At 44.1% G+C, this 121896-nt stretch overlaps 3 protein-coding genes across 4 annotated transcripts; 1 reads left to right on the forward strand and 2 right to left on the reverse strand.

The window, feature by feature from the left end:
- Nucleotides 1–9899: 9899 nt before the first annotated feature.
- Nucleotides 9900–19556, reverse strand: GCSH (glycine cleavage system protein H). Its single transcript, XM_083453506.1, has 5 exons — nt 19103–19556; nt 15452–15531; nt 12684–12747; nt 11169–11300; nt 9900–10609 (listed from the first exon to the last, which is right to left on the reverse strand). The coding sequence occupies exons 1-5, from the start codon at nt 19314–19316 to the stop codon at nt 10512–10514; spliced, it is 588 nt and encodes a 195-aa protein (XP_083309632.1). The 5' UTR covers nt 19317–19556; the 3' UTR covers nt 9900–10511.
- A 947-nt stretch (nt 19557–20503) lies between these two features.
- Nucleotides 20504–67526, reverse strand: LOC310683086 (polycystin-1-like protein 2). Its single transcript, XM_083452609.1, has 43 exons — nt 67316–67526; nt 66027–66191; nt 64890–65075; nt 64158–64268; nt 63840–63987; nt 62238–62467; nt 61182–61586; nt 60170–60268; nt 58989–59038; nt 57194–57311; nt 56285–56492; nt 55680–55800; nt 54188–54329; nt 52892–53092; nt 51737–51882; nt 50278–50472; nt 47582–47707; nt 46269–46451; nt 45968–46092; nt 45305–45431; nt 44553–44684; nt 43517–43742; nt 42650–42843; nt 42057–42287; nt 41053–41154; nt 40654–40832; nt 40136–40282; nt 39293–39492; nt 38301–38521; nt 36664–36880; nt 35736–35964; nt 34744–34975; nt 33797–33893; nt 31314–31454; nt 29840–30025; nt 28562–28889; nt 27694–27827; nt 27267–27394; nt 25728–25888; nt 24340–24550; nt 23579–23680; nt 22146–22277; nt 20504–20920 (listed from the first exon to the last, which is right to left on the reverse strand). Exons 1-43 carry the CDS (start codon nt 67398–67400, stop codon nt 20792–20794), a joined length of 7230 nt encoding a protein of 2409 aa, XP_083308735.1. The 5' UTR covers nt 67401–67526; the 3' UTR covers nt 20504–20791.
- A 9717-nt stretch (nt 67527–77243) lies between these two features.
- Nucleotides 77244–118002, forward strand: BCO1 (beta-carotene oxygenase 1). 2 transcript variants are annotated; one of them, XM_083452015.1, is made up of 11 exons: nt 77244–77858; nt 82820–82948; nt 87718–87847; nt 90118–90265; nt 92324–92471; nt 93223–93449; nt 94624–94881; nt 99813–99918; nt 100505–100599; nt 103020–103131; nt 112683–118002. In XM_083452015.1, the coding sequence occupies exons 1-11, from the start codon at nt 77774–77776 to the stop codon at nt 112877–112879; spliced, it is 1635 nt and encodes a 544-aa protein (XP_083308141.1). In that variant the 5' UTR covers nt 77244–77773; the 3' UTR covers nt 112880–118002. The 2 variants fall into 2 exon arrangements, with proteins under 2 accessions (XP_083308141.1, XP_083308142.1); XM_083452016.1 differs by lacking the exons at nt 77244–77858; nt 82820–82948 and adding exons at nt 83290–83360; nt 83737–84628 and having other exon boundaries at nt 84839–87847.
- The last annotated feature ends 3894 nt before the right edge of the window (nt 118003–121896 follow it).

The following is a 121896-nucleotide window of genomic DNA, read 5'->3' on the forward strand; positions in this document are numbered from 1 at the left end:
TATTTAAGTTTGCAACGGCAACGTGTGCTCAGGTTCGCTAGAACCTCTATAATAATTACTCTGGTAATTTCTCCTTTGTTCCCTCTTAAAATAGAAGACACGACACAGTCCTTTACAAAAGTATAAAAAGAGTTTACTCACATTCTGTTCACAATTGGATCCCAGAAGGCAGACAGCTTAATAAAGTAATATACATTTAGAATCTATCTTATAAGAAGATAGTCCCTTTGTCCTCTCTTGGCTGGGAGCCAAGAGGGCATCTTTAGCTTAGCAGATGTTGCTTCTTCGAAAGAATAGAAGAGAGAGAGAGATGGCTGCCCCTGCCCTGTGCTTTTATCATTACCTGCACAGGTGAGGCCACACCCACCTCTAGTCACATGCGGAGGAAGTCTGTCCCAGCTCAGAGGGAAACAGGAAGTTTACCTGCTGGCTGGACAAACATCCCTCCCCATGTCTAAACATGTACACTCTAGAAATGTTGTAATTGACTGCTCCTGTGTTTTACATCCCACAAAAAGTTGAAACAGAAGGTGTCTGCTAAACCTCTGTTTGCAGAGTATTCCACAGGACTAGGCAAATGACTAAAGACTTGGTATCTTGTTGTCCAATGAACCACACCAACTCAGGACATGACCAATGACACTCCTGCGGATGATCTCAGTGATCAAGGGTGCCTGTGGTACCCTGGACCTAAGCTTTGTAAATACAAGGATCTTGGACCTGAGTCAGTAGTAGATGGGCTGCCAGTGCAGATGCTTTAACAATGCCATCACTTGTTGTCAGCCAGATTCAACCCTCAGCAATCTTGCAGCCACATTCAATACCAGCTGGAGTTTCCAAAACAAGCCCAGAGTGCATTGCAGTAATCCAGCCTCAAGGTTACCGATGCATGGACTACAGCTGTAGGGCTTTGGACAACACATTTTTTTTTACTACAATTCTCATCATACTGTCTGGAGCTGATGAGAGAAGGGCACCAGGTTCAGTAAGGCTCAGTTTGGCCCACGTGTATATAACAGAGAGAGGGGCGGGGAAGGAAAATGATGTGGTCCTGGGGGAGGTTAAACACTCCTTCTGCTATGGCTACTTCTCCAATCAAACTCACTCCTCCCTTCCATGGCTCCTTTAAAAAAAATAAAATATTAAGTGACAGAGATACAATCATGAATCATCTGGGACACCTTTGTTTGGGTATGACTTTACTATAGTATTTGATGCCTCTCCTGACAAGAGTCGTCAGGACTCCTAGTATGCTACCAGCACAATTGCTCCTGTTAGAAAAAAATTAAACATATGAGACTGGGCAGAGTCAGAACCCGCAGATGCAGCAGCCATATATTTATAGAGGCCACTTTCAATAGTGGTCCAGTTATACAATCAGCCAAACAGAGTGGCCAGGCTTTTCATGGACTGTACCACTTCAGGCTGCAGGTGACAGTGGGCATGCAAATTTAAATGCTTTGTCTGGGGATTGGTGGGGGTGGGGAGAACACCTGCATAGATACCTAGCATGTCAGGGCAAATGGTCAAACCTAAATGGGCATGCTAAGCTTGCTGTGTGCAGGGAGGGGAGGGTGGGTCTTTTATTTTATTTTTTGCACACAAGCTTGCAGCCCTCTCAAGTTTTGACCATGGTGTGTGTGAAATTTGCACCAAGGATCACATGATATAGATGGAGCTTTGGCCTCACCCAGCTGGACCAATGTTATGTGCTCTTACTAGCAGATGCTACAAGGAGTTCAGGGCTGTGCTACTTCTCCCTCCTTTTTTAAATCTTAACACAGCACTCGCTTTTTGCACTTCTCCCAGAGGCAAAGAGGATGCCTTGTCTCCTGTTAGGCCACGTTTCTCTGGCAGCTGTGCTGCCTGCATCCACGTTCACAGAGCATGTGCCTTCCTGTTTGGAGTCACAGAGGCAAGCGGGAGCTCAGAAACATTACCAAACCAATGCCTCTACTGCTATTTTGAATCTCCTATAGTCCGGGGACCACATGGAAGCCACGGGAAACCCACTGGGATCTCAAGAGCAGAAAGGGAAGCTTTGTACTCGGCAAGATACAGACTACAAGCAGAGGTTTGCTGTTTTTGTTGGAACAGAAGACCCAGGCTAATTTCTGGCAGTCTCTTGACAGTCCCAAAAGGTTTTCTCTACTACACCTGTGTTGCCAACTCTAGGACATTTGCTGCAGCAATTTCTCCCAGGTAAGCATCCTCCAGGGGGGAAACACAGCCTTTTGGGGCAGGCAGAGGAGTGGATAAGCAGGTACTCAAATACTATCAAGATTGGAGAATATAAAAGTTGAGAGTATGTCAAACGATAATTAAGATTACTCTCCTTCTCCCTCAGTTTTATACCCATAGTTAATAAGAGCCAGGTTTATCCTTCATTTCAGCCTGTAATTTATTTCATTTTAACAGCACTTTTTACATGACCAGATTTAGTGTTCAACCAATCACATGAAATGTGTCTTGTGTGAAGCCCTGGAGGAAATCCCAAAACTAAAGCTTTACCATAATGGTAGTTGTTACTAGACATGGTAGGTAAAAAAAAATGTTATGTCTATCATTTTAAAGTTGTTATTATATTTTGGGTTACTGAACTGTTTTTGAATGGTTTCTGCATTTTCTATTAACATGTTACATTATGCCTTCAATATTTTGTTGATATGGGTGTGCTGATTATTATATTGACTGGAATGCTATTTATATCGTTCCTCCTAATTGCAAACTCAGGCGATGAGTCTCAACAGAACCGGAACCAAAGCTGGGCAGCTGGGAAGGCTCAGCGTGCTCAGGCGAACCCCTGATGTGCAGTGTGAAAAGTGGGTAGGAGATCTGACTCAACTTTGCCTGCCTGCCTTTGGCTCCCAGGCTCCTGCCACCCATTCAGCAAAGGGGAGATCTCACGTTTCCACCTTCCAAGGGCTGCCAGAGCAATGACCTGCCTTTCTCCACCTGCCCCAGCAATACGCAGTCTCTTCGTGTCCTTTAAATGTCAGGTTTGATTACTCTGCTGTCATCTCGCGGTAGAGATAGCAATCTGAGACCATTGTAAATCCCATGTCTCCCAAGGGATGGAAAGTGAAAGAGAATCTTTTATCCTCTATCAGTTGACGGCAAAGGCACCAGGCAAAGAGGCAGCCAGATTTGTCACTCATTCTGTGATGAAGACATTGAGATGCGCCAGCCACCGCCAGCTTAGCCGACAAAGCTGTTGCGGTAATTGGCTTGCTGCTAATTTAATTTGACACAGGGAGGCTGCTGCGTTGATACTCTCAATGACCCTGCTAACATGTTGAGTGCTGGTGGGGGGGGGGCAGGGCAATCCACTCAGCATCAGTCACTCTGCATCCCCTGTTGATCTTGAGTGGGACTCAAGTACTTTCGGCCATCTCCACACACAGCAAGATTTGCAGAGGTAAGACAGCCTGGGTGCCACATTTAGAAAATAGCATTTTTGTTTCACCTGTTTTCTAAGGACATGCACTGGATTTGGCCGAAGCTCAAACCGAATCAGGCTTTGACTGAGGGGATCCAGGCTTTGACTGAGTTAGGTGGAGACAACTCTGCGAGCCTGCAAGCACTCCAATTGGAGAACAGCCTTTACCAAGGGTGTCATGGGCTTTAAAGATGCTCAGACGAAAGTGCTAAGAGGAAGGCACGTTTGGCAAACCCTCACTGTGATCAACTCCCACCCAGAAACCTATGTCCCCACTGTGGAAGGACGTGTGGATCCAAAATTAGCCTCTCCAGTCAGTTATGGACTCATTGCTAAGACCATGTTCATGGAAGACAATCTTACTCGGCTACGAGTGATTGCCAAAGAAGAAGAAGAAGAAGAAGCATCAGGCTGCCCAGAGTGATCCGGGGCTGTTGGGCTCAGGAGCTGGGCAAGTGGCAGCCAGGCATCCCTAGTGTGCCCTGGAGAAGCAGATCCCAGCAGAGTTGAATCTTGCTGCTTTTCAAATCCATGGGCTGTGTTTGCAGAACAGTATCCTGCAGGAGAGATTAGGTAGGTGGGTCTGTATACCCGGCCCTATCATTTGCCCCTGGAACAATGCTTTGCTACTTGACACGATTTTGCAACTTCTTTCTTGGAATGTATATACCACTTTTCATTTCCCAATGGAATAACAAGGCACTTGTTCCACAACAGACCTTTATATATGCCCTAGAGACACCTGCTGGACTACAGGTCCCATTATCCCTAACCATTGGCCATACTGGCTAGGACTGATGGGAGTTGGAGTCCAACAGCATGTGAAGAGCCACAGGTTCTGCACAACTTGTGACTTCACCAAGCTGAACTCACCCCCTCCCCCCCCCGTTAGTTTATTGCGGCCAGATGTGGGGCTTGCAAACCCACATCCATTTTGCTGACACAGGCAAGCAGGCAGCAAAAAACAGACGGGTCACTTATAAAAATTTGTACCCCACCTTCGGTAGAAAAATACTCCTAGGAATAAAGAGTTACAACAATCACTCAAAAAGCAGTTTAAGCAGCGAATCAATAAGCCTAACAAAAATAGCGAAATGGTAGAAGCAGAATAGAAAATAGCAGCCACATCAGGTTAAAAATGAATGCAGGTAGCATTTTATTTATCAGCTAAAAGACAAACAGGAAGAAAGAGCATATAGTCTCATCTCCTACAAACCCAACTAATCCTAGTTCTGTTCCGCAGGATGTTGGAATTGGGCCTCTAGTGGAACATTTCCTAACCTTTGGAACTGCCTCCCATTACAGTATATATCAAACAGGCACTTTCTCAATTGTCTTTTCAGTGCCTGCTAAAGACTTTCCTCTTTTATCAAGCCTTCTAAATGGAGATCTTTATTCCAGTTGGTGTCTGCATTGGATTTGAAATGATTTTATGTGTGTGCTGCTGTTTTAACCAGGCACACACAAAAATAGATATACACATCCATATATATGTATGTATGCAGTTGCTTTGATTTTTTTATGCATAACTGTTTTGCATGTGTTTTTATTATATTGTAAGTTGCTTTGGGGTGCCTCATCAAAAGTGATTAATAAGCAAACAAAAATGGGCAAATATAGGGTCCTTTGGGTTGACAGGACGCCCATCCCTAATCTATGATGCAACTTGGGCATGGACAGGCTTCTGGCTTGCCAGGTCTACTTTTATTTTTCCTTAGGTGCAACAGAGGAGGGCATAGGGACAACAGAGAGTGCCAACAGAAACAGGAGTGAAAATTGCCAGTTTGCTTACTCGTCCCATGTCCCTAACAAAAATCTATCCTGTGAATGCAATCAGTGTTTGCTGTCTTTGTTGCTTGCAAATGATATGTAATTGATTATGTTCTACCCCCTACAAAGCAAGTTTTCCAAGATTCATTATTCCAATATGGCAAGCAAGCTAACATAACACAGCAGCAAATGGATTCCCAGATCGAAACACACAGCATGAAGTTCCTTGATCGTTGGGTTGCTACTTTAGCTAATCAGAATAAGGACATCAGCACAGCTATGTGACTCCATCGTATGAATCTGCTGCTAAATACGCTATCCAAGCTTAGCATGGGCAGAAGGCAGAGTCTGCTGGTAGATGGCTGAATGATTTATAATAGATTGGCCAGCATGCCAGCTCAGTGTGCTAATGGTTGATGGGCAACTTAAAGGCCCTTCCTGCTCTCCCTTCTTAGCTTTAAACCAGACTTGGACTGGACAGTCCTTTAAACAGAGAATGCCTTTTTGTAGAAGACTGTCCTCTGACACACGGTCACCCTACACATTTGCTCCTTCAACCTCCTTTCTTGACTGCAGTGGAACGCTGGATACCTGGATTGGATATATCTTTCTTTAAGATGTTGCCTGTGTTAAAAAGAAAGGCACAAGCACACACAATGGCTGTTCTTGAATGTTCTCCCTAGGAAGCAGCTTGGAAATAACAGCTTGTCGGTTGTGCCTGTTATTTTCCCAGCAGGCTACACCAAGTGTTTTGCAATCTACTGATTGAAAATTAAGGTTTTCAAAGGAAAGATGCGTCCTTCCTCAAAGGAAGTGCCTTGTGTTTATTGAGACTATGTACTAGGCCACAGCATGCTGGGTGGGGCTACATAGGAAACTCTCTTATACAGCCAGAGCATTGGTCAAGCTAGCTCAGTATTGTCTACACTGACCTGCAGCTGATCTTCCAGAGTTTTAGACAGGAGCATCTCCAAGCACCACCTGGAGATGGCAGGGACTTGAATCATAATATAGCCTTCTGCTACAATCCACTATTAAAACAGTAAGATCAACAGACCTATGAATACATGTTAACCATGTTGTATTCTGGTTTATGTTCCTTAGGAAAGCGCATTTGTCTGCTCATGTGCTTCTGCGCACAAACCTGTTGCTTGGCAAAGCACCATCTCCCTCTACTGGAGGGAGTGCAGCATGCACTTTTTAAAAATCCATGATTTATTAGGGTTTTCACATTATCATCCTCCAACCTCACACTTTTTCTTTTTTTAAGCTGCAGTATTTTCAACTCAGTTGTTTAGCATACTATTACAGTGTTCAGTTACGCACATTCAGATAAGGATTAGGATAAGTAAGTATTAATGTTCTGCTGTAGTCTTAGATTAGCATCCATTAAGTTGGGGAAGTTTCCATCCCTGCCTTGTGCCTCCCACTGCTTCTAATTTGTGGCTGTTACTCAGTGAAGAGTTCCAAAAATGCATTCCAAATGTCTCAGAACCTTGACTTTTAATGTATGGAGTAGAATTGTCTCATGGGTGACTAGTTGCAGGGGGTCTTGTGCCCAGTTTCTGGTACAGTGGTACCTTGGGTTAAGTATTTAATTCGTTCTGGAGGTCCCTTCTTAACCTGACACTGTTCTTAACCTGAAGCACCACTTTAGCTAATGGGGCCTCCCGCTGCCGCCACATGATTTCTGTTCTCATCCTGAAGCAAAGTTCTTAACCCGAGGTACTATTTCTGGGTTAGCGGAGTCTGTAACCTGAAGCGTATGTAACCTGAAGCGTATGTAACCCGAGGTACCACTGTACTTGGTGCCATGTGCTGGCAGATGCTAGCTGGACACTCTGACTTTGACTTCCTGTGCTTGCCATCACAAATATTTCAAATGGCAATGGAAGCAAAGGGTCAAAGCACTGGAATGTGTTAAGCAAACCTCAGTGTGTCTTTCAAAGTTTTAAGCTGCAGACCATAATGTCCACCTACTTGATCACATATCCTTTTCAGTGCACTATTTTTATTTATGCTGATGGGAGTTGGAGACTAAAAACATCTGGAAGGCCACAGGTTCCCCTATCCCTGCACTGAACCGATGTGCTTACACAAGGTCCTCTATCATAGATGGGCAAATTTTGACAAATTATCAGATTAATACGGTATCTAAAACCAGTGCTCCCACATGTTCAACTGGCAGATTCCCAACTGCATGGGTAGAGCCCGGTGTGTGTGTATAGCTATATGCAGGGGTCCCTGTTTGGACAGTCTAATGAATGCACATCCAGGGCACCCCTCCTGTGTCCATTTCACAGAACATCAGAAAAGGGCTCACACATCTGAACAAGAAATAGGCCAGAGGTAGCTAACCTGTGGCCCTCCACATTTCATCCTGCAGGGTGGAGATGAAACATTCCCTAAACCCTCTCTCTCAAGGGCAGCCTGAAATTGATGGGGCAACCTGCCTGCCTTTCTGCCAACATTCCTATCCCTTACGACATTTGCAGCGAGTGAATGACCCGCTCAAAGTCACTGACAGGAGCAATCATCTCAGCCTCTCGCAAGAGGTACGTTTAGACATCACTTCAAACAGGCTGTGAGAGCTGGAGCCAGGTTCAAGGGAGACCTGGAAAAATTGTTGGGACCTGCCATTTATTAATGTATGGGGGGGGGGGATTTACCAAAAATTGCTCTAGGAGTGCCTATCCCATTCATGTCCCACTCACTGATGCTTCTTGGGCATTTTTGAATTTGTCTGCAATGGGTTTAATTACTTCAAAGCCTCTGTGGGCGTTTTTGCTCTTGTTCTTTGAGTATAAACTTAACGAAGACATCAATCTAGTGTGTGGCAGCAGTGAAAAAGGCAACATTAGGGATCATTACTGAAAGGGACTGAAAATAAAATCCCATACCCCTTTTCACAGAACTTTCCGAACTGTGTGTGGCAACACATTAAGTGTGTCAGCTGCAGTGTGTAGGTGTGTCACGTGAGTGCTCCGCAAGCTCCTCCCGGGGCTGGAAAGGGGTTAGGGGTTTTTTTGGGGGGGGGGGGCGGTGTTAGAATTTATATACCGCCCTATACCCAGGAGTCTCAGGACGGTTCAGAGTTTAACCTCCCGTTTACTAGTAAAACTGAATTACTGTGTCATGAAATGACGCATGTCTAAAAGTGTCACTAACATGAAGTTTGGAAAGCTCTGCTGTATCATAATGCAATTATACTAATCTGTCTGAGGTGCAGTCACACTGGGCAGAGCCCCGGTCCCCATACCTGAAAAAGGCTGCTGTAGACCTGGAAAAGGTTCAGAAAACAACAGTGAAAATGATTCCAGAGGTTGGAGTAACTCCCCTTTTGAGGAAATGTTACAGCACTGGAGGCTTTTTAGTTTAGAAAAATGGCAAGTAAGGAAGGACATGATAGAGGGGTAGAGAATTAGGAATGGCATGGAGAATGTGATTCTTTCCCATAATAACTGGCTACAAGTAGTAGTGATGGCCACCAAGTGGATGCCTTTAAGGGGAGGGGATTGATAACACAGGAGTCCACCCATTCTTGCCCTTTTCTTAAAGTCACTGAGGAAGAACAAAAATCCATGCGTCAACCCCACTTTCCTATCTGCAGAGCTGATGTGTCAAGGAAAGTAATATTGATGTGCCAAGGAAAGAAGAGCAAGTGTGGTATAGCAGTTAAGAGTGTCAGATTGGAAACTGAGAGACCTGGGTTCAAATCCCCACTTGGCCATGAAGCTCCTGGGGGACCTTGGGCCAGTCACTGCCTCTCAGCCTAACCTACTTCCGAAGGTTGTTGTGGGGACTAAATGTGGAGGGGAAGAACCATGCACACCATCTTGAGAAAAAGGTGAGATATAAATACAGTAAGTAAATAAAATCATAAATAAGAATACACTGAGGGAAATGAAAAACTGTTTCATCTGTTCCCAGACTTCAGAAAGCAGTTTTTCTTGCTGTGTTCTTTACCCTGGACTGGTGCTAAGCCAAGTCTGCTGCCCAAGAAATTCAAGAGACCTATCCAAAAATCCCTCGCACTGTCAGAGGTGGGTAGGCACAATCTGAAGGATCCCCGGGCACATGCCTCAGATCACATGCTGCTTTATCAGTGCCATTAACACAGCTGATACCCCAAGCAGTTGGAGTACTATTCATTACGGATTGACTGCCTGCCCCTTATCTTCATTGCATCTTTGTCAAGGAGAATGCTTTCAACAAGTTATTAAAAACGTAACTACAGTGGTACCTCGGGTTACATACGCTTCAGGTTACAGGTGCTTCAGGTTACAGACTCCGCTAACCCAGAAATATTAACTCAGGTTAAGAACCTTGCTCCAGGATGAGAACAGAAATCGTGCTCCGGCAGCGTGGCAGCAGCGGAAGGCCCCATTAGCTAAAGTGGTGCTTCAGAACAGTTTCAGGTTAAGTACGGACCTCCGGAACTAATTAAGTACTTAACCTGAGGTACCACTGTACTACGGATTCAGTTCCCCAGATAACCTAACCCAGCTCATTTGACCGTTTCAAAACATTGCTTAGAATTTGTAGGGCAGACACTCCAATCAGCCAAATGCATTACACTGCAGATTGATCCTGCACATTCCAAAATGCCACCTGAAAGCTCATCATTTAAATATTAATCCCAGAGAGGCTACTGTAGAACACACACAAAAAGAACAGCAAACACACTTGGTAAAGTCAGGATTTTTTATTAACTTCTGTTATCTGTTCCAAGGCAAAGCAGGGAGCCTTATCTGCAGAGGATGGCCACACCTCCACAGTTTCACTTAAAAAGGTGAAATCTGGTTCTGCTCTAGTCACCTGGAACCTTCACTAATTCTGAAGGCAGCAATGCAGCCTTAATATTACAAAACGTGATTGAAAGCAGACTGCTGTCTTGGGGAGGGAATAAAACCCGTGGAGCTGAGAAGCACACTTTGTGCTGTGAAATTAAGGCTGTTACAGTTCTACTTTATCAATGCTTAGGTTTATTTTAGGAACAAAGGTTATTCTACTCCAGATGTAATTATGAACTTCAAACTCTTGACATCCTATAATTACATTTATTCGACTAAAAAACAATACATGTACTAGAAGTGAAGATAGACACGCCACCCCAAATGAAAATGTTTTGACTTGCAGTCACTTGTGGGCATAGATCAGCACAATTTGAATCAAAGGCAGCATATTTTCCTTGAAAATTTCCTGGATAAGCTGCTCAGAGTTGAACCTTCTGTACACCACTAATTTAGGACAATCTACAGTGAAGAAAATGGTCTGCATTGGTTTACTGTTAACATTTGGATCACTCCTCAATAGATTTTATGTATTTTTCATATGCATCTTCACTCATGAGTTCATCAAATTCTGAAGGGTTATCCACAGTCATCTTGATAAGCCAACCTATGAGCATAAAAGCAACTCAATTAGAAGCAGCAGCAGCACACACAACTCCTTGGAGCGCTAGTAAAATGCTGGCTCTTGACCATAGCAATTTCCATTCATGTTGACAAGCATAAAAGTCTCATAGGAAATAGGTAACTTTTCACTAGTTGAAGGTGAGAATACATATATAAGCCATTCCATTTGTGGCTACAGGAGAAAAGGAGATGGAACTGCAGGGCCTCTCTGCTGACATATCAGCAACTCTTGGCTCTCCCTTTCCTTGCAATCTTTTCAGAATGGTCATAAAAAGAACTCTGGACCTAAGAAATAGTGCTGAGTTTGCTTTGCTCCTCCTCTCTCCCTGTCCCTTTTCCATCAGCCTGAGAGTAGGGACTACCTTATCACTGATATTTATAAAATGCTTTGTGAGCATTTTTCAGCCGATGAATGGGATAAAAATGCTTTCAAATAAACCTCACAGCCGCAAGCACAAGACAATGCTAAATGAGTTCCACTGTTATCCTTCCAACTCAATGATGCTGGAAACACTTTTGCAAAGTTAAGATGCCTCCCTTACCATCTTGGTAGCAAGATTTGTTGACAAGTCCTGGATTATCAGCAAGGGCAGTGTTGATTTCCGTTACTTCTCCTGTGAGTGGGGAATAGAGTTCACTAGCAGCCTTCACACTTTCCAAAGCACCAAACTCATCTGAAATACAGAATTGAAGAGAGCAAAGCATTTAATTTAGAAACTGAATTAACTGGGCTTCGAGGAAGTTGAGAGCTACTTTGCGCTGCCACAAGAATTTTCTAAAGGCAGGAAGCTCCAGTGTTGAAAGATTAGGAATTCAGGTAAATAATAATAATAATAATAATAAATTTTATTTATATCCCGCCCTCCCCAGCCGAAGCCGGGCTCAGGGCGGCTAACAACAATAAAACAGCACAAACAACACTTTAAAATCATTCATTATAAAATTAATTAATTCAAGCCACTGGCAACCATTGGGCCAGAGCTCTGCGAAGATTGCCAATGGAGGGAGTCAGGCTGTGCCCTGGCCAAAGGCCTGGTGGAACAGTTCTGTCTTGCAGGCCCTGCGGAAAGATGTTAAGTCCCGCAGGGCCCTGGTCTCTTGTGACAGAGTGTTCCACCAGATCGGAGCCACGGCCGAAAAAGCCCTGGCTCTAGTTGAGGCCAGCCTAACTTCTCTGTGGCCTGGGACCTTCAAGATGTTTTTATTTGAAGACCGTAAGTTTCTCTGTGGGGCATACCAGGAGAGGCGGTCCCGTAGGTACGAGGGTCCTAGGCCGTATAGGAGCTCAATTTCAGCCTAGGTGATGTACACCTTTACTCTGCATCCAGTGCACTCCCTATGTGAAGCCGTGTACACATTCCGTTAGCTACGATCCTGTAGTTTCTTGAGAAATATTTCATTTTGATGTGTTTTTCCCCAAGCCAGCTTTGATCCGATTAGAAAAACATAAGCCATAAGAAAACAGCCACATCCCCTCTCCATCCATTAGTGCAGACAGACAGCAGGCCACCTGGCAACACATCCAACTGTACTGATGTGTGCAATAATGATGTGCAAATGTGGTTTGAAATGCAGCAGGAAAGAAACAACACTACTTTGTTTTAAAGCTGGTATAATGTGTACACAACATTAGAGAGGAAAAACTATGTTTCCTCTCCCTCTTTACAAGAGTGGAGGCTATGAAAGGAGAAGGCTTAGATCTCAGTGGGTTAGATCCGCTTGCGTAAGCAAGTCCAAAGATGTAATTTCCAACAACAGGTCCCCACCTACCCCACCCCAATTCCACATGACCAACTTTCCAAAGTAATGATCTTTTAAAAGTTGCTTGTGCCATAACACTGGAGCTGGGGAAGCAGAAGGAACCTTTTATTCAAAGTCCTTAAACACACACACATACACAAACAAACAACTTGCTATGCTCAAGCTGTTGAAAAATACCTAAATTAGCCTTTGGGGTTCTAATCCAAGAAAGACGCTACCGTTTAAATCAAAATGCATTGCTTTCTGTCAATGTTGCAATGTGTTAAAAGTGCCAAAAAGTAAAGAAAATCGCTTACCCTGTTTGTTCAGCTTTGTTCCAATTTCTGGAAGACTACAATAAACAACGTCTCCTAGTGCTTCCTGAAATAAAAACATTCAGACATCAGCAAGAATTGTTAACTGAGAAAGCTATCGAAAAGTTGGAATCCCACCCCCCGCCTTCCCCTTGGCAAGAATTTAAGCAAGGAACCAATGCACCACGTTATAATCCACACACCCCAGAAGCTGGTGGCACTATTCCTATTGCAGTTCCCAAAAACCATATCAAACATGGGCTGCAAAGCTTCCCACACCTGTCTCTGAATACACTTTAGTCTGGCAAATGAACTGTATCACAAACAAGTCATAAACATGACTGATTTCTCAAGGATAATATAACTGGCTTCTCATACACAGCAAAGTCAAACTGGAAGGTGATGAATGAAGAGAGAAGCAGCTGTGGAGTCTCTCAGCCACACCAGTTTAGGAGCACCTGAGACACACAAAGACCCATGTTACTACCATCCAGCCACTTACAGCTGTTGTTAGGGAAGGACCAGGCCCCCCTTTCCCAGACTACCTTTGTGTGTGCATTATATTGCAGCAATTGCTCCAACCTCCCTCTTACAATGCAACAAGGAGAGCAACACTGGTTGCTGATTTTGCCACTGGGCCTGCTCCAAGCATCTTGTGTTAATTCATAAAGCCCTTACACAACTTGGTACCTTAGGGACCGCCTGATCCCTTGTACTCTGCCTTCATCCCTGAGACCCTCTGATCATAGAATTGTATAGTGGGAAGGGACCATGAGGGTCAGGTCTCCCCCGCCTGCTTTGTAGAACTGTCTTCCATGTCGAGGTTCAGCAAAAACCGTCCCTTCTTTCAGATATCTTCCAAAAACTGCACTGTTCAGACAGGCCTTTACTGTAAGAATTTTTGTTTAAGCCAACCAGCATCTACTGACTTTTAAATGTTTTATAGAGAGCTAGAGACTGATTTTATTTAACCTGTTGCAAGCTTCCTTGTTCTGCTGTGAATTCCAGCCTAATGGTTGCCATTAATTTGATTTGAATTAATTTTATAATGAAATGATTTTAGAATGTTGTATTATTTTATTGATGTTAGCCGCCCTGAGCCCGACTTCGGCTGGGGAGGGCGGGATATAAATAAAATATTATTATTATTATTATTATTATTATTATTATTATTATTATTATTATTATTAGAGTTTGGATTTGATATCCCGCCTTTCACTCCCCTTCAGGAGTCTCAAAGCGGCTAACATTCTCCTTTCCCTTCCTCCCCCACAACAAACACTCTGTGAGGTGAGTGGGGCTGAGAGACTTCAGAGAAGTGTGACTGGCCCAAGGTCACCCAGCAGCTGCATGTGGAGGAGCGGAGAAGCGAACCCGGTTCCCCAGATTCCGAGACTACTGCTCTTAACCACTACACCACACTGGCTGTGTGTGTTATTACTATTAATGTTCAAGAAAACAAACAAACAAATAATTAATTAATAGGTTGTGCACCAGGCATATCTAGGTTTAGATAAGCAAGAACAATGAAATACCACAAGATCTGTGGATGGGTTAAACATGGCCATAACTTTACTGGTTACAGTATCTCTGGCTTTGGCATAGCATAGCATAGGGCAACCCCTGCCAACCGGTTACCCTCCAGCTGTTATGGACTACAACTCCCAAGAGCCCCAACCATGGGTATAGTCCAAAACAGCTGGAGGGCACAAAATTGTCAAAGGTAGGCATAGGGCAAGGATCTGCCTATGTGGCAGTCTGTCTGCTGGTTAAGGATGGGTGAATCCATCAATTTTCTCTCAGTTTTTCTGAAATTTAGCACTCCACATTTTTATATCAGTTTGCAATTTTAAAAAAGTCCTCATGAAAATTAATCAGCATTTTAGCACAAATTTCTCCTAATTTCTGTATACTATTTTTTCTAATCTACATGTTTTTGCAAAGCAATATTCCCTAATATGATGCATTTTCTATGCTATTTTCACCAATACAACACGTCTAATTATGCACGCTTTGCCCTAATTTTTTGACACAATAAAATTTGGCCAGGTGCTTTTGGGCAGTAAGGAAAGCCTTTTCAAACAGCTGCCCTTTATTTTTACAGATGAGGAATGGAGGAACTTTTCAAGGATGCCATGAGAAAGCTCTGCTCTGGGTCTTGCGCAAGTTGCAACCAGCCAAGATGGATGCAGACCAAATGACACTTGCAGTCCCAATCTCATTTAAGAAATTGCATGGTTCCTATGCAGAGAGCAAAGGTTCAAGTGCTATCCATCATCACCACCACCACTGCAAACGAGGCAATAAATATATAAGCAGGGTAGTAAACATTTCTATTTCTTAGACTCCAGCACACACACAGCCATTTTGTTGTTGTTCTGTCTGCAAAATCATAGACCCTACTGAAATATTTAGGTGCATAGGGAACTAACCAAGCACCTGGGGATTTTCCAACCCCTGTTACAAGGACGTATTCAGCCCCATAAACGCATTAAAAAGTATTATCAACAATTAAACAAACAAAAAGCAATAAATGCTTTGAGCCAAGGTTCCCATTGAGTCCTAAGTGTAAGACACAGAGTCAAAGTGCTGAAGGGAGGAGAGGATGGTTTAAAGTGGCCAATAATGTTGGAGTTCCAAGTCTACAATTTGGCTCTACATGCAGAATAGGCAATAAAGGAGCCAAAGACCAAGGCCAATAGAAAAGGCTGATAGATGTCAATTTTGCAGCACAAAGCTGAGAGAGAGCGAGAGAGCGCGTGAAGCAGTACCTGTGCAAAGTTGCTGATTCCTACGGTTCCAATACTGTTTTCAACTGTTATCCATTCATGCTTGTCTGTGAATCGACGGGCTGAATGAAGCAAACAGAACATTTCAATACACCTTCCTTTCTCTAAACACATTTTTGCCTCAATGTTTTACCTTAAAAAGCATCAACATAAAAAAGCACTTGATTTCCTAGTTCCAAGTTTGCAAGGAGGAATTAGAAAAAGATAGCCTGCTTTCCTATTTCAAGTACAGAAACCCCCCAAAAAACCCACTCCCAAATCCAAACTGTGCATCAATTTCATTCATTCATTCACCATTACATTTATATCCAACCTTTCCTCCACGAAGGTAAAGGTGGTTTTATACATAGTTCTTTCCCCTCCATTTTATACTCACATCAACCCTGTGAGGTAGACTGGGCTGAGAGACTGTGACTAGCCCAAGATAACCCAGTGAGCTTCATGGTCAAGTGAGGACCAGAACCCAGGTCTCCCAGGTCTTAGTCTGGTAGAGAGACACATCTCCTACTGTTCCAATTTCAGAGGAGGAAATTGCACAGCAGTGTTCAGAGTGGATGAGTCTTTTTACATGGGGCAGAAGTAAAAGATCCAACATCCTGAGCCATCCCAATCTGCAGTCTGGTAGTCTTAGAAACGATTTGCCACATACTATTTCAGTACATTTGATTTACCACATATTATTTCTGCAGTGGTGATTTTTATTATTGTTCAGGACTACACACCAGAAGTCCTAAGGAGTGAAGCTCCTTTGGATAATGTCCATCTATGAATTATGTTTGCACTTCCCTGAAGTGAATTAAAACCAGCGCGAAAAGCTGGGATTCCAGTCAACACACCACAGTCAAATATCATAAAATAACCCACAGTGCTATAAATCTGTGGGATGCCTGGACTCCCCTTCTAATTCTGGACCCCCTTTCTAAATCTGGGGTGCCAAACATTGAACTTAGCCTGTTAAAAAAGCCACCTTAAAAAAAAGCCAGGCTGCTTTCCTGATGAAGTAATTGCCTAGAGAGATGGACCATTAGAAGACCACAAAGAAATGGTTGATCAAAGAGGCTATTCACAGAGACTCTCTGGGCAGCAAAACAAATGGGAAAATCCCCTCCTGAGGTGAGAATGAGTTAGCAGAGACAAAAGCCCAGTTTCAGAAGGGAGGGGCACAACTGCGGTGGGCTTGCGGTTTGGCAAGCAGGAAAATAGAGGCCAAGTCGAATGTTTGCTGGCAGTTTTTGGCTCCAACATGGCAACCGTGAGAGGAACAGGAGATCTGCTCCTGCCCCTATGAGAGAAGCAAGAGACCCCCTTGGAGTATAATGCTGGGAACTTCCTCTATCTAGACTCAGGTTGTAAATATGTGTAAATAAACCATATATGATCAAGATGCCACAGTCTCTTCTGCACCTCACTGTCCCAAAGGAAACACAGACCCTGGGCAAGCACGCCTAGTACCCTTGAAATCTCACACCACTCGCACAGAGTCCTTTGCCCAATCTTGTGTGAATATAAAGCTGTGCCTCCCCTCCCGGGACCCTCTCCCTAAATCTTTCTCCCCCCTTTTCTCCACCATGAGCAAGCACAACTTAGTGGTCCCACCAATATGCATACACCACTTGAAAGAGGTTCTGCAGCACAATCTACCATTCAAGTGAATATAGGGATGGCAGGGCCTTTTTCAGCCCAAGGGCTGCACTGCCTTGTGGGCAACCTTCCAATTGGGTACAAAAGCAAAAGTGGTGTGGGCAAGGGATGCAACTCTTACCTTTGTACAGTAGGCTACATTCCAGGCACCAGAGGTTTCCACATAAACAGCCCTGCTCCGTCCAGGCAAGCAATAGGAATTATCAGAGTTCAAGGACACATTACAAGCAGGTAATAGTACAGAGCAGGGCTGGTGTGGGATGCGGCCTAGGGAAAGGGTGTAGCCTGGAAAGAGTCCTGAAGGCCATACCGAGAGGCATAGAGGGTTGCATTCATCCACCTGGGCCTGAGGTTACATTAACAGTACTGTGGTGTAAAATCTCATGACCCTAATTCCATATGCCTGCTGCAAAGAAAAAAAGAAAAGAAAAAAACCCTCCATCCTCATCTTGCAGAATTTAATCTGAGAAAAAAATGAGGGTGCATAGGGAATGACAAGCAATGCAATAAATTACTATGCCGCACAGCAACACAAGACCCAGTCCAAAGAGTCAGATCCAATCAGAGTGGGTGTGTCACTGGATATGAATGGCAAACTAAGCAAATGCTGCAATAAAATTAACCCTGTACGGACAACAGTGCTTCCATGGAAGTTTATTAACATTTATGGGGTAATGAAGGAATGCAACCCTGACCTCTATTCTTTGATTAGGTCTTGGGCATGCAGGAAGCATGATTCAAATCCTGCTAGGGTAAAGACTGCATAAAGGCAGCCCATGAGCCAATAACAGCACAAACGCTGTACTGCACACAAGACAGATTTTAAGTTTGAACACCCATAGCTGGGTCAACCAAAGCAATCCCTTCCCTCCTGCCTCAATAGGTTAAATATCCCAATAATTAAATCCTAGGCATGTTACTCCGAAGTGAGTCCCACTGTGTTCAACAGTGCTTACTCCCAATAAATGTGCTCAGGATTGCAGTACTGAAAAGCTCCATCCTAACTATGTCTACTCAAAAGTAAGTCCTATTGAACTCAATGGGGCTCACACCCAGGTGTGTTTAGGACTGCAGTTTTTGAGGCTCTGTACACATTTAACTGAGGGATGCGGGTGGTGCTGTGGGTTAAACCACAGAGCCTAGGACTTGGCGATCAGAAGGTCAGCGGTTCGAATCCCCATAACGGGATGAGCTCCCGTTGCTCAGTCCCTGCTCCTGCCCACCTAGCAGTTTGAAAGCACGTCAAAGTGCAAGTAGATAAATAGGTACCACTCTGGCGGGAAGGTAAAAGGCATTTCCGTGCGCTGCTCTGGTTTGCCAGAAGCGGCTTAGTCATGCTGGCCACATGACCAGCTCTCCTGGCCAATAAAGCAAGATGAGCGTCGCAACCCCAGAGTCAGTCATGACTGGACCTAATGGTCAGGGGTCCCTTTACCTTTACTTACACATTTAACTCATATCCCCCTACCCCCCCAAAAAGAACTTCAGGAACTGTAGTTTGTTAAGGGTGCTGGGAATTGTAGCTCTGCTCAAACTGCAGTTCCCAGGATTCATTGGGGACAGGGGGTGTGCTTTAAATGCATGGTGTGTAGCAGCAAACAAGCTGCAAATCTATGACCGGCTGCTGGTGGTATACGCCACTTTGAACTTAAGTGAGGTAAACCCGCACAAGTTTGGGCTGCCCAGCTGCACTCTTAGGCACGCTTACTTGGGAGTAAGCCGCCCCTCGATTCTCAGGGGCTTCCTTCTGAGAAAGGCACGCGCAGCCTTGGGTTGCAAAGCAGTAGCAGCAGCACCCCCTCCCTCCACCCAACGAGAGCTCCTCCGCAGCTCTCATTCATTGCAAAGAGCTTCCTTGCGCAGGAGAGCTTGCCTCCTGACCGGGCCCCTTGCACTGCACCCTCCGCCGCCCGCTCCGCCCGCTCCTCCGCCCCGTGGCCCCACGGCGCCCGTTCATCCCTCTCGCTTCCTCTCCTCCCCGCCGCGACTCACCGGCGAGCAGCAACGCGGGGCTGGTGCTGAGCCTCCGAGCCGGGGCGGCCTGGCTGCTGCTGCTGCTATTGGCCCAGGCGGCCTGGGAGCAGCCGACTAAGGCGCGACGGGGCCTGGCCAAGCCGGCTGCACAAGGTGCAGCAGCGGCGGCGGCAGAAGCCGTGCCAGGCCCAACCCGCCGCAGCGCTCGTAAGGCCGCCAGTGCCACTGCCATGGCGGGGCCGCTGCACAGAGACGCGGCCGGGGCCAGAGGGGACAAGCCGGCGAGGGAGGCGGCGGCGGAGGACAAGGGGGAGGCGGGCCTTTCGGAAGGGGGCCTGGCTTGGCCTGGCCGGCGAGGAGGAGGAGGAGAGTGCGGGGGGGGGGGGGGACGTGCGGGAAGGGGGTTGCCGCGGCAGCAGCTGCTTGCTTTATTTTACTTTAGGCATTTATTAACCGCCCATCGACCGTGTCCTCTGGGCGGCTTGCAAAAAAGAAAAAGTGGCGTGTTGTTGTTTTTTAAAAAGTAACAGTAAAAAAATTAAGAGCAGTAGCATTTAGCACAAAGCACCCCAGAAGGAAGAGCCAACACAAGCAGTTCGTCATCCGTCTAAAAGCTTGCTTCAAGCGATATAAACACTATTCTGACAAAACCTTAGGAGTTTTGTTTTTACTCTCGCCGGAAACAAGTTAGAGGAGTGCATCCCATAATAAGTGGAGGAGTGGTACTTTTTGTACTTTAGGAGCCCATCGTGACAAGCTCCATAGAGCCCTGTTCCCTCTAATGAGAGTCCCAAAATGCAGATAGCTGTGTGCCGAAGAGCAGTGTGGTGTAGTAGTTAGAGTGTTGGGACTCCGAACTGGAGGACCACGGTTCAAATCCCTTCCTCAGCCTTGAAGCTCACTAGATGACCTTGGGCTACTCCGTGTCTCTCAGCTTACCTGCATCACAGGCTGGCAGCGGAGGATAAAATGGGGAGGGGGAGAATCATGCACTTAAGGAAAGGTGAGATATAAATGTAATACATGAATAAATAACTAAAAGCATATAGCATAATGGCTAATTTATTAGGAGCAGCTAAAGTGCAATCTAATAATGCACTTCTCTGGGAGTTAGCTACATTGCTTACTTCTGATTCCATAGGTTCAGCCATTAAACACACACACTTTAAACCTCCAGCCAGTTGAAATGCAAACTGTGTGTGCAATCAATACATGTCCTAGCATTATTGTTTGTGTCTTCCTATGCTCTGTGGACACCACTTCCTCAGTTAATGTTTTAGGACAACTCCGGGTTAGCAGAGTTCTCCACACCATGAATAATTTTATACATTTCCAAATAAAGCATTTTCTAAGAATAAATTATGAATTGAACTGGTAATGATTTTGTAATTTGTTATAAACAATGAAGCTGAACAACGCTTTGGATTCTTAGCTTTTATTATACTACACTGTGGAATAAGTACAGAATAAAGCAGTATGCATAATCAAGCAAGCATCAGTTCTATAGTTCTGTCAAGCACTCATTTTCATATCTATCAGTACAGAGTTAAGGCCAGTATCTTAAGTACAATTATTGGAGAGCACATCAAGACCTCAGTCAATGGAAGTAATCCTGCTGTCTGCCACAACATTTCACAAACATGGAAGCCACAATATCTAAAGGTAGCTGCAACAGATGTAAGTTGAAGTGGTTAAGAAGCCCAGTTGTTAGTTGCTCATCACAGGTTCTTCTAGTTTCTTCTCACAGGCTGGTTTATGATCAGTTTTACATTTTATTCCAAGGAAGCTGCAAATTTTCTTCAGCAGTAGGTCAACAATCTCTTCCTCTTCAGAAGCCTAAAAAGCACACAGAGACACACACAATACAGTTTGTATGAGTATAGATATAACAGTGAATTGCATCCTGGGCTTGTGTAGAATTTGTGGTGATGATGATAACTACAGGCAGGAAAAAGTAGAACACAAAACAGTCATGTTAAACATTGTAGTAGCACACTGCAGTAAACTGTATGTAGTGTGGCCAGGGGGATATGTGAATTTCAATGTTAGTAGATTGTCAGCCCAACTACGGTAAACCTGCTGATTAATGTGCATGTGATTAGGCTGCAGACAGATACTGAAAATTACTGCCAAAAGAAAGGAAGACAAACAGGAAAATGTATTGGGGGGTTATTCTTAATTCTAGTTCATAGTTAGCAAGCTCAATCACAAGATGAGGTTTGGACAGCACACTGAGCCATACCGTGGCTTAGCTTAGTGCAGGAAGGAGTAAAAAGACTAGGGAGAAGCAAAATGGATTACTGTGTCATGTGAACCAGGCCAGGGCCCCACACTTAATGCTAACACCATGGTTTAGTCTCATGTGGATGAGTTGTGACGAGTCCAAGTAAAGAATTGGGCTCAGACTCTCCCCTTTCCTCCTCCTGCACAGCCAGTAGGCAGAGATCTACAGATGTTTGTTCTGTAAAAATTATCTGTTTGTTTTGTTGTATGAACCAGGAATCCTGGCTTTAAACAAACCAGTTACTTAAACAAACCAGCATCACAATCCACAGTTTGAAACTGGCTTGTTCTGAAATTAGTTGTATGGCAGGTTTCCTGGTTCATAAAACAGGACAACATTCTTTGAAAATGAAAGTAATGGGAGGAGTGGAAGGGGAGCAGGCAAGCCTGATGTCCATGTACAGTGGTACCTCAGCTTACAAACACATCAGGTTACAGACTCTGCTAACCCGGAAGTAGTACCTCAGGTTAAGAACTTTACTTCAGGATAAGAACAGAAATTGTGCGGCAGCAGCGCAGCAGGAGGCCCCATTAGCTAAAGTGGTACCTCAGGTTAAGAATAGTTTCAGGTTAAGAATGGACCCCCGGAACGAATTAAGTTCTTAACCAGAGGTACCACTGTACGTAGTACTAAACCATGGTTAAGTAGTGTTACATATGAACTCGGCCTGTGCAGGTCCTTGATTAGTGGGATCTACCAGTATACATACATATGTACAGACCAGGGCAGATGGCATCCTTAAATGTGGAAATTCACATATTACTTCTGTGGACAAACCTGATAATGTTTCTGTTCCTCACTGAAAGCGACAAGGATCACAGAAATGAAGAGATTCAACACCACAAATGTCATAAAAATGATGCAGGAGCCAATTAAGAAGGAGCCCAAGATAGGATTGTAGTCCAAGACCTGAAAGAGACATATATGTTGCAATAAGGGATATTGTTGTCTTCTTCAGGGAAGAGAACATTATTTTCAGGGACAGTACTTGTGAATTATTTAAACAATTCAGTTTGCTGGTGTCTTGTGTAAGCATCATGTTTGCCCAAATGCACTCTGCCTTAATACTGAAGAGAGTGCTTCCTTGTATATTTTGAGGATAAGTAATGCTTAAGATATGTGTTGCTTTTTTTTATGTACAAGTTATACTACCGTACTTCAGTGGGAGCAGGGGGTAGCATTATGAAAAGTAAAAAAAAAAGTGTTTCCTCTTGCCTCTCCCATTCCAATGTGACTTTTGCTCCTCCTTTTCCACCACCCTCACCTGTCCAAAGGTCTCTTCCTGCTTAGTCAACTTTCGTCCTTTCTTCCCCTTTATACCCAGAACTGCTTTTCAAAACCCCAAAAGGTGATTTCGCCTTTACTGCTTTGCTCAAAACCTTGCCCCATCCACAGCCTTTCCCAACTTGTTGCCCTCCTGATGTTTCGGACTCCCATAATTGCTGACCATCAGCCATGCTGGCTGGGGATGATGGGAGATGGGAATCAAACAAGGTTGAGGAAGGTTGTCTTATGATAACTAGGGATGGGTGAATCTGTACATTTAATTTTCTCTCAGTTTCTCATTTTTCTCTTCCTAAGTTCGGTTTTCCACATTTCGCATTACAGTGGTACCTCAGGTTACAGACGCTTCAGGTTACAGACTCCATTAACCCAGAAATAGTACCTCGGGTTAAGAACTTTGCTTCAGGATGAGAACCGAAATCGTGCGGCAGCGGTGCAGCAGCAGGGCAAGGCCCCATTAGCTAAAGTGGTACCTCAGGTTAAGAACAGTTTCAGGTTAAGAACGGACCTCCAGAACGAATCAAGTTCTTAACCCGAGGTACCACTGTAGTTTGCATTAAAAAAAAAAAAAGTCCTGAAAATTCACCAGCATTGTACGGCATTTCCCCCCATAATAGACACATGTTTATATGCATTTTCTCCCTAATATACACATATTTGCAAAGCAATGTTCCCTAATATGATACATTTTTGAATGTTACTTTTGCTGATAGATGCATGGCCATGCACACTTTACCCTAGCATTTGCTTTTTGTACAAATTTATTGGCTGGAGAACGGCATTGCAAAATATAGATAGTTTAAGATGGGGTTGGCAAAACTATGCGTGTGGATGGTGCTAAATAAATAAGGCAACAGATATGTGGTTCATTTAATTTAATTCAACCTTAGTTACAAGGAAAAAAACCTCCGAAGGATAAACCATACCTCTTCATAGTTGAAGATTCCAAGCTGAAGACTGACCATTGTCTCCGCAGAATCAAACAGGGTCTTGTAAGAGTTCAACTTCCAGCCGTATATCAAGTTTGTCTGCAAATTATAAAAATGGGAGGAAAACAGTTTCTCACCCAAATCACAAGGCCAGTTAGCAAGTGACAGAGATGACTGCGCAGACTAGGTTCTCCATAATACACATGGTTAATTTTCTGCTGAGACACAGGGTGTATTGGAGCGGTTGGTGTCTCTTTACTGCAGAGATGAAGGTTTAGGTTAAAGCTGAGGTTGCAACTGAGAAATGAGCCCTGCTTGAAAACATAATTACTGTTGCTGCCAGTTGCTTTCACAAGCCCCCTGCGCTTTAGGCCTCAGCTTCGGCATATGTTTAATGCACTCATACCACTTTAAGAGTCATGACTTCCCCCCGAAAGAAACCACCTTTGGGTTGTAATTTGTTTCAAGCTGTTTTTAATGTTGTATTTTAAGTGGCTGTAACCTGCTCTGGGACCTTAGGGTGACGAGTGTGTAGTAAGTTGAACCCATTGTCACCATCCTTGATATCTGGGGCTGATGGGAATTGTAGTCCAACAGCAGCTGGAAGGTACCATTTTGACTACATCTGTATAACAGACAGGACTCTAAAAAAATAGGAGCAAACTAATCCAAATTATGGAGGGTTGGTAGGGGGCGAGAGGAGAGAGAGAGAGAGCCAGAAAACCAATTGGGAATAGATGGAAGACATGGGTACTCACCGCTATGGAGTAGGCAAGGAACATGATTATAATCACAGTTGCAAATCCTGATATGTCCCCCCAGGCCCTCCTCAAGGTTGAGGTGATCATGTTCAGCTTTGGGTTCAGCCGCAGGAGATGCCAGAGTTTCACAGTGGCAAGAAGAACCAGAAAGGCAATCAGGTAGCCCAGAACTGCATCAACAGTCGCTGTCTGGTTGAAGCTTGCAAACCTGAAGGAATATGGGAATCGTTATGACATAGTGGAGGCTATTCTGTTAGGGCACATGGAGCACGGCTCCACCAACCTTAGTTACCCTCCACCTGCTTGCCTGCCTGCCTGCCTCTTTCCTTCCTTATAACCAGATGTCAGCTTCCTCCTCCTCTTTTGTCTCAGTGTTGCTTTTAAAAACTCACCAGGGAAGAGGATAATAATAATAATAATAATAATAATAATAATAATAATTTATTTATAACCCTCCAATCTGGCTGGGTTTCCCCAGCCATTCTGGGCAGCTCCAACAGAATATTAAAAGCACAATAAAACATCAAACATTAAAAACTTCCCTAAACTAGAATTAGTTCACACTGCCTGTCATTGACCTCTCTGCTCTCTGCTCTATCAGTCCCAGTAATGAGGCAGTGTTGTGTAATGGTTACAGTGTCAGGCTGGGACTGAAGAGACCTAGGTTCAGATATTGGCTCAGCCACAAGGTTCACTGAATTTTTTGGGGCAAGTCTCTTTCTTTCTCAGCCTGATCTGCTTCACATGGCAGGTGAGAATCATGTTTGTCTCCTTGAGCTGCTTCTTGGAGGAAAGGTGGAGTTGAGCAAGCCAACCAATCAATTCTTTTCCAATTGAAACACAAGTCCTTAAAAATTGGACAGCTTCTCTCAGAGCAAAAACCTGGGAGCTGCACATTAATTGTATTTTATATAATCTTTATGGATGCAAGCAGTAGCTATTACAAAGTTGAAAAAACGCCTTGCAAAAAAAAAAGGTCTATGTGAATTTCATATGACCCATCCCATCCATTTTGAGCTTGCAGTTTTTTTAAAAAAACATCCACAAAATTATATAAAAAACTTGTATTTAAAAACTTTTTTCAAACAAAAAAACTAAAACCACATTTTTCTAAAGACCTTTTTCTGAAACCATACATTTTTATTTTAATACATTTTGGTACTCTTTAATGCCAAGGACTGTACTGCAGCATTTGAACAAGTGCCAAAATCAAAGGGTAATTATATTTGGGAGATGCAAATCAGGTCAGTTTGCATTGGAATTCACAGACATCAAATTCCACAGAGGGCATTCCACAGATCACAAAGGCTGCTTAAAAATTCTTCCCTTTTCTACCCCTGATGGGATGGAGAGTTTGCAAAGTGGCAGGATAGGGGGGCCCTTACTCATCCTTATGCTCCTGATAGTAGCTGATGTCCCGCAAGCCCAAGATTGTCCGTCTTACAAACACCAACAGGGCGCTCCAGCTGATGGAAATGATGGCCAGTTCCAACAGGTTCCACTTGCTTCGGAAGTAATTCCATTTCAGAGCGCGCATGAGCTTTCCCTGCAGGAACAAGGTGTTCAGTTCCAAAGAATGCATTAAGTGATCGTTAGGGAGAAAGGCAGATTGTGTTGCTACAATGCAACCTCATTTCGATGACTAGCCAAGCATGACCTCATATCCAAGGAGCACACAGTCAGTTAAGTGAGAGAGCTGCTGGAATGCAGAGAGGGTCTCCAGCTTTTTCTGGCTGGCGGCTGCCTCTGCTTTTTAACAGCTGCCTGAGCTGCGGAGATTCAACATGGAAAAGAAGCTAAGGAAAACACTTCTGATGTCTAGCCTGTTCCGCAAGGAGCATTCTGCTCTGCAAACTGTTTGTTATCTATTCCCAACCATATTCGCGATGCATGTGCAGAGACTTGGGGGGGCCTAAATTTTAAATGGCAAGTAGGAACTGTATGCAATTTCCTGGGTTAACATGGCTGCAAATAAAATCTTGCTGGAACCAAATAAGAAGGAAAAGGCACTAAATTTCTTCTAGATTCTGCTTCTTTTTCCAAAAGTGGCTTTTACTTCATGTGAAAGATCACATAAAACATGGAAATCAACAGTTACGGAAATGACAGGGAAATGGAGCAAAGTGCTGTCTGAATGCAGCCTTAGGTACTCCTTTATCTCCAATGATGTTCTGGAAATTCCATGCAAAAGAGAAAGCCAATCAGTTTGTAGGAAAGCATCCCAAAACTTCAGGGTGGTCACAAAAAGAAGGGCAGCTGTCTCATTACAAGTCTTTGGCTGCAGGCCTCTGCACACCTACCTGGACAAAGTCCCATAGAACTAAGTGCGGGACTTATTTCTGAGAAGACATCTATACAATTACACTGTCTGGGTTACTTAGTCCGTGCCTGCAAGGTGTGGCAGTTGACTGGCAGCAGGAGTTACAAGCACTATAATAATCAGGAACACTTAAGTGTCAGGGCTGGTGGCAGCCAGGGCTGCTGATAGGATTCGCAAGCCCTGGAACATATGTGACCAAACAATATGGGTGTCTGGTCTCCCGAATCCATGGGGGACCTGTGTATTCTTCAGATGTTGATGACTTCCAACCTGCATCAGCCTCAGCGAATATGGGCAATGGCCAGGGATGGTGAGAGCTTCACTTAAAAACATCTGGAAGGACTAATTTGTGGAAGGCTGGTTTAGCAGCATTATTCTCAACTGTGGCACAAGAAATTCCAGGTTCATATCACCAACAAGGTTCGCTTTCCTGGCTCAGGGTGAAAGAGAATGCCTTCCACTGTTCAGAGGTACCATACCTCTAAATACCAGTCGCTGAGAACCAAGAGCAAAAGAGTGCTACTGCGCACAGAGGCATGTGGCTGGCTACTGTTGGATGCTGGAGCAAATGGACCATTGGCTTGATCCAGTCTGATATCCTTACCTGTCCCACCATGTAGTAGATGACAAAGAGGAAATAAATGACTTCTGCTGCTATCACAAAGATATGCAGACCATCTGTGTATGGATAAAGCCGGACACTCTGCAGCTCAGACCGCGTGAAGAAGGCCCCTGCGAAATCAAAGCAGAAGTCAGTATTCTGTTCTGTTGGACAGCAGGTACAGCTTATTGTGGAGGGTTAAGACAAACTGTACAAATATGAAATGCCCTCTTCTATGTATTGTAGCTGTTAAAGGTATGGAAACCCTGTTCCCTTTTCTGTCTGGCTCACTGTATCCATGTAATATGCTGAGCTGGTATTGAATTACTACAGTAATGTAGAGACAAAATGTGCCAGGCAAACTCCCAGAGTAATGTAGGCACTGCTTTTTTCTTTCGTGAAAACACTGGCGCAGATGTCAGGCTCTTACCTAAGGCATTGGTTTCAAACATGAGGCTTACAATGCAGAAGAGGTTCACATTTGCATTGTAGACAGTGAACTCAACAAACACGGCTCTCGTAAATGTATCCAGCCAAACGTTATTGAAGAGGTACTGGAGGATTCTGCCAAAATACAAAGTGAGGAATGTGCAATCACATGCTGAGGTCCTAAAAATGTTAAGATGCTAAGGAGTCAAGAGGTTGCCAAATCCAATCTGAAGATCCAGCAGAAAAGAGGGTGGAACCCCATTTCCTGCAGTAACAAAGCATTCAATCCAGAACATTCGAAATGCCCTTAGATCAGCCATTGGTCTAAACTAGCCTTTCCCAACCTAGCACCTTCCAGATGGTTTGAAAGACAACTCCCATTAGCCACAGCCAGCATAGACACCCTCAACCCGACTTTATCTGGCTTGACTGTGCAAAAGGTAAAAAGAACTCTATAGCTCCAGGAGAAGAATACAAATAATATCAATACACCATTGAAATGCAAGCCTTGCCTAACAGCTATCCAAAGTCCCAAACTTCAAAATGCAGTCACACCCTGGAAATGGCATGGATGCAATTAGAAAATGCAGAAATGCTTATGGCATATTTGCAAGGAAACGTAAGTTTACCTCTCTACTAAGACTTTTCCCAATCTGTACTAAATCTGGAGCTGCAACTGCATGCTTTGCAAAACATCAACACCCCATCTTCTCTTGCTTGGTTGCTTCCCATTGAACTGCTAATGGGTGGGATGGGACCCTAGAACCAGGTGAGGCCAAGGATTCCCAACCCCTGAATTAATCTAACTGATTAAACTACTGCTGCTACCACTACTACAGTGGAAGCACAAAAAAGCAGAGATAAGCTACCTGGAGGCATTGTGGGCATCTGTCCCCAAGTGAACCACATATCCACCACCTCTGTAGACAGCCAGTTTGCCCCAGATTGGGTGCCCTCTCAGTTTGGACTGGCTCTGATACTGCCATGCAGAACTGAGTTCTGATGAGTTATCAAGGGAAGAGATGTTCCAGTGCGCTCCATAGTCTGCCATGTCCTCCGTGTCGAAAGAATAAGAAGCATGGCACTTGCCAACCGTCAGCTGCAGTTTGGGATCTATTGGGCAGGTGTTGCCCTTCACTCGCACCTGGCGAATCCGGGCACTGCCCACCAGCTTGGAGTTGCCATCTGTGATAAAGCCTTGTTGAAATTTAAGGGGGGGGAGGGGGAGAGAAAGTGTTTGAAAAGGTAAATCCTTCCACAGTCATTTGTAATGCTTTCAAAGTTAATTCGTGCCCTACCAACAGTTTTATATTTACTCATTTTATTTATTTTATTTATGGCAATGTTGTCTGAGTGACAAGCAAACCCTATAAAAGCACAAGATGCAAAGAAACAAGACTAAGAAGCAGCAACTGAGGCAGCACAATGCAATGCTAACTGTATTTGCTCGTATAAAAACTTCATAAGGATAAAATCCTTTAAAAGGCAGATCTTTTTCAGTCGAAGGGCCGCATCTCCTACTGGGCCAGAGTCTGAATGCCAGACAGAGATCCCTGGTGGGGCACATTTGGCCCCTAGGTTTCAGTCTCCTCATTACTACCATAAGGATAAAAAACACAGCCAGCTGAGCCTAAAATTATTCCAGTAATAAATTAAAAATATGTCCATGCTAGAACAAGAAAGCCCTTAAAAAACACAACTCGGTGAACTGAAAAGTGTCTGGTGCCAAAAAAATAAATTAATGTAAGCACCGGGTGAATATCCCAAGATATAGCACTCCATAACAGAGGAGCCACAAGAGAGACGGCCCCTCTCTCTTACAGCCGCTTTCTCAGGGGGTACTTGCAGAATGGCTTCCACTGATGACTTTGGGGTACAGACAGCAGTATATTGGAAGAGGAGATGCTTTAAAGCAGAGAGGGGAAACCTAAGGCCCAGAGGGCCAAATGCAGCCTTCCATGCCTCTGTATCTGGGCTTTGGGACTCTTCCCAGGCCTTCGGCTCACTAAACAATATATGGGCTTTTTGTTTGTTACTCTGTTATGTATTTTTGTGTTTTTATATTGTAAACTGCCCCTGATCTTTGGATGAAGGGTGGTATAGAAATTTAATAAATAACTGAAATGAAACAAAATGAATTTCTGTACCTTGGTGTGAGCTGTACAAGTTGCTGACTAAGGTGGTTCTGGCCCATTTGAAGAAGTCCTGATAACTGAAGACGTCTTGGAACCCGTCTGTGAAGCTGTTCTCAATGTGTTTGTTCAGGTAATAGGAGTTAGGATCTCGCTGCCCATAGGCAACCAAAAGCAGCATCCACAAGAAACCCAGGTAGGCTGGGGAGAGGAGAGCAAAGCAATATGAAAGCAAAGAAGAAACCCAATAGGTTTCCAATGGTGCTTCCAGACAGGAGCTAATACATTGCAAAAGGCTCATTCTACTTTGTGCAATTGTAGTATGAACACAGGTTTTTCTGTACCTTTGCAAACACACCTTAAAAAACAATTCAAGAAGTGTGCAAGAACACAACAGCAAACATTGCCACCCTAATCGTAATTGAGTTACCTGGGAGTAAGTCCTATTGAATTCTGAGTAGATATTGTTAAGATTCCACTGAGTAGATATTGTTAGGATTATGGCGTAATGATTGTGGCATATGTTTTTATGAGGGGCAATATTCATTTCCATTTGGTTCTAATTTTTAAATACTAAGGTCTTGCACACACACAAAATTGTACTGTGCTTACGGTCCCTAAGGTAACCTCCCATGTTTACTTTGTGGACCGCTTAAGATAATAGCTTCTCTAAACTGGGCATGTCCTTGTTGGTTTGTTTTTAATGCCCCAGAGGACAATCTTCTATTTGAAGAGTTCCCTACTGCCCAGCCCAAATCCAGTTTAAAGATTAAGAACCCTATAAAGAAGAGAGGGCCTTGTTTCAAGGCAGAAGGGGCATTGAAAGTTGTCCATCAACAGCAAGCAGTAAAAAAGGTAAAGGACCCCTGGATGGTTAAGTCCAGTCAAAGGCAACTATGGGGTGCGGTGCTCATCTAGCTTTTCAAGGCCAAGGGAGCCGGTGTTTGCCCACAGACAGCTTTCCGGGTCATCTGGTCAGCATGACTAAACTGCTACTGGCGCATGGAGGACTGTGACAAGTGCCAGAGCACATGGAAATGCTGTTTACCTTCCAGCTACAGTGCCACCCACTCCCTTTACGTTTACCGGTACCTTACCTATTTATTTACTTGTACTGGTATGCTTTCAAACTGCTAGGTTGGCAGAAGCTGGGACAGAGCAACAGGAGTTCACACCGTCATGCAGATTCAAACTGCCAACCTTCCAATTGGCAAGCCCAAGAGGCTCGGTGGTTTAGACCACAGCACCACCCGGCACACAGTTCACTGATCAGTCTTCCCCATGGTGAGATTATTGTATTTCTATTTACGTTTACAGTAATCATTTCTGAATGTGCATCTATACATATAAATTAGACAAGCACATTTTATGTGAATCAGCGGCGCCTGTTGTCCCCGTCTTCTTGACAAGGAAATAAGTAACTCCCCAACTCATGCCTTCTTTTAAAGCCCATTCTCTCTCCCCTCACAGTATGCAATCATAAAAGTACCCAATATTTCTCTAATCAGGGCAAATGCTTTCTGCTCCTTGATGCGGTTATTCTTCATTTTCTCAATGTCGGTAGAAGGGGGAGGCTGGTAGATGTTGCTTCCGCTGTCCCTGCGGGCTCCAAAGATAGGGTTTGAGTCGCCTGTACAGGAAGAGGAGGCAGCAGCCTATTACTACCCTGGAATTTATCAGCTGAAAACAATAGGAGAGGGACAATATTTGGAGATTGTGAATCAATGGCAATAGGCCTATGTCACCAATCTCAGGTAGCGCATTCTTGGCTGTATGAAAAGTGCAGTTTCCATTGGGAAAGCCTAATTTAGACTAGCCCTAGAGCTAGTTTTGATAGCCTGCATCAGGGCTGAGGAATCTTTTTCAGCCTGAGGAATCATTCTCTTCTAGGCATCCTTCCAATGGTCACATTTCAGTGGTGGGCAGGGTCAGAAGCAAAAGTGGGTGGAGCAACAATGCTCACACATCCCTGTCTATCCAGGCAAGCAAGAAGCATCATCAGGAGCTCAAAGGCACATTCTAGTTATCAAACCCCACCCCAAAATAGCAACAGTCTGGGGGCGGGGTTTGTGGTTGTTTTCGCATAAAATTCTTACTTATTTTTCATGCTACAGAAAATACATTTTAATAGCAACAGTACGATGTGCCCCAAGCTAACAAGGACATTCATACTCCTTTAGGTACCCAGCTCATTTAGAGCTCTGTAGGTCAAGGCCACAACCTTCAAATACAAAGTCAATGAAAGCTTCTTTGGTTTCTTGACCATTTCCAGGCACAATTATAGACAGACAAGCAGGAAGGATTGCAGGCTACTTTGTATATCTCCTTGCAGTCACTTCCTCAGCACGTGGGAAGCCTGTGGTCCTCCAGTTGTTGTTGGACTGCAGTTCCCACCAGCCCCAGTAGGCTGGTCAGGGATGATGGGAGTTGGAGTCCAGTAACAGGTCCCCCCCCCCCCCACTAGCTGATTAATAGTGCAATCTTATATACGTTTGTCGACTCAGAAGGAGAAACTAATGACTTCAGTGTGACTACTGTTCGGTTAAGCGTGTATAGCAATCCTAAACACACTTACTAGGGAGAAAGCCCTACTGAACACTGTGGGACTTGCCTCCAGATAAACATGGATTAGATTGCACTTTGCCTCCACAAAATCTATCAGTATATTGTTAATTATAAAACAGCAACACGATAGTTTGATTTTAAAAAAACAACTCTCTATAAATACTCAGTCTTCCATCACCAACCGTAAGCTGGTTTTTAATGCTGACTGCCCTTCTGTTTTAGGCTAAGATGCTTATTTGATACAATTGTTTATGTAACCTGCACTAGGTTCTTACTAGGAAAACAAAGGATACACATTAAAAAACCCCTTTAGGAACTTCAATGGAGAAGCTGAATTATTTAGAAATGGAAAATAGCACAAACTTACCTAGTACCTTGGATTATGGACAAAAAAGCGTAGACTGACTGGAGCAAAGAAAAGGTCATCGATATCAAACAGTGCATGTGATCTAACACCCATCATGGCTATTGAAATGGGCAGGAGAGAATATGTTTGGCTTAAGGTGAGATAAAAATAGATCTCTGCACAAGCGAGAAAAGGGCCTAAGTGGAGCGAGGAGCTCTGCTGTACAGCCAGTGAAACTTCCACTTTTCAAAGATGACAAGGAAACTGGGCAGGTGTCCAGAACAGCATGCTAATTTTGCCAGTGAAACTGATGTGACAACGAGAGGCAATTTCACAAGGGAAACCTGATGCTCCTGAGTCCTGGTTGCCCCTTATGGTCCACAAATTGCAGAAGAGGATGTCCCTTGATATCAGGCTTGTTTGCATGATGTACTGAACACAAGTTCAAACTGTTTCTACCCGTGTTCCAGTGTTTGCATGAAAGAGGGCACACTTCTTGATCTGTACAGCTCAGCCACTATGTGCATAGGTACACAGACAGTAAAACAATTGAACATTACTGTGAATAACATGAGTGCGCAACTATTTGCACATGCAGGTTACACAAACTGTGCAGTTATTGGTAGACTTGACCCTATTCAGCACTTTGCTCTTCCTTAATCCTTTAGAAGTTGAGGGGCAAGTCTACTGTATGAACCTGCCTAGCTGTTAAGACAGTCCTCAGAAGGCCTTCTCCGCAGTCCCCTTCTTTTGGGAGCTTGATGGGTGGCAAACAGAAGGAGGACTTTAAATTGGAACTACAACTACTTCTAGCTTTCTCTGTCCTACCATCAAAGCCTGGTCGTGATATTTTGCAAAGCCAGGGGAAATAAATTATAGGTCAGTTTTCCCCAATCAGCAGCCCTCCAGATGTTTTGAACACCAAATCCCATCAGACACAGTCAGCATGACCAATAGCCAGGGCTGGTGACAGTTATAGTTCAGCTACATTTGAAGGACACCAGATTAGGGAAGGCTAATGTTATTCTAGGCCATGTTATTAAAATAGCTTAATAAGTTACCTGGGGCAGACAATGGGCCATTGATAGATGTGTTTTCCTCATCTTCCTGTTCCACCTTTTTAAGAACCAGAGCAAAGAAAGCAGCAAACCCCAGTACCTGGAAAACAGTAGTTGCAGACATAGAAACATATTTTGGCACAGATAAGCTTAGTGTAAAATATCTATTTCTGACACCTTGCATTGGCAGAAAAGTTATTGTGTTTTCTAAATGCAGATGAAGCCTGTGGAATATTGGAAAATTTGGCCACCAGGAATCTGTTTCACTATTTCTGAAGACAGCATAAATACTTTGCCACTGATTAATGAAGGTTGCCTTCCACATATCAAATTAAGATAATGCACCGTTAGAACTATGGTTTCTGAAGGTGCAAACAATTCTGTAGTTAAACCAATAACTACAATTTCCAGGCTTCTCTTTGTTCAGACTCATGCTTAAAGAGATTTGAAACCAGTTTACATTTGTAGTATAGACATTAAATTAAAAGACGAAACAAAGCCCTACAATTCTTCCCACATATATTTAGATGGCCTCTTGGTACCCTGATTTGGCCTTAGGCTAGCAACAAGCAGATAAAAGCAGATAATGAAAGTGCATATCCAGAGGCGTCCATAGCATCCCTTCTGCAACTGGTCCACAGTAACAAAACCCTTGGTGAGCAATGCATATCCCCTCTTCATTTCCAAGCCCTGAATGCTGTGACCATTGACCGACATTCCCACTTGTGCGCATACATGTAAATGGAGCTTCTGCTATTGAACCTTATGTAACTAAAGCCTGTGATGAAAAGGAAGGGCAGTCTTCAGTGGTAGAGTATCTGCTTTGCATGCAGAATCTCCAAGAAGGGTTGTGGAAGACCCCTGCTTGAAACCCTGGAGAGCCACTGCCAGTCAGTGCAGACAATACTGAGCTGGATGGGCAGGTTTCTAATGTTCCTAGGGGAGCCTACCTTTAAGGGTTGTGTGATGAAAAGGCTTTCAAAGAAGGAGATGGCCATGGAGATCAGCCACTTGATGGAGTTGTCCTTCCCATAATGCAGCCCGTACAGCATTGTGAAGAATCCCGATACACCGCTGGTGATGGCCACCAGGGACCAGCCAATGAAGACACACCACCAGGGCAGGCCTCTGGGTGTTGGTTCCTTCTTGCCATCTCCGAGAACGCTGGGAGTTGGTGAGCCTCTGGTGAAGCAAGAAAGCTGGGTTACATGACATATACAAGAGCTCAAAGCAGTGGTAAAAAATGCTAAATAAGCATCTTAACTGGGAGGGGGCAGAATGTTGAATGAAAAAGATAACAAGTGTATAAGAGTGCTTTAAAAGTATGGTAGGGATATGGTCCTTGTCATCCCTCAGTCATTCACTCACTGTGTGGTCTTAGATAAAAAAATATCTTGACAGACTATTGAATTATATATTCTCAAAACAGGGGGTTGAACGTCTGTTTCCTTGTCCCTCATTCCATCTTAAAACATCTTAATTCCATCCTGCAGACTCCATGACTTCACATGAGCTAATTTTTTTTTCTCATTCTCCCCACCCCGTTTTCCTCCCCACTCTGTTTACTGTCTAGCTTGATGAAGTGTTTTAGTGAACTCAAAAGCCTGCATGCTACTTTGTGACATTTTGGTTAGACTGCATCTGTTGCTGGTCATACTCAGAGTAGACCCACTAAAATCAAATGACACAATTAACGTAGGTCTATTCATCTCAGTAGGTCTAATCTGAGCAAAGCTTAGCTGAGTACAACCTGTCGCCCTATGGTGGATTTTTGGCCTCAGTTTTCCTTCCCCAATCTGTAAACTGGGAATAACAGACCTATTTCATAGGAGTCCTATGAGGAAAAAGCCAACAAGAAAAAGCTTGTAAATGTTCTTATGTAAGATAAATGCATGGGCAATGGCATGAGGCCCCTGGACCTTCCCCAAACTCATCATTTTACCTCTCGCTGATGGATGCTGCAGAGCACAGCTGGCTTTCCAGGAAGTCCTTCATGTGCCGAACCTGCCTCACAGCCTGGGAGTAGCTTTGTGGGCTCTGGAATCTATGAGGCCCCAACAGCTCCATCTCCATCTCCACATGCTGCAGCTGCATGTAGAGGCAGCGGTTGTAGTCTCGATGCTTCAGCCTTTCACCCACTCCTTTTTCTGGAGTTGGAGTCCTTGTCTTTTCTAGAGGGAGAGGAAAACTAAAACTTGTTTACTTGGAAATTAAAAGAACACAGTCATTTGTAACAGCTGTTTCATGGTGGAACGGACTCTCCTTCATGGGAGGCTTTTGAACAGAGGTTGGATGGCTACTTGTCAGGAGCTCCTTACCTGTGATTCCTGCATGTCATCTCGAACTCACCTTTTCTGTAAACTAGAATGCCTCAAACGCAGCAAACTTTCCCCATAGGGAGTTGCTCCACCCCTCGATCATTTTGCTTGCTCTTTTCCTGAACCTTTTGCAACTTCACACTGCGCTTTCTGAGTTAAGGTGGCCAGAATGGTACAAATGCAGCCACACCATAGATTTGTATAAAGGCAATATGATATTGGCAGTTTTATATTCAGTTATTTTTCTAATCATTCCTAACATGAAAGTTGCCCCTTTTCCACAGTTGCCTCACACTAGAATCCCAAGGTCTTGTTCCTGGTCGGCCACCAGCAGTTCCAACCCAATGAACATATGTGTGAAATTAAGATATATTTTTTGCCCCAACAGGCAGCAAAATGTCTCAGGCTGGCCCTGCTGAACTGTCTCAGAGAGTGAGCGTGTCACCCACTAGGACCGTGTTGCCTGCCAGATGGTTCTGTGTCCTTGGGAGCTGTTATCACCTTCACTTACCGGAATTTTGCCGCATCGGAAATTGCCAGCTTGTAACTTACCTTGTAAATCCACCAAGCCGAGGGTGATGATAATTGGATCATCTTTCTTCTTGCTCTCGTCATAAAATTCCTGTCCGATCCTGTTCTGCTGGCAGATAATGTCCTCAACCAAGGCCAAGAGCTTGTTGATGTCAGTCGATTTGCCAAAATCAGGGTCTGGGGAAGGCAGTGGGGCCTTGAGGGTTTTGAACAGGGAGTTGGCAATTCGCCTGATATCCTGTATGGAATCAAAAGATATGGTGGGAATGGGAGGGAAAATCAAAATTTGCCCAAATTATGAAAATGCCATCTGTGTTGGTTTCATGCAGAAAACATGCAAGGTTTTCCTCACCTTGATCCAGGCCCAAACCCTAAAAAACCATCCCCCCAAAAAGATGAACAGAATCTTGCAATTAGGGGACATGCTACAGCTCACCAGTAGGGCACCTGTTCTGCATCCAGAAGGCCCCAGTTTCAATACCCAGCATCTCTAGTTAGGACTGGGAGAGAACCCTGCCTGAAAACACTGTAGAGCAGCTGCCAGTCAGTGTAGATAATACTGTGCTGTATGGACTGTTGCGTCCATATAGTTCCTGGCTCAGTTCCTATATACCAGGGACGTCCAACTCTCAATAGACTGCGATGTACTCACAGTATAAAAAAACTGACTGTGCTCTACCCATTGTCTTTGGAAGGATCAAAGTTGTTTAACTTTTTTTGGAGAGGCAGAGTTGTTCAGCTTTTCTTAGGAAGCCAGAGTGGTTGAGCTTTTTTGAGGAAGAAGTTGTTGAGCTTTTTAAAGTATTCTTTATTTTTTGGGGGGAAGGAGATCCAGGGATCGACCAGTATCTACCAGAAACACCCCGCGATCTACCAGTAGATCATGATCTACCTGTTGGACATGCCTCCTATATACCATTTGTAAGGAGGCGAGGGAGGGAGAGATTGAAAGAGAGAATGGGAAGCTCTTTATATAAACTTGAATTCCTTTTCCAAATAAATAAAATGCTGGAGGAGAGGAGCGGCTACATATTATCGTGATCATGAAATTGAGCCTATACTGCTCAGGCATTGTGTCCTTGATTGCACAGGCACAGTGGAGCCACCAGAGGAGGATTTTGGAGCAGAAATCCCAGGCCCCATGCAGCAGATAGAGGGAAGGCAGTCTGCAAAACCAGAAGGGCAGCTTACCAGATTCACAAATCAAGAAATACACATTGCACTTTAAAGAATGGGGGTGTGGGTGGATAAAATCCTCATGCCCAGAGTCTTGTTTGTTTGTTTGTTTAAATTTAGGAGAGTTTATAAACCATTTCATCAGAGTCACCAGTACCAGGTGGGGCAACAGGAACATGAAAGCTTGCCTTGTCACCAGGTCAGGCTATTTTGTTCATGTAGGTCAGTACTGTCTCTTCTGACTGGCAGGGTCTCAATCAGAGAACATAGGAAGCTTCCTGATATTTTCAAGACTGACTAGCAGTGGCTTCCAGAGTTTTAGGCAAGAGCTTGTTTTCAGCCCTACCTGAAGGTGCTGGGGACTGAAACTGTGACCTTCTGCTTTTGTCCTTCCCTGACCCTTCTAAGTGGAGATGGCACCTTCTGTGGGCAAAGCATGTTTGACTCAGCATAAGGCAGCTTTGTATAGTCACGTGGCTTGCCTTGATCACAGCCTCCGGAGTGAGTGACACATTCTGAGTAGCTTGGTGCAGAGGTGCAGGTAGGTCGGGGGACACTCGCCCACTTTTCCCTGGTTTCTTCTCTTTCTTAGGCTGAGACCGGATGTTCCTGAAGATCTGGACGATGAGCAAGTTGATGGGGAACATGAGGAGGGAGCTCTCAAAGCCAATCATCACCTCCTGCCACGTGAACTCTATTTTACCTGGCAACATCAGGTAGAAGAGAGGCTTTGCAGTTAGGGATCAGTTAGAATTTTCATTTTCTTTGCATTTTAATGAGAAACTACCTAATATGCACTTCTAGAACAACAGAGTCTTTCTTTCGGGAATAAAAACAAATTCACAGAAAACTGAAGACTGGGGTGAAAGTCATTAGAACTACTATTTTCCTAAACCCATTTTCATTCTGCTTATTCCCTCTACTCCCCACCCTCTTTTAACAGCAACCAGCTAAATTCCTGTTAAAGTCCCAGCATTCCATACCTTAACACTCCAACATTCCAAACATATATGCAACATTCCTCCCTACCTAGCATTCCATACTCCAAGCAAACTATCCTACCTTTCCTAATACAAATCCCAAACATGGTTCATTACAGAGACATTTCATTTGCAAAATTTGGGATGTCAACACTCTGACCTGACGAATCTATGTTCTTCGCTTAAGAAGCCGAGCCATGCATGCTGGAAAGCTTTTCTAGTAAGCATTTATATAGCAGGTTTCACACACTCAAAGTGCTTCACATGGATAATCTCAGAATCTCGCAAACAGCCCTGCAGAGTAGGTCAGTATGGTTATTCCCAAATAACCGAAGAAATGAACAAAGCAGCAGCCTGCTTAAAGTCACCTAGCAGCGATGCCAATCCAAAGCAAGAAGAACCCTTCAGATCTATAGAACCCCTTCCTTGTTCAGCAATCCGTCTTAGCTCTCACCACAGTTCCAATTCAAGTGGTGAGGCTGGCATGCAGTTACCTAAATCCATTTTCTGGTCAGCTGGATCCTTAGGCACACCCCAGAACATGATGCTGGTCAGCATGGTGCACAGAAGCAGTGAGAAGCAGCAGGATACCCTCTGGGCTCGCGTGAAGGAGCTGCGTGGTGAGCGGTTGAAAATGGAGTACCAAATATGCCCATCACGGAAACCCTTTGAGGTCTTCATGAAAAACAGATTGCTGTAGAGGAGCAAAGAAGGTGTCAGGCTGGACCACGAGTAACATTTATTTTAAGCTAAAACGTAAGACTGTTTTGTGGATACATGGCTTCATGACAACACAGACAAATGAAACCAACAGAGTCGCATAAATCATTCTGGTGTGACTTGTAGTCTTCACCCTGTTAATAAACTCTAGCTGGGTGGGGAGCATCTGTCTTCCCAGACTGGCCCCTGGCTTGTTGTTCTCTTACACCTAGGAAGACACGACCTCCAACCGGGGGCCAGGGAGTGGGGAGAAGACCTTCCGCCTCCTTCTGTAAGTTTTACTAGCTAGTCATTTCTATGGCAACAAACCTATACTTGGCCAATTCTTCAGTCATGTAAAAAGATGTTTAACAGTCTTGGTGGCCATTAACTTCAGTAGTTCCTTCCACTCTAGAACTACAACTTACAGATATAAAGCTACAGGCTTGCAGGGGACACAAAGATGGCATTCATACCAGCCCCACTACCCTATTAATTTTACACATGCACAGACACACTTCTGCATTACCTACAAAACCCATGTGCAAAGGAATCTCTACTTCATAACCAGTGGAAGCATTTCTGGTAGGGCCAAAGCAGCCAGAGGAAACTGCTCCTTCTGGTCCAGCCTAACATACCTGAACTGCTTCATATCTTCCTCAGTAGCTATGGGGAACACTTTATCGAGGACACAATCTCCGACATCAATGGCTAGCCAAGAGTTGCAGAGGAAATACCATTTCTGATCCGTGGCCACATCATGAACCAGCACACGGTTCACATACCTGTGAACAAAAACAACAGAAAGAAGCTAGCAGGACTGATTTGGGATAGATTCGCACAACACAAGTGCACCAGAGCCCCCACTGCAGTATTTTGTGCCATGGGTGATTGTTCTTATGCAACTGGGCACCCTAGCCAATCCACTCTTGACCATGATTTACCAAGCCAACTTCACCCCTCTCCCTCTCAGTTACCAGCAGCAACATCCACATTGGGAAAACAGGTGAGCAGCCTCTCCTCACCCGGCTCTGCCTCAGGGGCTGCTACTGCCCATGGGGGAGCTCAGCATCCAGCCTATCAGCTGGCTCCTCTTTCCCAGCCCTAGTTTAAAGGGCGCCCCTTTCCCTGTTCCATCTCTTTGCCCCTTGCATACCAGGACGGGCTGCCTCCTGAATTGTCATGCCACAGCCGGATGCTCTGCAGTTCCCCGAGAGGAAACAGTGTACACAGTAGGAAGACATCCACTCCTCCTCGCTCAAAGACTGGCATGTTGGGGTCCACCAGGTGGTGTGGCTCACTCTCCCCTTCCTGGCCGTACAAGGTCAGAGTCACCTGGAATAGCAATTGTTCATGCTTGTACTGTACTTGCGTGCCACCAAATCCTGAGCTGTGAATAGATGTCTGAAAGGAGCAAATGCAGGTGTGCATGAACACGACCAGGGGCTGTCTCACTATTTACTGATTTATGATTTGCACTTATAGCCTCCAGGGTTTCAGGCATGAACTACAGCTCCTTACTCGTGTGCAACAATGCCCAGGACCCCATTGGTACCTTGGAGGTTGTAGCTGAGCCTCGACGGTGTCCGGTAAAAACAGTCACCAGGTAGCGATACTGAGCAAAGGGGTCGTTGTCCTCCAACACCGTTATCTTCACCTGGAGATTTTATGGCAGCATCAGCAAAGACATGCAAATGACGAATGAAGATATGTAATGCAGGGAAGAGGAGAATGATTACTAGATCTGAATCTAAGACATACCTGGAAATAGGACCAGGTTTGTTTGTTTTTTTGCTGAGGGATGAACTCCGATTCCCCACCCCACCCCATAATTTATTCACACCTCAAAGGAAACACATAGGGTCTTCAAATGGAATGCTGATTTCCTCTTCCTCTTTGCACCATCTCAAAAATACATATTTTAAAAATATTTCTTAACTACCCTTCTTCAAGAGATTTCAGAGCAGTTTAAAGGAGTATGAAAACAAGTCATATGGAAAGGCACAGCTCTATGTCACAAGTACAAAAATGTGCCAAAAAGGCACAAGACTGTAACATCAACGTATTAATGAGAGGAAGTTTACGATCAAGTAGACAAAAGTCTATTACAATTGCAAAGTGTACATTTCAGCAAGGATGACAAAGAGCCACACAGTGTAAATATATTTATTATTGTACAGTTGTACCTTGGTTCTGGAACGCCTTGTGACTCGAATGTTTTGGCTCCCGAACACCACAAACCCGGAAGTGAGTGTTTTGGTTTGTGAATGTTTTTTGGAAGCCGATTGTCCAACATGGCTGACGTGGCTTCCAATTGAGTGCAGGAAGCTCCTGCTGCCAATTGGAAGCCACACCTTGGTTTCTGAACATTTTTGGAAGTCAAATGGACTTCTGGAATGGATTCCGAGAACCAAGATACCCCTGTATTGAAGAATGCTCAGTTGAAGAATGCTCTAAGCAACCAACAGCTTCCAGATAATGTCTTGTTTCACCGATCTTTTTCAGGTGATAACAGCTTCATATTGCGGGAGACAAGTTCTAGCTGAGAACAAGACTTACTTTGGCGTCATCTTGGATGTCTTTTCTTCTGGCCCAGATCAGAACCAGCAGGTACACGAGGAAGATGCTGCCCACAGTTGTCACCACCACAGGGTTGTCCACAAAGGTGGCAAACAACTCCACCGTTCTGCTGACGTCAATGGAGTTTGGCATCACAAAGAAGGAGCTCCCAAAGAATGTCAGGTGGTTACAGAGACACTGAGTGCCATTGGGGTTTGTTTTGGGGCCAACCTGCAAGCCAAGGAATAGTTGTCTTTATGACCACCTATCTATCCCTACATTCCTATAAGAATCCAAAAATACCCACTCACAAGCTTGTGACTTTGTGCAAACCTTGTGAGTAGATTTTTTTCCCTTATAGGAATGGAGGAAGCTGCCTTATCCTGAGCCATACTATTGTTCTGTCTAGCTCAGTACAGTCTACTCTGACTGGCAATCAGAGAGAAGTCTCCCTCTGCCCTACCTGGAGATGCCAGGGACTGAACCTGGGACCTTCTGCATGCTAGGCTGGTGCTCTACCATTAGGCTGCGGTCCTCCCCCAAATTTCATTACTCAGGATGCCCCTCCACTGCATTATATTCTGTCTACTCACGTGGCATCCATAGCTGTTCCAGTTTCCTTGGTGCTCATCCCAGAATACACACTGGGAGACAAAGCAAGTGACAGAAACATTTATGTCATGGGTGGCCATGGACTCCATTTCTGTTTCTGGTCTCACAATGAAATAGTAGGTCCCTTCTCCAAAAATAAGGTCTTCCGGGTGAAGGATCCAGGAATATACAACATCTGGAACAGATGTGGTTGAGCTGAAGTCTAGGGAAGTATGATCAGATTAAGCAATGCTTATTGCTTTATTTATAACATTTTTATGTGGTTAAAACGTGGCTTTGAAACATTAACAAGAGACCACAAAGGTTTTATAAGTCATGATTAAAAGTCTACAAAAAAGATTAAAAGGTTGTTCTTAGCGGGAAAGGTTGTAACGTAAGAAAGGTTACATGTACACATTGCAAACCCCAAATGGACCAAGAAGAGTATAGTGAAATAAAGAGGTTAAATGCACCCAGCTTTCCCTCAGACTAAACAGTCTCTCAACATAACATTCTCTCTAAAGATTCTTGCATTAGAGTCGCAGCTCCTCCTCCTTTTTTGGAGTGCTGTCTTCCTTGTCATTGGGACACTCACTTTGATCTGCCTTTCTTTCATCTGGTACCCTCAGGCTACCCAAGCCCCTTACAGCCCAAGCCACAAAGCACTTGCAAACATTGCCTAGAGTTTGTGTCTTTCTCAATGGTTTTACCACCTTCCAATTGGTTTCCCAGACAAGTAAGGTTTTATAAACAAACCCCTTAATTCTCAAACTAACCTGCATGAAATATTTTTAGTTTTCACACAGGCTTACATCACCCTTTGGTTTATGAGCAAGCAACCAGACCTCTATCAGAGTGTTTATTTTTACCTCTTGAATTTCTGTTGAGAGGAAGGCGTGTCATCAATTCATAGTCAGTCTCGTTGGGGTGATAGCCATATCCCAAATATAGGATAAGTGGAATGTCTTGGTCCAGCTGTAGATGGATCACTAGAGATGCATTTACTGAAGTCACATTGACTTGGAGAGCACCGAAGTTTCCCAGATTCAACACATTCAGGTCATTGTCAGTTGCTGAATTCCTTGGCAGCATTATCTGCGTTTAATGTCAACAGTTCAATTTTGCAAATGCCCCCAAACCCTGATAAATTTTTTAAAACCTATGCTGTCATCAAGCAGGGAGACCCAGATGAAGTATAAATGCAAGTGTGTGTTTATATATTAAATTTCTACCCCACCTTCTTTCTATGGAACTCCGGGTGTCTTTAATGGGGTTTCCCCTTCCCAGGCAATCTCAAGCTTGCACTGTCCAAAGTCAGACTTGTTTGGCTTCAGCAAGGTGCCTGCATCAATACCTTAAGACAGAGCTTTCCAAACCGTGTGTTGTGACACGTTAGTATCTTGGCTGCAGTGTGCAGGTGTGTCGGGCAAATGTTCCCTGCGCTCCTCCCAGGGCTGGAAACAGGTCAATTTAACCTCCGATTTCCTAGTAAAACTGAATTACTAAGAAGTATTGAATGACTAAGAAGTGTGCCACCAACATGAAAAGTTTGAAAGCTCTGCCTTAAGACCATGTCTTGGATGCTGTGGTTAACCTGTGGCCTTCCAGATGGTTGTGGACTACAACTCCCATCACCCTGACCATAGGCCAGGGGTGGGGAACTGTGGTTTGTAGCCTACTAAGTCCTGCTTTGTGTAGGCCCATTTAAATTAATAGATCTTAGTTAATAATGTCCACCAATTTCCATGGCTTTGCTATAAGTAAGACTAATGTTGGATCCAAGCCTGGGTGGGCTGGGCTTCTCCCCTCATCACAATACAGTTAGCAATGATGAATGAACGAAGTGGCCTGTTTTTAGAAAAGCACATGGTCCTGCCCTTCAGAGATGCACACAAGGAAAATTACCTCAATGTCTTCTGTAAGGTTCTTAACTGGAATAACCAGTCCATCTAGGCTGGTGAGGGAGAGGCCTCCCACAGCACCATGGATATCAAAGCTGTCACTTGTGGAAAAGGGATTCACAGACAAGCTCACCATCTACAGGAAGACATTTTTAAGCACCAAAAAGATTTGATCATAGAATCATAGAACTGTAGAGTTGGAAGGGACCCCACAACCCCCCACAATGCAGATGACCATCCAATCTATGTTTTAAAACCTCCAATGTATTACCACTGCAACAACTTCTTCTTCTCCTCCTTCTTCTCCTTCTCCTTCTCCTTCTGTTTCTAAATTGCTAGTTGCTTGTTACACAGATGTCTCCAAGCAACTTCCAGCATTTTTATAAGTATAAGTAAAATACAATATCAACACATTCATACAAAACCAGATGAAATTCCTACAAAATACAAATGCATAAAAATTCTGCTGCTGATCTCGTTCTTTTCTGCCTCTCAAAGCACCTGAACTTTTTCTTTAGTATTCTTTTTCTGTACTTAGCCTTGTAAAATGTACTTCCTATTTCTGTTTGTTCTAGTTCCCTACACCTTTCCTCCTCCCCCCCTTTCCACCCTTTATTGGGCAGGTGGGGAACAGGTGGGTCAGTTTCTATAGTCCCATTGTTTATATTGTTATTAAAGCCAATAAAAGCCTTAATAAGAAAGGAAGAAAATAAATTCCCAGAGCAAGCTAAAGCGCAGTAAAAACGGGACACTTGCCCTGATGTCCACTGTCTCGTCTCTGTCTCCTGAGATGCTGAGAGAAGAGGCAGAGGGCAAAGTGAAGCTGGCAGAGCTGGAGTCAGAGATATGAATGGATGTGCTGTCTGCGCTGTCTGTCTGCAACCTTTCCAGAGAAAGAGCAGAAAAAAGTCAGAAAAGATGGAAGCAAAGAAGACAAAATCACAGAAGTAGGAACCAAAACATAAGGAAGTTGCTTTATACCAAGCCAGACCATTGGTTCATCTAGCTCAGTATTGTTTACACTGACTGGCAGTGGCTCTCCAAAGTTTCAGGCAGGTTTCTCTCAGCCCTACCTAGAGATGCTGGGGATTGGATCCAGGACCTCCTGCATACAATGCAGAAGGCATAGAAGGCTGCCCTAAACCAAGTCAGAGTATTGCTCCATCTAGCTCTATATTGTCTTCATCACAGATGGGCAACCTTTCTGAGCCTGAGGGCTACATTCCCTTCTGGGTAACCTCGTTTGACTCCGATCTTTCAACTGACTTACAAATGAACACTCCCCACTGAAAAATCCAAAGTCATTTTTGTTGTTAGGGTTGTTGCCTTGCCACATAGTTAATGGGATAATAGTTGCTGCAGTTATGCTACATTTTTCTGGAGGGTGATGAAAAAGCAGTATAGCAAAAATCTGTTTACCGGTTGATGTACATAGCTGCAGAGGGGGCTGTGAGCACCATGGGTTCATTGTCAGGCAACTTCCCAATCAAGAGAGCACTCTGGAGGTTTTCAATGGTGTTTAGAAGCTGCAGTGATACCAAACTCTATGACAGAAGAAAGAAACCACACTCTGAACCTTCTTCCTTTGATGGTTTCCCAGCTGGTGCCTCCCACCATTGCTCTGTTTCCAGCCAGTCCATGACACCCTTCCATAATCACAATATGCTATATATACTTTTGCATGCCATAGCTCTTTGGCCTTTCATAGTTAAGTGCCCACCTGTGCAGTCTCTGGTGCAGCAGCATCCTCTGTCCCATTCTGCACAGCAGCTTCAAGGACGTTGCTCACTGCATTGAATAGATAGCTGGCAGCCTCCTTGCGCTTCAGGTCATCTTCGCCATCTTCAGCATTCACAATCAGTAAGGATTCACTGACATCCTTCAAAGTATTACCGGCTTCCACCTGAACGAGAAAAGAGGCCTCTAAGTGGACATAGCTCTCCAGGCTAAAGAGAACAAACTAGCAGGTGTTTCATAGCTCCCTTCTTCTCAAATTCAGGTGATAAGCAAATGACAGGGCAGCACCTCTCACAAACCCACTGTTGATTGGTGAGGGCCCTCTGCCAGGGGGTACTCAACACACACACGTTTTGCTTCCATCCAATGAAACTGAACATTGGGAGAGTCAGGACCAAGAAAAGAAAACATTTCACACAGCTATGGAATCTGTTTCCCAAAAAGGCTGCGATGATGGACACCTATTTGAATGGTTTTAAAATTTGAATGGTTTTAAAACAGGGTGAGCTCCTGTTGCCCAGCTCCTGCTAACCTAGCAGTTCGAAAGCACATCAAAGTGTAAGTAGATAAATATGTACTGCTCCAGCGAGAAGGTAAACGGCGTTTCCGTGCGCTGCTCTGGTTCACCAGAAGCAGCTTAGTCATGCTGATCACATGACCCAGAAGCTGTATGCCGGCTCCCTCGGCCAGTAAAGCGAGATGAGTGCCGCAACCCCAGAGTTGGCCACGACTGGACCTAACGGTCAGGGGTCCCTTTACTTTACTAAAAGAGGACTAGACAAATTCATAGAGGATAAGGCTATCAAGGGCTACTAAGCATGGTGGCTATGTTCTACCCCCATTGTTGGAGGCAGTATGTTACTGATAATACCAGTTGCAGAGAATCACAGGTGGGGAGAGGGCTGTTGGCTCCTGGTTAGCCAATATGAGAACAAGATCTTGGACTAGGAAGACCTTTGGCTGACCCAGAAAGGTCTTCTTACATTTGGTACAAGGTGGAGGGTTCCATCAGTCATAGGTGGATTTCTTTTCCTCTGTGAAATTTCTGTCCCAACTCCAGTTGTCTAAGGCCACCAAAGAGGTGATTGACAGTTTTATAAGTACTGCCTTCTTCTAGGAATTAATCATGGAATAGTTCCTTCAATTTCCCTCCCTCCACCCCACTTTCAACCCCCCCCCTTACCAGTCTGTTAAAAGCACCACTAATCTCAGATTCTCACATTGTCAATACATCTGTTGCCTCTTTGCATGAACCACACACAGTTATGAAGAAATGCACATCGCCCAGCCACTCACCTGCGCAGAGGAAGAGAGCTCTTCACTCCTGTAAGTGATTTCCTTGAGCACCTCTGACATCTTAAGAGCCGTCTGCATTGATGTTACATTTACAGCAGAGAGGGTCGTCAGCATCAGCTCTCGCAGCTGGGGATGCAAAGACAGATTAGATACCATATAAATACTGGTTATCGATGGTCTTGTTTCTAATAGACCTACCCCTGGAAGAACAGGATCAATTAGTACAGAAGTTGCCAACCTTTCTAGGTCCATGGGCACATTTGGATTTTTGAGTGAGTGCCATGGGTACCATCCACTCTGATCACTTCCCTCTATCGCCCCCTGGATCATCCCCCCCACCTCAACACACAGAAAGAGAAAGTGCAGAGACACATTTCACATTTCCATGTGATCTGACTAAAACATCAGATCCAGTAGAATTAACCTGAACCTTGAAAAGCACATAGTGGGGAAATCAGGGTGTCCCTTCCAGCTTCCACCTCTATGTACTTTTCAAGCAAGAAAATGCTAATCACCTTTGCCACTCCAGGATCAGGTGGACAGTGAAATTGGGGGCTCAGGGTTTCACAGGCACCAGATGAAGACCTGCATCTAGAGGCTGCGCATTGGTGACCCTGTGATTTGCAACATGCTACTGAATATCATAGGGTGGTGACTCCAAAATGGGCATTTTCACCTGTTGCCCTTGCTCTGTGGAATGTCTGTCCTCAGCCATACATAAAGCATCTCCTCCTTCAGATGTCTTATAAAGATTTATCTTTTTGCGCAGCCTTTCCCTGTTTGCCATAAGATTGAATCCTGATTTTTGTGTATGAATCTCCTAAATCTGCTTATAAATAAATGCTTTTATATTTTTATATCTTTCTATTGATTTTAGCCTATATTTTTGTTTTAATGGATATTGTTTTTATATGGTACATAGTGTACACAGCTTCGAGATTTTTAAGTGGTTTAGAAATGCTTTTAAATAAAAATATACATATAGAATTTCCGGCTCCCAACGGTTTAACAATAACAACAACCAAAAGTCTTTCTCTCCCATGCCCTTCACCTCCTCATTAGGGCTGCAGAAATCAAGAATGCTTGAGAAAGCAAGAATAGATTTGTGAGTAAAATAATTAGGATGCGAGCCGTTTTCTGCTACCGAAAACAAATTCCTGAGCTCTGCATGTGCTCAGAGGCATCTTGCCTTGCAATTCTATGTGCACTTTCTTGAGCCGATATTTTGCACTTGGCTTCAATTGGGGACCTCAGAGTCCCAATGGTAAAAAGTAGACCCTCACCAAGCTTAAAGTCTGCCCACCCCCAGTGTAAATTATAGGGTGGGAAGTGGTTTTTATGTCCAATCTGAGTTGACATCCACTCTAATTGCAAATTTCCAGTTTATCTTCCAGTTGACTATATAAATAGAGGAATATATTAACTGCATGAGAGTGAAGGGAATTTATGAATGTGGAATAAATCCATTTACAATAACAAGAGTTCCTAGTGAGATGAACATGTAGCCTTTTTGAGCGTAAGTACCAGCTTCCCCGTGACTTTCAAAATGATCATTATTAATGCCAATTAAACAATTCTTTACACTTCTCTGGCTTCTTTTATTTGCACATCTAGAGGCATTTTGGCAGTGCCAGACAGGATTTGGATCCCCAAAGCACTAAAATAATGCGAACCCTATTTGTGACAATTGGCTTCCAAACCCAAATAATGCTTCAGGAACTGGGGTACAAGGCCATATCTGACGGATATCCTGCTTATTAGCAAAGGACACATTAACAGGATGAATTGTAATTTCATTATTTCACACAATATTACTGCAATGGTGTCTATGCAGGGACAACTTTGGAAATAGACCCCAAGCTTCATTTTGTGCAAAATGCTGCTGGCATTTGAAGATCAGAGAATATAAATCCAGACTTATTCCACCTGCTGTAGTTATCTATTTGTTTCCAGGATTAACATAAAGTGTGAGTATTGGCTTTAAAACTGAACAACTTTGGGCCAGGTTGCCTTTCAGAAACTGCCTGCTCCTTCATGAGCCTACCAGGCCTTGGAGATTGGCCTTGGGAGACCTTGCTCTCTGTAGTGCCTGTTTACAAGATCCTGTGTGCAGGCAAGAGAGAATGAGCATTCTCAGTGCTGGGACTAGGATTGTGGGGCTGGTGGAGATTTGCTAGACTCCATGTTCCCATCTTTTGATGGGTGGTAAAGCTCTTTTTCTTCCAGCTAGCTTTTAATTAATGACCTACTGTTTTTTAAAATTTATATGTATTTATAAAAGTAATTATGTACCGCCCTCTCATAAAACATCAGGCCAGTGTACAACAATATGTACACCATTAAAAACAACAAAGTAATCATTAAAATAACTGGCTGGTGAAAAGGTTGTAAACAGCTAAAACAATTATTTCTTTCCTACCCAACTCTTAATGCTGTTAGCTGAGTGGGGGTTTACATAGGGGTCACTACCATTGGGCAAAATGCGCTGATGTCACAGAGGGTGTGGGCAGCCTTATGCCCCCACAGCTGAGAGGGAGGGGAAGCACTTGTGGTCTGCCCAGATCAAGCAATGACACCAGAAGATATTGATTCTACATTCCATGAGTAGCTTGTAGTAGCTAAACTATACAAATGCTGCTTACACACCAAAGGCTCCTGAGTAAAAATGGTTGCAGGAGGCAATATGTGCAGCTAACCTCTTTCCGCGTATCTGTCCGCAGAGATGAATTAACACTCTCTTCTTTTGTTTCTAGATTAAGGACAGAAGACACTGACTTGTACAGCTGGAACAGGGTCATGCTGTTGTTCTCGCCTTTGAGGATAGTGTTCGATTTTTCTGAAATAATGGCTTGCAAGGTCTGGTTTCCACTGCTTATGTCCTGATGTTGAACCTGATAAAGCAAGGGGGAAATGCACACAGTTGTTCATTCCATAACCACCAAGGACATTCTTGCTGCTGAATGCCAGACTAGATGTGTTGTTATTCTTAGGCTTAGTCCCCTCCTCTTAGCCCTTGTGTGGCTAGAAAACAAATAGCAGATGCAGATGCTCAAGGCTGAGGTCAGGACCATGACATACAGCAGAAGGCTTTAAGCTTTTCAACGCATTATAGTCCTGATCCAAATCAGTTCTCTGACACCTACAGTTTGCAATGAGAAGAAAGTTTTCAGATAGGGGCTTAATATTGTAAATGGGTTGTTGACAACAAGTTTCTATACAGCAGGTGGAATTTTCTTTTCTACTTTCATTGCTTTTCTTTTCATCCCACCATCAAAGTTGGTGGAATATTATCTGTTACCCTGGATTATTATATTACCCTGGATTATCTGTTTTGTGGCAGAGCTTTCCTGTGGGGAAAAGACAACCACTCACTGGGCTGCACTTTTTGGAAAAAATTTAAGACAGTTTTGTTTTGACAAGATATTCCAACTGGAAAAATGGTTGCAGGCCCAGTCATCGTTCTCCCCAGTCTGCTACCCCCAGAGAAATGAAAGACAACTGAGACTGGTTATGGATTGAAACAGGCCACAATTTTATTGAATACAGATGAGAGAGGTTTGGCTTGGGCATGGGGCAAGTAAATACTTCCAGCCTGCCTGCCAGAAGTGACGCAATGGTCAATCCACACAGGGGTTCCTAAGACTTACATCAAATAGGGACTGCTGTCTGGGGGAGAGCCGAAGGTCCTAGGCCCCGGCTGGGCATGCAGACATGGCCACTCCCCCCAGATCCCTTTAACGGGATGTCCAGCATCCCAGAATGATATTGCCTCAATGCCCAACCAAGTTGTGATGATTGCTCTGAGGTAGGCAAAACCAACAGGCTGGTGACAATTTGCCTGGTGGACAAATTCCTACCCGGCCCCAGAATACAGTGACCACCTTAGTCACCCTTTCCTCCCATCAGGACAGGAGGCCAATCCTGGGATTCCTTGGGGGAGACTCTGCCGTCAAGCAACACCACGAGGGTGAGTGGACTTCTTTGCCTTGAGTGTCTATTTTGTACGGCGTCAGTTTTGTTTTAAATGTATTTACTTGTGTGTGTGTGTTTAACTGTGTTTATTGAACATCACCTTAAGACAGCTGTATAGAATGTGATGATAATAATATAGATAGCAAAGGCACAGACAGCAGAAGCCAGTGAAGTCACACCTACCCTGGCAGTGGCATTGGTATAAACGGTGTCACCATAGCCGTTGCTCACACCAATGTTAATCCATAAAAGAAAGTTATTGTCTGCTTCTCCAAGTGGAAGGTAAACTGAAGGTAGGACAGGCTCTTGTCCGCAGTGTAGAAGAGAATCTGGAGGAGGGAGGGAGACTGGTTCAGGTGACAGAGTGGGAAACCAATTTTTCCATGACCCGGTTTGACAGCAGCAGCAGCAGGGCATTTCTTGATCCGTGTTAGACTTGGATTGCAATGGCCAGATGCACATTTATTTGTCATTTGTCATTTTCTATTTCTATCCAATGGTTCTAACACAGGGTGGGGTGGGAAGCCTGTGGCCTTACTGTTGTTGCTAGACTACAGTGCCCTACAACTGAGTAGGGAGGGGCAAATTTCTCAGTTTCGGTTTCTCATTTTTCCAGTCTTAAGTTCAGTTCCCCACATTTCCACATCAGCTTGTGATTTATTTTTTAAATTCACCATGAAAGTTCATTTTAGTGTGAATTTCTCCAAATACACACATTTCTTATGCAATTTTGCAAAACAATTGCCCCGATACGACCCATTTCTGAATGTTATTTTCACCTCTACACACTTTAGTAGTAGCTTAGCTACTACAAGCTACTTGTGGACTGTAGAACCTGACCACTTATCATAAGGGTGGGGAACCACAGACCCAGAATCCAAATGTGGCCCTCCAAGCTTCTTTATTTGGCCCTCGAGACTCCCTCTAGGCCACACCCCTTTCCTAGGACACACTTTCTCCTGGCTCTGCTCTGCACCCTCTAGCATACTTTTGCCGGGCTGGGATGTGTCATTGAATTGTGAATGTTTATTTTATTTTATTTGTATGTATGTATGTATGTATGTATGTATGTATGTATGTATGCTATTTATATATATTTTAATGCCTCTTGCTTATCTGGATGGATGCCCAGAATGTGCCTTTTACTGGAATGCAACCTACTGTATAAAAGTAAGAAGCACCCTTTTTGTTACACCACTTCTGCCTCTAACCCCACTAAACACTGGCATACCATCCCTATGAGAGAATTCAGCTACAGAGGTGCCTTCAGTTTGAACATTTGGACCAGAACCAACCTTAGACAAACAGTGAACGCAAGCAGCCACCTCTGACTCTTACTTGTCTCCAGGTAGAAGCAGTATGTGAGTGAGGAGCTGTCAGCTGGGAGGCACTGATCCACCAGACAGGGAGAGTGGCAAGAGATGGAGAAGCTGGTGAGCACTGATCCTTGAGCAGGAGATACAGTACATACTGGGGCTACAGGCGGAGGCACGGTGCTCACAGTATAGGTGTCTTCACCATATTTGTCCTCACTCATAGCTGGCAAATTTAGAAAGAAAACAATTCAAAGGTGAGTTTGCTGTGCTTTGTATACTATTGAGATATAAAAGGAGCACTTGGCTTTTTGGATTAATACTACCTATACATTTTGCTGCACTGCAGCAACACCTGTGTGGTCATGCAGTGGCCATGCTTCACCCTGCCTCCCCACCCCCCAAACCAATCACACCTTAGTGGCAGCATTTATATACAGGCTCCCATCCGTGTCAGCTAGCAGCCATTTTAGAACTCCCAAAATGCATTACCTGGCAATGCCTAGACAACCCCCAGCAGCCATTCCAAATGTTCCCAAAGGTCTGAAAAAGTCCTGAAGAGTTTGTTTCAATGCCCATTGTAGGTTTCATCCTGCAGGGCTTTGAAATATTTGCCATCCTTCGTGCCAGGGAGAACTCTGAACTACACATTTGTTGCTGCTGCTATAATGCTGTTAATAATAGGCCAATCTTCTACTTGAAGATGTCTTGGAAACTTAAATTGGTTAAAAATGTAGCGGCCGTATTACTGGCTGGGGTTCTGTTTAGTTCTTGCATATTCCCTGTTTTAAAACAGCTGCTTTGGTTGCCGGTTCATTTCCAGTCTCAATTCAATGTATTAACAGGTTTAAGGTTTAAAACCTTAAATGATTCAGGCCCCCAAAATCTGAAAGACCACCTCCTTCCCTATAGGGTGGCAGAGGAGACCCTCTTGATTGTTCCACCACCCTCAGAAGTTCAGCAGGCAGGGCATTCTTTGTGGCAGCCCCTAAATTGTGGAATTCCCTCCCCAGAATGCTGAAGCACACCTCTTTTCTCTTGTTTTTGACACCTGAGATGTACCCACCTTATTTCTGTGATTTCTGTGTTTTAAACTGTTTTTAACATTGTCTTTCAATTGTTTTAAACTGCCCTGGGGCCTTTGAGTGAAGGGCAGGTAATTAACAGTAATAAAAACAATACTCAGTAGTGCTTAGAGCAGCTTACAGGTAGAAAACAAACAATGCTCGATAGCATGCAGTATTAAAACTACCACTTGGAAGCAAACAATTACTACTAAAGCCATAGTAAATGCAGATTATCCAAATTCTGGCTCTCCCACCTGTTACTTTAATTCGGAAAGCTTCTCCCTGGGTTTGCAAGAAGGAGCTGTTTAGCACCAACATGGGTGTGCCACTCTGAAGCAAAGTGAGGGAGCTTTGTGGGAAAGCATTCAAGGTACAGCTTGGCGGAAGAGGATTGGGCTGGTGAGGGGAATGAACCACAAGGGAAAGAGAGAGAGAAAGCAGAAGAAACATGGATTAAAACATGGACTTGTGGTCACCTTTCTATTATGTCTAGCAAAGAGACTGTTCTCAAGGTCTTCACCTAGTTCTCAAAGGTAAAGGTAAAGGTACCCCTGCCCGTACGGGCCAGTCTTGCCAGACTCTAGGGTTGTGCGCCCATCTCACTCAAGAGGCCGGGGGCCAGCGCTGTCCGGAGACACTTCCGGGTCATGTGGCCAGCGTGACATCGCTGCTCTGGCGAGCCAGAGCCGCAAACGGAAACGCCGTTTACCTTCCCGCTAGTAAGCCATCCCTATTTATCTACTTGCCCCCGGGGGTGCTTTCGAACTGCTAGGTTGGCAGGCGCTGGGACTGAACAACGGGAGCGCACCCCGCCGCGGGGATTCGAACCGCCGACCTTTCGATTGGCAAGCCCTAGGCACTGAGGCTTTAATCCACAGCGCCACCCACGTTCTCAAACAGCTGCGTTAATATCTCCCCTTTCCCTTTCAAAAGGATAACCAGCTTTTGATAGTCTTGCCTTCTATCTCTAAGGGCGCATCCAGACTGCGGCTGATTTCAGGTCATCTAGCCTCCTCACAGAGAAATCAAAATTTGATTTTTAAAATTTTTTATTAAACCTTGCCCGGGGCAGCAAACCCATCAATGATGCAGTATTTTTTTAAAAAACATTTTATGTAAAACATTTTAAAACAACTGAAAACATGTAAAAACAAAAATAAAAACATAAAACAAATTTAAAAACAGATGTAGCTATATCGTGTGTCTGGATAGGCCTGCTGAAAGATAAAATGGTCATTAAACAGCCAATGCCATCTAATCTCCCTGCAAACAAATCAAGATAAAAGCTCAATAAGCAGGTTGTCTGCTGCTGAACATCCTTCTGATTTGTTTGTCGGAAGGTTACATGATGTTATGTCAAAGCAAATGTCATCTCATACACAGGATGGATCTGTCCATTTCTGTTCTCTCAGTTTTTCATTTTTTACAGTCTTAAAATCTGTTCCCCACATTTCTGCAGCCATTTGTAGATTTCTTTGTAAATAATTCTCATGAAAATTCATTAGCGTTTCAATGCAAATTTCTTCAAATAAACACATTTTTAATGAAGTTTTGCAAGTAATTTTTCCCAGTATATCGAGTTTTTGTAAACATTGTTTTGTTGGGGAACTGCATCATAACATTCAAATAAGTATAAAATTTGAAAAATGACTGTGTTTTGTTTTTCACATTGTTTCAGAAAGTGCAAATTTCATTGATTCAACTTGTGTGTGTGTACAGAATTTCTGACATGGGCAACAGGCTCACCTTTCTGTGGAACGTATAATCTAAGTACCACTTGTACTGCGTAGCCTTTGAGTCTGTCCCCACGGATGCTAGGAGCGTCACGTCTTCAGTAACATTCACTGGTTTGCAGTTCATTTTGCAGCTAGGAGGAAGGCAGGACCTGCAGTTAGCAAGCTCAAGGAACAAGCTAAGGGGAACAAACTGTGCTTGCCTACCAAATGAGCTCTGTGCTTTTGGGTGGAATGATATAATCAATGCTGTGCATCTGTGATACTCAGAACCGGGATTCTCGAATGTCTATCTGTTGAAGAGATCTACTGTTGCCTAGTTGGCTTCCCCAAGCACACCATGTCAGGGTAGCATCTTGCCATCCTTCACCCTCTCCATGCATCTAAGAAAAGAGCCTGGCTGCTGGATCAGGCCAGTGGCCCATCTAGTCCAGCATCCTGTTCTCACAGTGGCCAGACGGATGCCCTAATGGGAAGCCTGCAAGTAGGACCTCAGCACAATGGCACTCTAGTCATTTAAGATTCCCAGCAAGTGGAATTCAGGAGCTTCTGTATGAGGCTTTCACCTGACACTGTCAGAACCTCAGAGCGCAAGGAAATAAATAAAGTGCAGCACACCTGATCTGCAGGCTCAGATCCTGCTTTGCTGTAATGTAGAGGCATTGCTCATCCTGTTTTTCTTCTTTCTCTGGGCTTTTGACTGTAACTTTCACTGTCACTGCAGAGCTGGGAGGAGGTAAGCAAGCCGGTGGGATCCGGATCTCTCTTTGGTCTGTGAGGACGGAATGCTCTTGCACACATTGGTCCCATTCAGGCCAGCAGTAACCTTCAAAGGCAATTTTCAGCTGAATCATTTAAGAGAACCCAGCACCCGGTGTTGTATTTTTATAATTGACACTTTATCCCCGTACAGTGGTACCTCGGGTTACATACGCTTCAGGTTACAAATGCTTCAGGTTACAGACTTCGCTAACCCAGAAATAGTGTTTCAGGTTAAGAGCTTTGCTTCAGGATGAGAACAGAAATTGTGCTCCGGCGGCACGGCAGCAGCAGGAGGCCCCATTAGCTAAAGTGGTGCTTCAGGTTAAGAACAGTTTCAGGTTAAGTACGGACCTCTGGAATGAATTAAGTACTTCACCTGAGGTACCACTGTATATGCATTTTTGTACACATTGTGTGGCTGGAGAACTGCACTGCAAAATCAGAGGTGTCAGAATGTCAAAGGGTAGCTGTGTGAATGTGTGAATTAGGTAAAAGGTAAAGGTCACGGGGATTCGAACCGCCAACCTTCTGATCAGCAAGTCCTAGGCTCTGTAGTTTAACCCACAGCGCCACCCACGTCCCCTGTGAATTAGGTAGGTTCACCTTTAAATGTGAACTGAATCAAACTGATCTCCCAGCCCTAAACTCGGATGAACAACCCAAACACACCAGCTCGCTTAGAACATGAGGACGCTTTCATATACTTTTAAATGGAGAATTCTGGTCACAATTGTAAAGGGGAGAAGGCAGTGTAACACAACATACCACAAGACCAGGTGTAGGTAGAATTAGTGCTGTCATCAGGCCAGCCAAGAATGATTGTTGTGAAGAGGCTGGCATGGCGGCTGGGCTTAATGTAGATCTTGTTTTTCCCTTTGTCATCCTAAACCAGAAATGACAAAGAAAGGTAATTGTCAGAGCAGTTGCATCTTCCATGTGCAAGCAGACACAGAAAAGAGGTAACCAGAATGAACAAGAGGCTGGACCAACTCCCCTATGAGGAAAGCCCCCACAATATCTGGGACTTTTTAGTTGGGGAGGGAGAGTAAGAAGTGGCATGATAAACAAGTGCAAAATTATGCTTGGTGTGAATAAGATGGAGAATACATTAATCTGGGGCTATCCAGTTAAACCAATTGGCAGGGGATTTAGGACAGACAAAAGGAAGTCCTCCTTCACTCAGGACATAGTTGAAGCATGGAATTTTCTCCCACAAGAAGTGATGGCCACCAACGTGGGTGCCTTTAAAAAGGGGGTTGGACAAGTTCCTGAAGGATAATTCTATCAGTGATTACTAGCCAATATGGCTCCACTGTTGGAGGCAGCCTGCCTCTGAATTCCAGCTGCTGTTTGTGAGCTTTCCAGAGGCAGCTGGTTGACCACTGTGGGAACAGGATGCTGGACTAGATGGTCTGATCCAGAAGGGTCTTATTCTTAGGTGTGTTACGTTTTGGGACAGGTTTTCCTTGGTTTAAGTACCTCTCGCCTCCTTGATGTCTGGTGAGAACTTCCTTTTTAAAAACCTTGTCATGATATAAGCCATTATCAGCCCCACATTGCAGACAGGGAATGAAGGCTGGAAGAATAGACATCCCCAAGGCTCCACGGCGACTTCATAGACATGCAGGATTTTTTTAGGCATATATTTTCTTTTATTAACTGGTTTTGTTGGTTGGTTGGTTTTGTCTTTGATGCCATCCTAATAGTTTTGCTGAAGCATAGCCAAACATAAAACGTAGGCTTCAGAACTAACTCCACTTACTTGGGAGTAAGTCCCATTGAGTTCAGAAGGACTTCCCTCAGAGTAGACATAGGTGGGATTGTAGCCTCAATAAATACAGTGGCTTATACGGCACATTGGTCCTACTCCAAGTAGACCCACTGAAATTAATGGACACGACTAGGTAAAGGTAAAGGTACCCCTGCCCGTACGGGCCAGTCTTGACAGACTCTAGGGTTGTGCGCCCATCTCACTCAAGAGGCCGGGGGCCAGCGCTGTCCAGAGACACTTCCGGGTCACGTGGCCAGCGTGACATCACTGCTCTGGCGAGCCAGAGCCGCACACGGAAACGCTGTTTACCTTCCCCCTAGTAAGCGGTCCCTATTTATCTACTTGCACCCGGGAGTGCTTTCGAACTGCTAGGTTGGCAGACGCTGGGACCGAACAATGGGAGCGCACCCCGCCGCGGGGATTCGAACCGCCGACCTTTCGATCGGCAAGCCCTAGGCGCTGAGGCTTTTACCCACAGCGCCACCCGCGTCCAATGGACACGACTAACTTAGATTTATTCATGTCACTGGATCTACTCTGAATACAACTTACCTGGATACAACCCAACAACAGCGCAATCAAATGCATGCTTTCTTAGAAGTAAGTCCCACTGTGTTCAATGGGGATTACTCTCAGGCAAGAGGGCATAAGGTATCAGCTTGAATAAATCCGGTGTCTTAACCATGTCATCACATTAAGAAGAAAGAAAAGCCGTTCATTAATCCCTGTGAAATATTTTCAAAAGGATTTTTTCCGTTATTTTCATTCGTTCTTTTAATAGATACTCACAACTCTTTTTTCACCATTTACATTGGACTGTTCTTTGTCCTCAAGAGGATCTGTTGAACACAAAGCATAAATCAGAAGGCTTCAATAGCACCTGCAAATGCCATGCTGACCTTTTCTGTATAAATCAAGGTTATTTTCCCAGGTCTGTGTAAAAGTTACACAGCAATTGGTAGAAATTGCTCCCCAAAGCATCACAGTGTATAAGGATTCAGTTTGTTCATGGGAAGGAGAGAGACAGACTTCATTTATCAGGGCCTCATGCTGCCTCGTACTAAGCACCCAGCTGTTCCATCTGGTCCCATGTCTCCATTATATGGAATCTATGCCAAATGCAAAGGGGGAGGAGCAACCCTTTTCAACCAGTGTGTTGAGGGTGGGCCCTACCATAAGGCTTGGGGTGGAAACCTTTTCCAGCCTGTTGGCTACATTACCTTGTTAGGAACCTATGTGATAGGTGATGTATGTGTGTGCAAGAAACGGGGGGGGGGGCGGGCGGAGAGAGAGAGAGAGAGAGAGAGAGAGAGAGAATGGGAACATTGGGAGTGTCAAATCAAACCAGAAGTGAAACCAGAGATGGTTCCCCAGGGATATGTTACCAACTGCAGGAGTTCTTGTTGGTTTGTCCTCTGATTACCGTACTTTTCCGTTTTTAAGACTAGGGTTTTTTTACTTTAAATTAAGGTTAAAAATCTGGGGGCGTCTTATGCAGAGATAGTGCATATGCCCATCTTCTAAATTTGGGGTCCCCAAAAGTAGGGGGCGTCTTATACACGTAAAAATACGGTATGTACAGTGGTACCTTGTTTTAAGAACAGTCCAGTTTAAGAACAATTTGGTTTACAAACTCTGCAAAACCAGAAATAGTGTCTTGGTTTGAGAACTTTGTCTCAGTCTAAGAATGGAATCCGAATGGTGGAAGGGCACCGGTGGCGGGTGACCTTATTAGGAAAAGCGTGCCTCGGTTTAAGAATGGTTTTGGTTTAAGAAGTCTGTGGTGCCCTCTCATCAAAAGGATACCAAATCCTGTAATGCTGTTCTTGTGACTTCTTACCATTTGGAAGTGGGAAGCACACAACAGTATGAATAAAATGCAAAGGAAAAGAAGAAGTATAATTTAAAAAGTATGATTGCTCTTCGTTTTATGAAGTCATCATTTGGCATAATCAAGAGCCTGCTATTACCTTCTTTGTGAGAACTGTTAGATGAGACGATTACAGTTCCTGCCTCAGTGCTCATGTTCGAGAAGGCATTAACAGCAAACACTTTGACCTGGAAGGTACCTGGAAAGAAGACACGGGAAAAGGTAAATAAGGGTGAATAAGAAGCTGGGAACCAAAGATCCACGGAGCCAGACAGATTAAGGGGTGAGACTTGTTAGGGCAGGTGCAAAGTCTATTGGTGCCAATCAGGGAAGGGTACCACCTTGTAAAAAGGGGGTGGGAACATGGATGCATGTGGCTTGATGGACAAAAAATGGAGCCAAAAATATTAGTACAAGACAAGTCCCTTTCACACATAATTTTATAGCACTTTGAGTGAACAAGGTGCTTTAATTTATCTGATATCTATATCTGTTATTTATGAATGTATCAACGTAGTCCTCTTGGCAATGCACAACAATTTAGTAAAAAAAAAATGAATTAAAACACAAATCAAATATCTCATCCCTTGGAACAGTGAGGGGGGCCATACATCAGAGGTACAGCATCTGCTTTGCAAGGTGAGGGCTCCAATTTCAATCCCTGGCATCTCTGGGTAGGGCTGGCGAGAGAATACTGTGCTAGAAGGACCTGTGGTCAGACTCATTATAAGGCAGCTTCCTATGCAACATCTGGAGGGCCACAGGTTCTCCATTCATAAGATTGGGCTTTGGTTTCATCCAGCTGGGTTCTTCTTATCTTCCGTCCCAAATACTGGTCTTCTGACCAGTTTCAGGGCCAGCCTCGGTTTTGGGGGTCCCCTTGTGCCAGATGCCCCTGGTGGGCCCAGTCCTCCTCCTTGCTGTTGCTCACTTACTTTCCTTCAGCCACACAGAGGGAAAGGGGATGGGAGCTCCTCCTTCTCACCCCCATGTGGTGTATGTATGGTACACTGCAAAGTCCCCCTTCCCTTCTCTTTCTCTCTCATTTTTCATACTTTTAAAAGAAGACTCATCTAGCTCAGTTACACATTTGTGCTTTTGTGTGGAAGTACCTTCAGACTTCACTGGGATGCTGTAGGTCTCGGCTTCTCCTTTGGTGTAGTCCTTCAAGTGGGAAAAGGTCTCATTCAGCCCGGTCACCTCAAACCTCAGTTTCTCAGGAGACCCACGACCTACAGAGACTTTTATCTCTAGATCTTCTCCTAAAACCACAGAGTGGGAGCTCAATATGGCCTGAAGACCAGAGATTGCTTCGACTAAATGAACCGTCAGGATTTCTGAAACGTCTGCTTCTGTGGTGTTGCTGGACGCAACTATTTCAAGATGATGTACGCCAGGACCAATCAGCCGTTGGGATGCGCCATCCAGGGTGAGATTGTGAGGAGTAATTCCTTCCTTCACCCTGGACTCCATCAGTGTTTTGTTATCAGCCAGCACGGTATAGGTCACTCCACTACCTGAAAAGGAAAAATGGTTTCCGAAATGTGGTGTAAATTATATCTCGTTTCGCATCCTTTTGCAAAACATTTAAAACATTTATTTTATGTACTAAATACTGTATCAGTTTATTTACCGTAATACTATAGCAATGTGGTTTGTTTACTTATTTGGCACCATCCATGTGCATGGCATTACAAAAGAATCAAATATAAAAATAATAAAACCGATTAAAAAGAAAGCAGAGGCAGATGTCAAACACAGCAGCACTCAAACAAGTCAAAAAACCAATCCATAAAATTTACAGTTTTAAATGACAGAAATCAGCTACAACATGCCTTTGGGAATAAAACTGTTTTCAACACCTGTCTAAAATGGGAAGTCAATGGACCTTACCTGGTTGGAGAACCACATTTCAAAATTTGGAAAAGTGTTAATTTCAAAGGAAGACTGTGCTTTGGGACGTGTATGGTTTAAGAAAGTCTGAATTACATGGATTTGCCTTCAAATGCAAACTGAATTGAATTTCTCCCTAAGCATGAAAGGTGTTTTGTTTTTTAAAAAGGACAATTCCAGCAGAAGTCTCTCCTATGTGCTCTGAAACTACATTGTTCAAACTACTATTGATCTGCAAAAGAATATATAAACAAAAACAAAGTGATGGCTCTGACCTCCATTAAGTTCCACTTGAATCCATAACACCTCTTCATAAAGAGTCCTGCAATGTGAAGTGTTCCCTACTTCATATTTGCTGAAGCACCCGGTCACCAAAAGCTCATCCATTTTGTCTTGCACGGTGATCAGTTTCTGAGCTGTGACGTGCCACTCGCTGGTTGTGCACTCCACAAAGATGGTGAATTCGCCAGGAGATGTGAAGCGATGGGTCACATTGCTAGACAGGCTTGAGGTGCATAATGGAACATGTTAGACGCCAAACCTGCAACAAAATGTTGCCGCACGAGTGCTTCTGTTTAGGGTTTTAGTCAACCAGCAACCACACCCTGTTCCACAATAATCCATTCCATTCTCCAACAATGCTCATACATGCATTTTTCAAGCTAAAATTGCAGCATTTAAAGCATTCATTTCATTCTTTTGCTGTGGCATTGGAAAGCCTTGCTCTCTCTTCTACCTAGAACAGTGTGTTTCAGTCTGAGAGCCAGGGGGCAACCACTGACCCTCAGTCCACTTTCAGGTGGGCCTCAGTACTGCAGCCTGCCCACTCGGTCCTGCTTGTGCTGTGGCCTTTGGGCTGAACTGATGCCAGCACCACACCTGGCACAAGCAGAATGCAGGCTAGGGCCGTCTTACCCATAGACACTACAGGTGCAGGGCGCCTGGGTGCCGGGCTCTCAGGGGCACCAGGACAAGAGTCCGGGGCCTGAGAGTTGAGTCCGGGGAAGAGCCCATCCGTCGGTCGGAGTGTTGCGGCAGGCTCTTCTGCGGGCAGCTTTGCGCCGAAAGTTCGGGGGCGACCTAGCCATTGAGATGCTGAAGCGGCTGGCCAGCTCTGCCCTCCTGCGGGCCTGGGCAACCTGGGGGCGGGCACTAGGAGGATCTTTGCACCCCAGCACTGCATACGCTTAAGACAGCCCTGATGCAGGCATATGTGGGAGCCCCTTAGAGACATGAGATATAGCATGCTGTGGCATGCAAAGCTAGAGGGGAATGAAATAGAGGAAATGGATGGCAGACAAGCAGAGAAGCCAGAGAAGTGTGAGAGAACAAAAGGGAAGAGTGGGAAGGAGGGAGGTGAATGGGTCAGGCAGACCAAGGCAGAGGAAAAGGAGAGCTGTTTGGAGCTGCTACTGCACCTTCTGGCCCCTCCACTTCACTCTCACATCCCAGTCATCCTTCTTTCCAGCCCCTTCACTTTATACCCTTCTGATGTTCCAGGGGCTGCATGCTGGTGGTGGGCTTGACCAGAAGTAAATGTGGGTGGAGCAGTGGAAGGGACTCTTTGTACAGGAGGGTACATTACAGCCATGGAAAAGCAAGATGTCTCGACAAACATACACCATTCCAATTGCATCCAGGCAAGGAAGATGAGGTCTGACAGCTCAAAGACACATCCCAGTCAGAGGTAAGGTCCGGGGTGATGGGGAGAGAACCAGCTGGGTAGTCCTTAAGGGATTTAGTCCCCAAGCATGAGGTTCTGCTCTCCAGATTTGGGGCATAACTGACAACTTGAAAGGTGTCTTCAATCATCACCATCATCAAATAAGAAAGCAGCAAAACCTTCACTTCCTCATCGCCTGGCTGCAAAAACTTACGTTGGAGGGTAGTATGGATCAATAGTGTTTCCGTCTCCGGTGCTAATGATGCAGGAGAGATTGCCAGAATAAGGAGAGAGGAGCCACTTCACTGATATGGTGACGTTTTCAAAGATAAAGCTTTCCTCCGTCACAGCCAGTCGCAAGCCTGTAAAATAGTGCACATAATAATAGCACCTCTCTGCATCCTTGGAGAGGTCATGCGGGTGAAATTGCCTTGTACCGAATGAGACTGCACTGGTCCATCTAGGTGCAAGTTGGGAGATGCTTCTCAACCTGCTGGTGGTACCTGTGGGTAGAGAAAGTGCTGCTGCTTACCTTCCATGCAGTGGTATTGAACGGACAGGTAGCTTCCCAAACTTGGACAAGGATCTCCAAAGAAGGTCCCATCAGCTGCCACTTGGCATGCTTGGAGTCCATGGCACTGCCCTGCAAGGTTTGATGCAACAGCATGTCATTTTCGCTAATATAATGATTTTCAATGTACACTTTACCACAATGTGTGCATTATAGGGACGCAGGTGGTGCTGTGGGTAAAACCTCAGCGCCTAGGACTTGCCGATCGTCAGGTCGGCGGTTCGAATCCCCGCAGCAGGGTGCACTCCCGTTGCTCGGTCCCAGCGCCTGCCAACCTAGCAGTTCGAAAGCACTCCCGGGTGCAAGTAGATAAATAGGGACCGCTTACTAGTGGGAAGGTAAACGGCGTTTCTATGTGCTGCGCTGGCTCGCCAGATGCATCTTGTCACACTGGCCACGTGACCCGGAAGTGTCTGCGGACAGCGCTGGCCCCCAGCCTTTTAAGTGAGATGGGCGCACAACCCTAGAGTCGGACACGACTGGCAGGGGTACCTTTACCTTTACCTTTATGCATTTTAAATGCATTACTTGGCTAGAGAACAGGATTGCAGAACTTGGAGAAGTGTGGATTTTGAAAGTTGGCTGCGTTTCACTTAGCACCTTGCCTTGCCACATAGATTTGCCTTTAAATGCACACTGAATCAATTTTCTCCCCCATCTGTGTTCAAAGCACTGAAGTCCCCTAAGCCTTACCTGCAACTTCATCCTTTACACTTATCCAGCTACATTCCTCTTCGACATCAAACTGTAGGGGAGTCTCTAGCACACAGAAGTGAGGTGTTTTCCGTCCATAGAAGCTTTCTCCAATCTGAATTACTTCTCCTGAGCCACACTGCACTGTGGCATTGAAGTTGTCGCAGGCAATGCTGTGGCCTGATTCTGTGCACATGCATACAAGAAACACCATGAGTGTGTGGCATTGTTGGCTAAAGACACAGCCCACTTAAAAGCAAGTATACATGAGGCCATCACCATTAAAGCAAACACACATAGAACCATCATCATTAAAAACAAAGATAGTTTTAAAATAGTGATCTGTGGGATTGTGGAAATTTAAACGGGTTTAAAGCTGACCATTTTTAAAAATGCGTTCAATCCTGGAGAAAAGCACACTAGCATTATTTTTCCTCTTAACCCTTCCCTGCCCCAGATGACAAATCCCATGCCTTTACTTTTCCCAAAAAGTTGAGTGGGAATTTCATAGAGTTGAGAGCACTTCCAGAATGATCCTCAAGGTGGCATGAATAAGACTCAGAAAAGAAGCAGGAGAGAAAATTCTAGCAACCACGAGTGAGACCTGCAACAAGATGTTGCAGTGTAAAATGCAACAAACCTTTTTCAGGATGCCTCATCCCACATCCCCTGCAGCCCCTGATTTGGGTGAGGGGTTCTTCAGAAATCATTCAAGTGGCCACTGACCAAGCTCACTGAATGGGACTCCATCCTTCTTTTGTGCTTCTCCAAGCCCCCGGGGTCACCTGAGCATGCTGAAATGGCCCTGATTTGGCCCATTACTGCTGGCACTCCCTACTTGAGTTCATTATTGGAGAAAATGAGAGCATGGTATTGTGCACACACTGAAACTGCTAATAAACATATTTAAGGGAATAGCACTAATCAAGCGAGCTATAAATATACATTCTCAAATGCATGGCTTAGGTTGCATTACACAGGACAGCCTTCTATTTTAAGTGTCCTATGTTACACCTATAATTATAAATAAGCATATGTGTTTTGCTGCAGGTCTGTGTTCTGTGCAAATCTTGTTTTTTAACTCTTTTGGGGTGATGTGTGGTGCAAGTAGTTACCCTTGAGTTCAGGACCTCTTACCAAACTCGCAAATAAAGTCAAACTCCTGGCTGCAGTTCTCTGTTACACCCCAGTCATAGCCGGCGTTTTTCAGGATATAGCCACATGACGATGAGAGGACGGAAGGCAGGTCTTGGTGCCACTTGCTGTAGGTGATATTCGAGGTATCGAGCCAAACCATGGACCCTGCGTGGAAGGAAGCTGCATCGTGAGTGCACATGCCTCTCCTGCTTGAACAACTGGGATGAGTGAATCTGCCAATTTATGTTTCTCTCAGTTTCTCCTTTTTCCAGTCCTGAATTCAGTTTAGCACATTTCTGCACGAGTTTGCAATTTTTTAAAAAATCACAAAAAATTGTCAGCATTCTAGTGCATTTTTCCTAGCGAGCAATTTTCCTCAATATAATGCATTTTTGTATGTTATCTTCACTGTTATGTGCATTTTCTGAGGGGTTTTCTTTTCTTTTCAATTTTAAAATTCAACCATTAAAACCAGAAACTTACCTTAAGAAAATAAGATGAAAGTGGAAATATCCAGTATTCTGCATTTTCCATTAGTTAGATATTGATTGTGGGAGGTGGTCACATTTTTGCATATCTTATGGGTTCAGCTCATATAGGACTATGTCGCCGGGACTCAGCTGGCTAATATTTCATCAGTAGTACAGTGAAAAAAATCTTAGCGTAATTTAATCCACTGACATCCAGCATGCTTGTTTATTACATTTTTACTCCACCTTTCTTCCAAGGATCTCAAGATAGCAACATAACAATCTCCTCAGCCCTTATTTTATCCTCAAAACAAACCTGTGAGGAAGGCTAGGCTGAAAGAGTGTGACTGGCTGCCCCAAGGCAACCCAACAAGCTTCATGGCTCAACAGAGATAGGAACCAGAGTCTCCACAGTCTTGGTCTGGTACACTAACCAAGGTGTAGCCAACCATGGTGCTCTCTAAATCATAAAAATCATAGAGTTGGAAGGGACCCCAAGGGTCGTCTAGTCCAACCCCCTGCAGCATGGCCAATGGCCAAGGGTCATGGGAGTGTAGTCAGCAACATCTGGAGGATTCCAGATTGGCTACCCCTGTTCTAAACTCTGAACCAGGAGTGAGACACCTATGGCCCTGAATATGCTGTCAGACTCAAAATCCCATCAGTCCCAGCCAGCACGGCCAATAGTTAGGGATTATGGAAGTTATAGTCCAACAACATATTTAGGACCACAGGTTCCCCACCCCTGCACCGCACTATGCTAGCATGTCCCCCCCACCACTCAACATTTCACAAAACAGGGATTCTGTTTTTCCCTACCTTCAGTAGTTTCATTGGAGGAAGAACTGTAGGTTATGCCGATCCACCATTCGTTGTCCTCAGAGATGTGCTCCTGCAGAAACATCTGGGTTTCTTCATTTTTAATGAAGACCAGGTGGCCCCCTCCTCTCTCACACCAGCTCTGGGCACTCGTGAAAGTGCGCTGGAGCCTCACAAACTCATAGCATGAGCTATTGAAAGCCACTTGGTATTTTGAACATGGTATACCCTCCACAAGGGAGAAATCCTCTGCAGTAGAACTGACGGCAAGAGGGATGATGAGGCTTATGATGAGGAGCTTCATGTTCGATTCAGCAGCTTACCAAGTCCTGTTTTGGGACCGATGCAGCCCACCACTCTTTTTGACCTTTTCTGCAGATATTTGGGGTGTCATTCTACTCTGGCATATGCTCTTCTCGCCTCAACCTTCCCTTCCCTGGAGAATACTAGCAATGGCTCTGCGGAATAGCTTGCTCCCAATAAACAAAGGTTATTGCACAGGGGAAAACGTTTTTTTCTTAATGCCAAGATGTGCCAATGGATATGAGACAGGCCATTGTACAATTGTTCAAATAAAGACGGTATACACAGTGGGCTTTAATTTATAGCCTTTCATGTGAGTAGAGAAGATTACTTTGATATATACACCCACTGGACATATGGCAACCAAAGATAAAGGACCCTGTAAAAGAAGCTATTGTACCTTAGCAGCTGGGCATTCAACCTCAAAATAACCATTTAGAAACTCAGAAAGCTGGTGCACCATAATAATCAGACAGAAATTCTGTATCTGCAATGAAACATTGGGGTTGTGTTTTTCCATTCAGTATGTGAACCAGGGCATGCACTAGAGAAGGGGGCATCCATCCATGTTGGTTTCCTGTTTTTTCCCCTCAATTAGTATCAGTTTTCCACATTTCCACATTGGTTTACAATTTTATTTATTTTGAAGACCTCATGAAAATTCATCAGCATTTCAGTGCAAATTTCTCATGAAATACACATTTTATATGCAATTTTGCCTAATATTTTCCATGCTATTTTCACTATCAATGCTTCACCCCAGTATATGCATTTTTGTTTTATTTTATAATATTTTTATTGGTTTTTACACATATTTTCCAGCATATCATTCTTTTAAACATCATTTCAAAATATTTGGCTATCACAGCCTAAGATTTACCAGAAGTCCTTAACTTTCTTACATTCCCATCACATATGGTAAAAAGTACCCTCCTTTTCTTTACACAGTATATGCATTTTTGTACATATTACCTGGGTGAAGACCTGCACGAAATTCAGAGAAGTGTGGATTTTGAGAGACGGCTGCAATAAGCTTGTTCTGCAGGCTTTGCTTGATGGACTGGGGGAAAGACATTTTTTTCCCCTGATCCCAGTTATAAATGTGGTAGAGATGTATTGGCCAGTGCCCATGAAATTACCAGCACCAGTGAGGAACTAGACAGTCCATCAAACGCATACGGAGAGGGATAAAATTCAGTTGTCAACCCAACATTCAACTTGTGTATGTGTGGGTTTTTTGTTTTTATATATATAAAAAAACCTTTGCTTTTGATTACCATCTTTTGATTTTCAAAAGATGGACTCACACTGAGATAGGAAATGTATCGTGCTATATGGCTTTCAGCCTCTGACATACTGGTACTGGCAAGTACTGGTATTTACAATAAATACTCTGACCTTGCCTTGATAACTAGCCTAGTGGTTTTTACCAGACCTGTCATCCTAACAGAACATGCTTCTGTGATGCTAAGCTCTCATAATGTCTTTATAGCTGTGATGCTCCTAACCGGTTTCGCAGCTGGCAACTTAGGTGGGACTGCTAAATGCTTGATCAGCCTTCTGTGATTATCATAATGCAATGTCTGCTGAGGGATGGAATCAAGGCCTGCTGCACAGACACCCCAGAGTCTAACTCTGCAGAAGCCTAAATCTACCCTAATTGAGCTTGCATGGGTACATCTAGCATGGGTCATGCTTCCCTTCATTTCTCTAGCTTTCCAAAATTTAGAATATACGATCACTGGAGCACCAAAAATTAGGGAAGAGGCAGGATGGTGGCCATTAGTCAGCACTTCCTTTTTTTTTTTGGTGGCAAATCTTATTTTCTTCTCAGAATATCCTGGAATGACAAAATGTCCAAGATATTCTGGAAAAATAAAATGATGGCTCCTGGGAGTCAGCAACTAAAAGAAGCTTTCCATACCCAAAGGATTAATAACTGAGATCCTTTTTTCATATTACATATGTCTCTATCCTTTCAAGAAATCACCCCCTTTGATATGCAACTGTGTGAGTTGACTCTTACACAGAACGAGCATTTTTTCAGGATGTAACACCTGTTGATCTGAAATCATTTACTCCAAATAGTCCCAAAGAAATTGTCCCAGGATGGTGCCTCATTCCCCACAAGTTCTTATTATACTTTACGGCCTCTTGGCTCATGGTATAGACTGCCCTCAATGGAAGGACTGTCTCACGCCACCCCGTTCCAGCCAGCTCAAAAGGGCATAAGAGGACAAAGGGACTTTAAGGTAAAGCATTATATTGTAAGTCACATCACAGTACACAGGCATGCATTGTTTAGCTGGTGGACTCCTGGTATGTTTTTCATTATGTTCCCTTAGCCAGAAGGGGCCATAGCTCAGTGGCAGAACACACGCTTTGCATACATAAATGTTTTGGGTCAGCTCCTGGTGTATCATGTAGGTTGTGAAAAACACAAAGGAGAAACACTCCTGGTCTGAGATGTCAAGGAAGAAGTCCTGGACAGACTCCGTTTAAGGCAGCTTCATATGTTCCATATGTTCCTGGAGGCAGGCAAATGTTGTCTCCATCTTCAAAATGGGGGGAAAGAAGACCCAGGTAACTACCGACTGGCCAGCTTGATGCTGATACCAGAAAAGGTCTAGAACAGCTAATTAAACAATTGGTGTGTGAGCACTTAGAAAAGGATTTTGTGATTACTAAGACCCAGAATGGGTTTCTCAAAAACAAGTTGTGGCAGACGAATCTCATTTCTTTGACAGAGTTACTAGCTTGATGGATCAGGGGGATGCTGTAGGCATAGTGTATCTTGATTTCAGTACGGCTTTTGACAAAATCCCTCATGATAGTATTGCTGAGAAGCTGGTAAAATGTGGGCTGGACAAGATAACTGTTAGGTGGATTTGTAGCTGTTTGACTGACCGAACCCAAAGAGTGCTCATTAATGGATGCTCATAATCCTGGAAAAAAGTGACAAGTGGGATGCCACAGGGTTCTGTCCTGGGCTTGTTGTTATTCAACATCTTTATAAATGACTTGGGTGAAGGAATTGAGGGGATGTTAATAAATCTGACACCAAACTGGGAGGGGTAGCTAATGCTGCAGAAGACAGAATCAGGATTCAAGATGACCTTAACAAATTGGAGAACTGGGCCAAAACTAACAAAATGAATTTCGGTAGGAACAAATGTAAGGTTTTACATTTAGGCAGGAATAACCAGCTGCATTAAATATAAGATGGTAGACACCTGGCTTGCCACTAGGACATGTGAAAAGGGTCTGTGGTCTTCGTAGACCACAAGGTTTGTTGTTGTTGTTTAGTCGTTCAGTCGTGTCCGACTCTTCGTGACCCCATGGACCAGAGCACGCCAGGCACTCCTGTCTTCCACTGCCACCCGCAGTTTGGTCAGGTTCATGTTCGTAGCTTCGAGAACACTGTCTAACCATCTCATCCTCTGTCGTCCCCTTCTCCTTGTGCCCTCCATCTTTCCCAACATCAGGGTCTTTTCCAGTGAGTCTTCTCTTCTCATGAGATGGCCAAAGTATTGGAGCCTCAGCTTCACGATCTGTCCTTCCAGTGAGCACTCAGGGCTGATTTCCTTAAGAATGGATGCGTTTGATCTTCTTGCAGTCCATGGGACTCTCAAGAGTCTTCTCCAGCACCATAATTCAAAAGCGTCAATTCTTCGGCGATCAGCCTTCTTAATGGTCCAGCTCTCACTTAACCACAAGGTTAACAGCAGCTAATTCTATTCTAGGCTGCATCAACAAATGTATAGTATCCAGGACAAAGGGAAGTAATAGTTCTGCTCTATTCTGCCTTGGTCAGAACCCACATGTAGTACTATGTTTAGTTCTGCGCTCCACAGTTTAAGAAGGGCATTAACAAGCTGGAACATGTGCAGAAGAGGGTGACCAAGGTGATCAACAGTCTGAAAACAAACCCTTATGGGGGAGTTGGGTATGTTTAGCTTGGTAAAGAGGAGACTGAGAGGAAATATGATAGCCGCCTTCAGATATCTAAAGGGCTGTCACATAGAGGATTGAGCAAGCTTGTTTTCTCCTGCTCTGGAGGATAGGACCTGAACAAATGGATACAAGTTACAAGGATTGAGATGCCAATGAAACATCAGAAAGCATTTTCTGGTGGTAAGAGCTGTTTGACAGTGGAATGGACTCCCTTGGAAGGTGGTGGACACTCCTTCATTGGAGGTTTTTAAACAGAGGTTGGATGGCCATCTGTCATTGATGCTTTAGTTGAGATTACTGCATTGCAGGTGTTTGGGCTAGATGACCTTCAGGGTTACTTCCAACTCTACAATTTTATGATTCTGTTATTCTACTAACCATTAGCCACACCATCCCTGAACGTTGGGCATGTTGGCAGAGGCCGATGAGAGTTGTTGCTCTTGTTTTTCTTGTAGGAGAACAGTCATAGCTCAGTGGTTGAGCCTTGCAGGTAAAACTCCCCTGCAGTGTTAGTGTTGACAGTTCAGAGCTAGAAAACCCAACTTGATATAAGGCAGCTTCCTATATCCCTCTATGCAAAAGTGGGCAATATTTGTGGTTCCCCATGCCCCCAGATGATGTTTAGTTACAACTCCCACCATCCTTTACCATTGGGCATGTTGACTTGGGCTGATTGGAGTTGAAGTTGAACAATAGAAGGAATGCACCACTTTGGCTATTCCTGCTGGAGGGGAAGGACTGTGACTCAGTGAGAGAGCACCTGCTTTACAAAGAAAAGGTCCCAGGTTCACTCTCCAGCATCTCCAGACAGGGGTGGAAATGTCCTGTCTGAAACCCTGAAGAACCACTGTTATTCATTGTAGACAATAGTGAGCTAAATGATCCAATGGACTGACTCACTATAAGGCAGCTTTCCATGTTAGCTAACCAAAAGGAAACTAGGTTAATCCATCCGCCTAAGGAGAGGATCAGAAAAGGTACAGACAGCTAAGGAGACTGATAGTAGCAGTTTTCATTTTTGCATGTTCCCATTCACCCAAATGTCCCCCTTGCCCTCCACTTCCAAGGCACTGTGCTGAAACGTGTCCCCTTTTTCTGGCAAAGAGATTTTCTTGATTCCTCAAAGCTCATTTCACAATATACATTCTTCTGTATTGTATAAGCTGAGTCAGCTGCTCCAGCTAGTGCTGTCACAAGGTTATTGAGGTGTTTATCTTAATTGGTAAGATGTAATAAACCTTCCCTTGATAAGCTATCTTGACTGGGTACAAAAAACAACACATTCTCAGTACATGCACCCAAAGTTAGCAACGGTAGGTTAGGCTAGGAGACTGTGGCTGACCTGAGCCCACCTAGTGAACTTCGTGGCTGAGTGGTCTCCCAGCTCTAGACCAGGCATGGCCCAAATCCATTTTGGGGGCCTAATCCGGCCCGCCAGTCAGTTAAATCCATCCCCTGTGGCAGATTATTTCCTGGGTTAAAAAACCTCAACAACTTAAATCTCAAAAAAAGGTCAACAACTTTGGTTGGCCCTTTGGTCAGCCCTCACGGCCCTTCATCAAATCTGGCCCTCTTTTGAAAAAAGTTTGGACACCACTGTCCTAGACACATACCCTCAAAGTGTGGCAAATAAATAAATAAATAAATAAATAAATAAATAAATAAATGTTGCTTAGCTGTTTATTGAAAGATTCAAGAGCTTCATAAATATACGATTTGTTTACTAAAGAGCTGTTCTTGTGACACTTGTGGGTGGAATGAGTACATGCTTGGAGAGCAGAGTGGCTGCAGCTAGGGTTTCACATGGGTTTGTTTGAAGGTTTGAAGAAAGCCTATGTGTGTTCAAGCATTCCACTCTGGAAGGCAGGATGGCCCTGAATACCATTTGTTCAGCATCACACATGGGGAGAGTTGCATTCAGGTCCTGCTTGCGGGCTCCCCATAGGCATCTGCTTGGCCCCTGTGAGAAAAAGATGCTGGACTAGATGAGTCTTTGGCCTGGTTCTGCAGGGGTCTTCTGGTGTTCTTAAGCGGACGCACAGAAACCTCTCAGCAAAATCAGGAACCTTGGATCAGCCCTCAGCTATTAAATACACTTTTACTTTATTGCCAACAGGTATCACGTCCGCAAGGCAATCTCTAACAATGATAATGGTTAGACCTTGCATCTCCTGGCACAAGGAGATAACAACTCCCAATCAATTCAGTGAATATATTGCTATGTTCTGAACTTACCAATTTTGCTGTTGCATCTGCTGGCTCATAACACACTGCCCAGGCTGATTCATATATGCATCAAGCTTGCTAATACTTTTATTTACAGACCCTGCTTTTACTACGGAATTATGCAGTTTTAAGTGCATTTGATAAGAGAGCCACGTTTAAAACAGTTAAGTCTCCTCTGCTCCATACAGCAACAGAGATAAATGGCAGGTTCAAAGGTAGCTAGCTGTTACCTGTTGTCATGTAACTGCTGTTGACTATGATAAATAGAAGAAGAAATGAACGAGTAAGACCTGCAGTAAAATGTTGCAGTGTGGTGTACTCCTGCTCAGATTTCCAAACAGGATACTCCATTTTCCATTCCATCATCCGACCACCAGTGTTTTGCACTGGAGAAGGCTGTGCACCTTTGGCACCCAAACAGTTTTCCAGCTTTCCATTTCTTTGCCATTAACTGGATATGCTTTTGGGATTAGGCTGTTATAGACATTGACTGGTCCCGATAGCTCCACTTTGAAATATGCAATGGATAGCTTAATGCTGGAGCACAAACATGGCATGCAGAATGTCCCAGGTTCATTGCTTGTTTGCTTTGATTATGTCTACTGTACTCTGCTTTTCAAATCAATTTCCAAAAGCAGCTTCCATCAAAAACCAAAATATACCGTAACAATAAAATACTGCATAGAAATCACAAAAAAGACGTACAGCTGTGCTAAATTCCAGCAACCCCTGCCCCAGGAATAAAAATATATTCGAACACCACATAAAATTGGGAAGAAAGAGAAAGTCTGTCAGCTTCCCATGGAGAGAATTCTATAACTTGTGAAAGCATAAATAGTGTTTTGTTTATATTGGAGAGGCTGATGCTGTGAGTGCATCTTACATATTGATTAATTGCCACAGATTATGGGGGGGGGATTAAAAGCAGCAGGACAACACAGAAAGTGCAGAAATGCAACAGGCTAACAGCAAATTTGCCTGGATTCTCTGTAAAAGGCAGAGATGCTCCCACTTACTCATTTTCCACAGTAACGTATCTTCCTAGTCTTGGTTTTACAGCCCAAGGATAAGATCAGCATTAGGGCTCCTGTGGTTTTCTCATAATATGTGGCTCTGCCCTTCAACAACCTGGGAACAAATTTTGCAGATCTAAAATATTCCTGGACCTAGTTTCAAACTTATGCAGCAAGAGCCTTATTCAGTAGAAACTGCCATTTAGTTCTAGCAGACGTATATGTTAATTGCTTAATTGGTTATTAAGAGAGATTTAAACACATTCTGGGCCAGCGGTTAATAAGCTTCTGATTTTCTAAGTCTAATTCACATGAGATTTTGTGACATGCAATGGGTCGTGCAAAGAGTCTTCATGTGGAGCGTGTAACCTCACAGTTAACAATGTTCAAGTTTCAGAAGGGAAAGAAGGGGGAGTAAGAGTCAACAAGAGCTACTTTTACTAGCATTCAAAGTTAAATTATATTAATAATAATAATAATAATAATAATAATAATAATAATAATAATCTGAAAATCTTTGTTGTGACTATATTCTATTTTCTGATACAAATTACTGGTAAATCACTGTTGGATGTATATGGGGGGGGGAGCACACCTATTTTTGAAAAGTTGTTAGTGTACGCATATTTGCCTCAGTTTCCCTTACATCTCCCTCCACTTCCTGTTCCCTACCATAACTGTCTGTTTTCACCCACTTAGGCTTGTACCTTCTTTGTAGAACGGATCTGGTCTCATGACCCCAGACTTGAGCAATAGCCAAAGCACAGAGACTAAGGAGGACAAGCCCGTCAAATGTGTGGCTGCAATACTGCCAGCTGAAGGCCATGTCGAGGTTCTTGATGCCAAACCTGTAGGGTTGTGGTAGAGCATCTGCTTTGCGTGCTGAAGGTACCAAGTCCCTGGCATCTCCAGGCAGGGCTGGGTCTTCCAGATGTTGTGGGACTCCAAGTCCAATCATCCCCGGCCAGCATGGCCAATTATTAGAGTTGTTGTTCAGGCACATCTGGGCATCCACAGGTTTCCCACTTGACCACTTTGATCTGCAGAACAGGCATTTTATAAGTGTCAAATAATGCTTGCTGTGCAAGCAACTGATATTTTAGTGCAGCAGTTCCTATTCTCTGGAATACACTGCCTAATGATATTAGGCAGGTAACTTCATTGTACACTACGTTTTAAATGGCTGCTAAAAACTTGCCTACCCAGATGCGTAAAGTGGTACCTCGGGTTACATACACTTCAGGTTACATACGCTTCAGGTTACAGACTCCACTAACCCAGGAATATTACCTCGGGTTAAGAACTTTGCTTCAGGATGAGAACAGAAATCAAGTGGCGGCGTGGCAGCAGCGGGAGGCCCCATTAGCTATAGTGGTGCTTCAGGTTATGAACAGTTTCAGGTTAAGAACGGACCGCCGGAATAAATTAAGTACGTAACCAGAGTTACCACTGTACTTTAATTCTGTACATTTGTGTTTTTATTTAAAACCATTAATTTTATCTACCGTATATACTCGAGTATAATCCAACTCGAATATAAGCTGAGGCACCTAATTTTACCACAAAAAACTGGGAAAACTTATTGACTCGAGTATAAGCCAGTTTACCACACGAGAGGCCAGTGGCGGCAGCGGCGGAGGAAGAACAAGCTGCTTTCGGGCTGCTCGGTTCTCCACCGCCTCCGCCGACAGCGGCAAAGGAGGAGGAAGGAGGAGAAGTCCAAAAGGACCCTCACTCAAATATAAGCCGAAGGGGGCTTTTTCAGCATAAAAAACGTGCTGAAAAGGTCAGCTTATACTCGAGTATATACGGTATGTTTTGATTATTTTAATCTACTGTTTTTAAAACCTGTTTTTATTGCTATTTTTAAAATGGATATTTCATATGCCTCTCTTGATATGAACATAATACTCAGACCCTTAGATTTTATTCTATCTGTGGAATGCTCTTCTCCAGCTGGCACCATCGTTGGCATTGCTCCAGCGCTAGGAAAAGGCTTACACTTGCCCCCAAAGCTTTTGATACACTAAGGCAGCGGTTCCCAAAGTTGGTGGTGCTGTGGGATTACCCAGGCAGGCGCTGAGAGGTAACCGGGCGGCATGGGGTGCTGGACGTGCCAATGACTATCAAACTTTGAAAAGCTGTTATCCCTGGATTGAGTTCATCAGTTTAATTGCATCAATTAAACTACATAGTTTTAATTGGATTTTGAATAGGTGCAAATGTTACTGTTTTGAATTTCACTGTGTAATTATATTCCTTAGTGGGTTGTGCAAATTGCTATTCTGAATAATGCTTTTCATAGGCTAAGGGGTGCTGGGGGAGGGAGTTGTTACTGGTATACTCCCAAAGCATCCTGTGGCTGTTATGGGGTTTGTTTTGTTCCGCTGTTGTGGTATAATGTATATTTATTTGTTTCAAACATGTTGCAGGTAACTTGGAGACCTTTTTGCAACAAGCAACTAACACGTCTAATAACAACAACAATTAATAATACAATTTTATGTAAACCACTATGTGGTATATTAATCTTGCCAAATAACAGTATGATTATAGCAGAAGTAGTAATCCATTACATATCGAAGCAGTGGAGACAAGACATGCCGAATGAAGCAAACTTCCCAAGCTAAGGAGAAGCCGATGGCGATTTGGGAGGGATTTCCTCTCCTCCAAACTAGGCGATCCTAAACCCCGCAACTTCGGGGCGCGCGGACTAGCCTTTGCAAAGAAAGTGTGAAGCTCAGCAGAAAAGTAAAGAAAGTCCTGCGGATTAATACTCAGCCGTTTAGAAACCACATGGTCACCCTTTAGCCACTAGCAGTCGGCTGGGGGCGGACTTCAACCCTTTTACCCCGTAAATATAAATAACCAGAAAAATCGGCGGGTCCCCCCTTCCTTCTCCAAAGCCTTAGATGGGAAAGGAAGGCTGCAAATCGCACCGTCAGTAACGCCGGCTGGGACGATGGCAGCACCTGTAGGGATGATGGAAGCGATTTTTGCCAGAAATAAAGAGGAGCACCCGGAGCCCCTCCGAGCAGAAGTGCAGGGTAAGTGCAACAGGCAGCTAGCCAACTGCGAAGGAACTCAGATGGGGGGGGGGGAGTGTTCCTGCCTTTCTCCAGAGAAGACTTCTTTTCCCTAGACGTGTTTACTCAGAGGCAGGTCTGCCTGAGCTGAATGGGGTCCACTTTGTAGTAAACAAATATCGGGTTGCAGTTTAGGGATCGCAGATAAATTAAATTATTTCTCTCCCCACTTCCTGTTTATGAGCATTTCCAATCAGCGTCTGGGAGGGAATGTGGCTTCACTGCCCTTGGAGTTGAGCCTCAAAGTCCGGTTGAGGCGGACAAGTGGCGTAACACTTGCCCAAATACATTTAAACGTCCAAAACAGCTGGGGGCAGGTTGGTTTCCTCGGAGCTAAATAGGGGGAGGGGAGTCGTACTTTCACTTTTCCCTGGTGGTGGTTTAACGTCGTCTTCTTCCTCCCCCTCGCCTCTCTGAGCTTTCATCTGCCTGGTCAGCAAGTTGGCCATTTCCTCAATGCTTGCACCTAGAGATTGCTACACACACCCCCGGCTCCTTTTTTCTTACAGTTTTATTTATCTTAGGCATTTATATACCTAAGCAATGTACATGAAATATACCACACAAAATAAAAATTCATCACCTTAAAATTCCCGCTGGAATAACTAAGGACGTTTTAGGCATGTGCGGAAGTTTAGCGAGGAGATTGAAGCGAAAAATCTCTCCTTCCTTACATTTTGTTTACTTCTTTACCCCCCCCCCAAAAAAAACCCCATTTAGCTCCTCCAAGAAGTTCAGGGCAGCATACATGATTATTCACCCATCCACCTGTGATCCTTGTCTAACAACAAACCTGAGAGGTAGATGAGGCTGATATATAAGAATTCTGGGAACTGTACTTTGTTAAAGATGCTAGTAATGGTTGCATTGTGATAAGAGAATCATAGATTATTTGAGGAAGGAATGTGCTTTCAATGTGATTTAAAGTGTGCTGTGTGTGTGCTGTGTACACACACACAGGGGGGGGGGCTGGCTGGGGGGCTCAAGTACACCCAGTGAGATATTCATGGCTGAGTTGGAGATGTAAACCTCATTCCCATCATGGTTTGCCAACTGCTACACTGCACTGGCTTACACAACCAACAACACACACTAGACAACAGGTATAGGGAACTTGTGGCTGTTCAGGTATTTTTTGGACTACAACTCCGACCAGCCTCAGGCTGTTGAACTGTTTCTTTAAATCTAAAGGTTCATCATTGTTTCACCCGTTGTGTATACCTTTAAGGGGCCAGAGCAAAATAATGAGATCCAGCTTCACAGCTGTGAAGCATAGCAGGTGCTGCTGAGTTGCATTGATTAGGCTGTGCGGTATATAAGGAGCAGCACCTAGCTCTGCCTTTTACCCTGGGGATGGGTTGGTGGTTTGGGTCGTGTTTGTTTGTAGATGTATATAGTGTATAAGGAGTTTTTGTTTTTCTTATTAAAACCTTGTTTACGTTATTTTTGAGTCCCTTCTTTTTTTTAATGCATGGTCTCCCCAGCAAGCTCTCTGCAGCGTTACTATACTGCGAAAAGCCAACACAGGCAACCTGGCAGATAGTTAGGAATGATGGGAGGTGCATTCCATCAACGTCTAATGGGTGAATGTTTCCCCAACCCTGCATTAGAATAATATGTAGTATAGATTTGTTGCTCTCTCTTTTAGCAAACTCAGGTGGTAAGCACTAACAGGTTTGTAACCAAACTGGGTTCACAGAGAAGCAACCTCAGAGGAAACTACAGTTTTGCAGAAGTACCAAAAAATACCCCCAAAACCCTCTCCTTCCAGCAAAAGAATAAATCATGTTCAATATCCACAGAAAATTGACTGTTATGGGGGGCACACAAAATGAAGGTGGGGATGGAATGGAGAGGCCCTGTGGCCATGGTTGGCTGGCACCCTAAAGCGGAGCACTACTTTTAAGAGGTGAGATTGTGCTGCAACCTTTCATTGTGGCTTGCAGGCTTGGAAATTTAAAAGTCTGTTCCCAATATTCTGCCAGATTCTAGCATGATCCCAGAGGAAGTCTAAGCAGATGTTGAGGCAACGTTATATTGATAAGGCAAGACTTGATTCTCAGTAACTTGATTAGCCAGAAGTCAATTTTCTAAACCTAAACAAATGATTCAGGTGTGTGGAGAAAGTTGTACCTAGCCATTGGGCCATTACTGCGGTGTGGGCAAAGTCTTGTTTCAACATTGCACATGAACAGGAATCTCATAGCATGGGTGCACAGCAGGTGAACCCACTGAGGTGTCCGGGATTCCTTATGATGCACAAAGCATTCCTCCACCTGTATCCTGCCCATCATAATGACAGACACTTTGCTACTTTAGTAAATAAAATCTCATTGTTCTAAAGAAAGGCTTTCTACTATTTTTCCTACAAAACTGCAACCAACAACTAATGAGGGAATACAAAATATTCTTCATTGCATTAGCATACCAGATCCAAAAATAGCTTCAAAGCCAGACAAGTTCAAGACCCATCAGCACTGTGAAAGATTCAGGTTTAAAAGATTTGGTTGACTTCCACTGTGCATTGCCATTTTGATTTTTTTAAAAAAAATAATATAAATTATTACAAATCAAACCAAATTAAATTAGTTTAATACAAGTTCTTAAAATCCAAATTACAGAGGAACCAACCACAAATCATGCTGGAGACATAAAAGTATTAGCTCCCCCACCAACCCCTGCCACACATACCGTAGCACCAATCCACATCAGGGACTCTCACAAGAATAAAGCTAAGTTTGGCATTTCAAACCTGAGACACCAACATATCCTGCAGTCTGGACTTCCTTCCTTCCCTATAAATGCCTTGTGCATGTGGCTAAAATCCCCATATAAAAATGGAAGAACAGCATCTTCTCTGCCTGCCTGCCTCCCTGTTTGGTGTGTGTGCGTTTGCGTGTCTTTCACTGTCAATCATCATGTAATGCAAATAAGCACGTTAGATAAACCTAGCTCTTTCATAAGGCATTTATACTGGATTAGATCAAGCCATTTTATAAGAAATATGTTGCTCTTGTAAGAGGGTAGCTTGATTTGGGTTAAATATTAGGGCAAACGTATCTTGGCACAAAGGATAGTTAAGTAAGAGAAAAGTTGCCTCAAGTTATAAAAGGAATAATAATTAGGGGGACACACAAGTTATGAGATTGACATCATTGGAAATGTTTGCGACTCAGACAGGATAAGTAAGCATATGTAGTATTGCTGAGGGCTGCTGGGAGTTGTAGTCTGAACCATCTTCAGGGCACCAGGCTGCTGAAGGCTGGCTGAGTGAGAGCCAAGAAGAGGCGAGCTCCCTTGGATTATTTTCCTTCTTTACTTGTTCCTTTGAACAGCCAAGTTCCCTTCATTTTCAAAAGCACTTCGCAATGCGGCATGAGGAAGAGGGTTGTCGAAGGAGGGGAATTATCTAAAGCTCCCTTGAGTTTCACTGGCCTAGTTTCAGAGCCTTTGGATCCTGGTTTCCTTTTTCTGGCATGACCAACGGCTTGAAGATATTGCTGTCATAAATTCTGCCATGGTCAGTACGTCATAAGTCTAGCACTGGCATTATTACTGTGACTTGGCTCCTCTGGGATTTACATCGGCATGAGTGCCTTTGTGAAGTGTGTTGACATCCACTTCTACAGATACACACAGAACTAAATGATAGGTAGATTTAAATGGACAGTGTGATTGTTATTGTTTACAATAAGAGAGAATTCCCCATTTGCCACTCAAGTGAAGATTGTAAGGATGTAAAGAGGAGCGCTCCTGGTGTCAGCTAAATCTACAGAGGTAGTCTCTGTTTCACATACAGAAGGTTCAAGGTTTAATCCCATGTGGGGCTGGGAATGTCCTTCATCCAAAACCCTGGAGAGTTAATATAGACATTACTAAGCTTGGGCCAAGGTTCTGACTCAGTATATGGCAGCTTCTTATGTTCCTATCTAGCCCAGTATCCGGTTTCTCATGGTGGCCAATTCTGTGTAAGGGATGGTCCACCACCACATGTAAAGTCCATAGAGCCGCACTTTAACTTTTCATGGTCGGAATTCGGGGGAAAGTGTGGCTTATATTAGGCCAATACAGTAACAAGTAGGACCTACAACAGGCAGTTCAGGATTCCAGCCACTTCATTCTCTTCCCCCTGGTTTTTCATTTCTGCCCCCTGCCTTGCAGTCACCAGTCAGCATTCCGTGGCTGCTGAGTTCTCATTGGTCTGCTTTAGATAGTTCCTCCGCCCCGCTCCCCCACTTGGGGTTATTTCTCAATATTTATTTGCTACACTTGCAAAATTCTGGCTTCTCCAACTCTGCTGATAATATCCTCTTGCATGTGGGTGGTGCCACTTTGGCTATATAAACAATGGCACTCACAACCAAAACATCAGAAATAGAAGAGATTATAGGCCTACCCTCTAAAAATCTGTGTAATCCATGATAATTGCTCAGCCAAACTGCTTTATTCCCCAGACTGCAGCTGGATGAGAAAGTTTCAAGGGTTAAGCATCCCTTTTGGTGATCTTCCACTTCAGACTGTGTTGCCAGTGGCTGAATGGTTGGGGAGGGGTGTCTAAACATACTTACAGAAGTACTTGCAGTTTGTAGGTCCATCCTAACAGTTGGGAGAAACAGAAGTTTGAGTAGTATGGGGTTTTTGAATGGTTTCTTTATTGGGATGGTGCCACGCTACTGATTTAATACACCTTTTTTGCCTAATACATCCAACACCTGTGTCTGGTAGCATCCTTCCATTTCTAAGATCACCAAACAACCTCCATCCTGTCACTTTTGACATGTTGCAAAATTGATCTCAGCCTGCCATATTAATTTGGCAGGAGTGAGGGCTGGGCAATTGGGGGTCATTCAACAGAAATACTTCTGGAGTTCCATTGAGGCAGAAACAAATATCCTACTGCAAAAAGTCCCTTTCTTTTCCAGGTGAGATCCCAAGCTGGATGGAGGGGATCCTTCTCCGTAATGGTCCAGGCATGCATACAATCGGGGAAAGTAAATACAATCACTGGTTCGACGGCATGGCTTTGTTGCACAGTTTTACAATTAAAAATGGTAAGCTTGTTTGTATTGCATATCTATTAGTAGTAGTAGTAAAAACCTATCTGTCCACCCAGGCTTTCCCTGGGTTCCTGTTGCCTTTGGTAACTGTTGTTTACTAAAATCTATTTTTCTTATTGAATTTTGTGTGTTTTTTGATGTGAAGCTGTCTTGGTATTTTCTGGCATAAGTTTAAGGCATAGCTATCTTGGTATTTTCTGGGCTGGCGGAAGCAGTACAAAAATCCATTTTATAATTATTCTAATAATTGTTGTCATTTAATTAGTATTATTTAATGGAGGGCACCCTATTGACTGTCTCTGGTTTCATGTATCACCTTCTTTATCTATTCAAAGTCCATTTTGGTATCTTCAACTAAAACGATGCCATGGATCTTATAGTCAGAGGCATTCTGAAATGCCATACAGTTAAATTGAATAACTCATTGTCAAATGCTTACAAGGTTGTGCCCAGCCTTCTCTTTTCTGCAGGTTTAAAATAATTCAGTTTTGTGAAGTGTTGGGCTGACATGGAGAAGTTTTTTGTCCAGTATATAACTTATGGGTTTATGAACATGTGCTTTTAAAGAAGGAGGGCCAACTTCCATTCTGAACAATGTGGGACTACAACTAGCGTACACCATAACTTATTTTTGGTTATACTGAATTCCTCTCTACTAGGGTTATCCCAGTAGGGTTATCCCATCACAAACTACAAGTTCAGCAACAAAAACATTTAATGCCAGTTTTAACAAAACATAGCCTGCTGTATAATACAGTATCTTTGTTATCCCTAATAAATAGGCAGAGTGCCACTGAGTGATTTTGCAAAAACAAAGTCCAATCAGATGTTGGATTGACCCCCTTCTTCCCCACCACCGGCTAATAGTCAAACTGAAGAGGAACATAGGAAACTGCCTCCTACTGAATCATACCATTGGTCCATCTACCTCGGTATTATCTGCACTGACAGACAAGGGCTCTCCAGGATTCTAGGCAGGAGAGAGACCTGGAGATGTTGGGGATTGAACCTGGGACATTGCATGCAAAGCTTATACCAGGCTTCCTCAACCTCGGCTCTGTTTTTGGCCTACAACTCCCATGATCCCTAGCTAGCAGGACCAGTGGTCAGGGATGATGGGAATTGTAGTCTCAAAACATCTGGAGGGCCGAGGTTGAGGAAGCCTGGGCTTATACTCTGTCACTGAGCCCTTCTGCACACAAACGTGCAATGCACCTGAATGGAAAGTGAGTGCTCAAAAGGCAGATTTTACCTCCAGTTACCACAGGATGGAGACACACCACAGGAGATGAGCAGCAAGGTGTCTTATGCCACAATAAATGCATTAGTCATTTGTGATGCCAGAGACATGCCATAATTAATGTGCTAAAGCTTTTCTGGGCAACAGGTCATGGCTATCTCTGTCAAGCTCTGCATGGATGTTTCCCAGAGGCATTGACTAGCCACTGTTGGACAGCGAATGCTAGTTTAGGGGAGAAGCTGAGATCTAATCCAAAGAAAAAGCTTCTCAACTTCAGATCCAGTGATGGCAATCTCCCTTTCTTTGTTGCTGTTGTTGTTTAGTCATTTAGTCGTGTCCGACTCTTCGTGACCCCATGGACCAGAGCACACCAGGCACTCCCTTTCTTTAGCATACATTATAAATATCTAGCACTGTTTGGGCTCATGACTTAGGTCCTGTTTCCTTACACCCTGGTGCATTTTAAAGGAGGAACTGCAACCCAGTGGAAGACTCATGACTTAGATCCTGTTTCCTTACACCCTGGTGCAGTTTAAAGGAGGAACTGCAACCCAGTGGAAGACTCATGACTTAGATCCTGTTTCCTTACACCCTGGTGCAGTTTAAAGGAGGAACTGCAACCCAGTGGAAGACTCATGACTTAGATCCTGTTTCCTTACACCCTGGTGCAGTTTAAAGGAGGAACTGCAACCCAGTGGAAGAACAGCTTTTTTGGGTGCAGAAGGTCCCAGATTCGATCCCTGGCATCTTCAGATATTTGCTCAGGTAGCAAGTGATGGGCAAGACCTCTTCCTGAGACCCTAGAGAGATGCTACCAGCCATCAGTTGGGGGTTGATAGGAGTTATAGTTCAAAACACCTGAAAGTCTCCAGGTTGGCAAAGTCTGGCCTATGGAATTGCCTGCTAGGCTAGAGGACAAATATTCTGACCTGGAATAAGACAGCTTCCGAACTGTACATGTGATGGTGGGAAGGTACTTAGTGACTTTCACTTCCACGTGATAAAGGGAAGTATGTTAAGAGGCACAGCGTTTTCTCTGCTCTTGCCTTTTAGGTTAAAAGTCAGTGCATTATTTTAAACAGGGATGTGGAACCTTTGACCTTCCAGATGTTGTGGGACCCCTGTCCCATCAGCCCAGCCAGCATGGCCAAGGGGTGATGGGAGGGTCATGAATTTCCCAGTCTTGTACAGCTCTTCAGCTGTTTGGGACTACCCATCATCATTGACCTTGGGCCATGCTGGCTTAGGCAATTTGGAATTGTAGTCCAAAACATCCGGAGGGCACCAGGTTGGAGAAGATGGTTAAAGTCATTTTCTCTGAGCTTCTGAACCCAGTTGCTGAGGTCTTAACTCTGCTCCATGATCAACAGACCTGTCCAGGGAAGCAGGTCTGCACTGGTGATTTCTTTCCTTCCTGCTTCAAACCATGAAGTAGAAGCCTCTTTATGGAGGCTGGGTGTAGCACCAGGGAATGCCAGGCTGCCCATAAAAAAATCTATAAGATTCACCTTTATGGTGATACACAGAAGATCTGATGGGTTTCCCAAAGGTAAAAGGGCAACATGCTACATTAGCCTAGTTTTCAGTGACTTAAGTCTGCCCTTCTGTAGTTTTTTCTTTAGCTTCTGAAGCCAAGCACGAAAGTAGGCCACTTGTGAAACAGGTTTCACTCTTCAGCCTATTCATTATATAGTAATGAATGACCCCAATACGGGGAGTAGCAGCAGCCAAAACAAAGTGACCTTGGCTTGGTGAGGAGCAAATAGTTCACATGATCCTTTTCTCTGCCTTCCCAATTACTTCTGGTCTGAACTTTGCCACAATTCTGAACACCTGAAAAGTAACCACTCTGTGGTTTCTGTTTAACACAGCACAAGCTTGAAGAGTTTGTGTGCTTCCAGGACAGCAGATGCTGTCTTTATTTGGGATTTCACTGTTATCATATTCTTATTCTGGTGTTTTCTTTAGTTTGTAAACGTGTTTCTGCAATTTGCATTTTTACAACGCAGCCAGTGAAGTGAAGTGAAGTTTGATTTTTCTAATCAGGGTCATTGGCAGGCCCAGCAGATCTGGAATTGTTATGGGTTTTCTTCCTTGTTCTGAAACAAATGCCTTTGTGTGCTTTGATTATAAAAGCTTCTAACCTTTTCTAGACCCAGTACCTTCTTATACAACCTGGATAGCTCAGTCGGTTAGAGCAGGCCACTCCCCCTCCCAGGGGGGCAGTGTTGCAGGCAGGCCACACGCTCTCCCCGTGTACAGTGGGGGGCGTGGCGATGCCGCCTACGTCACAGGGAGTCCTGGCTGCGTCACGCCCCCCGGCCGACCAATCTGGCTGGCCAGGGGGCGTGGCTTGCGTTATTTAAACAGCCGCACGGCCAGAGGGCTCTCCCTTGTTACCACCTCTTTCTTCGGATCTCTGCTGCTGCTCCCGTTCTGCTTGCCTTAGCTTCCCACTTCACTGTGTAAACAAGTGGTAGTTTTCTTTGTTTCTGCCTCTTTTGGGTGCTTAAGCAGCCGGTTGCCATTGCTTGCAACTTGCAGTTAGGCATTGGTAAAACCTGGTTTACCTGTCCCTCCTCTTTAAGAGTATTCCGTTAAAGGGATCTTGGGGGGGGGTGGATCTTGTCCAAAGCCTGGGTATGGGCTAGGGCCATGCCACGACCCTATCAGGGACCCTGTGGGAGCTCTCAGTTGATGTACATCAACAGGGCTCCCCCTACTAGTGGTTGACCCTTACTAGACTACCTGCATGACAGGCAGGAGTCAGATATAGTCAGTTCAATGCCAATACCACTCATATTCTGTAACCAATAAAGTTGTGGCCTTAATTATCCCATGTACCTGAAATACTGGTGGCCGTGTGTTTTATTATTCAACAAATGGAGGAGGGCTCGGGGCCTTGACATGCAATGGTGCTGATGCTAAGGTTGCAGGCTCAATCCTCATATGGTACATTTGCATATTCCTGAAATTGCAGGAGGCTGGACTAGATGATTCTCAGGGTCCCTTCCATCTCTACAATTCTACGATTCTATCCCTTGTCCTGCATCATGAGATTTGTTTTGTATTTTTCATGGCAAATATTTGGGATAACCTATGTGATCCCTTCCAGATGTTGTTGGACGACAATTCCTATTGGCCACACTGGCTGGCGTTGATGGGAGTTGGAGTCCAACAACATCTGATTCACCTTTAAATGTGAAGTGTATTGAATCTCTCCCCTACCACTAGCTCAAGCGCTGTTTGCAGGCTTCCCATAGGCCCCTGGTTGGCCACTATGAGGACAGGATGCTGAATTAGACGGCCCTTTGGTCTGACCCAACAGGGTTCTTCTCCTGTCCTTAATATGCGGTCCCAAAATCATGCTTAGAACTACGTCTGCTGAGGTCAAACTAAGGTGTGTATAAACAAAAGTATCAAATTCAGTTTGCATAATGAGTGGGAAATTGGGACCATATTAATCAATCCATGTGTGGGATTATGTGTGCATATAAAGCTTTTTCTTTTCTTTTCTTATCAGGTGAAGTTTTCTATCGAAGTAAATACCTCCGCAGTGACACATACAATTGCAATATTGAGGCAAACAGAATCGTGGTGTCAGAATTTGGAACAATGGCTTACCCAGATCCATGTAAAAATATATTTGCCAAGTAAGCAATACTTTCTCTACACAATGTGATGCTCTTCCCTGCTTCCCTTTGAGGCCTAGTTCCTGAGTGCCCCTTCTCTCAGGTCCTTCAGGAGGAACCAGGGTTGCCATCTGCCCATCCCCTTGTCACCATCCCCATTACCTTGCATGAGTGGGAGGGCAACCATTTGCATCACAGAGCCTCAAGGAAACGCCCCACACAATATAGAACCCTGATTTTCTAGGCTCGTAAGAAGCTGCCTTACTGAGACAGACCATTGGTCCCTCTAGTTCAGTATTCTCTACCACAGCTCTTCAGGGTTTTAGGCAGAGAGTCTTTCCCAGGCCTACCTGGAGATGCTGGGGATGGATCCTGGGACCTTCTTCATTGCAAAGCAGATGCCCTGCCACTGAGCTACAGCAAGCTGCAGATGGTCAACTTCACAACTCATGGAGGTTGACACTAGCCTGGCTTGCACCTAATGCTAAACTATGGTTTATTAAACTATTGCTTAACATTATGTAAAACTATTGTTTATTTATGATGTTTACCATTAACCATGGTAAATTACATGTGAACCAGGCCACTGTTGCAGCACAGCGTTGGCACACTCGTCCCTACTCTCCCTATTCTACTTACTTATGAATATAATGCCTCCTTACAAAGTGCTGTTTTCACATATACACAGACTGCTCCTTCTGTTGACGGTGAACCACAATGGATCATTATGGGCTATTAACTGCTAGCTATAGGTTTAACGAAGGAAATTATTGTCCAGACTCCTTAAAAATACCTGCGTGAGAACAGGATTCCTCTCCCACCTTCATTGACTCAGAGGTCTCCACCTCCCTCCGCATACATAACAAGTGCAGGAATTTGTTTAGTCCAATTAACATAACCATATCACTTGCAAACCCAACACTGGCATAAATCGGAGGGTATGTATGTATGGAATTTTGCCCAGGTCACAATGATTAAATTGTAATGCAAGCTCTGCATACCTGTCAGATACAAATACTATTTGCCACCAATCAGCTGAGTCTACACCTCCCCTCTCTACTATTCCACTTGTGCTGATCAGAGGGAAACAGTTCAACAGCAAGGAAAAGGGGGCCTAGGAGGAGAGGCAGATGGAGGAGAGGAAGTAGGCCTGGGAAGTGGCTGTGAGTTAGAGGGGGAGGCCCTTTGGGCCACATAGAAACCTTGAGCCAGAAGTTCCTGACCCCTCCCCTATCTTTGATTTCAATTACATGTAACATATAAAGTAGAGTGGGGAATGTATGGCCCTTCAGATGATTTTGGAATCCAACTCCCATCAGCTCTAGCCATCATGGCAATGGCCAAGGATGGGAGTTGTAGTTCAAAGCACCTGGAAAGCCAGAGGCTCCTCATTCTTGATACCAAGGGTCACTACTGAAGCTGGGAAATGTGTGTTTGTTTCAGCATTACAAAGATACCTGGGTGCTTTCCAACATGCATTTTGCTGATGTTAGTAGAGGAATGTGACATCCTCCATTATTCAGAATTTTAAAAATTGAGTAAATACTAGCGACATGGCAGACAGGACACACGAGTATCTACTGAATGCCGTTCTTAGCTCAACACACGTGGTGCCATCTTTGTCAGTTTTTAGGTGCCAAGCTAAGTCCTCTGTTTACCCAGGCCTTTGGTGAGCTAAAGTTGCCTCCTATGGTGGCGCTCCTTGGTCCTTCGATTAGCATCTTATGTATATTACATTGCCAGTGTTTCTCATTTTTTCTGGCCTTATTTTGCTTCTGTGTGTTGTATTTTTACTTTATCAAGTTGATTTGACACTTTTTAGTGTCAAAATTGTCCGATAAATAAAATATATGACGCTTAATCCACCAACAGGCCAAATTCACATCCCTTGAGTATTGTACAAGTGGTGCCTTGCATGTGTGAATGATCTATCACAGGTGTCTTCCCCCAACCTGGTGTCTTCAAGATGATTTGGACAAACAATTGCACCATCCCTGACCATTGGCCTTGGTGTCTTGGGCTGATGGGAATCATAGTCCAAAACATCTGAGCAGCACCAGGCCGGAGGCATAGGTAGAATTTAGTTGCTGCCTGAAGTACCATCCTATTGAATGTGGTGTATTTACAAGTTCAGCTGCAGATTAACACACATTGTCTAACCAAATAATGTGCATGCATATGTACCAAACCAGTTTTTCACATTTTCTTGGCACTTAAAGAAGTATCCTGGTGAAGCTGATAGGAAAGATTATCACTGTGATGCAATTTTCCCTTCCTCCCCTTGACCACAGGGCATTCTGTTATTTATCCCACACAATACCTGAGTTCACAGACAACTGTCTCATCAACATAATGAGAAATGGTGACGATTACTACGCTACAAGTGAGGTTAATTTCATTAGGAAAATCAATCCTCGGACTCTGGAGACCTTGGAGAAGGTAAGCATTGGTGTCTTATGAGTAGACCCCATAAGGCAAAAGGCTAGAAAATGAGAGCAATGGTGGAGTTGGTAAAAATACACCTCAAATGATAAACCACTTTGCTGCAAGGAGATGATTTGACAGATACAGAGGGTATAGTTGTAAACCTAATTCCAAAGGAACTTGTGTAGGAGACCCCACTGTGCTGGGCCACATCTGCACTATTGTACCACAATCATGCCCCCCCCCAAAGAATCCTGGGAAGTGTAGTTTGTTAAGGCTACTGATAGTTGTTAGGAGAACCCTATTTCCTTCACAAAGCTATAGTTTTCAGAATTCCCTAGGAAGAGGGATCAGTTGTTAAACCAATCTGAGAACAGGCAAAAGAAAGGAAGTGGGTGTCTCTCAACACAAGCTCCTTCCAGAACCAAGCTCCCAAGTCCTTTCACACAAAAATCCACTTCAGGCTTTATCCCAAGCATGCCTTTTCATCAGCCTAAATTAGGAGGGGGAAATATTTTTTAGCTGTTGCTGTTGTTAGACAAATTGAGAGTTTGAAACCCTTGCAAATCACCCAGACATCTACCTGCTGCCCATCCCTGCTTCCAGTGTACCATTCAGTGCAATCTTATATGTGTTTGCTGAGAAGTAAGGCCAACCACAGTTTCAGTGGGAATTAATGCCCAAGACTGGATCCTTTCTCAACATTTCTTTATTCATGTCTCATTATAGCACTCGGAAGACAACTAAACCTGGGAGGGGGGGATGCTACCTCCTGGCCAGACCCTTGATCTCTACACATGGATTTTATCTTCTACACAGAGCCTATGCATCTACAAACTGTGTGTCCATATGCTCTGTGTACAAGAGCTGTTCAATGCATAGATGTTGGGACTGGAGCTAGCAAACATGATTCAGCTGTACCACTGAGTCCCGGCATTGATTATCATCATACTTAATTGTCCTCATAAATCTTACAGCCTTGGCCAATGCAGATGAATCTGTCAGATGTAATTAGGTTTAGTGGATCCTACCACAGTGGGGTGCAGTTGTCTTTTTGCATGAATTATACTTTGGATTAGATAAAGTGAGCCTTCCATATCATCCTATAATTCAGTCATGCAGCCATCAGTGGTCACCGTCAGATGGCTTGTTTATGGAGCATCCATCTTGATTCATTTGTGGGCATGTTTTATGATGCCCCACTTGGCAATTGTTGCCCCACACTTTCCAGGGCACTTTTCTATCCCTTTCATTGCTGCAAAAAGTTCATCTTTACGATAGTGAGTTTGTTGCCAGTTTGTGACTGAACCTCATGCACCAAAATAGTGACGGTCTGGACAGAACCCTTGTGGCCCACTGCCATTTTAATCTTTTAAATTCCCTTCGATTCTAGTACTCTTAAACTTGCAGGATCTGAATGAAGTATAATTCTGAACTAATGCTTTAGTCTGGGATGGGCAACCTTATCTCTTCTGCATTCCCTTGGGGGCCAAATGTCTGGTGCTGTAGCTAGCATTGGATGAGGCCAGAGCCCAAATTGGATGGGCCATTCCTTCTCTCACCCCACCCGTCCCACCTTTCTCCCCATCCTTTCCTCTTGCATGAAATTAAGCTAAAGGCCACAGGTTAAATACCACAGTTTTAGTCTTTGCTCTTCCTGGTGAATTGCCCAACAGAATCCTTGGCAAGGGTAGCCGTAGGTTCAGTGGAGGCTGGTGCTCATTAGGATTGGTAGGAGAGAAAGCAAGGAGGCAAACAGTAGGTGGAGCCAAAGCCAATGTTAGCAGAGCTAATATATTCCTCCTGAGTTCTACAAGGGCAACACTTAGGCTAAGGAAGAGGAAGGCAGCAGCCAGTGCCACCCTCTGAACTGTTAGTTAAGTAGGAAAGGAGGCAGGTGGGAGTTGCATGCAGGTAGACGTGAGTCTGGTGGGGCACTGTTCTGTTTGCCCTAATGGACCAGCCTCCCCTGAACAGATTCCTTAGCAAAGGTGCCAGCACTTTCTGGGATGTGAATTATGATCATTAACACATCCCATCATCCTTCTGTCTTCTTTTGCTGTCCTGCGGTAGGTTGACTACACCAAGTACGTGGCCATCAATCTGTCAACATCCCATCCCCATTATGACAGTGCTGGAAATGTTCTCAATATGGGTACCTCCATTGTGGATAAGGGGAAGACAAAATATGTTATCTTTAAGATCCCTTCTTCAGCACCAGGTAAGAGGCACAAGGAGCTGGCATCTCTGAGCTCCTTATTAATGCGAAATAAAGCAGGATCAGGTGGATTTGTACAACACGTTGTGCTTGGAGAACACCTGGGGCACTTCCTTTCCTAACAGAAATAGCATCTTTGCGGGGGGGGGGGCATTTTAACCAGGATCATAGCAAGGGAACAACCATGTTGTATGGGTAGGTGGTCTATGAATAAAAAAAAGACCACCTGTAGATGAGCAAGGTGTGGGGGGTGTGTGTGTGTAGGGAATGAAGGATGAATTTGAATCTGCATTTTAATGGGAAACTACCTAATGCGCACTTCTCAAACCAAGCCATCCTTAAGAATTCACACTTTATTGAATTTTGCAGTGCAGTGCAGTTCTGCAGCTGTTATGTGTACAAAAATGCATGTGCTTGATCAAGTGTGCATAAAAATGCATACTATTGTGAAAATAGCATACAAAATTGAACTTAAGACTGGGGGGGGGGGAATAAGAAACTGAGAGAAACCAAAATGGATGGATTTGTTCCTTCCCTACTAAAGGGTTGTTTTCCTGGCCCCCTCCCCTCCTAAATTCATGCTTGAAAGAAAACTTCTGTAGCTGATAGAAAGCATTATTCAAGTCTCATTATGGCAGGGGGTACGGTTGTGAGGGAAGAACTGGTGTGGCAGTTCTCTGGTTTGCAGAAGAGCTCACAGGCCCCAAAATGTTGACAACCCTCCGTGTCTGTGTTCCTTTATTTATTTATTTAGCAAGCGAAAAGAGGAAAAAGAAGTCTTGCCTGAAACACCTGGAAGTCATGTGTTCCATCCCCTCTCGCTCCCTGCTCCACCCAAGCTATTACCACAGCTTTGGCCTTTCGGAAAATTACATCCTCTTTATAGAACAGCCCTTCAAACTGGATATACTCAAGATGGCAACAGCCTACATCAGAGGGGTGAACTGGGCCTCTTGCCTCGTGTTCCATAAGGATGACAAGGTATATATATATATATATATATACCGTTCCCCAACCCCCTCCTTTCTTGCTGAATACAGCAGTAGTGAATTTTCTGTAACTGCCTATTAGTTTTATACAGCTCCCTTACTCCATCCAACATATCATTTGTTATTAGCATGGACATTTCTTTTGGAATGCCGCACCTCACATTAAATTGCAGGTGCCAAAGCCCATATTTTCCTGAGAACATGGCTAAGCAGCAATTTGCAGGCTGTTTGCTTATGTGAGATTTCTTGATGGGATGACTCGGAAATCAATAAACCCCTGGAAGTACATTCGCGCAGTCTTGGCTGTCACCTCTGCAGTTTAAGGTGGTCACATCTGCATGTTGTTTAACTAACATTTGGAAGTTTATTTCCTTGCATTGGATTCCATTATTTTATTTTAAAAATTATATATCCAGAGCCGGTAACAACATAAAAAGCCCAACACTGACTAAAACAGCCTTTCCTCACCTGATGTTCTTCAGATGTTTTAGACCACAACTTAGGATGGAGATTTGATTCTGTTTGCATTTTAATGGGAAGCCAGCTAATTTGCACTCTGCAAACCAATATATGAACTGAAACACCATTAACCTTCAAAATGCACATATCTATGAATTTTGCAATGCGGTTCTCCAACCCAGTAATGTTTTTTTAAAAAAATGCATATATTTGCATCCATCCCTAACTGTAGTTCCAATCAGCCCCAGTCAAGACTTGATGTCATTGGCATTAAAATGTCAGCTTGTATTCCACTCCTCCCGTTAATCTGGCATTATTCTTCATGGGTTAAAACTCTGACTTAGCCATTGAGCTGATTGGATGACCTTGGGCCTGTCACAGTCTGTCAGCCTAGCCTACCCTACAACCTGAGGACAGAGCAGGGAGGGGAGAACAATATACGCATCTTCAGCTTCTTGGAGGAAAGATGGAATACAAATGTAATAAATAAATAAATAACTATTGAGATTTATATGCTGCCTTTCAAACAGCAGAACCAGGTTGGGTTAGAACAGCAGACAACATAAAATAAAATACAATCCATATACAGTTTTTAAAGCAAAGTATCTAAAATGAAAATGCAGAATTATTCAGTTTGATTGAGTAATGTAATTTCCATCTTTATGACAGCAACATTCTTAACCAGAAGTTGTGTTGCCATTTTGTAGACCTGGATCCACCTTATTGACAAAAGGACCAAGAAACCTGTGTCTGCCAAGTTTTACACGGATGCCATGGTCCTCTTTCACCACGTGAATGCTTACGAGGAGGAGGACCATGTGGTTTTCGACATCATCTCCTATAAAGACAATAGCTTGTACCAGATGTTTTATTTAAAAAACCTGGACGGTAACTTTGAAAACACCACCAAACTCAATTCTATACCAACTTGCAAGCGATTTGTGATTCCTCTGCAATATGACAAGGTAATTCTGAACTGTATCTTTTGGTTCTGATTCACATAGCAATGGTGTACACATCATCTACATGCATAAGAACAGAGGGGGCAAGTTTTGTCAAGGCAATGCAATGCAAACTTACATGTTGCAAAATGCAAACTTACATGTTGGATCGTTTGAGTAGGGACATTTCCAGACTATTACTATTTTGGGATGGGATTCAATCGCATACAGTAAAATTCGGATTGCAAAATCAAAGTTGTTTTGGCGTTCTTGCACAACAAATTCACATTTTACAATAAGCAAAGTGACGGGAAAATGCATCTTTGCTTGACACATCATCTAACCTCTCTGCAAAGAAATCAGGAGGAATGCTCAATAAACAGGTTATCTAGATGCAACCTCAGCTAACAGTACTCTTCTAGAATGTCATGTTTCCAGAGGAACAGTCTTATATAAAAGTTTCTGGTGCTCCCTGCAATGTCTTCTGCTGCTTACATGGAAACTCGCTATAAGCTGAATTAATGGTAGCACACACACAAAAAAAAATTCTGATGAGGCCTGGGGCACTGCAGAGAGTAGTGACAAACTTCTCCAGCCAGGCCACACCTCTGAATCAGCTATCTAGGAGCTGGGCTCTGCTCCATAGCTATTTCTCTTAAAGGAGCAGCATTCCTGATATAGCTGATAATGCTTACATTACGCTTCCTCCCCAAATCATTGGTAGTTAAGACCTGGTAGGGCCAGGCCAACAATTAGTCAGAGTGAGGTGACTATTTCAGGCAGCATATGCTGGGAGGCAGTTGGTGGTCCTCAGTTATTCCTCCCTGACCATACCCTTCTGTTGGAGAAGAGAGCTGTGTGTCATAAAGCTTGCCCTCCACCCCAGTTATCTCCCTCCAGGGCCGAGCAGTGCCCGGTTGCTAGTACTGAAATAGGATTCGCTGCTATATGTGGAATGGGTGCATGTGTGAACCATGCTGTCCTTTGCCTCAGGCAACAAAATGTATTGGGCCGGCCTTGAGATCTGGGCTCTGTGGGTGAATCATTGAGATGGTATGCATTTCCTTCCACAATCTCCAGCTGACCTGGCTTGTTTTCTGGGTCAGCCAAAAGAAAACATTGTCAGAAGCACGTTGCCTTCTGAATGACCTGGGCACAGCCCAGGTAAGCCAAATAATGAAATTAATTCATTGCATTATTTACTTGTACTGCGCAATGTGTTTGTATAATTCTGGCAGCCATGTTTTGGCTGATCTATGCGGAAACCACACATATATCCACACACCCATCAGCCCAACTTGGGAGAATATCTTTTCCCCATGCAGTCTCTCTTGCCTGGCTTTCTCTCCCACAAAATCCTAACTCCACTCTTTCCCACTCCCTCCTGCCCCAGGTCCCACTTGCCAGGTCTCAACACCATAAGCACCAAACTAGGAACATACTATCCATGACATTCATAGCTGCATGAACCATTTTTTTAAAAGTGAACTGCAGGTGCAGGGAGGGGTGGATCAAGAAGGGAAGAGAGCGCCCCACCATCACCGGAACCGGATCCATTGGGGTTAATGGGACATTGACCTTCTAATTTCAGACTACCCTCAGCCAACCCCTATATGCCTGCCTTCTTACTTGTGCACAGTCCACTTCCTAGCAGCTTACTCTGAGGTGCCCCTTGTAGAATTCAGCAGGGAGGAGGGATGGGGACAAAACTAGACTTAGTTGGCTCTGCCTTTCATTGGCTCTGGCTCCACCTACTGCTGGCTTCCTTCTCTGTTGATCTACCTGTCCCAATGGGCAACAGTCATCACTGAACATCATTGCATGTTCAGAAGCTGACCGGAATGGTAGTTCAACCTTACTCCAACATTAGCAATGGGACAATATCCGCCACAGTGCTTAAGGGCAGCAGCCTAGTTGAGAAGGTGCAAAATGTGACCCACATTGCTCCATCTCCCAATGGAGGCAGATGGCTGGAAGAAGGGGCCTCTGGAAGGATAGATGGTGTCTGTTGCCACTCAGCATCCACCACCTGAGGCAGCTGCCTTGCCCTGTTTAACAGGGCTGGTTCATTGTGCCACATTTCCTCCCCCCAATCCTGGCAACTGTAGTTTGTTAAAAATGCTGGAAATTGTAGCTACATGAGGGGTAGACTACAGTTCTCAGGTTTCTTTGGGGGAAGCCATGTGCTTTCAATGTTATAGTATGGATGTGACCCTTCTCTACTTTGCTTGAGAATTACATTTTCTGAGAGGTCACCCGGCTGCATTGCACACCGCAACTAAATACACCAGAAAACAGATTTATTTTTAAAAACATGAGTTTAAGTGAATGCCATGTGAGGTTTGTTTGTGTAAAAACTGTCCATTATTTCGAAATTGTTTATTAGATCCCATTTGTATAAGAATGAGGAGAGGGAATAAGATCACATTTTGGTTAATTCTAAGGTAACTTGAAATGTATTTCTTCATGTTTCTGAAGAGTGGGGAGTGGGGCACCGGCATGGGAGTGGCTTGTGCATAACAAATGCACATGTGTCTGTTTAGCTGCATGTATATGTGCTGGGGACCCTCAGTGGGCTGTGGCAACCAAGGGCAGCTGCAACATCTATTACATGTGCCTGTGCATCTGAATAGCAAAGTAAATACCAATGGTGTAATACTACATAGTGATTATTATAGTACTTGAGGGAGTGCAAAACACTTCACCAAAATTTATCAGCATTTATTATCGCCAGGATCAAACTGCATGTTGCGTGGCGGTTGCAAGACCGGAATGCCCTGCAATTTTCTGTTTCTTTGTTTCTTAAAAAGTGTCTGGAGGCAGGGGTTAATTGGATTGAGGTGGGAGTAGAGAAGTCTAACCCTTTGCCTCTGAGCTGGTTTCCTGTATTAAATCCCCTCCCACTGAAACTGTACACAAACGTGTACATTTTCCTCTATGCAGCTAGTACCAATTTCATCAGAACATAGGAAGCTGTCCTATTCAGGATAAATCAGGCCATTGAACCATCTAGCTCAGTTCTGTCTACATTGGCTGACAGCATCTCTCCAGGATTTCAGATGGGAGACATTCTCAGCCTACCAGGAGATGTCAAGGATTGAACCTGGGACCTTCTGCATACAAAGCTGACACCTTACTCCTGAGCTACAGCACTTCCTCTTTTAAGCAAGAGGAGGAGTCAGATTAGGGCCGAAGTCGGAGAACAAAGATTTAGACCAGGAGTGGCAAAACTGTAGTCCTCAGGCCACACCCAGGCCCCTGTGAGTTTTGTGGGGCTCCCAAGACCCAATTGCAGAGCTCCGAAATACTATGTAACATAGCTTTCAAAACACCCCTGTAAGGTCAACCAGCATTATTATCAAATTGTAGGTGGAGGGATATAAGAGATGATGGTGCAGTTTGGTAATTTTAGACTCAGGGTTTAATGGCCTTATTACTACCCCACTTTAGATGTTGATACAGCATCTGCCTTGCACACAGAAAGGTTCAGGTCAATTCCAAGAATCTTCAGGCAGTGTTAGGAATGTCCCCTTTCTGAGGCGCTGCCAGTTTAGATGTCTAGATGGGCCTGACATCATATAAGACAGCTTTCTATGTTTCTATTCTGCTTTCTTTAAAATGTACGAAGCCACCCAAGCTGGGTTTTGAGACCCTCGTGCTCTTTCTACTGAGTGGAGCCCTGGATTTCTCCCCAATGGCACCATTTGAGGTCACTGAGTGAGTTCACAGCTGCAGTGAGGTTTGCCCTGGGGACTTCCCAGTTCACAGTCTTAACTGCCAGCTCTCATGTGGCATAAACATGATTTCCAACAGGGAAGTGGTACCTGTGTCAAGAATCCCATCACATCTGAAGCAGTCCTGAAACTGCCTTGTCTTTACATTGTTGTTTTGTAGGGATAGCTCATTCTGCCCATCAACCTGTCTGACAAGTTTAGGCCTGCCGCACTGTGGAATGGCTGAGACAGTGTTCCTTGCTACGCCTTTGAAACAGGGCTATACTAATGCTATGAAAACACAGCTCTGTACTAATAACTGAGATTGCATCAGTTGTTTCCCTCGATATTTTTCTTCCTTCCTGATCTGTAAAGAATGAAAGGCGGGGGGGGGGTGTATTGGCAAAAGTGAACTGTTTTTAGTATTAAAAATCTGCATAGCAAGTCTCAATGCCTTCAAATCTTTTATACTATGGCAAGAGGATCCTGCAGCACACTGTCTTGATGTATTATCATCTCTCAATAAGTATGCTCCTGTTCAGCGTGCTGTCTAGCCAGCCAGGGCCCACCCTCCAGCAAGCCATTCCATCTCCATCCCAGACCCAATTTCATCATCATTACAATTATTATTATTATTATTAGTTAGTCACTTATCTTGCCTAGGAGATAACCCAAAGCAACTTACAACCAACCGGACAATAAACCCCACATAGGTACATTAAAACCAAAAAGGAAAGAGAAGTACATTAAAAACATCCCACCCACTTAAATAGTTAAAGGCCAAAGGTCTGGTTATAGAGGAAAGGTTTTGCCTGGCACCTAAAGATATATAATAATGGTGCCAGACAAGCCTCCCTGGGGAGAGCATTCCACAAATGGGGAGCCACTGCAGAAAAGGCCCTTTCTTGTGTTGCCACTCTCTTGGGGAGGGGGCACATGAAGAAGGGGTTCAGATGATGAGTGTAGGGTTCAGGTCAGTTTATATTCTCTTTTTCAGGTGACACTCAGCATTCCATGGTTACCGTGCATGCTCAGTCCTCATTGGGTTTACTAAAAAATAACCCATCTCTGTGTTTGAAATTGGCCTCGTTGCAGCCAAGTTGCTTCTCATCCCAATTCATAATTTTGTGAGCTGTTTTATACTATGAAATACATCCTAGTGCAAATTTTACCAGCTTCCTTGGTTCCTATGTATTCATTTGGCACTGGAAATGCACCCTTTGCACTATGTCTTTCTTTCAGGAGGCAGACGTAGGCTCGAATTTGGTCCAGCTCCCATCCACCACTGCAACTGCAGTGAAGGAAAAAGATGGCAGCATCTACTGTCAGCCTGAATTACTATATGAAGGTGAGAGGCCATTGTTCAGGCAGTGGGGAGGGAGACACATTACATCTTCTAAGTCTCATAATTTCTATTCAGGGATGTATAAAATATGACTGTGCTTGAAAATATTCCACCACCTACCTTGTGAAATGCCCATTGAAATGATTAGCGACTTTATAGGACAGGGCTAGCTAACATGGTGCCCTTCCATTAGTTCCAGCCAGCATGGCCAAATGCCATGGAAAATGGCTGTTGGATCCAACAACATTTTGAGGGTGCCATGTTGATACCCATGCTCTAGGAACTTGACTCCAGATATGATCACAGTTGCAGACATGACCAGCTCCCAGAGGCATTACACAGGAAGACAGTCTTACTATATTCAGTACTATAGTCTCTTTAAATATATTTACCCCTATATCAGCACTGTTTGCGAAGCTACCAGCATGAGTTTGACCAAACTGCGGAAGACAGAAGTACCTGGCATGCTCTGGTCCATGGGGTCACGAAGAGTCAGACACGACTAAACTACTAAACAACAACAATATCAGCAGTGATTCTGTTTTCCTCTTGTTGTTTATGAGTACAAATTGTTCTACTTCCCTTGCAGGAATAGAGCTGCCTCGCATCAATTATGACTACAATGGCAAAAAATACAGATATATCTATGCCACAGAGGTTAAATGGAGTCCAGTTCCCACACAGGTATGCTGTCTAAAAGCACACTTCCTCTTATAACATGTCATTGTGCAATGCCAATAAGCATTAAACTGACTTTATTATTTAAACAAAATCTGTTTAAAGCCAAGGCTACCTTTCCTCTGACCTACAACTTCGCAAGATACTCTGATTGCCATTTGCAGGCCAGGGAGCTAAGTACTAGCAGGGCTGTGTTTGAAATAAGCTGCCTAAGGAGGAGGTGGCATCTTCTTCCTTTGAGGTTCTCCACAGAAGTGCTTTAGATTCAAGGAGGGGAACCTATGGCCCTTACGATTTTGGAGTCCAGCTCCCATCCGCCCCAGAAAGCATGGCCATTGGTCAGGGATGATGAGAGCTATAGTCCAACAACATCTGGAAGGCCACAGGTCCCCCACCCTTGTTTTAGATGCTTCACTGAATCACGTCCGTTTCTATTGTCCGTGGCCTATTTTCTTTCTCTTATAATTGGTGATGCCACCTAACACAATTATATGCATAGATCACAGCTTTAGCAACAACCAAAGGGCCCTGAATTAAATTTGCTTGACATGCATGTTTTGTTAACCCTTAATTAAGGCTGTTGCTTCTTCCTGAGTTAAGGTCAAGGAGGACAATAGGGTGAAAACAGAGCTAAGGAGAAACTTCCTTTTTCAGCAGCAAATCTGACCCAGAGTTCAAAGGTTTTCCAAGTTATTTTGGCAACTTTGGAAAGTTGCATGAAATGTGACTTTCATTCCATAATTATTGATCAAGCCAGAAGTAATATCCATATGTCAGGACCATATCCTGTATTCTAGACTGCATCTTAGCATTGCCATATTTCAAAAAGTACAAACCAGAACACCCCCAAAATTGCTGAGCTTTTTTAGACAAGCCCCAAAGTTGTTGAGCATTATTATTATTATTATTTTGAAAAATGCAATTTTTCAATTGACTTGCCTAAGATCCAGGACAAAGTGCTGCCTTTTGGAAATTCCTCCCAAACATCAATTTTGCGTTTGAAATCCCAGTGATGTCCGGGAAAATCCAGATATAGAGAGCCGTACTCTGTCTACATATAATATCTAGGGATGGGCAAATCTGTCAATTTCCATTTCTCTCAGTTTCCCATTTTTCCAGTTTTAAGTTCAGTTCCCCACATTTCCAATTCAATTTTCAATTGTGAGTGTGTGTATTTTTAAAGTCCTCATGAAAATTCATTAGCATTTTAGTTCAAATTTCGTCTAATTGACATGTTATATGCAATTTTGCCTTAATTAAAATAATACACACATTTTGGGGAAGCAGTTTCCCCAAATATAATGCGTTTTTGTATGTAATATATGCAATTTCATGCACACTTTACCCCAGTATGTGCATTTTTGTACACATTACTTGGCTTGAGAACTGCACTGCAAAATTCAGAAAAGTGCAAACTTTGAAGGATGCTTATGTTTCAGTTTGTGCATTGCTTCAGGAAGTGCAAATTAGGTAGGTTCACTTTTGAATGTGAATCTGAATCAATCTCAATATTTCTACACATAAAATAATAATGATGGGGATGTTGGACAGAAAAGTTAAATGAGTATGTTGTTTGATTATTTCTTACAATCGTAATTTTAATCTCACCTTTCAGGACAGAAATCTTTCCAAGGTGACTCACAATGAAATATTAAAACAATAATAAATATATTTAAAGAAACTATATATTTTATTTACTACCTGTACAGTGGTGCCCCGCAAGACGAATGCCTTGCAAGACGGAAAACCCGCTAGACAAAAGGGTTTTCCGTTTTGGAGGTGCTTCGCAAAACGAATTTCCTATGGGCTTGCTTCGCAAGACGAAAATGTCTTGCGAGTTGCTGCGATTTTTTTCCGCTCCCCACCCCCTTTTTCTAAGGCACTAAGCTGCTAATAGCCTTTTAGCAGCTAATCCGCTAATCCCTTAAGCCTTTAATAGCCGCTAATAGCCGCTAAACCGCTAATAGCGCTAATCCGCTAATGGGGTTGCTTCGCAAGACGAACAAACTGCTAGACGAAGAGACTCACGGAACGGATTCTTTTCGTCTTGCGAGGCACCACTGTATTTACCCCATTTCTGCTCAGGATAGGTCACAGTTTAAAATCATGATTTATAATCTAATAGACACAATATAAAATAACAATGGGGAAAAGAAAGAGCAAAATACATGACCTGGGAGGGGAGAAACAAAATGGTAGTAGCTTCCAGCCAGGCCAACTGATAAGTCGTTGCTGTCTTGCATCTCCCTCAGTTGTCCCCGGACACGTTGAAGGGGGTGGGGATTTGCTGCAGCATCCCTCCCTCTGAGTCAGGCAGTTGGCATGGGGATTAATTTTATTTTGGGGAGGCATGCAAATCTAAATCAGGAAAATATCTGAAGAATTCTATCATAAGAATGCATTTCCCCTCTTCTTTGTTCACCTAGGTAGTTAAAGTTGACACTCTGACGAAGACGGCACTTCACTGGGAGGAAGAACATTGCTGGCCAGCTGAACCAATCTTTGTTCCTAGTCCTAATGCCAAAGAGGAAGATGATGGTAAATGACATGATGGTTCTAATGAGGGAAAGTGTGAAGATTTGCGAAAGTTAAGACCCATTTTAAAGGGAATGGGATTTCATTAGTCGCAAAAAAACAATATTTTTATTTAAAGTCTTTCTCTTTCACAAATAGAGCAGGCTTTAAGAAGCTGCTTTCACCAAGAATAGAGGCAAACAGTTTTTTTAAAGGGATTTGAAGGTAGTATAATACAGGCCTTGTTTACCTTACTGTGATGTAGACGCTCATTTATTATCCTGCTGCTGTCTCTGGTCAAACAAGTTTGGGAGGCTTTGGGAGCATTACGGAAACCTGCAAAACCAGTGACTAGACAGCCAGCTTTCTCTCTCCCTTTCTATCTCTCTGGTTTTGTTGTCGGAGAAGAAACTGCTCAAATTCTGCTGGAATCACAAATGTATACATACATCATTTTATCGGTATGCTGCCTTTTTATAGTTAAGACCATGCTCAAGGCAGCTTACAACATTTAAAAAAATATTACAAATATAACAAAGGTAAAGTAAAGGTAAAGGGAACCCTGACCATTAGGTCCAGTCATGACCAACTCTGGGGTTGCGGCGTTCATTTCGCTTTATTGGCCAAGGGAGCCAGCGTACAGCTTCCGGGTCATGTGGTCAGCATGACTAAGCCGCTTCTGGCGAATCAGAGCAGTGCACGGAAACGCCGTTTACCTTCCCGCCAGAGCGGTACCTATTTATCTACCTGCACTTTGATGTGCTTTCGAACTGCTAGGTTGGCAGGAGCAGGGACCGAGCAATGGGAGCTCACCCCGTCGCGGGGATTTGAACCGCCGACCTTTTGATCGGCAAGTCCTAGGCTCTGTGGTTTAACCCACAGCACCACCCGTGTCCCTATAACAAAGGTAGTCATAAACAATAAATAAAACACATCAAAAAGTACACAACCAAACTGAAATAATTTCCACATAAATCCTAAGATCTAAAAATAAAGATACTAAAAAAATAATAATCAATAACAGCAACAACCCCCTGCCAAACAAGAAACCACTAAACACAACCCCAACTCAAGAGCCAGGCAGATTTATTTGTTAAAATATGTTGGTCATCATGCCAAAAGTACAAACTGTATTAAGGTTTAGTGCAGATAGGACCTGGTATTCAGAGACATGTTGCCTCTGATCCTGGAAGCAGTATATAACCAACATGATGAGTAGCCACCAACTCTTAGGTGCAGGAGAGGAAATCTATCTTCCAGTCTTGCAAGTTAGTGAGTGTCCAGAATCTCAGGCAGATGGATTTACCTGATATTCTTTCAAATTGGAAGTGTTGAATTTATGAGCAGTTACTAAGGTACTGGAGTACTAAGATACCTACTCCAAATGGAGAACTGGATGACTAGATTGGCACATGTCATCCTTCCTTAACAGCCCCTAAACCTTGTTTGTATCACCAATAGAAATTTCTCAACAATGCAACTCACTTATCCACTGACAATGTACAACTCAGAACAAAGCAAAGCTACATTTCGCCTTGACAGGCACAGAGGCGTGTACAATGGATCTTTCACGCAGCCTGCTGGAATGGCTTATCATCAAAGGGCCTCATCTTAAACTGTGTAATAGTCCTGGAGATTAAGGCTGTTTTGTCTAAGCTAAACAGCAGAGTCAGCAAACACAACAGCGGTTGTTTCATCACACTCTGCCAGTTCTGTTTTGGAAGAACTGCAGATAGGAGCAAGACATAAATATATGTTATAAGTAACTAAGGCTGTTAACTAATTGAATATATTTTAATTGACAATACAGTGGTGCCCCGCAAGACGAATGCCTCGCAAGACGGAAAACCCGCAAGACGAAAGGGTTTTCCGTTTGCAGAGGCGCTTCGCAAGACGAATTTCCCTATGGGCTTGCTTCGCAAGACGAAAAATGACGAAAAAATTTGAATTTTTTTTTCTGCTCCAAAACCCCTTATTTTGAATCGCTAAGCTGCTAAAAGCATTTTAGCAGCAAAACCGCTAATCTCCCAAGTGTTAAAAAGCCGTTTTTAGCCCTTAAAATGTCAATAGCGCTAATAGCGCTACTCCATCAATGGGCTTGCTTCGCAAGACGAAAAAACCGCAAGACGAAAAGACCTGCGGAACGGATTCTTTTCGTCTTGCGAGGCACCACTGTATCTGCCTTTTAATTATATATTCATTTAACTGATTACATGTAAATGTTTGAAAACCAACAAAACCTCAACATAGGAGCTTTTTGATGTATTGATGGAGATGTGAGAACATCCAGTTTAATAAACAAAAGTTCCTGCTCAAGATTATAAGGAAAAGTCACAGGTTATAAGGAAAAGTCATTATAAGGAAAAATCATATAAAGAAAAGAAATAGGTAGAGAAACTATTAACTAATAGTTTGTTGTCAGGGAACTGCCATCGGCAGCACAAGAGGTGCCAAGGCTCTCTGAAGTAGAGAGAGACGTAACACCTGAAGAGGGAACCAGTAGGGGGCGAACAGGAATGTCAAGGGAGGGAGAGTCGGAGGAATGGCTCAGAGACGTTTCTAGCGAAAATAGTGGGGATGTTTCAGGTCCTCCTATAGGGACACCCGTTCCTCGCCGGAAACTGTCACGCAGAGAGTCCAGAAGACGTGTTTCCGTTAAGGAGCTTTTATGTTGGAAACGTTTCCGAAAGCAACCACTTTCGGATTCTGCTAGCGACTGACGCAGCCATGCTGGAGGGGCTCCGTCACAGGCAGAGGTTTGAGAAACTGTTCAAACTCTGAGGGATTTGCAGTTTACACACAAGCAGCTCTTCATCCCATCACAGCAATCCGAAAGTCACCGACAGCTAGCTTGTGCCAGGGAGAGGCATCATGAGCGAACCAGCCGGAACTGGAGGGGCAGCTGGAGGAGGTCCAAGCCTGGAGGAAAGGTACAGGGCGTTGGAAATCCAGCTTGCCTTGCAGACGGCGAGGCTGGAAGAGAGGAGGGCTCAGGATGCAGAAAGGGGGAAGGAGAAAGCCACCCCACTCAACAGAAAGATGCCAGGATTGGTGCAGAAATTTGGGGGGGACCCCAGAAATTATCATGCCTTTAGGACAGAGATGCAATACGCTCTCAATCTGCAATTTGATGACTTCCCTGATGAGGAATCGCGAGTGGCTTTTGTAATTAGCCATCTCGAATCAGGGGCGAAGGACTGGGTTAGACCCTTGATGGCAGCAAATAATGAGATCCTAAAGGACACAAGGAAGTTTTTTCGTGCCATGGACCTGATGTTTTCCAGCGACATTGAGCAGGGAGAGGTGCGAAGGCAGTTAATGGCTTGCAGACAGGGAAACAGGACTGTCCGTGAGTACTGGACTGAGTTCACTATGCTGATTCATAGATTGGGGTGGGACTTGTCTGCTGACCCCATTCAGATGCTTTTCGAAGAAGGTCTGTCTTCGTCCTTGAAAGATGAACTTTCCCGGACCCCCAGAGCGGAGTCTATGGACCAGCTGACTAAAGCCGCGCTGGCCATAGGAGCGCGCCAGGAAGCGAGAGCTTTGGAGAAGCGGGAGGGGAAAGGAGAACGTTGGAGGGAGCTCCGCATTCCAGACATTCCAGAGCAGCCTTTCCCGCCGGCAGAGCCGATGGAAGTGGGAACAGCGCATGCGCGCGCAGTTTCAAACATCGGTGAAGGGCGGAAGAAGGAGGGAAAGGGCGGGAAGAAATGTTATCTCTGCCAACAGCCAGGACACTTTGCCAGAGTCTGTCCACGGAGAAAGGAATGGCAAGGCATGGCAGGAGCTGTTGGGGGAGAGGAGGAGGAAAGCACGGAGCAAGTAAAAGCCAACGCCTGGCTGCCGTCGGGGCACAGCAGCCAGGCTCAAAAGCAGTGAGAGTGCCCGCACCAGAACCTCCCAGACCTGCTCTAGTGATAGAGGTGTTGCTAGAGCTGCCAAACGGACATCCTCTACAGATCAAGGCCCTTCTGGATTCAGGCAGCTCCTGTAATTTCATGAGTAAGGAGTTCGCAGCTGAGCACCAGATACAAACCCTCCCCTTAAGTAAACCCCTGCAGGTAACCACGATTGACGGCAGAGAGTTGTTGGGAGGAGAAGTGAACCAACAGACAGTCCCCATGACAATGAGGGTGGCAAGGCACACCGAGCGGATAGCGTTTAATGTGGCCACCTTGGGAGGAGCTCCCATAATTTTGGGGATGAGCTGGCTGGCACTACACGATCCTCTAGTGGGCTGGCACCAGAGGGTGGTCTCCTTTGGGTCAGCGCATTGCCTAGAACACTGCAAGCAGGGAAAGGATCCAGGGGGAGCCAAGCTCACCCTAGCTGGGATGGAGGTAATGAAGCAAGGGGAGGTGCCTCCGCAATATGCAGATCTGAGCAACGTATTTAGCGAAAGGGAAGCGGACAAACTGCCGCCGCATAGACCCTTTGACTGTCAAATCAACCTACTCCCTGGGGCTCAACTCCCAGTGGGCAAGCTGTACGCCATGTCAGACAGGGAGATGCAGGAGCTGAGGGAGTTCATTGACAAAAACCTGAAGAGGGGTTTCATCAGAGAGTCCCGAGCGGTGGGGGGCAGCCCAGTGTTTTTTGTGGACAAAAAAAACACAGATAAGCCGAGGCTTGTAGTGGACTTCAGATCCCTAAATGCCGTGTCGGAACCCCTGGCTTTTCCTATGCCCCGAATTGATGACATTCTGACCAGGGTAAGGAAGGGGAAGATTTTTACAAAACTGGACCTGCGTGGGGGCGTACAATCTGATACGGATAAGGAAGGGGGATGAATGGAAGACCACCATGTTCACCCCTTTGGGAGCATTTGAATACCTCGTAATGCCCTTCGGTCTCCAAGCCGGCTCCGCATGTTTTCAAAGTTTTATCAACCACGTCTTGGGACCTTTGCTCTACAAGAATTGTGTGGCCTTTTTGGATGACGTGTTGGTGTATTCGGAAGATGAAGAGCAGCATGTGAGAGACGTGAGAGAAGTGTTGGGCCGGCTGCAAGCCAATCAGCTGTGGGTGAAACTGGAGAAGTGCCAGTTTCATGCCAAGGAGGTGGAATTCCTGGGGTACCGCTTGTCAGACAAAGGATTGGCCATGGATCCAGGCAAGGTCCAGGCGGTGCTGGAATGGCAGACACCGAAGACCAAGAAGGATGTGCAAAGGTTCCTGGGGTTTGGGAACTTTTATCGGAAGTTCATCAAGAATTTTGCACACTTGACAGCGCCCATCACCGACTGCCTCAGTAGCAAGAAGAAATTTGTTTGGACGGCGGAGGCGGAGAGAGCTTTTGAAGAACTGAAAAGGGCTTTCGCTTCGGAAGAACAACTTCTGCATGTGGACCTACAGAAGCCCATGAGAGTGGAGACAGACGCGTCAGACAGAGCGGTGGGGGCGGTGCTTCTTCAGCCGGGAAGAAATACGTCGGAGTGGAGACCGTGTGCCTTTTTCTCGAGGAAGCTGAATAAGTCCGAGCGGAACTACACGGTGTATGACAGGGAACTACTCGCCATTCACGAAGCGTTCCGGAGGTGGAGACATTTATTGATTGGGGCACAACACAAGGTGCAAGTGTGCACCGACCACAAGAATTTGGAGTATTGGAGGACAGCTCGAGTACTCAACCAACGACAAGTGAGATGGGCACAGGAATTTTCCAAATTCCACTTCGAGATTTGTTATGTACCAGGCCCAGAGAACGTCAGGGCGGACGCTCTCTCACACAAACCAGAGTACTTGGAGGGGGAGGGGGCAATCGAAGAAAGACATGTCATTCCCGAGGACCGCTGGGTGTGTGGGGCGGCGCTGGTGGGGAGACGAGAACTGGTAGAAGAAACGGAAAATGACGAATATGCCCAAAATAAGCTCAGAGGTCTCAGGGGAGAGGGTGAGAGCCCGGAGGGTTTTGAAGAAAGAAATGGGGCATTGTATTACAAAGGGGCACTGTATATACCAGAAGGTGAATTGAGAGGGAGGGTACTCAAGCAGTTGCATGATAGTCCCACGGCGGGACATTTTGGACAACACAAGACCATGTGGATGGTCACCAGGGAATTTTGGTGGCCCAAGGTGAGGGAAGATGTAAAGGAGTATGTAAGAGGGTGTGACCAATGCCAGAGGGCCAAGGGGGAAAGAAGGGCGCCGGCAGGGTTATTAGAACCACTACCCACGCCGGAACGGCCTTGGGAGGCGGTATCAATAGATTTTATGACGGATCTGCCCAAATCCAAAGGGAAAACGGCCATCATGGTAGTAGTGGACCTGTTGACTAAGATGTGCCACTTTGTAGCATGTTCACATGCAGTCACAGCGGAAGAAACAGCGAAGTTGTTTGTAGAACACATCTTCCGGCTGCATGGCGCCCCCTTGAGGGTTATCTCAGACCGCGGGAAACAATTTACTTCCAGGTTCTGGAGGAAGCTCATGAGCTTGCTGCACGTGGAAGTCAATTTCTCGACGGCCCGGCACCCTGAAACCAGCGGGCAGGCGGAAAGAGCAAATAGCATCCTCCAACAATATCTGAGGTGTTATGTCAATGACAGAGAGAATGATTGGGTCGAAAAGCTGGCGCTGGCAGAATTTGCCTACAACAATGCGGAGCATGTGTCCACAGGGATGAGCCCCTTTTTGGCCAATTACGGGTGTCACCCCAGGGCATTCCCGGGGGAGGGAGGCGAGAGATGGAGCGTCCCAGCGGCCGAACATTTTGTAGAAGAGATGGAAGCGATCCATCGTCTGCTTCAGCTCAACTTAGAAAGGGCCAAGGCACAATATAAGAAGCAGGCAGACAAGAACAGGAGGGAAGGTGAAACAGTAAGGGTGGGGGATCAGGTGTGGTTGTCCACCCAAGGGTTGCCGTTCAAAGGGGGTTGTAAGAAATTAAGACCCAAGAGATTGGGACCCTTTGAGGTCATTCAGCAGGTCAACCCAGTGGCTTTCAAACTCCAGTTACCCAACCACATGAAATTGCACCCAGTGTTCCACAGGTCGTTACTGTCACCGTACAAGGGGGGAGGTGAAGGGGAGTACAACAGGGGACCAGTCTTGGAAGAGAGGGAGAGCAGTAACCATGTAGCGGAAATCCTCGATTCCAGGTGGAAGGGCAATCAGGTGGAGTATTTAGTGGCGTGGGAAGGGGAACCGGAGTCGGAAAACACTTGGGTGACAGCAGAGGAGGTCAATGACGAGGTTTTAACAGAAACGTTCCACCAAAGATTCCCGAGGAAACCACAGCCGGCAGCAAGGTTTAGGAGGGAGTATTTCGGCACCACAGACGAGGAAGAGGAACTGGAAGGATTCGCAGAGTCGGAGTTGGAAGAAGGAACGGACTCAGACGACGAGGAGTACCGAGAGACTAGGAATCGCAACAAGTGGAGAAAGGTGTTCAAAACTTCAGACGATGAGGAAGGTTCTTTCCGGGGTTTTGCCTCCTCCCAACCCGAAGGGGAGGAGACGGGAGGGGGTGAAGGGGGCCCTGGAGGGGAGGTGGATGTCAGGGAACTGCCATCGGCAGCACAAGAGGTGCCAAGGCTCTCTGAAGTAGAGAGAGACGTAACACCTGAAGAGGGAACCAGTAGGGGGCGAACAGGAATGTCAAGGGAGGGAGAGTCGGAGGAATGGCTCAGAGACGTTTCTAGCGAAAATAGTGGGGATGTTTCAGGTCCTCCTATAGGGACACCCGTTCCTCGCCGGAAACTGTCACGCAGAGAGTCCAGAAGACGTGTTTCCGTTAAGGAGCTTTTATGTTGGAAACGTTTCCGAAAGCAACCACTTTCGGATTCTGCTAGCGACTGACGCAGCCATGCTGGAGGGGCTCCGTCACAGGCAGAGGTTTGAGAAACTGTTCAAACTCTGAGGGATTTGCAGTTTACACACAAGCAGCTCTTCATCCCATCACATTTGTCTACCTATTTTAACTAATAGTTTCTCTACCTATTACAGTAACTTCAGTTTTCAAGCAAAATACTGCAGGTGATCCTTGGAAGCTTATCAGGGTGGACAATCCCTGGAATGTGCAAGGGGTTCTTTGCCAGACAAAGTGCCCCTGAAGCTAGAGAGTCTGAAAACCACTACAGTAACTAATAATAATAATAATAAGTGCCATTAACTTTGCATGGGTTTAATTTCTATAGTAATATTATAAAGTTTTTTTATTATTATTAATTCAGTTTCTTTCCTACCCTTCACCATAATGTCCCAGGATGCAACTCTTTGGATTTAAACTTTGCAGGCTTGTCGATGACTCACTTTGTCCATGGCATGTTGGCTAATGTAGTCTGAAAACAAGTCTTTATAATCTGGGCTACATTCCTGCTTAAGTGAGTGCTCAGCATTTGCACACATGTTGAGAAACCATTCCAAGAAGCTGCATGGAACCATTATATACTTGCGGTAATGCTGACTTAATTGGGAATCTTGACATCCACACATTGCGGCTTTTGACACATGTCACTTTCCTTTGTCAACTGTCCCCATTGCATTTATTTATCACGTGTGCCCTGCACATCTTTCAAGAAGCTCAGGGTGATGTATTTGGCTTTCTCCCATTTTATCAACATAATAACAGCTCTGTGATATGTTAGGCTAAGGGACAACAATAATGATACATAGGACTTAATTTTTAAAATCTTTTTAGTTTATATCAACACAACAAACACAGCTATAACAGAAAAAGAAGCTGCCTTACACCCCTTTCCCATCTCCGTCAGGGCTGTCTACTGTGACTGGCAGCAGATCTCCAGGGTCTTAGGAAAAGAGGGGTCTTCCCAGTCACCTGCTCTCTTTTTATGAGAGCCAGTGTGGTGTAGTGGTTAAGAGTGGTAGATTCGTAATCTGGGGAACCGAGTTCGCGTCTCCGCTCCTCCACATGCAGCTGCTGGGTGACCTTGGGCTAGTCACACTTCTCTGAAGTCTCTCAGCCCCACTCACCTCATAGAGTGTTTGTTGTGGGGGAGGAAGGGAAAGGAGAATGTTAGCCGCTTTGAGACTCCTTCGGGTAGTGATAAAGCGGGATATCAAATCCAAACTCTTTAACTGGAGATACCAGGAGCTGAACATACAGGCTTTTGCATCCAAAGAAGGTGCTCTACCACTGAGCTATGGCCTCTCCAGTTTCTTTACTTGGGGAGTATGTTTTTATTGTAATTTTATATTACTGAAATCATACAGGCATGCTACATATAAGAAAAACAAACAAGAGAGTATCAGTGAAGAAAACAATGCAGGGCATATAAAATCATATCAAAGAAGCATTTGCATTCTCAAGTGTTAACATTACATACTCCATTAAAGTGATCATTCAGATTTTTCCATCAAATGTTAGCTTGTTTCCAGTTAATTCTTTTGCTTTTTAAGCGGCCAGCAGGCTATTTCTTCCATGCAGCAACAGTGCTTTCTTTTTCTTTGCAGTTTAGTGGGAAACTATTAACTCCCTGTGCCAGGGCAAGCTCCAAAAGTTAAGCATAAATTAATATCCATTCCATGCCCCCACTGCCCCATCTTCTAAAAAAAGAAGAAGCCATATTTCAGGAAAATCTGTTTTAGCATATATTCTGTTGCAACTTTAGGTATCATCTTGTCACCCATCGTAACGTCAGATCCCCAGAAGCCACCTTTCCTGCTGATACTGGATGCCAAAACGTTCAAGGAAATAGCGCGGGCCATGGTCAAGACAGATCTGCACCTGGACCTACATGGTCTCTTCATACCTGAGAAAGATTTGAAAGTGGAGCCTGAGGCAGATTTGGACAACGAACACGAATAAAGTAGACTGTTTCCTGCTATAATCCGAACATTAAGTCTTGCTGCACACTGCTGAAAATATTGCTGTGATACTCCAGTCCTCAGCGCATGCACTTGTATATTTACCTGCAATGCTGGACTAATGGCCTGGTTCTTGGCATATGGTGCAAGCTGTCTGCAGTATTTTCTGGGTGCTTTTGCCAAGCTTTGCAAGATGTCTGTGCAATGAACATACGACTTAGTTGCTTGAACAAAGTGTGTTTACAATGTGGTGTGTGCAACATGAATCACACTTTCCAAAGTTTGAAATCTTCAAGGATTGTGTTCAGAACATAATTAGAAGGAAACCCTTGATAATCTGAGTTTGTCAGAAATTCTGGTGTTTAATCGCAATTCACTTGAGATTCAAGTGAATCGCAATTCACTTGAGATTCAAGCTGATTACTTTGGTGCTTCATTTGCTAAATTCAATGACCAAAGTGAAATGTCAAGTTAAGGTGCTAAAAGATTTCTTGACCTGACATTCTGTATTATTTCAAAAGAAGGCAAGGCTCATCCTCCTTCCTGTGTGGAAAAATGTTTAAATCCAGAATGCTTTTATATTATTTTTAATTATATTGCAATTATATTTAAAGCAAGTCTTTTTCCTTTGAATCCTTCAGGTGTACTTATTTTTAGATCTTTTCTTTAGGAACCTCTAATGCAAGTTGAGTGGGCTTACTGTCCTTACTGTCTCATAAGTAAATTATGCTTTGCTATTTCAGCAGAAGCGAGATTGTGCTCATATATTTTTTTCTGTTTAAGAGAAATATAACCAAGCTAAGACTAAGCACCGTATCCAAAGAACCTAACAATTAGTAGTGACAAAAGTAATTTTACATGCCGCAGACAGAAATACTTCTCTAATATGGTATTTCCTAAGGTATATTAAGCAAAATATTGTAATAAAATAAAGATAACTTTGGCTAAAGATACTGTTCTGAAGCCAAGGGCAAAAGAAACCAGAATATGATTTGACTTCAACTTTAAATATGTCTGATTTTAAAAAGGTCCTAATAGGTAAGTATTGCCACAAATGCTTAACAAACAGCATCTGTCACTTTGCGAGCTGCAAAATACTCATGCAGAAGTCTTACTTCTGAATACATATAAAGAGCATTGCACTATTAATCTCAGATTCCCCCTCCACCCCCAACTGCACCCCACCCCCTGGCATGTCTTTTGTTATTATTTTCAAATATCCAAACATAAATAACATTTTCCTAGTTGTTCTGCAACAAACCCAGTTCAACCACTGCCTTTTCATTTAAAGCACATTTAACTCTGCACCTCTTAAAGAAAATGAGCTGCTGGGAAAACTAGCTACCCATTCTGTCAAAGGGTGTGTTGTATAGCTGTCAACATTTCCCTTTTTAAAAAGGAAATTCCCTTATTCCAACTAGGATTCCTCACAAGAAAGGGAAAAAGTTGACAGCTATGGTGTGTTGTTCTGGGGGTTTTATTTATTTACTTCATGAAATTTATACACTCTGAAAACCCTCAAAGCAGTTTACAAAAGAGAGAGAAATCCACAACAAACATACAAAAGTTAAAATACTAAAACACATTAAAATTACCTCGACTTTCTAAGCATCTGGATAGGCTTGTTTTAGCAGGTTTCTAAAAGAGTACAGTGAAAACGCCTACTTGATCTCGATAGGCAGGGAGAACGCTAAACAACCAAGTTCTTGCAAAGGCGGAATAGGTATTATGTGGCATCTGTAGTAGTGCCAATTTCACTGACTGAAGTGGTCAAGTGGGCACATGTGGGATAAGGCAATCTCATTGGTAAACTGGTCCCAAGTTGTTAAGGGCTTTATATGCTAATAGTGGCACCTGGAACTTGGCATAGTAGCAAATCAATAGCCAATGAAGATCTCTGAGCACAAATGTTAAGGGCTGACAAGGCCTCTTTGTTCCAGCTCTCCTCACAGCTCAATCCAACGCATGTTTACTTGGAAGTAAATTTCACCGTAATCAATGTACTTGGTCCTTGGGCATTCTTAAGCACTATGCAAGATCCAGCCCTTTAGAATAGCATTCTGCCACCATAGCAGTTGACTTGTCTGCGATCCTTTGAAATTATGGACATTAATTCAATAACTCACTGCCCATTTTTCTATAGCAAGAAAAGTGATAGCCAACTTGGAAGCTTGGAAAACAGCAGAGGGACACATAGCCCTCACTTCTTCCTGTTCTCATTTGAAAGCCACCATTTTGTGGCAGGGTCGTTGCTATTCTTATATTTTGACCCTCTCCTTCCTCCAGGTTAGGAGCTAGCGAGACCCCAATCTGAAATCCTGGAGAGCCACAGCTACTCAATGTAGAAAGTACTGAGTATATCTGACAGTTTCTTGTGTTCCAAAACAGCCTCTGGAAGGCAGATAAGGCTCCTCCTGCTGTTATTAAATCTTCATTCTCCCAGTACTGCTGCATACACAAAAATGCATACAGTTGCAATTTAAACCAGCTTTCCTCAACATGGCACTCACCAGGTGTTTTGGACTACGGCTTCTAAATCAATCCATAGGAGTAGCGTGCCAATTTTTTTTTTTTATAAAAGCACATTGCCTGTATGAATCCTCATGATGGAAAGGAGGGTAATTCAGATACTGTATTCTAAGTGGGTGGCCATTCATGGACAGAAATCAAACCTAATTCTGTCTTAACAAGGAACTTGGCATGGTGCAAGGAGATTGCAGCCCAGGTGCCATTGCATTATTCTGTCTCATGCTAGCTTAACTTTCACTTCGGCTCCACCTAGAATTTGATAAATGTCTTTGGAGCTGAAGAATGTTTCAAACCAGAGGTAATTTGGGAAATCACCATAATGTATATAAACACAGTAAGCTGTCAGACGCATTGAAATTAAGTTAACTATCACACAGTTCATGCTTCATTTGTTCCAATTAACTCCAGGGGGCATGGTATATTTACTGAGGGAATTTCTGATGGGAAGCTAAAATCCCAAGTATATTCAATAGAAACCAACATGTTTATTTTAGACTGTTAGCAACTGAGTACAGTTTGCATAATCCTTCAATGCTTTTTTAAAAAATTAAAATTGCACGTGACAAAGGAAAAGGTCTGTGCAAGTGTTCCCCTGACCTACAGAGTCCCAGTTTCAATGCTCAGCTTTAACAATTGTTAAGCTTGTGGTAGCATCATAGTTTGAGCTTGTTTGACTTGGGTCTCTTTTTCTCAGAATAAGTTGTCAAGATTTACAATTCCTGATGGAGTATGACTAAAATGAGTATGACTTTTTAAAAAATGCAGATAATTATGTCAGTTCATTTGGTAAAAATGAATATATCGATATTGCAGCATAATTTTGTTATGATGGCCAATGGTCAGGGAGACATGAAGTAGTCTGCAAGCTTTTGTGTTTTGATAAGTGACAAAACAAATTTGGAAGGGAGGAAAGTTTGGAGAGAGAAAAGATGTTGTTGAGCGTGATTTTAAAAAATAAAACAAAAACAGTCTACTGTCACAGCCACACCATACATTTAAAGAACCCTGGGGAACTCGCAAAGCTATGATTTCCAGCACCCTTAACGCAATATAGTTCCCAGCATTCTTTGAGGGAACCCATGTGTTTTAAATGTGTGCTGAATGTGCTTTAAATGTTTTGGTTGTGACCAAAGATGGAATAGAGGAGTTATTATGCAGATCAGGGCTGGTTCTGGATTTGAGGGTAGCCTTCCTATTAATATGGGAAGAAAGCCAAATGTGAAGGGTCATGATGACAGAACTATATAAAATTAAGCATCGTGGACTATGGAGGAAGTGAATAGAGCATGCCTCCACAGGGCATTTTATAGTGGAGTTTGCGTTGCTCACACAGGTAGCTTTTTTGCAGTAACCACAATACATTGTCTTTCTCAAAATGCCATCCCATCCTTCCTCCCCAATTAATTCTGGATTTACCATTTCCATGTGAGTGTTTTGTTTTGACTTACTGCATTTTATGTGTCTATGGTAAATCTGGATTAAGTGGGGAAAGCATATGGGATGGCATTTTGCTGAGGATCACTTCATGTGGATGCTGTGTAAAACTTTCATGCATGAGAATCACCGAATCCACAATATGCTTCTGTGTGGAAGCACTCAGATAGCTACCATATGTTGCTCCCTCTGTCATCATACTAGAAGCTGAATGGTGGTAGATGCAGGTCTGGCAAAGGGAAATACTTTCACCATGCAGGGTTAGTTAAACTACAAACTATACTTTCATGAGATGTAGTGATGGCTACCAACTTAATGACTTTAAAAGGGAATTAGCAATATTCATGGAGGATAAGGCTAAAAACTGTTGCGACATCATGTGTACAGCACCCCAAAAAGCTCATGAGCTTCTAATCAGCATCTGGTTGATCAGAATGAAAACTAGATTATGGTCTAGATAGACTTTTGTTCTGGTCCAGCAGGGCTCTTACTATCCCATTCTTCTTCCTCCCTAAGAAGCCCAATGGGCAAATAGCAAATAGTAAAAACAATGCAATTAAGATAAAACATGTTGTGAACAATTAAATACAATTAAGAACATCTAAAACATGTTAAAATAGCCACATACAACTAATAATTTCAAGGTTGGTGAGAACAGTAAGTTGTAGCCAATACTACTTCTGCTCTGAGTAGTTCCATTGTAATTAATGGCCATGACTAATTTAGGTCTATTAATTTCAATGGGTTTGCTATGAGTAAAACTTAGTTGGATACAACCCACTATCTTTTCAACCATCAAATTCCTGGGTAATCAGGAAATGTTTTTAATTTCCTCCTGAATGTTAATAATGTCTTATTTTGTTCTTAATAATGAGAGTTAGCTTTTAATTGGTAAAACTGGATACATAGGGCACTTCCAGACATGCTATTAAATTAGCTATTAAAGCTAATTTGGAGCTCTAACGCAACACACCTGCTTTCCTGAAAGATCCAATTTTTGCACTACGTAAAGTGATGGGGGAAATGCACAGGAAAATGTGGGATAATACTTGCTTGATGCAACATTGTCTAACTTCCTCCAAACAAATCAGAATGAATGCTAATTAAATAGCCAGTGTCATCTAAGTCACCTGCGGTCAAATAAAGATAATGCTCAATAAACAGGTTGCCTGGAAGTTCTATGCTTTGGAAAAGGAAACTGAACTAAAGAGGGATGGATGACATTACCCCACATCATCCTCACTGAGTTAATGGTTAAGTAGGGCTTTGAATTCAAGTTACCCAGATCTGATTATTAACATACACCCATAGGATGTGCTGGATCTTACAGGCCTTTGGGGCTTTCTACTTGAAGGGGTTTGTGCAACTTGAAAGCTTGCTACTCTAATCAACAGGTTCAATGCAAGTGTGAGGAGTTGGGCTCAGCCGACCATGGCCTTGAAGCTGTGCCATTGCAGGTACTACTAGAAATCAACACTGGTGGGCCAAAAGTGGTGTTCTATGGCAGATGGCTGAAGGGACACGGGTGGCGCTGTGGGTTAAATCACAGAACCTAGGGCTTGCCAATCAGAAGGTCAGCGGTTCGAATCCCCATGACGGGGTGAGCTCCCATTGCTTGGTCCCTGCTCCTGCCAACCTAGCAGTTCGAAAGCACATCAAAGTGCAAGTAGATAAATAGGTACTGCTCTGGCAGGAAGGTAAACAGCGTTTCCGTGCACTGCTCTGGTTCGTCAGAAGCGGCTTAGTCATGCTGGCCACATGACCCAGCTGTACACCAGCTCCTTCAGCCAATAAAGCGAGATGAGCACCGCAACCCCAGAGTCATCTGCGATTGGAACTAATGGTCAGGGATCCCTCTACCTTTTATGGCAGATGGCTACCTGATGTCAGGTGCAGACCTTGGGAATATGCCACCCTGTGCAAGGCCATTTGACACACTCACAGTACCTGCTTAAGCTGGGCTTTGGGAAGGAGGTACGAGGCTCTGGCAGGGTCCTAGATCCCACCTATCTCCTTACGAAAGCCCAGTAAGAACTTGCCTGGCTTTGGGAAGGTAGAAGGAGCACTCTAGGACCCTGTCAGGGCCCACATGCCTCCTTCCTGAAACCAGGCAACCACTGACCAGGCTTTGAGAAGGTGCCCTTCTTGGTTGCATGCCCAGTGCGCAACCGCTTGCACTGCCCTAAGACCACTCCTGCTGGTGTGCTCTTAACCTCTCCTCTCCCTGGCTACATAAAGAGCTGGGACAGCAGGTAAGGCAGTCCTGAAGCAATTTCACAGAAAAAGCAGAGGATATGTAGGATAATAAAATCAAGAGATTGGAAAATCCAGGTTGAAGGCACTTGGTGGAAAGCCAGTTTTGGAGCAACAGCAGTGTTTTACTCTCTTATATCACAGTCAGAGCCCTACATCCAGCCTTGCCTCAGATCAGTGATTGCATCATAACACAAGGTCACATCCATACATACCAGAAAATAATGGGAACTGTAGTTTACCCCTTACAGAACTACAATTCCCAGCATCCTTAACACACTATAGTCCCCTCAACATTCTTTGGGGGAAGTCATGTCCTTTTAGTGTATGATGTGACCTATGTCCATAAATCACTTTGCGATGTAAACAGTCTTGAGTCCAATAACATCCCTTTGTACTGAAAGCTTTTGTCAGACAAACTTGCTTTGGGTCTGTTTTAGAGCCTTGATTCCATTGCCACTGAAGTAAATGGCCAGATCTTTGTCTTCAGGGATACAGGGTCAGAACATAAAGCTCAGCATACAATTAGGGCTCTTGAAATCAATACAAGCACTTAAGGAGTTGCACCATACACCAATATCCTGGAAGAAATCTCAGGCAGAGGATTAAAATCAGGGTGAAGCTGAAAACATACCGTCACTTGCAGGCAGGCAATATAAAAGGGTGTGTATGTTTTTGTGGAGCAGGGAAAGGCTAGTCAGGAGAACTTGCTTAACACCAAACCTATGCCACTGCAATGACTATCCTAAAGTTAGATCAGGTGATCTTGACATTAATTTGCATGAATAAAACAGGACGACTCTGTTTCCCCTCTGACCCAAATGCTGCCGTGCAAGCTACTTCACGTGATGTTTTTCCTGCACAGGGGTCATTAAAAAACTCACACATGCCCTACCAACTCCATCCTTGCATTTAAAGTGTAATGCTGAGGTTTATTATGGACAGTGGCTTCCTCGCCTTCTTCCTGTTCCTCGGCTGTCAAATAGCCTACAGCAGTAGGCTATTACAGAGCGAGAGAAGGAAAGCAGCGCCACTCCATCAGATCTACTGAGAGCCTTTGGGCTCATCCACACTTCCTTGGGGGCCGCATTTCTAAGCACATGTCCAGGCTTTCCAGATTCAGGTTTGATCAGTGGGGTGTTTTGTTTTGTTTTGTCCTGGCACTTTCCCCGGGAACACTTGAGTTTTACCGCTGAATCGGAGCAAATGGCGATAGGGTTTTCTGCAGATTGTCATTTGCTCTGATTCTGCTGTAAAATGCTGGTTTCCCAAGAGGGGGCGGGGAGAGACAGGGGACAGACAAACCCTGCTCAAACACGGACCTGGAAAACCTGGACCTGTGCCTAGAAAGCATGTAGCAAAGGTTAGTGCAGACAAGCTTTTTTCCTCAGTGGTCACTTAGCAATAGCCGCTCCATCAGGCTGTAGCAGAATGAGATAAGAGAAAAGAATCGAGGCCATTCCATCAGCTCTACTGAGTGACGGTTCTCTCAGCTATATCCACCTCAGCTGGTCAACCTTTAAGAACTGTTATCTAAATTTTGGAGAAAATCTGGAAAAGTGCAAATTTGGAAGGATAGCTGTGTTTTGGTTTAAGTAGTTTTGGAAAGTGAGAATTAGACAGATTAACCTACATAACTGTGAACTGAATCAAATTTCTCCCTCAACCCTACCTTCAGACCTTATCCTTCCTTTCTTTTCTCCTGGAGGGAGGGATGAAGGGAGAGAGCCAGCTGGAAGAGGATGGCTGGGCCATTTCCTGTTTTGTTTTCAACAGGCTTCTTTCCCATTTTTTTGCATCTAGGTTTGTTCTTCCTTGATCCATCTGTTACATCACCTGCTTTCCTTGTTGACCTAGATAGGTGACTTGAGAAGCCAAGTCATTGTTTACAAGTTGAAGGGAAAACCAAAAACACAGTTCTGCTTCCTTACATCATCATTAACAGGTGACAGCAGAAACAAATTACCGTACTTCTCTCGAAATAATTAAGACAAGGTCACCCAAATTATTGGCTTTCACATTACATGCAGTCAAAGCACAACACCCTCGGTTAGGAAATTTCCAAAGCAGCTGTATTAATGGAGAAACACATGGGCCTTCTTACAGGTGCAGTTCCTTGAGCGTCCTCAGCTTTGGGAGTTTATTGAGCACGAGGCATTGGGTTGTTCCACATTTCTTTCTCTTCCAAGCTGACTGGGACAGATCATATTCAGTGCAGCACACCCCATCCCACACCCAAAGGAAATCATTGCATTGTGTGCATGCATGCATATGTAGGGTGTAATTCTGTGTTGTGCTATGCCAAATGTTCTTTCTGCTTGCCTGATGGATTCCCTCCCCCCCCCCCCGTAATCCCTAAATACTGTTCTGGGGGTCTTCCTGACCAATTTTAGGGAAGGAGAGGGGAAAAGCCCCATTTCACAAGCCAAAATCTTTGCACAGGGCTCTTAGGCGAATCCTGCCTGTAATGTCTGCTTCTTGTAATGTTATGGGCATTATGGACAGATGCAGAGTACCAAAGTTTGCGCTTTATGGTGGGAACTAGAATACTAAAAGCTGGTCAACTCCAACACACAGCCTCAGAATCAAGGACAGAGGTGGGGAAATCTGTAGACCTCTCTATCTGGCCTTTGGGACTCACTTAATGTCATACACACTCCCCAGTTACACCCCTCACCATCCTTGGGTGTTTTTGGTTAGCTGCAACATGTCCTCTATCTCTGATAATGGCTCTTGCTTGCTTGGATGGAAGATAGAGGGGTGAGTGTGAGTGTGTAGAAACCAGTCTTCCGTACAAAGCTA

This window comes from Podarcis tiliguerta (genome assembly GCF_965153285.1).
Source record: "Podarcis tiliguerta genome assembly, chromosome: 8".
In the NCBI taxonomy this organism is placed as follows: Eukaryota; Metazoa; Chordata; class Lepidosauria; order Squamata; family Lacertidae; genus Podarcis; species Podarcis tiliguerta.

Bases quoted from the DNA above. Each gene is read 5' to 3' on its own strand.
- BCO1 (XM_083452015.1), top strand. From the start codon at position 77,774: ATGGCAGCACCTGTAGGGATGATGGAAGCGATTTTTGCCAGAAATAAA. The intron at 93,450-94,623 runs GTATATATATAT...GCCATTTTGTAG, and splicing joins TGTTCCATAAGGATGACAAG to ACCTGGATCCACCTTATTGA. The intron at 99,919-100,504 runs GTGAGAGGCCAT...CTTCCCTTGCAG, and splicing joins GCCTGAATTACTATATGAAG to GAATAGAGCTGCCTCGCATC.
- LOC310683086 (XM_083452609.1), bottom strand. From the start codon at position 67,400: ATGTTTCTGCAGGAGCACATCTCTGAGGACAACGAATGGTGGATCGGC. The intron at 54,330-55,679 runs GTGAGCCTGTTG...TCCCCTCACCAG, and splicing joins ATTATACGTTCCACAGAAAG to CCCAATCCTCTTCCGCCAAG. The intron at 40,283-40,653 runs GTATGCAAGGGG...TTTTGTTCACAG, and splicing joins TCAGGAGGCAGCCCGTCCTG to GTATGTGAACCGTGTGCTGG.
- GCSH (XM_083453506.1), bottom strand. From the start codon at position 19,316: ATGGCAGTGGCACTGGCGGCCTTACGAGCGCTGCGGCGGGTTGGGCCT. The intron at 12,748-15,451 runs GTACTGCTTCAC...TTTTTATTTCAG, and splicing joins GAATCAGCAACTTTGCACAG to GAAGCACTAGGAGACGTTGT. The intron at 10,610-11,168 runs GTAAGGGAGGCA...TTATGCTCATAG, and splicing joins CAAATCTTGCTACCAAGATG to GTTGGCTTATCAAGATGACT.